This window comes from Rattus norvegicus, chromosome 6 (assembly GCF_036323735.1).
Source record: "Rattus norvegicus strain BN/NHsdMcwi chromosome 6, GRCr8, whole genome shotgun sequence".
NCBI lineage: Eukaryota > Metazoa > Chordata > Mammalia > Rodentia > Muridae > Rattus > Rattus norvegicus.
In genome coordinates this window covers 53,792,901-53,898,179 of record NC_086024.1, presented here as the reverse complement: position 1 = coordinate 53,898,179, position 105,279 = coordinate 53,792,901, and the positions used below count along the sequence as shown (strand labels likewise).

At 42.3% G+C, this 105,279-nt stretch overlaps 2 protein-coding genes and 2 long non-coding RNA genes across 23 annotated transcripts in view; 2 read left to right on the top strand and 2 right to left on the bottom strand.

The window, feature by feature from the left end:
• LOC108351220 (uncharacterized) overlaps positions 1–1,108 on the bottom strand; it is a 4,661-nt gene extending 3,553 nt beyond the window's left edge. The window contains exon 1 of the long non-coding RNA XR_001838368.3: positions 772–1,108. This is a non-coding gene — a long non-coding RNA (uncharacterized LOC108351220). The remainder of the gene's footprint in view (positions 1–771) is intronic.
• Positions 1,109–24,211: 23,103 nt separating this feature from the next.
• On the top strand, positions 24,212–63,078 carry Slc26a4 (solute carrier family 26 member 4). Of its 4 annotated transcripts, none has more exons than XM_017594054.3 (21): positions 24,212–24,372; positions 24,959–25,148; positions 26,905–27,044; positions 32,434–32,544; positions 33,942–34,126; positions 34,699–34,863; positions 37,461–37,613; positions 37,741–37,823; positions 41,380–41,527; positions 42,721–42,834; positions 47,196–47,273; positions 47,403–47,498; positions 47,697–47,803; positions 50,025–50,094; positions 51,436–51,528; positions 53,489–53,584; positions 54,184–54,414; positions 56,413–56,467; positions 57,468–57,613; positions 60,544–60,627; positions 62,558–63,078. In XM_017594054.3, the coding sequence occupies exons 2-21, from the start codon at positions 24,985–24,987 to the stop codon at positions 62,579–62,581; spliced, it is 2,343 nt and encodes a 780-aa protein (XP_017449543.1). In that variant the 5' UTR covers positions 24,212–24,372; positions 24,959–24,984; the 3' UTR covers positions 62,582–63,078.
• Positions 55,017–85,400, bottom strand: LOC102555378 (uncharacterized). Of its 5 annotated transcripts, XR_001838366.2 has the most exons (4): positions 85,106–85,243; positions 70,415–70,516; positions 61,176–61,268; positions 55,017–55,281 (listed from the first exon to the last, which is right to left on the bottom strand). It is a non-coding gene; the product is annotated as an uncharacterized LOC102555378 (long non-coding RNA). The 5 variants fall into 5 exon arrangements; XR_010052582.1 differs by lacking the exon at positions 55,017–55,281 and having other exon boundaries at positions 61,013–61,268; XR_010052584.1 differs by lacking the exons at positions 55,017–55,281; positions 61,176–61,268; positions 85,106–85,243 and adding exons at positions 65,384–69,205; positions 85,268–85,400.
• Cbll1 (Cbl proto-oncogene like 1) lies at positions 85,290–99,468 on the top strand. 13 transcript variants are annotated; one of them, XM_006239988.5, is made up of 6 exons: positions 85,290–85,429; positions 89,714–89,872; positions 92,264–92,361; positions 92,673–92,756; positions 93,562–93,635; positions 95,937–99,360. In XM_006239988.5, the coding sequence occupies exons 1-6, from the start codon at positions 85,417–85,419 to the stop codon at positions 96,970–96,972; spliced, it is 1,464 nt and encodes a 487-aa protein (XP_006240050.1). In that variant the 5' UTR covers positions 85,290–85,416; the 3' UTR covers positions 96,973–99,360. The 13 variants fall into 13 exon arrangements, with proteins under 13 accessions (XP_006240050.1, NP_001101488.1, NP_001386493.1 ...); NM_001108018.1 differs by having other exon boundaries at positions 85,335–85,429; positions 92,261–92,361; positions 95,937–99,468; NM_001399564.1 differs by having other exon boundaries at positions 85,395–85,429; positions 89,714–89,881.
• The last annotated feature ends 5,811 nt before the right edge of the window (positions 99,469–105,279 follow it).

The window sequence follows — 105,279 nt, the reverse complement described above, 5'->3', positions numbered from 1 at the left end:
AGAAAAATAGCCATTCCCTCATCTCACAAGTGAGACAAAATTAAATTATTTAGAGATACAGACAAACACATCTAAGCATCAGCTGATGTGGAAATCGGTGGCTTTGGGAAGAGGGACTGAGAAAAGGAGCTAAGGGCCGTGATGTAGCCCATTCACTCACTGTTATAGAGATCATTGGTTCCCCACGTTATAATTTTACAAAGCAATACGTCTGAATTATGTGCCTTATTCTTTCCTTGAAACACTGCACGAATTAATGAGATATTTATATTAGCTCTTTAGAAGAAACAAAACATTATTTACACTTCCACCTATACTGATTTTCACCCGGTATTAGCATCTCTGTTTGTTCCTAATGCAGTTACATCAACATTACATTATGTGAGACTTTATCTTTTAGAACCCTAAGGTTTGATTAAGATGTATACCAATACAAATCCCTCATTCGCATTGAACACCTTTCCTCTGCCTAAAACCTGCTTAATAATTCATTCTGGCTTTTCCTTCAATTTTTTATGTTACAGCTTAAAAAGATGGACCTGTTCTAGTGAGTCGTTCACAAGACCCAAGTATAAGATAACTTGGCAGATTAAATAGGAAAGAAGACAGCAGCCGGGTAGAGAACAATGACCAAAGCCACCTACATTAATATAAGAAATTTTTTTCTCAGTTCAAACTGTACATTAAGCACCTACTGTACGCTGAGCACTGAGATAGTAACAGTTGACATTTCTGGAATGCCCACCATGCGTTAGGTTCTAATTGCTTTACCTGCTACTCTCACTTAATTATTGCAGCAACGTTATGAAGTAGGAAGTAATCCTTGTCTGCAGGCAAGGAGCGTGCGCCATAGCGAGGTGGTGCGCCATAGCGAGGTGGTGCGCCATAGCGAGGTGGTGCGTCATAGCGAGGTGATGCGCCATAGCGAGGTGGTGCGCCATAGCGAGGTGGTGCGCCATAGCGAGGTGGTGCGCCATAGCGAGGTGGTGCGCCATAGCGAGGTGATGCTTCCTGCATTCTTAAGGAGGTGCTCGAGCAGGAAATCAAAACCAGACCGTATACTCTGAATCCCTGTTCTGCATCACCTCTTGTTGCTCCGTGAGATACCATGGAAGAAAAATAAAGAAGAGAAGGGAATTACTTAGTTGTATGGAACACTTTACTGTGGTCCAGAGAGTTTGTCATTATGTTTAATTGTCAAAATTATATAACAAATAGCTATTACTTCATTATCATTGTGAGAGAAGAGAGAGTCAAAGGTTAAAGGTATAATCTTTAACCCTCAAGAAACATCATTTTTTATTTTAAAAAAAGTGTGTGTGTGTGTGTGTGTGTGTGTGTGTGTGTGTGTGTGTGTGTGTGTGTGTTATCTGCAAAGGCCAGAAAGGTTGTTGGAGCTGTAGTTACCGGTAGCAATGAGCACCTATTGTAGGTGTTAAGAACCAAATTCAGGTTCTCTGGAAGAGTAGTAAGTGATTTCAATCACTGGACCATTTCTCTAGCCCAAGAAACATATGTGTATTGGATATTTATACAAAGAACCAGTGTTGTAAAGTCTGCAGCAGACGTAAAACACAGTAAGATCTCCAAGGAATAGTGCTAGTACAAAAGACGTATTGCGAAGGGATTTATTGGGTGAGATGGTTTGTGCTCTTAGGCCTAATGCATAGAATTTAGATAAACAGCACTTTTCCCTTTTTTGTTAAGAGTTTTGTTGTTTTACAAGATAGAGGTTTTAGAGCTGACAGAAAGCATTTCTGGATTCACCTCTCTTTATAGGAATTTCAAAGGAGGAACAAGTGTTTATGTATAGAAAACCATTATGAATGTTTGTGTCAAATGCCCTTTTCAGGAAATTATTTTTCTAGTCACCTCTGTCAGACCAGACCAAAGAAGTAACTCCATTCGTACCTAGCAAGTTTCCAGGGTTACCTATCGGAAGAAAGGTGAGCGGTTACTTCCAGAGCATGGTCAACTTATGCCACCAAGAAATTTTTCATCCTTCCCCAAGAAATGTTATACATCTTTGAGGAGAGAGGATCTTCCTGGTCTAGGAGCCTTATGATCCCTTCCTCCTTTCAGGGGGGAGCATAACTCTTGTGTCTCCTGTAGGCAATCACAATTTCTCAAATTTTAAAACAAGATGGCCAGCCCTCCCCAGAGGGTAGTTCCACCACACCCCTTCCTCTAGTTCTCACATCCTTTCCTCACCTCCTCCTCCTCCTCCTCCTCCTCCTCCTCCTCCTCCTCTCCCTCCTCCTCCTCCTCCTTCTTCTTTTCTTCTTCAGGGTTCCTAGAGCTTGGGAAAAGGTGATATTGACACATGATTATCTCTGATAATCAGGCTGCTATGCCAAGCAACATTACAGCCCACAGCAACAAACATGTCTCTCAACAATTTGACTAATTGTGAGTCACCACAGTAACTACCCCCACTGCAAAAAAAAAAAATCCTTTCATTAATGTTGACAGGAACAAGTAATTTATGAGTATCAACACAAATGTTTAGAAGGCAGTCTGGCAGGCATGTCACATCCATTTAACAAAATAGTATCAGCCTCCCTAATGGAGCCTCGGATTTCCCCAGTCACAGGATTTTGCTTTTTTGCTTTTGGCTACTGTACCAGATGTGTGTTCTCACCTGCAGAGCAGGCCTTAACCCAGTTGGAAAATAGTTGATTGTCCCCACAAGCATTGTACAAGTGGGTACATCTTATCTGGTTAACACACAAGTTATAGCCAGGAAAGATCGTTAGCAATAATTCTTTGGCAACCTTCATAGAGTCTGTAATACAAATTCTAGCAAGCAAAAGGGGAGCGTGTAGATCCATCCCAGCCTGATTTTTTATTCCTGTTTTACAAAGTGTGTAGTCTTCCTCTACAATAAGGTTTTGCCAACAGCAGTGGCCATGACTCATATCGTAGCAAGGGGCCTCTTTGGGTGTGGCCTCCTTAACGAATAACTCAGAGGGAGGTAAATCCCAGTGGCATGAATGTTTTGGGGCCTCCTTGACTCATAATTCCTCATAGAGATATACATCATCCCGGCACTGACAATCTCATTTCGTGAATGTGCCTTTTTTCCCCGCCCATGCAAGATACCATCTGAATTTGAATTTCTAACATAGTTTTACATTCGCAAGCATAGGCTGTTTTTTTGTTTTGTTTTTCTGTCGACTGGTCAGATATCATATGTGCCTTGCAAACCATAATTCCCCCCAAGAGGTTCACAGCTGCCTGCACCAGGCGTAGACTGGTTTGCCGGCCTCACTCCCTTAGGTGTGCTTGTACATATCTTGAACGTTTTTTCTAAATCTGTAAAACTGAGTTAGCATTATGTAATGAAATCTTTATACAGAAGGCTTGCAGGATCTCTGAAAGCCTACCACCATTTGTTCCAAGAAAATGCTCAAATGGTCTTGGGATTCAGCAGCTCAAGGAATGCTGCAGGGTAGGGAGTCCAAGGAGGAGATCTTGTTGCTTGAGGCCTTTGCTCCCTCAAAAGAGCAATGTCGGGTTGAGCAGCAAAGCTATTTTCCTCAGCTCATTCTGAACCACAGTCATTCTCTATTGAGGCTTTCTGTCTCCTTATCCAGGGACAAAGCCACAGGGCTCCCATCTCCATGGCAATCAGTGAAGCTAGATTGTACTGCTTGGCTGGACTCAGGCCAAAAGAGAGCAAACATGCCGCAGCCTGCTGTGACTCCTGTGAAGCTAGTTGATTGAGTTCGACAAGCCATGTGCCTGCGCTGTCTCTGCCCTGGCCATACTTGGCTGCTGAAAGCACCAGTGTGCTTCCTTGAGGGAGAAATATATACAGTGTACTCTGGAGGGATAATTGCCCACCCGTGGAACAAACACAGTCTTTTTAACTGTGCCGTCTGTCAATCATGCCTTCTGTGAATTGCTCTTCATTCTTGAAAGCAGCAGTTCTCAATCTGTGGGTTGGAACTAGTTTGGGGTTTGAACAACCCTTTCACAGGGGTTGCCTCAGACCATTAGAAAATGCAGATCTTTACATTATGACTCAGAACAATAGCAAAATTACAGTTATAAAGTAGCAATGAATTCATCTTTGGTTGAGGGTCACCATGTGAAGAGCTCTGTTAGGGGATTGCAGCATTAGGAAGGTTGAAAGCCACTGCTCTAAAGGATTACAGAGGCTCACGCTCACTGAACTTGGCTGCTTGTAATTTTTTTCCCAAAGAACTCCAGCTCAGCAAAAACTTTAACACATTTGCCTTAGAGTGACTTGACTGGGCCCCCATTTTTGTATGGGGTTTTTTGTTTGTTTGTATCTTCTTATCTTCTGTTGATTGTTTTTAGCACTTTGAAACAATTCCATCAAGTTTTACTTGTTGGACCTAACCCTAACCCTAACCTACCCTAACCTAAAGTTTATATCATTTCTTTCCAAGAGTATAGGTGAAAGGTGACTTACAGGAGCATACGCCACTTTAGGGCTGTTAGGGACTCTTCCGTTTCCCCCAACACTGTTATTAGTTTATATATGTTCTGGGGAGCCTTATGGGTAATCATGGCTTCTATGGTTTGAAGGCAGCAAACCCATATCATTTCTGATGGACAGAGTTCTACCACAGGGCAAGAGCAAAATAGTGTAAGTGAAAGAGGTTGTTCTGTTAAGAAGGAGGCCAGGGCTTGGGAGAGGGTTCAGTAAGGTAAGCTCATTTACTCTGCTGGGTAAAAAACCAAATTTAAAGCCCCTGGCACCCATATAAAAAACAGGATGAGAGGGTGCATGCATCTGTCCCCAAGAACTCTAGGGGGTGAGAGGAAACAATGGAAGGATCTCTGGAGCTTGCTGGCCATCCACTCAGCTCTAGGCTCAATGGGAGACCATGTTTCAAAGGAGGAAGTCAGCAATAGCTCAGGTGCCCTGCTCTGGTTTCCACAGGCAGGATCTGCACACACACACACACACACACACACACACACACACACACACACACACACACACACACAATACGTATAACACCCAGACACAGACGCAACATAAAATAAAGACCTTTTAAAATCAAACAAACAAAAGTTTTCTTCTAAAAACAAGATGCTGGTCTATGCCTTTTCCTTTAATGTTCAGAATTTAGAGATACCTGTGAGGAAAGAGGCTTGCACAGTTGAGACCTTGTCAGCAGCTTTAAATCAGTGACATATCTCAGTTCAAAGCAAAGGGTGTCTGCTGGTCAGCACATAGAATGAAGCCAAGGGCAGTGTTCAGCAGATATGGGTTCCATCCATTTGGAAGTAGTTTTCACTCTGTGACATCTTCATGATATCTGCAATGAAAATAAATTATAATCCCTCTGGGTGGAAGAAACTAAATTAGGAAGAAAAGTGATTAGAAACAGAAGGCAGCCTGGAGCTTATGCTGCCAGATTTGTTCAACATGTGACTCAGAAGCTGTGGGTAAGTTTTCCTGGCTGTTCTCCCAATTAACAACCTTTAGCTTACTTAAAAGCCAAATCAGTGACTCAAAAGAGTGTGCTAGGAGGAAAATTTTGACAGATAAAATTAGCTATTCCTGGCAATATCAAATAACATATATACATACACTCATGTACCTTTTTCTGGAAGGAAGCTCAAAATACACCAGGACCTAACTTACGTAGTCCCACGGGGCTCTAGAACACCATTTTAATAGCTAACATTTATCAAGCACTTACTGTGTGCCAGGCATTGCATCTAATTCTCACACCAGCACCATAGCATTATCCTCCCTTATTCTTATTTTAAAGATGGTAAAATTAAGACCAAAGGAAGCTAAATAACTTCTCCAAGGTCATAGATGTAGGAATAATAGTCAGGACAGAAACTCACTCAGTCTGAATCTGAAAGTCTTTTTTTTCCTGTTTGAATGTTTTTATTTATTTATCACAATCACACACACACACACACACACACACACACACACACACACGTAATGTAGGTTGATCATATTCCTCCCCATTATCATCTTATCCCCTCCCTCCCCACTGAATTCCTTCTCTTCCAACAAGTCACCCTCTTACTTTCCTCTCCCTCCCCATCCCTTCCCCTCCCTCTCCCTCCCTCCCATTATTCTTCTCCCCTCATCTCTATCTCTTCATGTTTGTGTGTGTGTGTGTGTGTGTGTGTGTGTGTCTGAGTGCACTTGAGCAAGGGCAATTTACCAGTGGCTACAGCAGTGAGGAATATGACTTCTCCTTGCCCAATAGCCATTAACTGTCTATTGCTACTCAGAGAGCTACTTATGAGGCCCATCCCCATTTACTGTAGAAAGTTAATGAACCTAGTCTTACACGGCTGTTGGGTGAATAAACACGGTTGCTATGAGTTAATGGGTTCAGCAGCCATGTTATATCCAAAGGACAGCCTTGCACAGCACTTCTTTACATCTTTTGGCTCTTATATCCTTTCCGCCCTCCTTTCAGAATATTCACTGACTCTCTGTGTTTTGATGAATTATGAATGTCTGCATGAACTGTCACCCGCTGTGAACAGAAACTTTTCTGACCAAGGCTAACAGCAACATTAATCTACAGATTAAAATGTAAGTATTTAGACAGCACTTTGACACCATTATCATTTTTTTTAAAAAAATCTCAATATGTAGATCAGCCTTGCTTCAAACTCAGAGATCCACCTGCCTCTGTCTCCAGAGTGCTAGGATTAAAGGTGTTTGCCACCACTCCTGGCTACCATGTCCATTTTAACAAAACAATGGTAGTAGGTTCTCCTTAGGGCACATGACCTCCTCAGTCATGGGATTTTGGAAAGATATACAGCATCAGGCATGAATAGGCACCACATCTAATAAGAAAGTGTTTGGTTGGTTGTGCCAATAACAAAGGTGCCACTATTACGCCACCAGGCTATGTTGACTGGAAGGTCAGTACTGTAGCTTGCAGGACTCATTACTAGGTAGGATTGTTGATGACTATCTTGGTTAGTTACTTTATGATTGCTGTGATAAAACATCATGATCAAGGAAAATTATAAAAAGAAAGAATTTAGTTTCGTAGCTGACAGTTTCAGAGGGTTGGAGTCCATGTCTATCATGGTGGGGAGCATGGCAGTAGACGGGCAAGCATGGCACTGAAGCAGTCAATGAGAGCTTACATCTAATCCACAGTGTGAAGCTAAGAGAGGTAGATAACTGGGCCTGGCATGTACTTTGGAAACCACATATCTGACCTCCAGTGACATACCTCCTCCAAGACCACAACTCCTAATCCTTACCAAATAGTTCTACCAACTGGGGATCAAGTGTTTAAATATATGAGCCAATGGGAACCATTGTCATCCACCGCCACAATGAGCTTCCTGCATAATACCTTTTGTCACTGGGAAAGATAGCCAACAGACAGGAAGTTTCGAGGTCAGCTCCAGTTCAGTTTCTCTATATTTTGCAGCCAAAATAGGTGTATCTAAGACTGAGAGACAACCAAAAGTAATATCAATCCTTTGTATTATCTTGGGAACCTCTAAACTCCCTGTCCAACAACTCATAAGAAGGTATCATACCTAGCACTGGGATTTTTGTTTAATAACCTGCAGCTTCAGGGAACATCAGCATCCCCCTATGCAAGATGCTTCCCTTAAAATTCATATATATGAATATATTTAATTTGTCTTACAATAGGTTTTCAGATGACTTTTTCTTACATCCTAGTTTTTGCTAACTCTTCCCCCTTCTTTCCCATTTTCTTGCTCCCATCTTCACTTAGACCCTTTCACTCCAGTATTCTCTAACTCTATTTTCATATCACATATGTTCCAATTCCCACTTCCTCTTAAGGACTCTGCCTCCACATAGGAGAGGTAACCTGTGGTACCTGGGCCACCTCACTCAGTTACTATTTTCTGGCTTTATTTACTTTCTTCCAAATTGTGTAATTTCATTTGTCTTTACACCAAAGTAAAATTCCACTGTGTCTGTGAACCACATTGTCATTAACCATCATGCATTGGACATTCCATTTCCTAGCTACTGTGAACAGAGGGCAATGAATGTGAATTTTAAGTATCTTCATAAGAGGTTAGTGTGTTGGCTACTTTTTGTCAACTTGACACACCTGGAGTCATTTCGGAACCTCAGTTGAGAAAGTACTTACACTGGATTGGGTTGTGGACATGCCTATAGGGCATTTTCTCACTTAATGATTGATTTGGGAGGGCAGCTCACTGTGGGCAGTGCCACCCTTGGGCAGGCAGTCTTCAGTTGTATAAGAAATCAAGATGAGCAAGCCATTGGGGAACAAGTCAGTAAGCAGCTTTCCTCCATAGCCTCTGCTTCAGTTCCTACCTCCAGATTCCTGCCCTGACTTCCTTCCATAATGGACTATAATCCATTTGATCATGGAGTTTTATCATAGTGATAGAAACCCTGCCTAATGCAGAAGTTGGTAGTAGGTTCATGTGGTATTGCTCTGACTGATCTGATCATGGTTTGGGGGAGGACTTTGGAATTTAGCAATGGCCCAGGAAGGCCATTGATTGTTCAGAGTTCAATGCATTGTTGTGGGAGCTTAGGAAATAATGTTGAAGACAGTGTTAAATGTGAAGCTTCATGGGGTATTAGAGTAATTTTATGGGGGTTCTGCTCTACTTTGTCCGTTTAGCCACCAAGTAAACAACACAGACATCAGATTTTATTAACAAACTGCTGGCACTATCCTGGGCAGGTTAGAAGCTATTGTAACCTGAGTAGTCTATCAATAACCAGGTAAGTACACCATTACTTGACAACTGAGTCTTCTCTATACCATGTGTGTCCTCAGGGAAAGCTCTTGCCCACACACTCATGGTCCCTCCTCATGGTCCATCCTACCTCTCCTTCTCTCCTTTGCCTTCCCCTTTGGACCCCCACCTCAATACAAAGGCTTGACTTCCTCTCTCCCTTGCTCAGTCACAGGCTCTAGCTTTTAATTCACCAATCAGAAATTATTGGGGAGCATTCTCTATAGCACATTGGTCAATATAATGCCCATATCCAGACTGTAACCTGATCATTGGGCACAGACTTGACATCTGAATACCCAGCACACTAAACCAACCTCATCAAGGGAGAAGTTTAGGAATCCCATAAAGACTCTATCAGGACCATTTTTTTGTTTGTTTGTTTGTTTAATTAGTTAAGACTCTGTGGTTTTGTTCAGCTGTGACTAAGAAGAGAACCATTTAAAGTCAAATCTTAGCTTTGTTGGGATAATCAGTCCTGATTAACTGGAGCTGAAGAATTAGCTATGATTAAGAAATGACCAAAATCATTGAGGCCAAATAGTCTAGGAAATGGTTCCTTTGGGTCAGCACATAGAAGTTATAGTTCCCAAGGCAGTATGTAACAGTCAAACTGGTTAATATATAAGAGTTACCCTTATGACCCTGGTTTTGAAGTCATGAAGGGATCATGGAAAGCAGCTTGAGTCTCAGCAGTATAAGAAGCCAGGAGAGGCCACTGGTGAAGATGTAGCCCTAATTGCCGTAAAAGCAGCAGGATTGAAGGAGTCATGGATAGAAGCTAAGGTTTGGCACCATGTAGCAGGATTGAAGCCCCTGAAGAAAGTTCAGGAGCAGCTGCTGCTGAAAGCACAGCCTAGCTGAGGTAAATATCCCAGCTTATCTGAGATTCCAATATCTCTCCAGTATCATTATGAGTCATCTCTCCAGTACCCTGAGTCGTATATCAAAGCAGGCTGAGCAAGCCATGGGGAGCAAGCCAGAAGCAAATTTCCTCCATGGCCTCTGATTCAGTTTTGCCTCCAGGCACCTGCCTTGAGTTTCTGCCCTAACTTCCTTCAGTGACGGACTGTTACCTGGAATTGGGGGATGAAATGGACGTCTTCCTCACTGTCCTGTTAGGGTTACTACTGCTGTGATGAAACATCATGCAAAGCAACTCAGGGAGGAAAAAGTTTTATTTGGCCTACACTTCCCTATCACTGTTCATCATGGAAGGAAGTCAGGACAGGAACTCAAGCAAGGCAGGAACCTGGAGGCAGGAGCTTACCCAGAGGCCATGAAGGGGTGCTCCTTACTGGCTTCCTCCCCATGGCTTGCTCAGCCTGCTTTTTTTTTCCTTTGGGAGAGTCTTTTCTTCATAATTTTTTATTGATTCATTGTGAATTTCATATCATACACCAAATCCCACTCATTTCCCAATCCTTCCATATTCACCCTCCACCCTTGTAACCTGCCCCGCAAAGTAAATAAAAGGTTAAAATTAAGAAATACAAAACAAACAAGCAAATGAAACTCTTGCCTTGATATCTGTGGTGTGTCATAAACAGCTTTACTTTTGCCCAAAGAGCTTTACTTGCAAATGTTCATTGAAATGAGTCGTTGGTCTGTTTCAAGGGCCTCTGGCTTCTGCTACACTACCAATCCTGGACCCTCACTGGGACTCCTCCTGGATATCCTGCTGTTGCCCTGAGTCATGGAGATCCTGTGGTTTTGGTGCTGCAGGATCAACCCCTTCGTGCACTCTAGCAGCTCACAGATGGGACAGATGTTGGGGTGGGGCAGCTCACAGCCCTGGATCTGGGCCTAGGTGGCAGCTGAGTGGGTCAGCCCGCCAGTTCTCCTGTACACGCATCACTGGACCAACCCAGAGATGCCACCACCCAGAGCAGACTGGGTCCTCCCCCATCATTCACTAAATAAGAAAATACCCTCCAGTTTTGCCTACAGCAGTTTTGTGGCATTTTCTCTACTGGAGTTTCCTCCTTTCAGATGACTCTAGCCTGTGTCCAGTTGATATAAACTTAGCATACTCTCCAAGTTGTTTTGCCTATGGTCTTTATCATAGCCATAGAAACACAAACTAAGATAGATGGAAAGTCTTTTGAGTAATGGTATAGCTAAGTCAAATAGCAGTTCTATTTTTACTTTTTTTTTTTTTAACTCTGCAACACATCAATAAAGTCTTTATCTTCAAGAATTTTATAGCTTAATGCTGGATACAGAAAAGAAGCTTTGGGCATACTCCCAAAAGATACCCCAGCATATAACAAAGACACATGCTCCACTATGCTCATAGCAGTCTTATTTATAATAGCCAGAAGCTGGAAAGAACCCAGACGCCCTTCAACAGAGGAATGGATACAGAAAATGTGGTACATCTACACAATGGAATATTACTCAGCTATCAAAAACAATGACTTTATGAAATTCATAGGCAAATGGAGGAAACTGGAAAATATCATCCTGAGTGAGGTAACCCAATCACAGAAAAACACACATGGTATGTACTCATTGATAAGTGGCTATTAGCCCAAATGCTCCAATTACTCTAGATGCACAGAACACATGAAACTCAAGAAGGATGACCAAAATGCGAATGCTTCACTCCTTCTTTAAAAGGGGAACAAGAATACCCTTGGCAGGGAATAGGGAGGCAAAGTTTAGAACAGAGGCAGAAGGAACAACCATTCAGAGCCTGCCCCACATGTGACCCATACATATACAGCCACCAAACTAGATAAGATGGATGAAGCAAAGAAGTGCAGGCTGACAGGAACTGAATGTAGATCTCTCCCGAGAGACACAGCCAGAATACAGCAAATACATAGGCGAATGCCATCATTAAACCACTGAACTGAGAATGGGAACCCCGTTGAAGGAATCTTAGGACTGAAAGAGCTTGAAGGGGCTTGAGACCCCATATGAACAACAATGCCAATTAACCAGACCTTCCAGGGACTAAGCCACTACCCAAAGACTATACATGGACTGACCCTGGGCTCCAACCTCATAGGTAGCAATGAATAGCCTAGTAAGAGCCCCAATGGAGGGGCTGGGGATTTAGCTCAGTGGTAGAGCGCTTACCTAGGAAGCGCAAGGCCCTGGGTTCGGTCCCCAGCTCCGAAAAAAAAAGAACCAAAAAAAAAAAAAAGAGCCCCAATGGAAGGGGAAGCCCTTGGTCCTGCCAAGACTGAACCCCCAGTGAACATGATTGTTGGGGGGAGGGCGGTAATGGGGGAAGGATGGGGAGGAGAACACCCATCGAGAAGAGGAGGGGTAGGGTTAAGGGGATGTTGGCCCGGAAACCTGGAAAGAGAATAACAATCGAAATGTAAATAAGAAATACCCAATTTAATAAAGATGGAAAAAAAAAAAAAGAAAAGAATCTTTCAGTGTGGCAAATGCTGAGTACATCAACAGGAGGGATGTCTACCTTGCTTGACTGTTAGGCAGGCCTCTATCAGAGAAGAGTTGAAGCAAGATAGGAAGTGGTTAAGAATAGTCAGAAGGCAGGTCACCAGTTCCACAGACAAAAGAAGTTTAGTTTCACAAGTCCATAGAAAGAGAGTGTCAGTGAAAATGGAGAACCACTTAAAAAGGTTTAAAAATTAAGGATAGACACGCTCATGTTTCTTTTGGTTTGTTATTGGTTTTTTTTCTTGGTTTGTTTGTTTGTTTGTTTGTTTGTTTGTTTGTTTTTGAGACAAGTTCTTACTCTCAAACTTCAGCAGTCCTCCTGTCTCAAACTTCTAAGTAGTGGTCATGTGTATTCTGAAAGTTTCAGGGGCTCCTTCAAAGCAGAATTGGTTAGCAGAACCTTAGTGTGGTTCTGGCCTGAACACAGGATGTGTCAGTAGAAATGAACAGCAGAGGGATGGGAGACCTACTCAGCAGTAAGCTAGGCACTGGGGACGGGGCAGCAGGTCAGTGGTAGAGCACTTACGTAGATGTATTCCTCTATGACCCTGAGTTCGTCCCCAGTGCCATGAGGAGGGTAGACTTGGCTTTCTTTCTTCTCTCTTTCATGGCAGAGTCTGAAATGATTAGCCCATGATGACTTTGAATTTCCAATTTCCTGCCTCTACCTTCCCATTCCACATTTGATTTAGGTAAGAAAGTAGGAATCAGATGACTAGACAGATATGATGTCATCCACTAAGTTGGCAAATACAGGAAAAGGGTCAGGGTTTAAGGTTGCAATTATGGGCCAGTAAGATGTCTCAGTAGCTAAGTAGGTGCTTGTTGCTAAGCCTATCTGTCAGAGACTGATCCCTGGGAACTACGTGATTGAGGGAATGAACCAATTCCCAAAGGTTGTCCTCTGACCTCTGTACCTGAACATATATACATAAATAAATGCAATTAAATGTTTTTAAAAGAACGTTATTGTAAGAAAATAAAAAATTCCATCTTGTCATGTTGAAGTACTGGCACCTGCAGGAGCACCATTCGTTATAAAAGAATGTCTCGTGAGAGTTATTTTAAATCACCTTCTCCTAACAGCCTTAAAAGTTAGATTAACAAATCTTTGACATATTCACACCTTTATAAAGGGTTTGTTTTATCTTAAATTATGTGTATGTATCTCTGTGTAGGTTTGTGCGTGTGAGTGCAGGTGTCTGTTGAAGCTAATACATCAGTTCCCCATGGAGCTAGAGTTATACGTGGTCATGAGCCACCCGATGTTTGTGTTGGGCATTGAACTTGGGTCCTCTGAAAAAAGCAGTATGTGCTCTTAACTACTGAGCCATCATTCCAGCCCTGATGTGTGCACCTTTCCAATAGAGCCTCACCACCACCACCACCACCACCACCACCACCACCATCATCATCATCACCACCATCATCTATTTTATTGTATCCAGCAATCTACAACTATCAATTTATTATGGAAGTATGCCATTTCAAGCATCACGGTCACTCTTTTTCGACTATGGAATAACATATAGAGATATGTTATATGTGCAGATAAACAGTATAGAATATGTATATAAAGATGTCTCTGGCACACACACCTCTTGGATTAATCAGTTGAGAGGGTTTAAAGCAACAACACTCTACTAACACTGAGCACATCTAGCAATCAGCTCTTTGTGACGAAAGGCTGACTCTTCGACCAGTACTAGAAATATACAAGATAGGTCTGGAATATCATATGATGCCAGAAAGGAAGGAAGTACCCCTCAGACACATAAAGAAACAAAATACTCCCTGCTCTGTTGGGGTACACAGAGGAGCTGACTGAAGAAGCTCCTAATGAGCAAAGCCGGAACAACCAGAGTTTGGTTTTGTTTTTTAATTGTACTAAGTCATCATTTAAAACATAAAACAAGCTTCCAGTTTCCGCCTGCACCTGGAGCTGACCCAGTCCCACAGCTTTCTGTACCCAAGTCCTGTGGGGGAGAGAGCTGGACTCTCAGAAGTGCTGACAATCCTGAGAGCTCAGGAGAGACCACCACTTCTACTCACATTCCTGGCCCAAAAGGAACCTGCCTAGAACCCTCTGGACACAGGATCCTTCTGGTCTTTGCCTGTGCCCAGAGCTGAAAGCCAGTTGCCTGGAGCACTTAAAAGCAGAGGTAAGACCACCACTTCTGCTCTGAGGGACCCACCTAGAGCCCTAAGGACACAGGAACCCAGGGGCAGTCTGGGACAGGACCCTTCCAGCTTCTACCTGAGTCCAGAGCTGGCCCAGTCCCACAGCTCTCTGTACCTAGATCCCCCTGGGAGAAATCTGGTCTCCAGGAGTGCTGACACACAGGCTTACAGGAGAGTCAAACCATTGCCAGAGACAGCAAGACCAGCTAAAACAAGAGACAACCAGATTCTGCAGGAACCTAAGCAACAGAAACCAAAACTACTTGACATCATCAGAGCCCAGCACTCTCACCAAAGCAAATACTGGATATCCCAACACACCAGAAAATCAAAATTTGAATTTAAAATCACATCTCATGATGATGATATAGGACTTTAAAAAGGACATAAATAACTCCTTAAAGAAATACAGGACAATACAGGTAAGCAAGTAGAAGCCCTTAAAGAGGAAATACAAAAATGCCTTAAAGAATTACAGGAAAACACAACCAAACAGATGAAGGAATTGAACAAAACCATCCAGGATCTAAAACTAGAAATAGAAACAATAAAGAAATCACAAAGGGAGACAACCCTGGAGATAGAAAACCTAGGAAAAAGATCAGGAGTCAAAGATGCAAGCATCACCAACAGAATACAAGAGATAGAAGAGAGAATCTCAGGGGCAGAAGATACCATAGAAAACATTGACACAACAGTCAAAGAAAATGGAAAAGGCAAAAAAACTCCTAACCCAAAACATCCAGGAAATCCAGAACACAATGAGAAGCTCAAACGTAAGAATAATAGAGAAGAGAGTGAAGACTCCCAACTTAAAGGACCAGTAAATATCTTCAACAAAATTATAGAAGAAAACTTCCCTACCCTAAAGAAAGAGAAGCCCATGAACATTCAAGAAGCCTACAGAACTCCAAATAGATTGGACCAGAAAAGAATTTCCTCTCATCACATAATAATCAAAACACCAAATGCACAAAACAAAGAAAGAATATTAAAAGCAATAAGGGGAAAAGGTCAAGTAACATATAAAGGCATACCTATCAGACTTCTCACCAGAGGCTATGAAAGCCAGAAGATCCTGGGCAGATGTCATACAAACCCTAAAAGAACACAAATGCCAGCCCAGGCTACTCTATCCAGCAAAACTCTCAATTAACACAGATGGAAAAACCAAGATATTCCATGACAAAACCAAATTTACACAATATATTTCTACAAATCCAGCCCTACAAAGGATAATAGATGGAAAACTTCAACACAAGGAGGGAAACTACACCCCAGAAAAAGCGAGAAAATAATCTCCTAGCAAAGAAGCAAATGAAGAGAGACACACAAACATAATTCCACCTCTAACAACAAAAATAACAGGAAGCAACAATCATTATTCCTTAATATCGCTCAACATCAATGAATTCAATTCTCCAATAAAAAGATATAGACTAACAGACTGGATACGTAAAGAGGACCCAGCATTTTGCTGCATACAGGAAACACACATCAGTGACAAAGGCAGATACTACCTCAGAGTAAAAGGCTGGGAAAACAATTTTCCAAGCAAATGGTTCCAAGAAACAAGCTGGAGTAGCCATTCTAATATCAAATAAAATCTTTCAATCAAAAGTTATCAAAAAAAGTAAGGAAGGACACTTAATATTCATCAAAGGAAAAATCCACCAAGATGAACTCTCAATCCTGAATATCTATGCTCCAAATGCAAGGACACCTACATTCATAAAAGAAACCTGACTAAAGCTCAGAGCACACATTGCACTTCACACAATAATAGTAGGAGATTTCAACACCCCACTCTCATCAGTGGACAGATCATGGAAACAGAAACTAAACAGAGACAGAGAAACTAACAGAAGTTATTAACCAAATGGATTTAACAGATATTTATAGAACACTTCATCCTAAAACAAAAGGATATACGTTTTTCTCAGCATCTCATGGAACCTTCTCCAAAATTGACCATATAATTGGTCACAAAACAGGCTTCAACAGATACAAGCAAATAGAAATAACCCCATGCATCCTATCAGATCACCACGGGCTAAGACTGGTCTTCAACAACAATAATGACAGAAAGCCCACATATACATGGAAGTTGAACAATGCTCTACTCAATGACAACTTGACCAAGGAGGAAATAAAGAAAGAAATTAAAGACTCTTTAGAATTTAATGAAAATGAAGGCATAAATGAAAGGAGGGAGCCTCACTGTGTAGCCTTGGTTCGTCTCTGGAACTAAGTATGTAGTCCAGGCTGACCTCAAACTTACAGAGCTCAGCCCGTCTCTGCCTCTGCCTCCTGAGTGCAATTTTCTTGGTTGCTGTATGAATCTAACTCTGCTCCTAAATTAACAAAGTATATCTTTAAACATCTCATGTCCACCCAGAGCTAGCTTCATGTGAATATTTCCAGAGATGTGCTTCGTGTCTGGATAATCACATTCACTCCCCTTATCTCCTCCCACCAGTCCCTTCTCAGCTCCTGCCCAGAAGGCTGACCCACAGACAATGTCAATAAGCATTGGAGAAGGGCAGTGCAGGGAGGGGGGACTCCAACAGGAGGTAAAGGGGGAGGATGTTTTTAGTGTTCCCTGGACTCCTTCCCTACTGAATGAGAATCTATTAATAGCCATGATTCTCAACCAAATGTGAGGCCTCTGTTGGGCAGTCTTCTGTAATAACACCCGAGTCCTGATGACAGCTCCCTCCCTCCTCTTGCCGTCTCAGATTGACACCACAGACCACAGATGTCAGCATCTTCTCTGACAGGTAACAGCTCACAGCTCCCCTCAGCCACTCCTGAAGGGTGTTGCCGTGATTTTCCTTGACCCTGTCTACACTTTTGTAAGCAAACCATTGCTTAACTCCCATTTGAATATGCCATCTTTTTTGAACTCTGGTTTACATAACACACAAGTATAAATTCCCTCTATTTATATAAACATTAGTATTCTGTTCACATTCCTGGCTGGGTTTTTTTTTTTTCTCACCTTCTTTCTGTCTATAGATACTGGTTACTATGTGAGTGTATTACTATATTTCTGTGTATAATATCCTTGTAACTTTTTATTAAAAAGCAAATAGAAAGATGAAGTAGGTGAGGGACCACTAATTCTCAGATGAAGTGATGAGACAGTACAGAAACTTCTCTGAGATAGTGCTGAGGTGAACTGATACTGTGATACCCTGGGTAATTTCACAGTAATAGAGAGGGTTATAGAGTTTCAGGCTCCAACTCAGCCAAACTATGGGCAAATTATTAATTAGCATTTCTGCACATGTTTCCTCAAATGTAAACTGAGGATAACAATACCTACCTCAATGCAATATTGATGTTTGATATCATCTTAATTTCCAAGTTAACTTTCAAGTCATACTATGCAGGACAATGGGGCACATGACTTGCCTGACTTAACCTGTAGAGGTTTAATTTGTATAAAGTGCTATGCTAACCCCAAATTAAATCTATTAATTATGTACGAGGTAATTAGGAATAATTGAAATTTAAAAGTTGTTTTTATTTAATATATATGTGTATTTTCCCTGCATGTATGTTTGTGTCTCACATATAATTCCTTTCAAAGATACACCTCCAATGGTGTTCTGAAGACAAACCAGTAGGCCCCACCCCTTCAGGCATCTCCTAATAGCATTACCCAAAGTCCAAACCTAAATGAGGCTTTGGGAGGCATTCAACATCCAAACCTAAATGCTGGACTACTCAAGGACTCAGTGGGTGCTTACCTGTCTACTCTCTCTCTCTCTCTCTCTCTCTCTCTCTCTCTCTCTCTCTCTCTCTCTCTCTCTCTCTCTCTTTAAATGTCTTGTTCCCATGGCTACATACATCCAAAGGATAGCCAGTTGCCACCTCCAGGTCTGATATATGTGTATTTCCCTCACAATGTCTCTCAGCTTGTTTCTTTCCTATCTCGGGGTTTTAGCCTTTCTGCTTCTTTTTCTAGGACTGTTTCTTTGTTCTTCCAATCTCTCTCCAAAAATCACCAACTCAGCAAAAAGAAAGGCTCTCTCTCTCTCTCTCTCTCTCTCTCTCTCTCTCTCTCTCACACACACACACACACACACACACACACACACACACACCTTCAACAAAAAAGCCATTCTGAAAGCCATTCTTCTGCTTATTTCTCCTATTCAACATCCATATTCAAGAAATGTATTTTTAAAAACATACGAGGATGTTACCTTATGGGTATTTTTTATTTGTTTTGTTTTTGCCTTTTGAGACAGACTTTCTCTGGGTGGCCCTGGCTGTTCTGAAACTAACTTTGTAGACCAGGTTGGCCTTGAATTCAGAAATCTGCCTTGCTCTGCCTCCTGAATGCTAGGACTAAAGTTGTGTACCACCATGACCAGCTCTGAGGGTTTTTTGGGGGGTGGGGTGGGGGTTGTTTTGCTTTTTGGTTATGGTTTTTGTTTTTTAATAACTGACAGTCACTGCCCTATTAGAATATAAGTCCTATGAGGCCATCAACTTTGTCAGACTTGCTCATGGCTATATATCCAACACAGACAGAAAAACATACACACAAGGGACTCACTAAGTGGATGGGTGAATGGATGGAATAAGTTAATGAGACAAATACTTAACTATTCAATCAGCACAGAGCAGTATTAGAGCAACGTTCCCCTGTCTCCTTCCATATCATGTTATAGCATTTATGGGATGAGGTTGGCAGCGACAATTATGAAAGCTAAATACAATTTTTAAAAAAAAATTTGGAAGGGTTCTCAAGTTGTTTGTTGCTCAGAAAAACTATGTCATTGTTTCCTGATAGAAAGAGATAAATATAAATTAACTCAAACACTTATCAAATTTGGATTCATATTAGGGAATCCAAATATATGATTTGAGAAGTATAGTGAATTATATTGTTATTGACATTAAAAAATATTTTAAATTGATGGACTTAACTCTAAAATTTATAAATTTTATACTTTTAAAGATATATCTATATTCATGCTTAATAGTTAATATATTTATATTTTACAATGTAAATAATGTAACTGATATTTATTTGTATTTATGAATTATTTTTTATTAAACAGACACTTTTTAAAAATTTACAGTTTTTTAAAGTTCTGTCTTTGTCTATCTCTGTGTCGTGTGTGTGTGTGTGTCTGTGTGTGTGTGTGTGTGTGTGTGTGTGTGTATTTATCTGTGTGTAGACCAGAGGGCATCTTTTAGTGTTGTCAAGTGCTATTATTTCATTTTTGAGTCAAGGTCTCTCACTGGCCTGGAACCCCCAAAGTGGGCTAGGTTGGCTGTAGTGAGCCCAGCGGACCCTCTTTACACTTTAGGGGTTCTTTACAAATGGGCTGTCTAACCCATGCCCCTATTTCTACTATCATAAGGAACGTCCTTAAGGGACATCACTTGTATGCAGCAGAAGAAAAAAGTAATAAACAGGAAACTGAAAACAAGCATAGAAATGTATGGCTACAAAGCCATACAAAGTGATCAGAAAAGTCCAAAGTTTAAGGTCTCTTCTTGTATAAAAATGGCAGAATTTGGCATCTATTGGGGAAAATAACAAGAATTAAAAAGCAAACCTTCAGAATTCGAGTTGCACTTCCTGGTCGTTGTTTCTCCGTGGCATCTCTTGCTCACCAGTGCCAGTGTGAAAGGTGAGCATTGCTTCCAGTGCACCTGTGAGTCACCATAGTTTCCAAATGTGCTCTCTCAGGAGAAATGATTCAATGGAAGTCTACCTTAAAATAATACGTAAGCTATCTATGGTACACTCCAAACATGTTCAACCGTGGACAGCGGTAAGAGTCGGAATCCAGACTTCCTTTAAATGCAGCACTCTTGGCCAGGCAATGGTGGCAGACACCTTAACTCCTAGTACTCGGGAGGCCGAGGCGGGAGGATCTCTGAGTTCGAGGCCAGCCCACCCGGTTTATAGAACAAGTTCCAAGACAGCTGGGGATACACACACACACACACACACACACACACACACACACATACACACACCACAACAACAAAACAAAACCCCGTTAGGGTGGGGGAGGTTTACAGATAATCAGAACTCTTGCAATATTAGCAATTCCATTTTTAAAAATTCTTCTCATTAAATAAAGATTTAAATTTCAAGCATAAAATACAAACACTGTAGTGTATCACTTTAGAAAAAAATGCAGCCAGATTGATTGCTCTTAACAGGGGACTAGAATCACTTTTTTTTTTTTTTTTGTTCTTTTTTTTCGGAGCTGGGGACCGAACCCAGGGTCTTGCGCTTCCTAGGTAAGCGCTCTACCACTGAGCTAAATCCCCAGCCCCAGAATCACTTTTTAAAAAGAGATTTATTTACTCTTTTTGTGTGGGAGTGTTTTGCCTGCATGTCTGTCTGCCTGCATGTCTGTCTGCATCACATTCGCACCTTACCCACAGAGTCAGAAGACGGTGTTGGGTCTGCCAGCAATGGAGTTATGAATGGTTGCAAGCCACCACATACAAGCTCCTAACCACTGAGCCATCACTTCGGCAACCTTCGCATTACCTTTTTAATATCAGTCACTTAAAAGCATAGATAAAATTATGAGTTTATAAGAATATCATTGGTCATTAATTATAGAATGCCATTAATCACAAAGCAATTGTTTTTTAATCCTAACTCCAGCTCTTCCTCTTTGTGTCTCCTCATCGTCTCTCGTGGATGCTTGGCTTCTGCTGTCATGCCTACGCTGCCCAGGGAGACTCCTGCCAGGCTGTGTGCTGAGCTTGGAAGGCTGGAGGACACTCAATCTCATAAGCACAAGAGCCAAGAGCCCCATGAGGGGAGAGCCATGGGAGAGTGAGGTAGGAACCCCTGACTTTCTGTAGGCCTCTGGTGGGGTCACATCCAAGCCATTGCGTGATGATAATGCGTATACTGGGTGAGAATACCAACTGCGTAGCTCTCCATCTGGATGCTATTGCTGCTCCCTCCAAGTGCAAAAGTCCAAGTGGGCACTCGTGGGCACACAGCTTGCAGACCTCAGGCTGTGTGCAACCATGAGCCTAATTCTTGGTGTGATCGGGGAGTACAAGTGAATTCTTAATAAACTCTTGATTGGAGGGTATACAGATCTGACAGTGGGATGACCTCACACACCGTAAGTCTAAGTGATATGGTTTGTTGTTGCTGCTGTTTGGTTATTAGGGTTGCTTGCTTGTTTTGGAGACTGGATTCAGGATCTCACTATATAGCCCCAGTTGGCCTGGAACTCTCTATGTAGACCAGGCTGGTCTTGAAATTCTGACTCTGTTCCCACCTCCGCCTTTGGGATGACAGCAGTGCTCCATCTCACCTGGCCCTTAAACCAGCAACGGCTGTGAAGTATCACACACAGGAGCAAGATTGCCCTCTGATGCCTATTTGGAAGTGACACATTCACTTCCTTGGGGAAAACCGTGGACATGATTAAGTTCTGGTGAATAAGAAACACTTCTACGTGAAATAGGTGAGACTTGATTTAGAAAGCCAGTGTGAGTAACCGGAAGTGTTTGTAACAAGATGGGAGACCAGCTGTGTTTAGCTCCCAGTCTTTTCCTGATTTATGTTTTAGTTTTCATTTATTTTTACATTGACTTACTTTGTGTGGTGTCATAGGGAGACCATAAGACAGCTCATAGGAGTCAGTTCTTTCTTTGAGGTCCCAAGAGATCAAACTCAAGTGCCTTTTACCCAGTGGACCATCTAGCTGGTCCACTCATCTATTTAAAGGATAGCGGAAGTCAGAGAGCCTGTCTTTTATCTATGAGAAAAGAACTCTCTGGTCTTACCAAATCCTGCCGTGCAGATGTTATTCTGTCCTGGATGTTTACTTTTGCTAAAGAAAAAAACATGTCCTGGAGTTCGAAAAGGCAGTGTCGCTGTTCCGCTACACACAGGACATATGACAGAGTGATGGTTGAGTTCTGAAAACAAAGCTGTATTACACATTTTATTTGCTTATTTCTTGTGCTTATGCAAGTAGCATAGCATGCTGTCGAAGCAGTAAGAGAATGACTTTTTTTTTAATTTATTTAATACTTAATAATAATTCTTTGGTTTCCCGGCAAACATCCCCCTCCCCCCTCCCCTTCTTTATGGGTGTTCCCCTCCCAACCCTCCCCCCATTGCCGCCCTCCCCCCAACAGTCTAGTTCACTGGGGGTTCAGTCTTAGCAGGACCCAGGGCTTCCCCTTCCACTGGTGCTCTTACTAGGATATTCATTGCTACCTATGAGGTCAGAGTCCAGGGTCAGTCCATGTATAGTCTTTAGGTAGTGGCTTAGTCCCTGGAAGCTCTGGTTGCTTGGCATTGTTGTACATATGGGGTCTCGAGCCCCTTCAAGCTCTCCCAGTTCTTTCTCTGATTCCTTCAACGGGGGTCCTATTCTCAGTTCAGTGGTTTGCTGCTGGCATTCACCTCTGTATTTGCTGTATTCTGGCTGTGAAGAGAATGACTTTTAAGAGAAGCTCCTGAGAATTGTCTTGGCGGCAATCTCCTTTATTCACTGACCCATCTCAACACTCCCCAAATTCATTCTTAGAATTACTAATTTCCTAAGATAGCCTACAAACTACTGTATTCCATCAATACATTTTCACACAGGTGCATCACTATAACAACAGAGCTCTTACGGTGTGTTTAGTTACTTCTCTGTTTCTTTGACTAAGAGCAATTTAGAAAAGAAACAGCTTGCCTTTTTTTGGCTTGTGGTTCCAAAGGCTTAAAGTTGGTAGTGGTAGAAGGCAGGTAGGAGGCTACACAGTCTCATTTTAACTGTATGGGCAGCAGAGTAGTTTGGAAGTGGGACAAGGTTTCTTTCATCTTCAACTGATTTAAAATCTTTGTTTGTCTGTCTGTCTGTCCCCTCCCCCTCCTTCTCCCTTTTCCTTTGTTGCACTACCTGGTCTCAAACTCAAGGACTCAAGCGATTCTCCCACCTCAGCTTCCCAAGTCTCTTGAGACGTGCCATCATGCCTGGCTGGTTCTTGACCTCTTTGGGTCAAGTAATCCTTTGAAAATCTGTTGAAAGCTGGTGACTCATTCATTCTTTAGTGGAAGGGGAAAAAGTATAATAAAACAAACCACACACACTTGCAACATACTGACTAGGGGATTTACACTAGAGTTCTCCTGAAATTTTGTTTCCTGGAATTTATAAAATTGTCATGGTCTGTATTTCCCAAGTGGGTGACGGAATGTTGGTGTCCAGTGGGCACCGACTCTTTTTTTTTTTTTTTTGAGCCTCTTCAATATTTGCTTCAGAACAATAGCCAGGCATGAATGATCTGAGGTTCCAAACCCTTCTGCACCTATTTTTACCACGAGTTGATTTCACCCAGGTTCATCCCAACAGAATACAGTGTGCATCAGAATCCCCTACTCATCCTTGCCTTGATTCGTGCTTATCCCAATGCATCACCTCCTGATTTTCTAGCTGGAGGTGAGGAAATTAAAGGGTCAACGAGGCAGTTGAGAACGGAGCCACCTATAGTCCTGAGCCTGTGAATTAGATACAAGCACAAAAGTGAAAAGAATTTGTGTCTAAAATCAGTGAGTGAACTATAATTTCGTCACTACATCCACTGACTTTTCAAAATTCCAAAGCTTTTTTGCTATGCAAACCATATTAACCTCTCTCTACTCCTGCCCATTTGGTGCAAGCACACACGGACCAGGTTGTGGATTCTGACAGCCAAAAAACCGAGTACCCCAAGCTCTGATCTCACAGCTGTAGTAGTAGTCGTAGTCATGGTGTGGGTGAAGATCCGGTGGCCCCTGTGAGACAACCACTAAGAGTTATAGCTCTCTGGGTCTGGGAAAAGAAAAGAAAACAGGAGGGGGTAGGATTTTTTTTCCTGGTAAAATTCGTGGGAAAAAGATTACTGTCTGTGTCCTTCCACCAAGGTGTCTCTGTTGCTCCATAAATAAAACGTCCCGCTGCTTTGGGTGAGCCCTATAAAGGCAGCAGGAAAACTGTCCCCAGGGCATTCTGGTCAGGCAAAACTCCGGAGCCCAAACAGGTGAGTTCATCCCTGAAGATGCAGTCGGCTGCACCCCGCCCTGTCTCTAGGGATGGGACTGGTCAGGCGCCGCCGGAGGGGAGAGCAGGACAGACACCAGAAAAAGCGAGACAAGAGGAAGTCAAGCGGTCAGAGCAGGAAAGTCGCACCTGTCCTTAAATGGGACTGCACTGTTACAGCCCAGAGTGTGCGTGGAGTTGCGTCTCCGATCGAGTGCGGGGAGTACTCGACTCTTTAGGTGTCACACGGGCACCAGTAAGTCCGGGGGTGGGGTGGGGGAAGATTTCAGGACGCGGACAGCGCCCTGACTGCCCGGGGAGGCCACCCAGTCCAACACCCAAGCCTTCAAAGTGAGGTTCACTCCCTGGACAGCGGGGAGCCCGGGTGTCTGGTGCGTGAGACGCTGCAGTCCCCGGGTGCTGTCCTGCAGGTGGCCAGCAGTAGGGACAGTTTGCTGCCAGCGCTGAGGACCGGCTTTCCGAAGCCGCTGCCACAGGTGGCACCCGAAGCTGCTCCCAGGTGCCCATTGCAGGCCTTTTGCTTGATCCGCGTTTCTGAGTGTCTTCCCTCGTCGCGCCCCCTCCAGGCCGGCGGTCCTCCGGTTCACAGGCCATGGCAGCGCGGGACCGCAGGTCGGAGCCGCCGCAGCTCGCCGAGTACAGCTGCAGCTATGCGGTGTCGCGGCCGGTGTACAGCGAGCTCGCCTTCCAGCAGCAGCGCGAGCGGCGCCTGCCGGAGCGCAGGACGCTGCGGGACAGCCTGGCGCGGAGCTGCAGGTACCGCGGGCAGCTGGCAGGTGATGGGGACACCCGTCCGGGAAGGTGCAGATCCCGTCCGCTTTTGGCGCGGATCCGGGAGAGAGGTGGCTCCAGTAATCTGGGCCTGGAATTACTGCAGCTTTGCCTGGAGAAACTTAGTGGAGAAGTGGGAGTCGGGTCCTGACACCACTCTCTGTCTCTGCCTCTGTCTCTCTGTCTCTCTCTCACACTTCCCCCGCCCCCCGCCCCATTCTAATGAAATTTGGAGTGTATCTTGGGGTCCAGTGGCTCCCTACTTCCCTCTTGTGAAGCTAGGGAAGAATGCTAGGAAAGGGGCTTATCTAACAAATGACAGACAAGTCTGGCTACACCAAGATCAGGATCACTTTCAGACACCTGAGATTAAATAAAGCTAGGAGACAGGTGCTCCCAGTGTTTCAGGAGGCAGTGGGATCCCTAGGCATAACCACCACATCCTCGAATCCCAAGGAGCCCCAGAACCAGACACCACAAGCTTTAAAAAACGTGACAGACACTCAACTAATCGCCAGACTTTCTCCTTATAAAAACACTTTTACATCCTGAGTGCTGGGACTAAAGGCATGCACCATCACCACCACCACCAACACAGACAATTCTTTGAGATTTTATTACATGCATATAATGTACTTTGTTTGGGGGTTTGGGGAGGGTATTTTCTTTTTTACCTTTTTTTTTTTTTGACAATGTCATACAACCACTTCCCGGTTCTCCAGTATGATTTTTATAAATCCCATATATTGGATATTTAGTCTGTTACCATTAGCCATAGTAGCTTTCCTCCCCAACAGCAAATCCCTCAAATTCCCAAGTCCCTTATATGTAATAGGTTAATGTCTGCATATAAATCATACCTCCTCCTGAATGGTTTTTAGCTATCTTTGTCTTACTTATAATACTACTACCATCTAACTGTGCTGTTAGCCACAGTCACACTGCAAAGTTTAGGAAACAAGGGGGGCTTCATATGTTCACTACATTTTCTTATTATTTTTATCTGCAACTGGTTGAATCCACAAAACCATGTGGTAGATAAGATACATACATACATACATACACATATATATATTATCTCCAAGGACTTATAATATATAACTATGCCTTATTATGTAACTGTGCCACTTAAAATAATCCCTTAAAATCAAACTTGTGTTTACCTACTAAACTTTGGAATTATTTCATAAATATAACATTTAAATTATCTTCAAAAAGTGGAAGTTCTATTGATATTTTATTCTTATCTATAGGTTGTTACGTTTCAAATTGGTAAGTTAAAAGGTACAGAGTATAAATTCATCACACTAGAAGTTTTGTTAAAAAGTGGCTCTAAGCTTGTATTGCCAAAATAGTCCTGTGTTTATTTTTCTTTAGAAGAAGGCAATGCCAGCTTTAGGAGCCTAAAAATTAATCTCACACAGAGACTCCACACTGATCGTTTTCTGGCTGGGTCAGAAAATGAGTTCTTGTGTAGGGATATTTTCTCAGAGGATTAAAAAGTGGACAAGGGGAGGAGGCACTTAATCCTGTGTTTCCTAGAACAGGGAATTTAAAAGGATAGATACAATTCCTGGCCAAAAAAAAAAAAAAAAAAAAGGCAATCACTTCAGTGTCAGTATTTTCCTCACGGGACTCATTATTTTTCTAATGAGTTATTTTAAAAAAAAGCAGCAGAATTTGGTTCATGACTTTGTGGTGAAAACTGAATCAAACACCCTATTTTCCTGCCTTTTGACAGTTGCTCAAGAAAGAGAGCGTTTGGTGCGCTGAAGGCTCTCCTGCCCATTCTGGACTGGCTCCCAAAATACCGAGTCAAGGAATGGCTACTCAGTGATATCATCTCTGGAGTTAGCACTGGGTTAGTAGGTACCCTGCAAGGTAAGATGCTGGCGGATTGGTCCCAAATAATCATAAGTTACCGTCTCCCACAGAGGTTCATGACGCCCCTACTCCCTAACCATAGACCAGTACTCACTCTCTCAAGGTCTTCAGCTAGGGTACCTTAGTAAACAGAGTCACCGTTCCTCTTCCATAAAGATATTTCCAGGGAAACATTGTCTCCCCGGCTGTGTGTCTCCAGATTATAGTCCCAGAGTTACTGACCACAGTGCACAGTATACAGGTGATACGTGACATGCATTGCATGGTGATGTGCACACGCATACCTAAAGTTTTGTAAAGTAATACTTCTCATGACAAATAATACGCCCCGATATTCTGTATTCTGTTCTGGCGGTTTTTAAAAACCAACGCTTTCAGCTCCTTAAATTACTTTATTTACATTCCCCCACACAGATCTTGATCTGCCGTGTGAGTGCACGTTAAAGGCTAGAGAGGAAATATCTCAGCCAGGGCCACACACTGGATTCCACAAAGCTTCCAAATTATGACAAGAGCACTCACTCACTTGGCATAATTTTCAGGCCAGCCAGCGTGGTGCAGACACCAGGTAAACTGTCAAGACTTAGATGTATTGAGGGACTCATAGCCCCATGGAGAAATGAATGCTCACAGTTCAGTGTGTTAAAGTTGCGGCAAGAGAAATGTCCTCTACTAGGACAGTGCCAATGAGGTGTGCTTTACCCACGTTTGTGGGACTGGGGATGGCTTCCTGGAAGTAGAGTGGTCAAACCTGAGTTCTGAAGGTGACGTCTGAGTTGGCTAAGTAGTGGGAAGTGATGCAGGGTGTGGGAATGTGGAGAAGGAGCTTGGAGAGAGACTCTTTCAGATGCTTGTAACAGAGGTTAGGCAACATGTGCTTTACCCCGGACTGGGAAGCTCTTCAGGTTACTCACCACAGGCAGGGCATTCACACAGAGGAGGAGGAGGTTCTGCAGCCCTGGTGCGGAGCCTCAGTTGGACCAGATGTGCCCTAGATCCCAGAGTGGAGGGTGGAGTATGTTCTGTACTGTACTCTAAAATCTGTAAAGTGAGCTGGGCATGGGGGTGCACGCCTTTGATCCCAGCACTTGGGAAGCAAAGGGAGGTGGATCTCTGAGTTTGAAGTCAGCTTGTTCTACACAGAGAAACCCTGTCTTAAAAACAAAACAAAACAAAACAATAAATTAATAAATAAATAAATGCTGTAAAATAGCAGCCCTGGGGCTCCCGGGAAACAGGCGCTTTCTCCATCCCATGGCTCTTCAGGAGCTGCCTGAAGCTACATAGTCGGTAGCTCAATTAGTGTTTAATGAAACGGACTGAATTTCATTCCTGACGATAAATCATTTTTATACATGAGAAGTATGGGTTTTTTTTTCTTTTTAGATCAGTGTGTTATAAAGATCTGCTTCACCATTGGGGAATGCTTCACTGCCATGCATGGGGTCCTAGATCTAATCCCCAGCAGGAGGAAAAGAAATACATTTTGCTTAATCTGTATCAGATACATTCCATCCCATTCCTATAAGAACTCTGCAAGATGGGGAGCATCATTACAGCCCCCTTAGCAAACGAGGAATTCTTGCCCTGGGTCTTTTAGGGGGTGACGGGTAGCATTGGGATTCAGTGATTCATAATTTGTACACTGTAGCTCCCCCCCCCTTCTTTTGTTTTGTTTCTTGAGACAGGGTTTCTCTGTGTATCCCTGGCTGTCCTGGAACTAGCTTTGTAGATCCTCCTGCCTCTGCCTCTTGGGTGCTGAGATTGAAGGCTTGAGCCACCATCACTTGGCTTAGCCCCTCATTTTATAGGTAGCCTGTTTTTCAGAAATAAAACTACAAGGTTACTTTGCTAGGTTAGTTTGACTCTCACACACACATGCTTATCACTCATGCACATAATAAACGTTTATGGCCTAATTCTGTCCGCGAGGTCTTCAGCTATCACCAACAGGCACAGACCTTGTGGAGCCCACATCCGGTGGTTGAAGTCGGGCTGTGGCATGCTGGGAACTAAGTTTGGAAGAGAGGTCTATGGTTAGAGAAGGCCTAACCCAAGAGGAGAGATTTAGACACAGCCCAAGGGATGACTCGGCATCATGAGATAGCAGCAAGAAAACCACCAGGTAAAGATGCAAAGCACTGAGGACAAATGGGGAGGCGCAGGGGTGATGGAGAATACATGTGTGCGTGAAATCTGAGGTACGACCAGGCAGGACCCGGGTTCAGGTGAAGCAATGAGACACTCTCAGGGTCCTGATTACGTAATGTCCCCAAGGCATCTTTCAGCCCGGACGATAGGTTCTCACTTGGACCTGGATCAAGCAGGACTTAAGAGAGTGCTGCAAGATAGGAAATAAATATTCTGCAGCAACAATCACCATTATGTACTGGTAATTGCAGATGAAAACCAGGAGGCTCTAAGGTGTTGGTTTAGGCAAATGGTGGAGATGACTGTCATTTGTTAAAATGGCAAAGGCTGGCGGCGACGCAAGTGTGGGGCGGAGAATGAAGATGTTTCTTGGGGCATGTTAGGTTGAGATTCTGTGAGATAGCAATTGCTTGTTCCAGAGAAAAATAGAAAGCTGAAGCCAACATCAGGGTAAAGCCAGAGGAGAGAGGTCTGGGCTAGACAAGAGAAAAGATCAAGGACCATATTGGAACTGATGGGTTAAAGGTCCAGAGCTGGGTGTGGTAGTACCCGCTTGTTATCTAAGCACACTCCACAGAGGCAGGATGGTTACGGTTGCAGGCCAAGCTACTCTATGTAGCACAACTATGAGTCGAAAATACAAGGGCTGGGTAGCTGAGTGACAGGCCTCCTGCAGAGCATTGCAAGCAGTACAGCGTGATAATAAAAGCACACACTAAAAGGAAAGAACGGGAATGCCTGTTCTTGCCAGGAAGGATGGAGAAGAGAAGGCTGAGGAAAGAGCAGTGAAGAACTTGAGGAAGTTTGCTCAGGGTGCTGGGGCCTTTTGATTTCTAATGCTAAAAAGTAAACGCAATTCCTAGCCAGGTGTCGATGGCGCATGCCTTTAATGACAGCACTTAGGAGGCAGAGGCGGGTAAATCTCTGAGTTTGAGACCAGCCTGGTCTACAGAGTGAGTTCCAGGACAACCAGGGCTACACAGAGAAACCCTGTCCTATGACAAAACAAAACAAGACAAGACAAAAACAAACAATAACAACAGAAGTCCTATTAAGGACAAAAGACCCGCAAGCCCTTTGATTGGTGTCTTTATTCATACCTAAGGGGAGATTTTTTTCCTCTAGTTTTATCTTTGACATTTACCGACCTACTTAACTCATAAGGGGATTTGTTTCTCATGATTTCTGAAGTTAAGAAGTCTGGATTCGTGGCCTGTAGTGTTGAATCCTTACATGGTAGAAGGCCTTTCCTTTCAAATGGTTTCAATTTAACATACATCCGGCCATCCTATCCAGTCTCTGCGCCAGCATGGAGTGCACACTTTCAATCAATGGTCTGTTTCTTTAGAGACTGTATTATTTCAAAAATGTTGTACCAAGTTCCTTTGCAATAAAGACAACCAGTTGTATAGGGACACAAGACGTTGCTAAAATAGATACAGTGTATGAAAACTCAAATCATCCCTGCATCCCAGGCCTATTAAGGAGTGTGGGAGGAGGGCAGAGAAAAAGAATGAAGAGACGCAGCACCTTTTTCAGGGAGCTCTTCCTTTGAGAACTTGAAAACTGTCTGTAGGAAACAGGTAGTGTAGTCTGGGCCTTCTTCCTCTCTGCTCCCTCTCTGGTCTTTTCTGTATGAATCTGCTCTCTTTCTGTTCTGTGTTCCTGGGACCGTTTATTAGTCTCACTTCCTCTTAGTAACTAGAGTATTAGAGAAGTGGGTTGGGGAGACAGCTGAGCAGTTAACAGCACTTGCTGCCCAAGCATGAAGATCTGAGTTCAAGTCCCTGGTCTCCATGTAAAAAGCAGGGTGCATGGTCTTTTGCTTTTAACGCCAGCACTGTGAGGGGACAGAGACAGGAAGACTGCAGAGACTTGCTGACAGCCAGTCTAGCAAGGTTCAGTGAGAGATAATGTCTTAAGGGAATGAATTAGAGAGCTACAGAGAGGAAATCCTAAGCCTCTAGTGTCCTGAACACATGTGTGCATACATCACACACATACACCACACAGCCACACACACATACAAATTTTTCAAATATGCATCAATAATACAAGGACCTGAGTTTGGTCCCCAGGACACACATTGTAGCGAGAACTGACTCTCGAAAGTTCTCTCAGCTTCATGTGCACGCTGAGGCACACACACTGCTTCCACAACACAGACACATGTGCACACAAAATAAGTTAAAATGTAATGAATTTTTAAAGTTTTACTTTACATTTGGTTATGTTAGGGGAACATGTTTCTATATTACCTCAGCTTGCTTCCTTTCAATTTCATATGCTCCTGCTTCCCCAAATCCCTCTACGACGTAGAACAACCATGTTTAAAGTATAATTTAGCTAACCGTTTCCTTATTGGAAGATATTCATTCAGTAGATAAGCTTAAGTGCAAATAGGTTGGGTTATTTAGGTTGTCAGTAAGTTCTAAAAATCATTACAAAAGGTTCTTTATTAATGACTCGAGTCAAAGGTCTGGATTTTCACTCCCAGCGTGTGAAATAGAGATTGCTAAAGCATGTTGATTGCCGGAATAGTTAACTAAGGGAGAGCATATGTTATTACCTTTGCCAACTCCAGTGTCCGCGGAAATGCTGCTCACTCCATAGCCTGAGACTCGTGACCCAGAGGATGCCTGGCACCGCCCACTAGTGGGTCTGCCTCCTTCATTTTTGGCACCGCCCACTAGTGGGTCCACCTCCTTCATGCCTGGCACCGCCCACTAGTGGGTCATCAGGGTAGTGTTGTCTTGCTTTTTATCTAACGTCTGTTTTTCATCGAGGAAGGAGAAAGCCCAATGATGCCTACGTTCTTTAGAGCACAGAGGTGCATGGGTTCAAACAGAACTACCCACGTAGCTGATCTGGGCTTTTGGATTGGACTAACCAAATTCTACAGGAAATGATTTGATTATTTTCAACTGATATCACCAGCGAGTGTGGCTGAATTACTGAGCCCGAGCAGTAGAGTCAGTTCATTTGAGCAGGGGGCGGGTGTAGAAACACCCACTATCCCAGTCAAGTCATAGTCGGTATCTTAGCATAGCCAAGGTCTGTATGCAAAACAAGAAAACCATCCGGGACTGGCTGATGTTTTGAATCCATATGAATATGTCTCTGGTAAAAAAAAAAAAAAAAAAAAAAAAAAAAAAAAAAAAAAGCCTTTCTTTGTGTGGTGCAAACATAACTAATTTTTTGTTTGTGACTTTTCTTGTGTTGGTTGTACCTTTAGGGATGGCTTATGCTCTGCTAGCTGCAGTTCCTGTTCAATATGGTCTCTACTCTGCCTTTTTCCCCATCCTGACGTATTTTGTCTTTGGAACATCAAGACACATCTCCGTTGGTAATTACAAGCATGTTTTACAGCCGTGCTTCTTCATTTGTAAATCATTTCTGCTATGTTATATGTGCACTGCCTCCAGACCTTTGTCAATGAGTTCGGAGGAACCAAACTTCGGTGCCTTGCCCACTTTATTAATTGGCAATGTAAGCAATAGAGGGGACTGTGCTTTAATGAAATTGAAAGGCTGAAAATTGAAGCATGCTTTTGAATTTTATCACAGTTTAAAATTTTTAAATGTAATAAAAATTGACTCTATATAAAAGTGTTCTCCTCCAATATATGACAGAGAGAAAAATCTTTACAGGACCTAGATGCAGTTACGTCACCAGGTTAATTTTGCATTTAGTGAGTTATGGTCAGTAACTACTGATTTGTTATTTCACTAAAGAACATATTTCAATAAGCTAATATGGGAAGGCTAGCAAAATCCTGCAAGACAGTTTAGAAAACAAGCTTCTCATTCCTTCATGGCATGGTCACAATGGGTTTTCCTTTCATCCCTAACATTCAAGGTGGGTTTTTTTTTTCCTGGACTGTAGTGGAAAAGAAATGTTTTGATACAATTTTGTGTGACTTTGACATCAGCAATGAAGACGAATTTGCTGCTGTGTCCATGTGCTGGTGAGATGTATTGCCCGAATAATCTTAAGGCAAATGTAATCCTGCCCTCTAATCTAACCCAAGCCCTTGTCTCTCGTGGTATTTAGCCTCTGAGCTGTCCACAGAGGCAGGTCAGGAGAGACTTATTGACTGAGTCAACTTTCTCTCTTTGAAGAACCAATCAGTAAGAGACAAGTGTGTTTGCCTCTGACATTCTCTGTGCTTAGATCTTCCTGGTTACTGAGTTTGGGGATTGAGGGTTCTCAACCATAAAGCCTTTTATAATCAAAGGGTAGGATCATTGCTGTCATCGTTGTTGTCGTCATCATCATCATCATGGGGGAAATGTAGGTAGTAAATAGAATAAGTAAGAACTTAAAAAAATAGAGATTGCTGCTGGAGAAAATGGCTCCGTGCTTAAGAGCTCTGGCTGCTCTTCCAGAGGTCCTGAATTCAATTCCCAGCAACCACATGGTGGCTCACAACCATCTGTAATGGAATCGGATGCCCTCTTTTGACATGCAGATGTACATGTGCCATAGGATCCCACAGGGGAGGAGGTAGCCATGCCATGCACCCAGGAAGTACGCTGAACGCTGCCTAAGTACCATCCATTTACACATCACCCTAGTCCTCTCTGAGTCAGGAACGCCTTGAGACATCTACTTCTCAGCCTCTTTGAACAGTGTTTCTTCGTTACAGCTGACTACCCCATGCCTTTCTAACTGTACACAGACGTGTTGAGTCTAAATGTCTGTGATTCGGTGCTCCTGAGTTGACAGACCCTTTTTCTCCAGGCCCTTTCCCCGTGGTCAGCTTAATGGTGGGGTCCGTTGTTCTGAGCATGGCTCCGGATGACCACTTTCTTGTGCCCAGTGGTAACGGAAGTACCTTGAACACAACCACATTGGACACCGGAACCAGAGATGCCGCACGAGTGTTGCTTGCCAGCACCCTCACTCTTCTGGTTGGAATCATACAGGTAATATAGACTTACATGAATCACAGATGAGTGTGATTCATATATATATGCATATATATGAATATATATATGTTGGGGATATGTGTATATATATATGTATATATATATATTTGATTTTTCCTGAATAACATTGTTTTAGCTCATATGCTAAAATGGATTTGAAAACCTTAAAAACTTAAAAAACAAACAAAAACCAGAATCACTTGTCACCAAGGTCAGAGAAAAGGAAGCAAACGGAAACAAGTGATTTAACGGTGCAGGAGACATGGACGAAAAAGTCTTCAAATGAGTGCAGCCCGGAGGCCTGGAAGGCACAGAGAGAAGCGACATGATTTTTGCTTTTCATAGTACATAGATGGAAAGGCTTGAATTTTACATTGCATATGGATTTTGAATTCTAAAGCTGTAGATGGGAGGGAGAGGCCGGAAATTCTCACTTGTTTCTTCCAAGTGGTTCTGTCACAGGCAGCCTACCAATGTTTTCATTGTTACGAAGCTTAACTTGTTACCATTTCCAGCGCTGGTCCTTCTCTCAGGCAAACGTGTAACTTTTCCCTTTCTTTTTACCCTAGCTGGTGTTTGGAGGTTTGCAGATTGGATTCATAGTGAGGTACTTGGCAGACCCTTTGGTTGGCGGATTCACAACCGCCGCCGCCTTCCAAGTGCTGGTCTCACAGCTGAAGATCGTGCTCAATGTCTCAACCAAAAACTACAACGGCGTCCTCTCCATTATCTACGTAAGTGCTGCGTCTCACTCAAGAAACATCACGGTTCCTTTGTTCTCCATCTTGAACCTGGAGAGTCTGTTTTCTGTACACTCAGCCACAAGCCGGATGACTGACATTTTGCAAACCATTTTCTCAATGGCTCCAAAGTTTTCCCAGATGCTATGGCTTTCAGAAGATTAAGGGATCTGAGGTAGCATAACAAACAAAGACAGGGCTGAGATGTAATAGACTTGTACTCTGGTCTGACATTGTCTCTGAGAGGCTAAGTGACCCCTAGACAGATCATACAGGGTACTGGCTGAAAGCTCAGGCTCGAAACTGAGTAGGTCTGGATTCCAATTTTTACTTTGCTACTTACTAGTCTATGAACGAATCACCGTGCCTGTTTCCTTCTCTGCAGAATAGGGTTGCGAATAGCATCTACCTCACGGGATCGTTAGAACAGAGTAGTTGGACAATTCGCTCAGGGGATGGCGTGGAGCAAGGTCCAGAAAAGTTATTATTACAAAATTATTATTTCAAGCCTTTGTCTTTCTTGCTTTTTAAAACCAAACTATTGGAAACGTGTCTCTCAGGCTCTTTCTAATTATGAGCATCCATAAAATGTATAATGGAAATGTCTCGGCGTTATAAATGAAAAGGAACATTAGATTCAAAGCTGATCCAGTGTGCAAAGGAGATGCAAAAGAAGAATCTAGATCATCCATAGTGGATTTAAAGTTCTTAGATCTAAGTATATACTCTATATAAAGTGTGTTCCTGATGCCTGGGACATGGTGATAATAGTAACATGATGTCACTCTGGCTTGGGGAATGAAGTCATGCAAAAGTGTATTTAAAAAAATAGGAGCTGGGGGGGAGAGTAGCTCAGTTGCTAGCGTGCTCGCCAAACACACGCAAGGCCCTAGGCCAATCCACACCGTGGGGTGCACGTCAATGATCACCTGAGAGGTGAAGGCAGAAAGATCAGAAGTTCTGAGTTATCTTCAACTATGTAAGAGTTTTAAGCCAAATTGAGCTAAAAGATTAAAAAGGTAGCATCTGAAAACAATATGCAGCCATACATACATATGAGAGGACGGGGATGCCAGAAATGTTCCCCGTTTCAGTGCGGTGATCCCACATTACTTCATCAATTACTCCATCTATCAGCAAATGTTACCGAGAGCTCACTGCAAGACAGGTACGAGGCTGGCAGTCAGAGTAGACAAGGCGTAACACTGTGGCTAAAGGTCATAGTATGCCATCATCAACAGACTGGAGTTAGAGTCTTGGTTCCACTACTTTCTGCTGGTGTGGCCTTGAGTATGCTAACATTAATTCCAGGGTCTGGAGAGGTGGCTCGGCAGTTGAGAGCACTTGTTCTTACGGAAGACCTGGGTTTGTTTCCCGGCACCCACACGGTGGTTCCCCACCACCTGTAACTCTATTTTAAAGAATGCTTCCTTGAGACACAACTTACCTAAGACAGAATGCAACAGAGCAGAGATACCCAAGATTCTCCCGTCTTGATTCCTTTGAAGAAGACTCTGATGTCCCAGAGACCTCTGGTTTACAAAACAAAATGAGTTTTCCGTGAGCTTGTTAATCTGCCCACTTGGAGAAAATAGCTTTTGGTGTTAAGCTAACTTCTAAACAATATGTACGTGACCTATATACCCATTCTGTGGTTTTAATTTGCCATAAAGAATTGATCTGGATTACCACATGGGACTTTTCTTTTGGAGGTTTTTATTGTTATTTCCTGTATCATTCAGCTTGGGGGAAGAACGCTACTTAGGATGCTGGCTGGGGACAAAGAAAAGTAATTAGACATTTTGGGTTGTCAGAGTTTGGTTTCATTAACACTCCTATGAACAAAAAAAAAAAAAAAACCCAAAAAACCAAAAAAAAACCCCCACAAAATAGCACCTATATAACCCCTTAAGATATAAATTCCATTTTTTAAAAAGTAAAAGATAGCAGTCCACAATTTTCCTTGGAAAAATTCTCCATTCTATCCTAAAATTTAGATAAACATACACATGTGAAAACCACCCATTGTTTTACTTCTCTAAGTTAGTCACCATTAGTAACTTCGTGTGTGTGTTCTAGAAATTACATGCTCTTAATACTACTGTATTAGTCGGTACATTTTATGATTTTAAAAACAGCTTTAAATTATCTATTTTTGCATGTATATATTTTGGAAATTTTATGTACTTAATTGTTCTTTTATTAGCCAATACATTTTTAGAATTTTAAAATATCTTTGAGCGTGTGTATGTGGGTGTGCGTGTGTGTGTGTGTGTGTGTGTATGTGTGTGTGTGTGTGTGTGGGTGTGTGTGTGTGTGTTTCCATGTGTACTACAGTAAAGGTCAGAGAGCAATTTTCAGGAGTTAGTGCTCTCCCTCAGCCATGCGGGTCTGACAATGGAACACAGAACCTCCCCAGTCAAGGCAGTGAGAGCCTTAACCCACTGAGGCACCTTACCAGGCCAATTTGTAAGATTTGTTTCCATAGGACTCACATCTGTTTGATGTGATATGACTTTTCATCCGAGAGAGATGCCTTTATGCGGGCATCTATATGGCGTAAGACATACGCACCCATTTTCTCTTCACAGACACTAATCGAGATTTTTCAAAATATCGGTGACACCAATATTGCTGACTTCATTGCTGGGTTACTGACCATCATCGTCTGTATGGCTGTTAAGGAATTAAACGATCGATTTAAACACAAAATCCCAGTCCCGATTCCTATAGAAGTGATTGTGGTAAGTAGAGTACACGGTTAGGAAATTCAGCACTAAAGAGGTTGACAAGCAAGAAATTGTTAAAGCCAGTGGGGTTGGGTTTTTTTTTTTTTTTTCTTTCAATTTTCTTTCTCTTCTTTTATTTCAGACAATTATCGCCACCGCCATTTCCTATGGGGCCAACTTGGAAGCAAATTACAATGCAGGCATTGTTAAGTCCATCCCAAGTGGGTGAGTTCCTTCCACATAGCACTAATAAACTAGGGCAGTACTTTGTTTGGATGAAACTTTTTATTACCGGTTTCACTTCACTATTGATAGTCTTACTTGTATGTGATTTTGGAGAAATGTCATGTGCACCAAGCACCAGACAAACAGCGCATGTGGAGACCAAGTTCAGGCCATTTGAGAAAGCAGACTCTACATGCTCCATTGTCTCAAAGTGAGGCCGGACATGTATGTTTAGTACCAGACGACTGATTAAAGCACATATGTATAATCACAATGTAATATGAATATTACAGCATCAATTGCATTATGCACAGTTTGTTTCTAGGATGTCTGACTGAGGCTCTCTACTACATAGTCAACCACAGATAAAAATGCTATCTTTCATACCTATAAATAAGTTGTATTGTTTTCATATACATTTCATATACATATGTATTTGGATATTTTGTGAATTAGAAGAGAAAAAGGCCAATGACCTTTCTCTGTCACTGTCAACTTGTAAGGCCCTGGGAAAGTTCTTCTGTAAGATCAGGGTAATTGCACAGCTGAAGCCTTGACTGAAGCTTGTGAAATGCCTGAGTGCTCATAAAAATGCAGAGCAGATAGGGTGGCTCACACTGCGGTCAAGGGGAAGCCTACCTGTTTACTACATCTGCGATATTAACTACAGCGTTCGTCAGTCGTCTTGGGGCCAATGAATAGAAGCAATACTTTCTCCTCCTTGTAATTAATGGACGGCCCCAAATTGTTCTAGCCTTTTTATACTTGTAACAGAAACTGCTCGGTGCTCCCACAGCTCTACTCTTTCTTGGTTAAAATACACAATCTCTCATTGTCTGGTTAGTGTCTTCCTGTTCAGAGGGATTCACGCAAACCTTCTCTCTCCCACCCGTCATAGCCTGCCTCTCTCCTGATGCAACTGATTTTCATCCCCCAGTTTCTTATTCATTTCAACAAGTACTTCTCTTCTACTCTGTGTCTTCATGGTGTGTGTGTGTACATGTGTGTGTGTGTGTGTGTGTGTGTGTGTAGTGTGTATGTGTGTAGTGTGTGTATAGTGTGTATAGTGTGTGTAGTGTGTGTGTAGTGTCTGTAGTGTGTGTGTGTGTAGTGTGTGTGTAGTGTGTGTAATGTGTGTGTAGTGTTTGTGTAGTGTGTATGTAGTATGTGTGTGTGGTATGTGTGTGTAGTGTATGTAATGTGTGTGTAGTGTGTGTGTAGTGTGTATGTAGTATGTGTGTGTGGTATGTGTGTGTAGTGTGTGTAGTGTGTGTGTATTTAGTGTGTGTGTAGTGTGTGTGTATGTGTGTGTAGTGTGTCTGTGTTGTTGTATGTGTATGTGTATGTGTGTAGTGTATGTGTGTGTGTAGTATGTGTGTGTAATGTGTGTATATGTGTGTGTGTAGTATGTAGTGTGTGTAGTGTGTGTATAGTGTGTGTGTATGTAGTGTGTGTGTAGTGTGTGTGTAGTGTGTGTGTATGTGTGTGCTTTTGTGCTCTGACTTTCACTCCTATAATAATCTATTTTGTCTCAACTCTCAGTGACTGGCCCTTCTTTTACTAGTCAGTATCAGAGGCGTTCTTGTCATCATATTTATTGCATCTTTTTCAATTGATGTCCTTTGAAGTGAACTTGGAAGTATGGCCCAGGAAAGACAACCTGTAGGTTGGGGACGGCTGATTCCTATGGACTGCCACCATTCTGTAGCTAGATTGGGAGAACATTTGCCAAATATTCCTATCCAACCTGAAGCTAAATATCCCATTAGCATGTTTGTCACATAACAGAAACTGAGCAGTTTCTGTTACAAGTATAGAAAGGCTAGAAAAATTTGGGGGCATCCCACTAACAGAAAGGAGGAGAAAATACTGCTTATATTGACTGACCCCTAGAGCCCCTCTTTATGTGTTATTTGGCCCAATGGGGACCACTGTTCCTCAGCCTCGTCTCTTTAGGATGTGTGTCTTTCCCTTCACTGCGTCAGACTGGTCTGCCTGGGGCTAACAGGCCCATGGGTGGTCATGCAGTTTAGGAAGTGTTGTGTCAGGTAATAAAAGATATTCTTAATTTGGTCATTAGGTGTCCTGACAGGGCTCCTACTAATTGATTTTGGATAGATGGTTCATACCTGAAGTCCAGTGAGAAGTTACAAGTAGTGGCAGGAAGATGTTGGGTTTAGGTTCTTCCAGCCTAGGTTGAGCACCAAGGAACTAACTAGTTATAGAATAATATCTCATTGAATTTCATGAGAAGAGTCCTCCCGTGACAGCCAGTGAAAGAGATCTGGTAGGTTTAAACAACAGACCTCAAATCATAAAGTCACTGAATGACAGAAGTCCTTTGATTTCATACTTCACAATTTTTAACCCCGATAATCAAGGATTGGGTAATATTTAGAGAACACTACAGTCATGGAGGCAGGAGCTAGTATCAGAAGTAAAACCTCTTCAGTGTTTAGCTTTGATAGAGCCCTAGTTATCAGAAATAGACTTGACTGGGTCTTGAAAGCATCCTATTAAGTGAGCTGTAAAATCAGCTCTACACTAGTAGGTGACACTGAGTCACTCAAGAGTGCGTTGATATTCCTAACCCGCTGTCTACAGCTGGGGTCCGTTCCAGGGCCTACATAGGATAGGAGGGGGAAACGGGGAGGATTCATAGCAGAAGAGTCTGGCAGTTCTTACTACCCAATATTCCCATCTCCAACATGGCTCCACTAAATGTCGTGCCACTAACTTGACTCTTTGGACTGCAGCTCTCACGTCAGAAATGAGGGAGACAGATACTCCCATTCCCACGTTGCTATAAGTGATGTAGGTGGGGAATTCATTTTAATGGCTGGAGACTTTTGGGACGGCACAAAATGGACATTCTGTAGTAACTGAAGCTCTTCCTCCAAACTTCTACATCTGGGGACAAATTCATGATCATAAGTTTATAGTGTTTAATTTCTAATAGTTTGTAGAGAAGCTCTGGTTTTGTTAGTCTGGAAACGCAATTGTTGGGTTACTCTAGTGACTATGTAGGGTGATTTCGGTAACATGCATTTAATGTGGGGTGAGGGTTTTGCCTTCTTAAATTTAAAATGTTTTAAAATATCATGGCTCTTTAGAATTTTTGGCTGAGTTTTCCAGTATCATTTTCTTTGTCTTTTCAACAGAATTGACATCTCTTCACACAGACTAAAATTTGTAACATGCCTAAAAATCTCTCGTGTTTTCAAAGACCTTGAAGTTGAAATTGTGTGAGAAAAAACATGTTACACGTGAAGAGACATGGATGGAGTTGTATTTAAAAAAACTGATAGTGACAGATTTATTTATGTCAGAGGTACAAAAGCAAAAACAAAGCCCTCTCAAGCAGGGGTCACGAGAGCAGCCAGTGAGCTACCACTAACTTCTGGCTAGAAAGCAGGAAGTCAGGGTTCCCATTGTGCATGTCCTTTTTGTTTCCCTGGGCCGTGTCCTTTTGCATCTACCATGTCGCCGAGTGAACAGAGTGTTTGGCAAGGTGGGGAAGGTCGTCGCATCTTCACAGCGGGTTTTCCCTTGCCAGGTTCTTGCCTCCTGTACTGCCGTCTGTGGGCCTGTTTTCTGACATGCTGGCTGCTTCCTTTTCCATTGCCGTGGTGGCTTACGCTATTGCAGTGTCTGTAGGGAAAGTCTACGCCACCAAGCATGACTACATCATCGATGGGAACCAGGTATGGCCACCTACTCGCTGAGCTGAATGTAGAAGGCTGAAAACAAGTTAAGATAACTCAAGTGGGGGGATTTTGGTTTCACCTAAGGGAAGTGTTGGTTTCTTACACTGGCCTTTATTGACTTGATTTTTCTCTTGTCCTTGCTCATTAAAAATTATTTTGAAATATGCATCTGAGGTCACCTTACTTCTTAAGAAATAAGCTAAATCAACACTGTCTTGGTTTCCATGGCTGTGGTAAAAAAACACGATGGCCAAAAGCAATCTGGGGAGGAAAGGGTTTATTTCAGCTCACAGTTTGTAGCCTGTAGTCCAGGGAAGACAGACAAAGAACTCAAGGCAGGAACCTGGAGGCAGGAGCTGATGCAGAGGTCATGGAGGGGTGCTGCTTACTGACTTTCTCCCCATGACTTGCTCAGTCTGCTTTCTTTTAGAACCCAGAGCCACCAGCCCAGGTATGTCACTGCTACAGTGAGCTGAGCCCTTCAATTAATCATTAATTAAAGAAAAGAAGCCCCACAAGCCAGGCAACAGTAGCGCATGCCTTTGCTCTCAGCTTTCAGGAGGTAAAGACAGGTGACTCTTGGAGTTCGAGAGTCTGTAGAGTGAGTTCTAGGACAGATAGGGCTATACAGAGAAACCCTGTCTAGAAAAACCAAGCAAACAAACAAAACAAAAACAACAAAACAAAAATTTTAAAAAGAAAGAAAAAGAAAACAATGCCTTACAGGTTTGGCAATAGGCCAAAGGAAGCGGGTTATTTTCTCAGTTGAGGCTCCTTCTTCCAAAATGACTCTAGCTTGGGTCAAGTTCACATAAAGCCAGCATAAGCACTAATTTAAGCAAAAGCTAATTCTGTTAGGTCAAAATCAACATAAAAGTTAACTATTAAGTTTTAACAAAAGAGCTTTTCATGTGGCCAAGTAACTCTTGGGTGATTTATTGCCATTTTAAGTGGCTATTGTGTATATGCTCAAGATGTGGTGGGCATGTGTGCCACAGAACATGTGTGGTGGGCAGTGGACAACTTTGCGGTGTCAGATCTCTCTTTTCACCTTTGCATGGGTTCTGAGACTTGAACTCATGTCCCCAGGCTTGTATGGCCCCACCCACTCAGCCGTTCTACTGGACACTTGATGAGGGTCTGGCAAGTATTCTCTCTGCAGCATCCTTGTCACCCAGTCTCTCCCTTAGGAATTCATTGCCTTCGGGATAAGCAACGTCTTCTCTGGATTTTTTTCCTGTTTTGTGGCTACCACTGCTCTGTCTCGAACGGCTGTCCAGGAGAGCACTGGGGGGAAGACACAGGTATGTAGAGTCAGAGGGATAACACTGATATTAGGAAACAGGAGGAGGAGGGTGTCTCAGAGAGGCTTCTGCAGAACTGGACACAATGGTTCATAACCTTCAGAGAGGGACTTGTGTTTCCTTATCTGATCCAACTTGGGCCTCATTGCTTTGACTTGCCCGACTCTTATCAAAAACTTCCTTAATGGCAATATTTATGGGCTCCTGAACCAGGATTGCCAAATTCTTATTTGTCAGTGTTCACCTGGCTGATGATAACCGCACACAGAACAACACACAGAACTACACTCAGAACTGCAAAAGGAAAGGGGAGGCTGGAGAGATGGCTCAGTGGTTAAGAGCACCGACTGCTCTTCCAGAGACTGTGAGTTCAATTCCCAGCAACCACATGGTAGCTCACAACCATCTAATGTGGATGTGGTGCCCTCTTCTGGTGTGTCTGAAGACAGGAACAGTGTACTCACATACATAAAGTAAACAAATAAATCTGTTTTTAGACAGGCTGAGGATACAGATAAGAATTTGTGCTCTGAATGTGTGAGGCCCTGAGTCCAATATCCAGTACCACAGTGGGAAAATGAAGCTTTTTGAAGCCTAGCAATTTATATATATGTAGGCCAGAAAAGGGAATGGGATCCCCTGGGACTGGAGTTACAGATGGTTGTGAGCCACCATGTGGGTGCTGTGACTTGAACCCAGGACCTCTGGAAGAGCAGTCAGTGCTTTTAACTACTGATCCATCTCTCCAACCCAAGTTACTATACTATCTGTTCATATTTCCTTTCAAAAGTCAGGAACTTCTCCAGATGCTTTTAGACTCACAGAACAACAATTTGTTGGGCAAGAATGTTTTTGTTGTGACATTTTGGGGTTTCTTCCTGAGTATTATTTCTGTTCTTGGAGTTTTGAATACGGATTTAATTTTGCCTCTTAAATATGGCTTTTGGTTGTTGCTTTCACAAGGTAACCATAAAACCAGCATCGCAGTTAATCTCTGGATAATCCTCCTGAGGCTGGTCAAAAAGCTCAGGAAATGCTCTCAAAGTCTGTTTCAAACCAGACTCAGCTTCACACAGACCAGAGCCCAGCCTTGGACTAGAACTGGGTTTCTGCCAAGCCTCAGAAGGCTTTCGCTTCTTGACATAGGAAAGAACATTATTTAGGACCAAAAAGGCCCGAGAGTGTAAAAGAGAATAAACCCAAGATGCTGTAAAACACAGGATACTCAAGGCAGAAGCATAGGAATGGGAGCAAATGGTGAGAACACAGTGATGCCGGCACGGCTTGCCCATGGAGAACTCCAGATGTCCTTACAGCACAGTGGATGCCTCCACGGTATGGATGACATTTACACAATACAGATGGTGTTGCCATAGTGCAGATGACATCACCCCTTATGTGTGGTGCTCCTCTCCTATTAATTGGCCTCTACCAATTTTTGGCTACCCTGAAGCAAAATTTAATTTTAATTCTTAGAGTTTTTCTAAAAACAAAAACGAAAAAACAAAACAAACAGAAAACCTTTTTGCAATTATTTCTAGTTTAGAGGAAACCCTAAACTAGTTTAAAAGTTCTAGTTTAAAGGAACCCGTTACACACCAAGAAGCTAAAGCAGAGGCCTATTGTCTGTTGCCAAGAGGAAGTGTAGTCAGAGTTCAGCCCCAAGCTATGCCTGCTGCATGCTGAAGCGGTCAGCATCTGGAGATCCTGCAGCTTGCATTAGTGGTGAGCACTGATGCTTCCCAGGATGCATGGTGCCCTGTGGGTGCAGCTGGATTCCCCAGCTGCTGTCTGCCATTCTCCTGCTGTTGTCTTCAGGCCCAAACAAGGCATGGGCGGGCTGCCCCATAATGATGTCCATGTAAGGTGACCTCCTTGGCAGAGGGCTGGGGGATAATGGTGTTCTGGTAAGTTAATATCCTCGGCCACACACTGGCCTGTATTATAGTTAGCAGGGAAGGAAGCCAGGAGTTCAGCAATGAAGAAGGGAGCAAGGCAGGAATGGCTTGATATTTAATTACTGAAGAGCATATTAAGTTCTGGGGTTAAAAGTCTAAGGCCTTGGACTGAAATCCAGGGACCTGTGACCAATCAAATGATCGAGTCCTCTTGTGTGGTTTCTCATATTTAATGCTAGAGCGTCCACTTCAGTGTGAGTGGGAATACCACTTGGATCTACCTCGATGGGGCGCTGAGAGGACTGAACAAGACAGAGTGCTAGCACACACTGATACTACTGTTTACACCTTGAGGGAGGAGTGGTCTCTTAGCATCCGTGACACACGTGCTGGGCCTGGCACCTAAGGAGTACCAGACACGCAGTTGCTGAAGAACAAACAGAAGAGCCATTGTTGGTGGGCTTTAACTGTTTTCTATACTGGGACTGCGGAAGAACCACACCTTCCTCCCTGTTCTTTTTCCCCCCACCACACTGACTTCTGCTGGCTCAGAAAAGAAGGGATTCTTAATACAAATCACTCCATAGCTCTGATTGCCCTCTCACTTAACAATAATTCGTTTGCCAGGAACTGAGTCTTCTCAGAGGTAGTGCAGTCTGTGCTTTCCCACACATCAGGCTTATACAGTAAGTTCAAGTAATCAATCCCTTAAAAGTTTGGATGTTGTGATAGAGATCAGCCTTGACTCTATAATTAGAGATTTCTACTACATATCCTTGGTGAGCGAGTGGCCAGTCTCCTGCCCTGGGTTGTGCAGACAGTTGTCCCTGTCTCCAAATGCACTTCTTAAAGTTCTTCAATCGTAGCAAACATGCAAGTGACTCAATAAATACCGATCAAGTAACAGGAGGAGATAGAAGACATGAAGGGAGGAGGGGGAAGGGGAGAGGGAAGAGGGGGGAAGAAAACAGGAGGGGGAGGGCAAGAGGGAGGAGGGGGAGGGCAAAAGGGAGGAGGGGGAGGGGGAGAGGGAGGAGGGGGGAAGAAAACAGGAGGGGGAGGGCAAAAGGGAAGAGGGGGAGGGCAAAAGGGAGGAGGGGGAGGGGGAGAGGGAGGAGGGGGGAAGAAAACAGGAGGGGGAGGGCAAAAGGGAGGAGGGGGAGGGCAAAAGGGAGGAGGGGGAGGGCAAAAGGGAGGAGGGGGAGGGCAAAAGGGAGGAGGGAGAGGGGAAAAGGGGGGAGGGGAGGGGGAAAGGGAGGAGGGGGAGGGGGAAAGGGAGGAGGGGGAGGGGAAGAAGGGAAGAGGGGAAGGGGAAGAAGGGAGGAGGGGGAGCGGAAGAAGGGAAGAGGGGAAGGAGAAGAAGGGAGGAGGAGGGAAAGAAGGGGACTATTACCGTTTTAGACAGAAGAGGAAACTATTCACTATGGTGCTGGGAACCTGGGCCACGGATCCAGAAGATCGTTGATATTGATAGGAACAGGAAGTAGACAACGTAGAGTGAAATTCTTAATATATATAATATTCATAATATTGCCCAGGCTGACCCATACCTAAACATAAACAGCCAGTATGCCAGATGGAGTGCATGCTTCCTCTGACATTTGCTGTGTCTGCTTCTTTTCTCTGGACGCCGGACGGTGCATGGGGCCGTGCTTTTGCTCAAATTGCTCACCTTGTCTGTTCCTTTCTCTGACCAGTCTGCTTCTGCTTCCCTGTCTTTTCTCCTTTGCTGCAGAGTTTCTAGTCTTCAGATCAGCCATGGCTTATGCTGTCTCAGCAGAGAATTCATTGGCCAAACCAACTGATCAGACCAGGAATAGTCCCCACCCCTCAGCCTCTCTCCTAACTCTTTATGGATCTTAGCAGAACTTTTCTTTTGCCAGCGAAGGTAAAGTTTCTGAGCTTCCTTTACCCCACGATTGCCCCACTGCTGCAGCCAGAGTTTGGAATCTGTGCCTACAATCGTTGGAGGAGGCAGGAGCAGTGGTCTTGGTGTGCCAGTGTGAAACTGTGAATTTGTGATGAGATGGGGTCATTTATTTTCTCTGAGGTGTTTTTGGCAATTACGATGGGTACATCTCTTAGAGTAACCGTTGTGGCTGCTGATTTCACTCTGCAGAAAAGTCATAAGGATTCATCCCCCCAAAATGTGACGGCCATCTTGGTTATTGGAGAAATCGGGAGGGTCTATGTCTCATGGCATGGCAAACAACCAGAAGGTTGACCTCCTAAATCAACACCAGTGGGCACTAGCCAGGCAAATGTGAGGGAAAACAAACTAGCTTGACTAGCTTTAATAGCCTTGGTTTTCCTATTCTCTTTAACTTCTCAGCAATGCTGGGTATATATTGCTCGTTTCTCTAAATACTGAGCAGAAAGGGAGAGATGAGGAGGGACTCAGTGTGTCTGCGTGCACTCCTGTGGTGAGCAAGGCGTGCCCACCTCATGGAAAGTGTCTTTCAGGTGGCAGGCCTCATCTCAGCTGTGATTGTGATGGTCGCGATCGTTGCCCTGGGGAAGCTTCTGGAACCCTTGCAGAAGGTAAAACCCTGCTTTGCTGTACACCACTTTCTCTTCAGCAGACTCTTCTAAGAGAAAGAGCTGGAGATTGGAAATCAACACGTGGGAACCATTGCCTTGAATAACACAACCTTCCCTGTCTCTGTGCAGTCTGTCTTGGCAGCCGTCGTCATTGCCAACCTGAAAGGGATGTTTATGCAGGTGTGTGATGTTCCTCGTCTGTGGAAGCAGAATAAGACTGATGCCGTAAGTCGCCTACCACACAACTTCCTCGATGCACCTGTCACTCACGACGTTCACTCCCTAAGTCTAGCCTGGTAACAGGCAAAGAAAGCCCTGATGTCTTCTGTGTGAAGGTCCAGATCTCTGGGAAGATTCATTTTCAATTGCTTGTTTGTTATCTGATGAACTAATATAGATCTTCTCGTTTTCTTCCCCCTCTAGGTTATCTGGGTGTTTACATGCATAATGTCCATCATTCTGGGGCTGGACCTCGGTTTGCTGGCTGGTCTTTTATTTGGACTACTGACTGTGGTCCTGAGAGTTCAGTTGTAAGTACTAAAAGACAAAACAAACCCACCCACCCCCACCCCACCCCCAAAAGACAAAATACAAACTCAGGCATCTGATAGGAGGCACTGAAGTTTCCCAGCCTGTTTCAATTAATGAAGACACATCTTTTATAATATTATATACTGACTGAGTGTATGGATCACACACAGCACCTTACCCCGTTGACTAGGTCTGATTAGTCTTACCCTGCAGGTGAGAAAGTTTAAGCTCAGAAAGCTTAGCGGTCTTTCTTAATGCTGTCAGTTACTAATTGGCAGAAGTAAGTGTTAAACCCCGATGCATCTCACTCCCTATCTGTGCCCTCCCTCAGGAGCTCCACTCTGCTCCCTCGAGGGCTCCACTCTGCTCTCCCTTGGTTGGTTGTCTTAACATGAAGGATAAACACGTGGATCAGCCAAAGTCTGAACGTGCTTTGTTTTAATCCTGGTTAAATCAGATGACCATTAGAGGCGCTGGGCATCCATCGTGGAACTGGGCACCGGGCACAGGGCAAGTCGGCTCCTCGATATATTGCCAGTCATTTTACTCTTTAAAGCTAATAACTCATTATACGACTGCGCTCTTTACGGTGGTTATTACAGTCAGGATTCATTCGAGTCCGACAGACAAGGCACATAATGCCCAATTATGTGAAGTAAACACGATTAGGTTGTATGCTCAGTGGACGCAGCCGAGCCATGAGTCATGGGACAAATAGCCGATGGAGGCAGGCTGAAGGCGGATTATCTGGTTGGTGACGGGTTTGTTTTGACGTTGGTTTTAGTTATGTGTCCTCCTGGGCTTGCAGAGCACAGCCTCTGCCCCCTTTAGGTGTTTTTTGTTTGTTTGTTTTTGTTTTTTCTTGCCTGTTCAGATGTCTTCCCTCTTCTCTGCCTGGGTTGTGATAGGAGAAGATGGCAGGGAAAGCACCAACATAGCTGTATCTTCAGTTTAGCATGGGCTCCTACCGGCCAACCAGCTCTCTGCCCACCCTCCCTCTGTTCGCATGTTGGTTCCTACTTGAAAGGCCCGTGACTGGCCCCCTCAGCACCCTAGCAGCACAGGGTCCTGAAAGACTTCATTAGCTTCCGAAGGGCCCAGTTTGCTACAAGGAAACAATGAGGAGGCTGTCTGTAGGGCACATTGCCTCTTGTGCTGAGCGTGCTCAGCGGTTCCTTCTTTTGTGAGATTGCTTGAGAAGGAAGGGTTTTGTTTTTTTTTTTTTTTTCCTTTTTCTTTGAGAAAGATTAACTTATGATTTAACTTAAAAATGAGCTCAGTGTTGCGAGCCAAGGGAAAAACCTGGCGGTACAATTTAGTTGCTGGTTTGGTAACCAGGCTCCTAGCCAACAAAAAGCAATACCATTTACAGTATTTAATTTCCAGTGATTATAACATTGATCCCAGAGAGCACAATGCTGAAAGGACCCCAAGCAGTTAGTCCTTCTCCATGGGCTGCACTCAGCATATGTCACTCGTCACAGTTGGAGAGACATGGAATTTATATAATTGCACGAGGAACAGGAAATCGGCGGTCTGGTCGATAGGCAGGGCTTGCTTCACGCAGGCTGCTGCTTTGAGAAGCAGAGACTAGTCCGATCACTTGCAGACACCATACTCCATCAGCAGGTTGCCATAAATCACAAGGAAGTGGAAGGAACCAGAGCCCCACGTGTCAAACACAGGCTCTGTGTCCTTCACTCGGTGGCTCCTCTTACTCCTCTGGACATGATTTTATGGACTAATAAAAATAGTCATAATAGTGCCGGCCATTCAGAGTTACAGCCGGGCTTCAGGGGTTTACCATATGAGAAAGCTCGACGCCTCTGCTATAAATTGTTATGCACTCCAAAGCGCTCATTATGTCTCACAGCCATCAGAAGAGACTCACAGTTAGTTCTTTCTTTAGCTCCACGCAAACACCAGCTGTTCATTTCAGAGTTAGATACAGGGAAATGTCATCGGCAATAAAGACCGAGTCCAAAACACCAGAACGATGTTCTCTCTCATGGCTGTGATTTCTTTTTAACTGTTGTAAAAAATACTAAGGGGTTGGGGATTTAGCTCAGTGGTAGCGCGCTTGCCTAGAAAGCGCAAGGCCCTGGGTTCGGTCCTCAGCTCCGAAAAATAGAAAAAAAATAGAAAGAAAAAATACTACTACTACTACTAATAATAATAAAATAAAATATAAAGTCCAGGTGTTCATTTTTCTTCTCGCAGCCCTTCGTGGAATGGCCTTGGAAGTGTCCCCAGCACAGACATCTACAAAAGTATCACACATTATAAAAACGTAAGTGCCTTTGTGAGACGCTTGTCCTAGGAAGGCTTGCTAGCCCGGAATTCAAGGAGCCCCTGGTTTCTTTTGGTGTGTTCCGTACAAGCCAAGAGCACTTCTGTTGGGAAAGTCATCAACAGACTGAGTGTCTTGAGAACTTTGGGTTCTTTATGAATCGATTACAGGATATCTGCCCAGGCTAGTGGAATGTTACTTTGGTGTAAAAACTCATGAGGGATTAAATATAGGAAATTAGATTATTTGCAGATATTTGATAAAAATTACATCTGTCTGCATCCATAGTCTTTGTAATATATTATAATCCATAGTCCTTTTGCCTGACGTCTCTAATGTTTTTTTAAGGGCAATTTAAAAAAGATATTTACTTATTTTCTTATGGGTTGATGTTTTGCCTGCATGTGTGTCTGTGTAAGGGTGCCAGGTCCCTGGAACTGGAGGTACAGTTGTGGGCCACCATGTGGGTGCTGGGAATTTTACATTCGACCTAGAATTCTACTAGCAGTTCTTAGTTTATTTCCATAATCTTTCTGTAGTGTTGAGCTAAGTATCATCAAGAGAAAACAAAACAAAACAAAATAAAAAGCAAACTAATTCAGCAGCTGGAGAGATCAAGAGGCTGTGTAAAACACGCCATGGTAACAGGATACCGTGTCTATAGAAACACATATGAGAATCCTGTTGCTTTTTAGAAGCCAGACTGTGCAAGAGATTGGCAATTGCACGGAACGCTGTCTCTGCTCAGTTCTGCGGCTTAACGTGGAATCAGTTCTGAGCTCTGTCTTGGTGGGCCTTGTCTTTCGGGCCCAGATAGATGTTCTCATATGATAGGGATAGACCAACATGGCTGTGGTCGCTTAGGACTAGATGACTCTATGGTGCTGTGAGATTCACTCTTGGAGCAGTCACTTAGTAAGGTACAAACAAAGAAACAAAAAACCCATAAGGCAGTTTCTGAACCCCAAAGAATCTTAGCAAAATCAAAACCGTCCGTCGTGGTGGCTGGGTCAATCCTGTTGCCTTTAGAGCGTCTTTCTTCATCCAGGTAGCAGCAGCCTGTTAGCAAGTATAATGCTGCACTCTGCTTCCCTTCTGATTCTGTGGCCTCTGGTGCTGTGCATCTTCTGAGTAACTCCCCGTAGCTCAGAGGAGCTCTGCTCAGCTCTTCTTAGCAACCATGTCATCACAGCAGGCAGGATGTGAAGTGGGGATTAGAGATGTGGATTTGCTTAACCTCCCCCTCTCCCTCCCCTCCCCTCCACCCTCTATCCTCTCTCTCTTTCCCCCCTCCCCTCCTCCACCCCTCCCCCCCCCCGTCCCCCTTTTAAAAAATTCCAGCTTGAAGAGCCTGAAGGGGTGAAGATCCTGAGATTTTCCAGTCCCATTTTTTATGGCAATGTCGATGGTTTTAAAAAATGCGTCAAGTCAACAGTAAGTATTTTATTCCTACAAGTTTGATTTAAAAAAAAAAACACTTATTTTCAGATTTCATTTATCAAGTATCAGGAATAAGGCCTTATGCTTGGTTCTCTTTGTGTGAGGTATTAAAAACTCTATTGTGGCACGGTATGGTAATTTGAGCATTTGAGAGGCTCAGGCAGGAGGATTGCTCTAAGTTTTAGGCCAGCCAGGCCTACAGACTTAGACCTAGACTCACAAAACAAAATACAAAATGAACAAACAATTCTATCATAACATCTGTGCTCCAAATAACCTACAATGTGGGAGAGGAGGGAGGAGGGGGAGAGGAGTCTGAGGCGTGCACGTTAGGAAGCAAAGGTCAGAAGGCTGGGAGTGCCGAGTTCCAGAGGCTGTGTGAACAGTTGCTCTAGCAGAGGAAAGCCAGAGAATCCAGGTACCTTTGGTGAACAGATTTGAAGCAGTGCCATGCTCTGAAAAGTTTGAGTTAGAAAAATGGTTTCATTCTTATAATGTGTGTTTTTGCTAATGTGTTAGTTTTATTACTTAATTTTATTAGGAAATAGTTTTAAATGTTAAAAAAAATAGAAAAGGAGTTGAAAGACAGCTTAATTGTCAAGAATACTTACTGATCCATTAGAGGAAGAGTTTGGTTCCTGTAGCCACATCAAGTGGCTCATAAATACTTATAAATACAGCTTCAAGGGATCTGGTCCTCATGGGCACCTGCACACAGGGGTACAACCATGCACACGTAAATAAAATAACTTATAAGTTAATAAAAGAAACTTTAGTTGCAGATGCTGGTAATCTCTTAGGTTTCTGTTACTGGGATAAAAATACCATGACCAAAAGGAAAGAGTTTGCTTCACCTTACAACTCTCAGTTGTATTCATCACTGAAGGAAAGTCAGGGCAGGAACTGAATCGGAAGCCATGGGGGAGTGCTGCTTACTGACTTGCTCCTTGTGGCTTGCTCAGCCTGTTTTCTTAAACAACTCAAGACCTCATGGCAAAGGTGACACTGCCCATCCGGGGCTGGGCCCTCCCACATGAAACATTAAGCAAGAAAATTTCTGACAAATTTGTCTACAGGCCAATCTTCTGAGCCATTTTCTCAGTTGAACGTCCTCTTCCCAGTGACTCTAGCCTGTGTCAGTCAGGTTGACATAAAACTCACCAACAAACAGTGTGAGGAAGGTCCTGTGCTGGCTGTTTGGAGGTGTGTTACCTGGGAACTGAGAGAGGGGGACAGGAGAGAGAAAGGCTGTCCTGTGGAGTAAAGAGTAAAAAGCACCATGTGGGAAAGGACTAGAAGGCTCTATGTCCAGTGCCATGCATGAGGAACTTGATATTTGCCCCTGCGTGAGGGTTTCCTGCTTCAAGAGTAGACTTTTCCCCCATAACCAAGTAGATCTGTGGCATCAAGAAAATATAGACTTAGACGTAAACTTTGTTGTTGTTGTTGTTATCTTTTGTACTGGCTTGGAGCCTCTGATCTGCTGGTCTTCCCCTCTTATCTGTAGTCAGAGGTACTGCTCTGCTCTGTGGCTGAAATCAGCTGATCTGTTCTGTAGGCACCAGGAGAGGGTAGGGATAAATGAAACCAGCGAAGAGGAGTCTATTTCCTTAGACCTCACAATTTCTTTTCTGGCAGGGTTTCTTTCAAAATGGTATCTTTTAAGAAACCTCCATTCTGACGGTTGGAGAGATGACGCAGGTCTTAAGAGAGTGTACTGCTCTTTGAAGGACCGGAGTTCAATTCCCCAGCACCTACGTAGGGGTACTCACAGCCACCTGTAATGTCAGCTCCAGGGGGCCTATACCTCCTCAGGACTCCTTATCTACTCACATGTACACAACGCACATTCAGACACATAATTAAAAGTTAAAAAGAAGCAGCCACTCTGGTAGCAAATGCCATGGAACATTAGGAAGCAGACATTTTACGTAACTGACATTTGTTTCCAAAGGTTGGATTTGATGCCATTAGAGTATATAACAAGAGGCTGAAAGCACTAAGAAGAATACAGAAACTCATCAAAAAAGGACAACTCAGGGCAACCAAGGTGAGGCAAGCCCCTTCTTTCCCCTCCTTGGTCCTTTCTCTGATGAAAGCAGTTAGACAGCCTACAACAGACCCTCCTTGGTGTCCAGATGCACATGGGCAGTGACAGGTGTGTATTGGAGAACAGCTGATCTGTTCTGTAGGCGACAGGGAAAGGTAGGGATAAATGAAACCTGCAGAGCTCCCTGGAGACAGGGTCTGGCCCCTCCCCATTAAAAATGAGCATCTGTACTCATTTTAAACACTTTTGCTGAAAAGAACAAGGAACAAATTCAGTGCCAAGGTAACTGAAAGTAATAGAAAGTAATGGGAAACTGTAATGGTAATTTCCTGTTTGCAGCTTTTGCTGTAATTTTTTTTTTTTTGTATCTCCCAGAAAAGTCCCACAATCATCCAGAAATCAATTTTGGTTTTTGGCCCTTCTGTTCTTCTATCAAAGTGTAGATGGTGGCAAGATCCATCCCCAGGGATTGCATCCCCTGGTTGTATTTGTTTTCCAAAGAATGGTCTGTGCAGGACTTTTAAACATGCGGGGCAGACTGCTGAAAGGCATTTGGTATTATTATTGACAATTAAGTTCGAAGTGTTTTCCTTTGTTAGAACGGGATTATAAGTGACGTTGGCTCATCAAATAACGCTTTTGAGCCTGATGAAGATGTCGAAGAGCCAGAGGAGCTTGATATCCCAACCAAGGAAATTGAGATTCAAGTGGACTGGAACTCTGAACTCCCGGTGAAAGTGAATGTCCCGAAGGTGCCAATCCACAGCCTGGTGCTGGACTGTGGAGCTGTGTCCTTCCTGGATGTGGTAGGAGTGAGGTCACTGCGAATGGTGAGGTTCCGGCTGTTCGTACTGTAGACCTGGGGCTTTGGCAGCAGTGAAGTGATGGAGTGGGTCACACGGCCTCGTGAAAAGGCTCTGTAGTTTGTCTAAGTAAATTTTCTCCCCTCCTCTTCCTCCTCCTCCTCCCTTTCGGCAATAGAGCATAAGTTCTGGAGTTGGGCTCTGTGAGATGAATTCTGCCTCCACCACCAAGAACAAGTTTCTTAATCTGCCTTTTTTTTTTTTTTACTTCTTTTCTAATGTATGCATGATGATGGTATTTACTACCCGGGTATCATGAAGATCAGATAGGCAGAGTATCAATAATCTGGGGGGCTGGAGAGATGGCTCAGCGGTTAGGAGCACAGACTGCTCTTCTAGAGGTCCTGAGTTCAAATCCCAGCAACCACATGGTGGCTCACAACCATCTGTAATGAGATCTGATGCCCTCTACTGGTGTTATCTGAAGACAGCTACAGTGTACTCATATATAATAGATCTTTAAAAAAAAAAAAAAAAGAGAGAATCTGGTACACAGACACCTCTCAGAAGATGTTAACACTGAGTATGTTTTGTTTTTCTGAGAACATAAATGGACCGTGGAAATAAGGAAAGTGGTGAAGTCTGTATTGAGTATTGTATTTTACTTGTTACAGAAACAGCAGCAGGACAGGACTAAAAGAGCAGACACTGGTCTGCAGCAGGGGCAGGCCTCAGGTTAGATCCAGGAAGTCAGGGCAAGAGTTGAGCAACATGCAGGACAGAAGCACTCACAGCAACTGCAGAATTTCACGTTCCTTCATTGGATGCTTCAAGGTGTGCTGGTTGCTGCACCTGGCAGAAGACTCATGTGACGAGGCGGCCATGATTGCTCGGCTAGAGAGGAAGACAGATGTTAAATATTCAAAAAAACCACTGCAGTAGGTGCTTCAGAGTACTCTAAATAGGTGCTACCCCAAGGGTCAAATTTAGATGAAGCTTTAGGTAGGTATCAAGAGGGTCAGCAGGGTGAGGTACCAACAATAGATAGAATGACAGTAAGCAGGCTCCTACGTGGTTTTAGCCTAGCTGAGGGCTACCACTGCAGGGCCAGAGACAGATGCATGGGGCTGGATGCAAGGTAGGAAAGTAATTAATACTTGGCAAAAGACTGAGACTTCTGTGTGGTTCTGTTCTCTCGGCAGATCTTGTTAGCTCATCTGAGAACACAGGCTGGTTCTCTGTTGTTTATCGTACTCTGTGTAGTGACTCAGACCCATTATAGATTATACTGGCCCATTGGCTTAATGGCTTCGGAGAGTCCCAGTGCCAGAGTATGTCCCGCACTTGAATAGCCGAGTATGTTACAGTGACCATCACTATTGCTCACGGGCCTGGTGTCTGGGTGTTTAAAAATCAAACTTCTGATGGTCGCTGAAAATTTGCATGTAGTTTTAAGGGATTTTAGAGAAATTCGACACATCCCCTTCCTAATTTCTTCCAACAGTCACAGGATGAAAAAAACTATAGGACAAAAGTACAATCAAGATGATTGGCATTGGTGCATTTAAAACAAACACTGCGTGGTTAGTCAGGTTTTACTTTTTCAGACATTCTTACACCTCTTGTTATAGTGAGCAAGACCTGTTTGGGAGCCCAGGTACGTCACTGTTTGCTTCTGCAGGTATTTCCTGAGCACCTCTGTGTTATAAACTGCTATGCTCCGAGACACTGGGTGGTGTTCTTCCTGCCTTCTTAAAACAGGATATTGCTAAGTGGTCAAGAACCTTGACCTAAAATCCCCCAGCCTCAGTCTTCTGAGTGCTAGCATTACCTGTGTGAGCTACCTTACCTGGTGAGCTGCATCTTAAGATACTGACTTTCATGCTTGCATACAGCATAGTGGCAAGCTGAAATATCTAAAGTTTCCCAGTAACAAATCTCCTGAAAGGCTTGATTAACCACAGAAATGTTGACAGTTCCCCTGAACAAATGTTTAAATATGACTGAATTCTTCTCTGTTTTTAGATTGTCAAAGAATTTCAGAGGATTGATGTGAATGTGTACTTTGCTTTGCTTCAAGGTAAATGCCCGAGTGATTATCTATCAAACTTGCTTCACATCTCCTCCCTTGGAACGTGAATATATGTTGTCTGAAGGACTTCTTAAAAAAAAATTAAAATTAGAAGAAAACTATTTTGTATTGTAGTAGAGAATGTCTAAGAAAATATGTCATCTACGTTACTTTTAACCACAGTGATGAAGAATCATGTGTTATTTCCGAGACTTTTCAACACCACAAATGACGCTGTATCAATTACAATATCTCGGGGCATTTTTGAGCTTTGAGAGAGGTTTCTTCCAACTTGTTCCACAGAGCTGGCAAAGTATAAGACTTGTTCCTTGACAATGGTGTTAAGTGAACAGGGAACATTTTGGGGGGAGAGCAGAGGTAAGATGGCCAAGGTCTCTTGGAACAGGAGGAATGCCAAGGGTATGAGTCTCTGCGACTTGCCTGTAGGTGGAAGAAGGTACTAGCCTTAGGTTGGGTTTTCTGAAAGAGTCTGAGATGGAGATTCATGCACAAGGGGTGGAGGGAGAGAGAAGAGGCACAGGGCATGAGGCAAAGCTGCTCAAGCACCTGACCGCAGAAGTCTGATTACACAAGTGGCTCTGCACGGGAGCAGCGGTGCAAGGCCCCAGCTCATACTCTCATGTGTCAGTCAGCAGAGGTTGGCCAGGTGTGTGTGTGTGTGTGTGTGTGTGTGTGTGTGTGTGTGTGTAGTCTCCCAGGCCTCTTCAAGTCAGACAGCTCCCACTGGCCAGAGAACATTCTCTGAGAGGTGCACAGCTGTGAACGAGCGGCCAAGCTCACAGCAGCTGGGGCTTGACAAAAAGGTGACCAAGTCAGACTACAAGCAACTGTGGGATAGCCTTTCTGCAGGTGCTGGCAAATAAAGACAGGTATGTCAGAGCAGGCTCGTGGTTTAGAGACCAGAAAACTGTGAAGAGAAGGCACTACAAAAATTGATATTATGAAATTCTTTTTTTCCCCTACTAACTCTTTCCTTTTTCCTTTGCAGACGATGTACTAGAAAAGATGGAGCAGTGTGGGTTCTTTGATGACAACATTAGGAAGGACAGATTCTTCCTGACAGTTCATGATGCCATACTCTACCTGCAGAACCAGGCCAAATCCAGGGAGGGCCAGGATTCCCTGCTAGAGACGGTAAACATTTCACCTAACTCTTGTCTGAAACCCAGCCTAACCTCGGGCTTTTCGATATCTGTTGAATGTCACAGAGCCCGTTTCTCATCAGTGAAATGGAGATAAAGACTGCTTACTGCTCGGGAGACCCCAGGACTAAGGTAGTTTCTAGGAAGGGGCCCAGTAGTGCCCAAGACATGATAATTCTACACCGACAGATGTGGCATTTGCTACAATGCTTTTTTTTAGAAGACAACACCGAATCTTGGATTTTTGGTGATGTGGATGAATAAATGTGGTATATATTATACCAATGAGGAGGCCTTAATTTACAAAGTTAAAATTCAATTTATATTTTTGAAAGAGAAAACAAAGGAGTGGCTGGGAAGACTGCTCAGTGAGGAAAGGCCTGATTGCCGTGGAAGTTTAAAGATCTCATCCTCAGCATCCATGCAAATAAAGTAAAAATAAGCAAAACGCCGGGAAAGCAGGCCTGGTTGTCTGTGCCTATGTACCACTGTGGGGTGTGGAGATGCGTAGATCCCCACGGCTCTCTGGCCAGCCGGTATAGCCAAGATGGCTCCATATTTAGTGAGGGTCCCTATCTAAAATAATGAGATGGAGAGCGACAAAGACAAATGTCCTGATATTAACCTCTGACCTTTACTTGCACCCTCACAGGCAAGTACACCCCTCCCCCAAACCAACCATAAACAAATCCAGGTTCATTTTCTCCAACAAAATGGAAAACACTGAAATTTCCTATAAGCCTCATTTTGTCAATTCTGCATACAAATAACCAGAAGATGTAAACCTGTTGGACTCCTTGCCTGGGCCTAAATGAGAGCCCGTTCCTTCCCACCCTTTCACAACGAACTTGGGACACTGTCATAGCTTCTTTCCCATTGCTGTGCTGAAAATACCATGACCAAGAGTTTAATTTAGCTTATGGTTCCAGAGGGTTAAAGTTCACAGTGTCAGGAAAGGTATCATTCAGAAGCAGGAGCAGGAAGCTGGCTGACCACATTTTATCCACACACAAAAGGAGAGGACAGGAAGTGGGGCAAGGCCTCAAAGTTGGCCCCCAGTGACATACTTCCTGTAGCAAGGCTCCACCATCTACATGTTCCACAATTTCCCCAAAGAGTCAACCAGGGATTAAATGTTCAAATACATGAGCCTACATGGGACATTGTCCATTTGAATGACCATCAACACCCATGAAAAATAATTACCCTTGTAACAATCACACTGTATTCCTTCTGCTGTTTTCCAAGATTAGGATAAGTAGATCTTGTATCACAGATTAGAAGTTGGTGTTTGGAGTAAAACTAATTTAGAAACTATTAATATTATTCAGCCCTGTCAGGGCAGAGGATGCTCTGCTAATGTACCTGGGAAAAGGAGCAGCCCAAATTATTAGAAGTGTCCATCTCAAATGTACATGAGGAAAAAAGCACTAAACCCTCACCTACTTGAAAAAAAAGGGGGGGGAGGCTAGGTGCTGGAGAGGTGGCTTAGTGGTTAAATGCACTGGATGCTTCTCCAGAGGACCCAGGCTCAGTTTCCAGTACCCACATGGTGGCTCAAAACCATCTATAACTCTAGTAGTAAGGAATCTGACCCTCTCTGTGCCTAGGCATACATATGCCACACATCCATACATGAAGAGAAACCACTCATATACAGAAAGTAAACAAAACTTTTTTTTCTTTTTAACAATATAAAAACGACATTTGAAAACTCACCACTTTTGTTTTCAAAGCATTTACAGAATTTCTAACTCTAGATTTAAAAGCAAAGCTGACCCATATAGCTTTCGAAATCACACATTAAAGGTAAAATGAAACCAAGGTAGCAAGCTCCTTCTCAACAGGAAAGCAGTTAGGTAAGTGGTTAGTGCCCGCTGTGATGTAAAATCTTAGGACAGGTATGATGAAGCTGAGTGAGGAACACTGTGACTTCCCACTGTGCCAGTGAGGGGCTGCGAGTGAGGCTGGATTTTCACTTCCATTCTGGGTAAATGATTCTTTGCAAGATGGGTAGAGCCTTCCAGGTTCCAGTGAGACTGGGAGCCTTGCCTGTTTCCACAGGGTCTAGCGTGAAACCTGAGCCATCCTCACCAATGGTTTCCTCTATTTCATAGTCACTTGTGTGGGAAGGACATTGTAGATGCAGAGATAAGAGCTCTTCCCCACTTTGGTCTATTACAAGATGTGTCCCAGAATTGGCACAATCAATAGTTACACCTAATTCTGCCATTCTCACCACCTTGAGACCCGTGTGCAGGGACCTAGCCTTCTAATTTTCACACTAATGAAGAGCACTGAGCTGTTTGTGAGACAAAAACGTTGAAAACCAATACTAGAGGGCACCATTCTAGCTTTGGTTTATATTTGCCATTGCTCTATAAATGCCTTTCTCTATGCACAAGACAAATACAAGTCATACCGATATCCTCTGTGGGGAGGACTAAACTATTATCTCAAAAGAGTGGGACTGTCCCAAACAGCCAACTCCTCCTTCAATAAAACGAAATTCCACTCAGTTCAAGGAGGGCGCCTATATCGTCCTCAGTCACAGCCTGCCGCAGTGTAATCACAGTGTGCTCAAAGCTTTTTAAGTGATCTTAGGTCAGCTGTCAACTTCCTGGTTGAAGGCAGTGGAGGTGTCTTGCTAGGGGGGGGGGGCACACTTCAGAGGTCAGAAAAGGGAACTGCTGAACTTTATACGATGGAGAACTGGATCTGCTCACATCTGAATATAAAAAAATGGTGAAGGGAAAAAAATCTCAAGATGAGAAATATGAAAGAACAGGAAATTAGAAGTAGATTCTGAAGTATACAGATCAGATGAGAGCGCTCACAAGGCTTCAAATCGTCCTTGGCGATGTTTGCTGTATGTTGACGCTATTGTGTTTTCAATAAACACTGTGTGTTCTTTTTGTCAAGATCACTCTCATTCAAGACTGCAAAGATCCTCTTGAACTGATGGAAGCAGAGATAAATGAGGAAGAGCTTGATGTTCAGGATGAGGTATGGTCATTGCTTTCTTTTGTAGAGAATAATTGCATTTTTGAAAGATTTATTTATTCTATATAAGCACACTGTGGCTGTCTTCAGACGCACCAGAAGACGGCATCAGATCCCATTACAGATGGTTGTGAGCCACCATGTCGTTGCTGGGATTTGAACTCAGGACCTCCGGAAGAGCAGCCAGTGCTCTTAACCACTGAGCCATCTCTCCAGCCCGATAATTGCATTTAATCTCAAATAAACTGAGTAAATAAGCAGTGGATAGGTTTAAGAACCACCTGGGGAAAATCCAAAAACACCTGAAAGGTATGGCTTCAAAGAGAAACAGAAACTGGAAATTCCCTCAGGATGGCACGGACTTGGAGCACACAGAGATAACCAGTGATGGGTAGCTATAGGCTAGTTCTCATTTTATATTGAATTCAAAACACACTTCTTCCTGGAGACCGAAGGCTGAGGAGTAGGGAAATGGGATACAGGGGAGTCCTAACTCAGGATCACAGGACCTTCTTCATCTAACTGGTGATGGCTCACACAACTCTTCTCACCAGGAGGCCGCCGCCTCTGGTGCCCTTCCATCAGACGATTCCTAGGAAGGTTGACCGAACCTGGAGAAACTGAGCAACTTTAGTGCTTCACTCCTAAGAGAATTGAAACAACAGAAAATCAAATTCTGAAATTACCAAAGGGTATAAATAAAAAGAAGAAAATTTTATACTTGATCTTAGCCAAAAGGCTGAGAAGTAATTTTAAAAAATATATATATATATATATAGGTTGAAAGATTTTTTTAGAAACAAATAATGTGATATCCTAGCCCATGAAGAAATCCCTCCTCCACTGACCTGATTCACTTCATTTAGCTTTTCTATGAACAGCATGTTCTCAAGGGACTTTTCCATGGATAGAAATCCCCGTTAATTGTGCTTATAAAAGTGAACTTGCCCTTTGTATAATAACCACTGAGCTGTGCCTTCCTTCCCTTGGGCCAGGCCGTGAGTTACTGATGGCAGCTCTGTCTCCCCTAGACTCCGTGAGCAGCTCTTTCAATAATGCTGCCGCTCTTACGGACATGCAGTCTTTCAGTGTTTTGCTGGCCAAAAAGGGGACCTAGAAGTAGTCAGGGTGCCATGGAAACCATGAAATCTGACTATTTTGAGCTCATCAAGATACTCAGAAGATGTATATCTGTTTTTATCATAGCTACATCAAAATCTTGGGCTCTGCTGAACAGGAATCAAAAAGACATTTTCATCTTCACACAAATGGTGATGGGCCAGAGTTCTCACTCATACTTAGGTGACCGGCTTCTGCTTTAAATGCAAGGTCACATGCAGTTTTGCTAGATTGCATCTTGGTTCTAGTTTATTAACAGTTTCTGGTTGACTCTGTCATCTCATATATTCCCTCTCTAACCTGGGGGGCAGACAAGTCTGATAGGCAAGCTATGGCTCCCAGGTCCTGATAAAGAGCACTAGGTGGTACTACGCTGGAATGGATAGCTACTAATTTCCACGTAAAATGGTCATTCAGCTACGGCTTCTAAGGTTATGAAGCATGGTAGCAGTTGAAAACCAGATAGACCTGTGGACTATTCCTGGAGCTGGTACTTACTGGCCGTTCAGCCAGCACAGCCCTGTGATTTCAGTATCTGCATGTACAATAGAGGTGATCGTGCAGAGGGGCAGAAACCGAAGACTGTGTGTGAAGAGGAGCTCTTCGTACTCAGTGCCCAGTGAACAGTAATAACTGCTTTTCATAACCCAAATTACAAGACGGGGGTTGAAAGGGTCTTCTCTCCTTTTATTGAAGATATGTACCTTGCTAAAATTAAGAAAGCAGTACTAGAAAAACATACTTTAAAAAAAGATGATGTAGCCCCAAGGAGAACTGGATTCATTGCTATTTCGTTTTCCCTTCTCTTCCACAGGCCATGCGTAGACTTGCCTCCTGAGAGGGCTGAGGAGTTGGTCAGCGAGGACTGCTAGGCAGAACCTGGCCATCAGCCCACTCTCTACACTGACTGTTTCTTTGCACTTAAGCAGCCATGCCCTTGCTGTTACGTTAAAATAGGTGCTTTCTGAAGCGTCTTAGGCAGCCCACCAGAAACCTTTGTCATTTCTACGGTTAAATGCGGAAACAAACAGCTTAGCTCTAAAATATCCAAAGCATGAGCATTACCCCTGAGGATTAGCAGTGTCCGGACGTGCTGCTGTCGCCCACTGTGTGCTGCTGATGCCACGGTAGGTTTGCTGTCTGTGTCCACAGGGGCTCCGTCTGTTGACCCAACAGCCTCTGTGGGCAGGTGAGTTAGGAAGGGCTAATCACAGAGATTCCTGACTTACTCTGAATTCCATGGGTTGTGTTGGTCACAGTGAGAGAGGTAAAGTAGAATTACTGTGTATTCATTAGTAGGCTTTAAAGAAAATAAAACCAATCTTTTAAAAATGATTTTATTTATTTTGTGTATGCGTATTTTGTTTATATATATGTTTGTGTACCATGCAGATGGTTGGTGACCAAGAAGTTAGAAAAAGGGCATCAGATTTCCTGGAAATGGAGTTATAGATGGATGCAAGTTGCCATTGAGTCATCTCTCCAATCTCTATAATCTATTGTTTTTGGGGTTTTTTTGTTGTTTTTTTTTGTTTTTGTTTTTTGTTTGTTTGTTTGTTTTTAAGACAGGGTTTCTCTGTGTAGCCCTGGCTATCCTGGAATTTGCTCTGTAGACCAGGCTGGTCTCTAATTAGTGCTGTGAGTAAAGGCCTGTACCTCTCTCACCCTGCCGCAACACAGGTTGGCTCATCTTTTTATATCTAAGTGTTCCCTGTATAATGGTGGATAAGCTCTCTTCTACTTAACATCTGACATGAAAACCAGGCCTGGTGATACTCACCTGTACCATAGACATTGAGAGGTTGAGGCAGAAGGAGCAAGAGTTCATATTCAGTCTTTTGGACTACTCAGTGAGACCATATTTTTAAAAAAACTAACTCAGAGACAATTTTGACCAAATCCTCTTTGACAGAAAATCACAGTGATGAGCCTTTCCCTAACTATTTAACTGCACTCAAAGAAAACAGTCAGAAATGGAATTCTAACCCCTTGAAACACAACCTAAAAAGTAAATTATCCATAGTAGTGTATGTTGAACGTGAGCTTTTAAAGATAAGGCATTCTGAATGCAATCAATGCAAAAATTTAAAAATTAGTTTGAAATATACATATTGGATGTATATATTAAATAAATATACATTTTAAGCCAGAATATTTCTTTAGCTTTTTTTTAACTTAACGTTTTCTGAGTACCAACAATTTCTAGGTATCCACGTAATATATAGATTTTGGTCATCTGTCTAGAGACGGAGTTTATACTGTACTTTGTGTGTTCAGCCTTAGCTGAGATGTTCAGCTTGAGAGCCATAGGGCACTCTGACCACTCTTTTTTTTTTCCTTTTTCTTTTTCTTTTTTTCGGAGCTGGGGACCGAACCCAGGGCCTTGCATTTACTAGGCAAGCGCTCTACCACTGAGCGAAATCCCCAACCCCCTCTGACCACTCTTAAATGGGCTTGGTATCCCAAGGCATAATGTTCTATTCTACTCTTGCTTTGTTCTTAAATAGTGAGAAACTAGGTGTCAACTTCTGAAGGAAGATGATAGCCACCACACCTGGGCCGCAGCTGATCTCCTATAGCAGGCCCACAATCATCTCACCCTTATGGGATACTTACTTGTAACAGTAACAATCGCATCTCTAAAGACTATGTCATAACAGTCTTGCAGGAAACAGAAGACTACCTCTGTTCAAAAGAGTCAAGTACAGATTTTTTTTCTTTGAAGAAAATACCAAAGTTCCATGTTACAATAAAGCTGGAGTCTTGTAAAGTCTTGGTCCCAGTGACTATAGAAGACTGTGTCACAGCACACAGTCTAGGAATGCTCTCACGAATTTTATGAAGCATGTTGTATAGTGTGTATTATCTATAAAAAATTGACTTGAAATTAAAGTTGTCCTTTGTTATATTTCTAACATACAGGATGATTCCAGTATTGCATATAAAATTCAATACAAATGAAACAAAACCAAGAGATGTAAAGTTGGAAATACTTGTATGTGTTATTTAATAAATGTAAAGTTATCCTTTGTTTTGGTTTTGGTGTTTTCTTCAAGACTGGGTCTTGCTTTGTCCAGGCCAGTCTCGGCTCCTCAGTACAGAGGGCACAGGTGTGCGTTACTAAATCTGACCCCATGTTACCTTCTACGCTACCCCAAGTCCTCCTTCCTAATTGGCCACTGTCACCATCATTTTTGCTGTCCTCTCCTGTCTCCCTGTCCTGTTATTTCATGCTGTACCTAATCAGTGCAGTGTGCAATGTTCCTCAGAAACCTGAGCTCTCCCTCTTTTCACCCAAATCACTGCCAGATTATTATTATTATTTTATACAATAGCTTTCACTATTTTAAACAAACTTTTCAACCCAGTACCACTCGAGTGCATGTGCACATATACACATGCACACATATGCCCTCTCTCCCTCTCTCTCTCTCTCTCTCCAAATTCTATCTTGGAGAAATTTCACAAAACGAGTACATCCCAGTTAGTTTATACCTATATTAACACACAAGCATACCCTGCTCCCAGAAACCTTCCCATAATATAGCCATTGCCACTAGAGTGACAATTGTCTTAATTTCTAAAACCTGTTTTATTATTTTTTTGAGACCTGGGCTTGGTAGCCAAGGCTGTTCTGGAATTAGAGATTCTCCCATCTCACTCTCTTGGGTGCTGAGATTATGGTTATGTATCACCATACATGCTAAAACCTGTTCTATTTGGACTGCAATAAATATACATAAATATCTCATCTTCCCTTTACCTTTTGTACTGTCTTGGTTGTTGGAGACCCGAGGATTCATCTGTGTCTGCATCGCCCGCCTTTCACTGGCTCTCCTGCTGTGTAGTGCTCTACTCTTCAGCTATTAAGCCACTCCACGGGTCTTGATTACCTGTGTTGTTTGTGGCTTAGTTTTCATGAAGAGTGCTGTACTATGGACATTCTTATGTCCATGTTTCAGAAATATGGGATGTTCTATTGGGGATTTAGGTCTCCAAGACGACAGTTAATAAAATTAAAATTATTCTGCATCTGTGTCAGGCAAGTTTCAGGTAGACCAGGACACGCTTATACAAAAAATATATGAATACTAGAATCTCAGGTACTTTTAGTTTAATTATACCGGCGCACTGCATAAGGATAATGATGTGTCTAGAAAGAATGGGAGAGGCAGAAAGAGCTATAGTTAGGGGAGAAAGTCAGTGGAAACAAAGAGATGGTTAGAAAGTGACAGAGAGAGTGGCACTGATGAAGAGATGTGATAGAGAGCCAAGAGGCATACACAAAGGGAGAAGCTAAAGGGCAGACAGAAGAAGACAGTGATGAGGACACAGAAAGAAATGCTGGGGTAATGTGACATCAAGCTCACAGATACAAGCAAGAGTCTTGTTCCACACAGTGACATCTCCTGAGTTCTTGGAACTCCTTCCTTAGCCCCATGTCTTCTTACTGGTATGAAATATAATTCATATTCTCCTTCTGCCTCTTTCCCATACTATGTATGAAGCCCACCACATGACAGTGTCCTTTATTTTGTTTCTGGACACAGTTCAAGCACCCAGAAGCATGAATTGATGCACATTAAATATCCACTACATATTGAAATAACAGCAGTAAGTGGCAGTTAGTGACACTGGCTGAGGTTAACGTGGGTGAGGAATGGCAGTGTTCTAAGTCAGTGTTTTCTGAACTTTAAGAACTATAGCTAAGTTTTACCGTAACTCAACTGCTTGGCTACCTGGTTTTCAAGAAAAGGACTGGACACGGACTTTGATGCTAAGAGAGCATTCCTCCCGTTGTAGTGACTGAGAACCTCAGCCTCTGTAGCAACTGAGGTAATCTGCTTCATCCTTCTCTTCAAGAGTACTGTTGACCTCACTGTTTCTGTATAAGATCTTGTAGCTTAAAGTCGGTCACAGTGTATTGTTGGAGACTAAGAGTTCTGATACTTTGAGCTTCCTCTGCCTTCACTTTAAACATTCATATTGAAATGATCATACTTTCACAGGAATTTGTGAAGAAATAGTAAGATTCTCAAGCACCCATCATCCAGTCTCCCCACACATGAGCACCTTCGTAACTACAGTACCTTGGTGTTAATACAGAGTACCAGGCTCATTCACATTTCATCACAGATGCAATTACATGTTCATGTGTACATACAGCTCTACACAACTATATCTCATGTACAGATTCATATAAACACCACCCAAATCAAGTTTTAATTATCCCATCAGCACAAGTCTCCTTCTGAGGATCAGTCCCTTAGTGACTGGCTTTTGTCAACTTGACACAAACTAGAGTCACCCAGAAGGAATTGAGAGGGAAACTCAATTGAGGAAATACCTCCACCAGATGGGTTATTGGTATGCCTATGGGCTGTCTTTTTTAAATTATTGATTGATATGGGAAGGCCTAGCCCACCATGGGTGGTGACATTCCTAGGCAGGTGCTCCTTGGAGGTATAAGAAGGGTAGCCTGGAAACAAATCAGCAACATTCCTTCATGGCCACTGTTTCAGTTCATGCCTCCAGAGTCCCTGAGCTCCTGCCCTGGATGATAGACTGTTAACTGAAGTATAAACCAAGTAATCCCTTTTCTCCTCGAGGTATTTTATTCAGGTTTATCATAGCATCAGAAAGGAGACCAAAACAGTCCCTTTGTAAAGATACTCTAGAGTCAGGTAAACCTTGCTGCAGTACATCACCCTCAGACTTCTGGCTGAATAAGGACTTTGGGAGTGGAAAGGTCACACCTGATATTAAACTTCGGTCACCATGGTAAGTTCAACACTTAGTCTTGTTTGCATTGACTTCCAGGGAGTCTCCAAGGAGAAAATACCTTTCTTCTGCAGCTTCATTTCTACCTGTATCATCTCATGCACAAGGAGCTCTAGACTACACAGCAGGACATATAAAAGGCTCTTTAGATGTGAAAGAATATCATGAAGCCGTTAGCCAACCAGCCTGACTAGGGAGGGTGACCTTTGTTGCAGGTGACCAGGGAGGCTGGCCTTTGTTGCAGGTGACCAGTGAGGGTGGCCTTTGTTGCAGGTGACCAGGGAGGCTGGCCTTTGCTGCAGGTGACCAGGGAGGCTGGCCTTTGTTGCAGGTGACCAGGGAGGCTGGCCTTTGTTGCAGGTAACCAGTGAGGATGGCCTTTGTTGCAGGTGACCAGGGAGGCTGGCCTTTGTTGCAGGTGACCAGGGAGGCTGGCCTTTGTTGCAGGTGACCAGAGAGGCTGGCCTTTGTTGCAGGTGACCAGGGAGGGTGGCCTTTGTTGCAGGTGACCAGGGAGGCTGGCCTTTGTTGCAGGTGACCAGGGAGGCTGGCCTTTGTTGCAGGTGACCAGGGAGGCTGGCCTTTGTTGCAGGTGACCAGGGAGGCTGACCTTTACTGTTGAACAGTGTCTTCACGACAACAGCAGACTTTGTCAGAACAGCTTGACCACTGGTAACCGACCTAGGGGTTGGCTGTTGATCCTTCCACATAGAAAGGCATAGGGAAGATTACTGAACCCTCACCTGGGATTTTGTTCACTTCCTCCTGATCCTCTCTGAATTCTGCACTTAACTGCAAGTAGCCCTGATTATGTGAGATGTTAGGGGTATAAATCATGAAAGGTTACCTGGAGTTGTGTGTGGGGTGCTCCACACATCCCCAGCTACCCCAAATATAAAGGTTAATCCAGTTGGATTAGTCAACCACTGGATTAAGGGACCATTCCTTGGGGAGATCGATTCACCTAATTTGAAAGCTTAAGTGATGGGAAGAATAATCATCCTTTTAATGAGATAGGTGCTTTTGTTTGCTAGGTTTGAGATAATTACTTTCCATTCTCAGAAATCCTGTACCTGGTATATTGCCTATGGAGCCATGGCCCTGTTAAGCATATCTGCTTTTCTAAGCACTTACTCTGAGACCTGTAGTTTTTCTTTTTTTCTTTTCCTAAGCATGACACTGGAGGCTTCCTTACTTTGTCTCTGAAGCTTCCCACCGTCTTTTGTCAGGTGTCTTCTGACTGCCATGTGGCTTGACCTCCATTACAGATTCATTACTAATAATTTCATTGCTAATTCAAATTGCATAGTTTTCTCTTTCTCTTCATGTTCCTCCTCTAGACAGCTGAAACTGATGCTTGTCAGCCTCCAGGTTTTTCTTTTAAACTCTAATAAAACTCTCCTCAGGCTTTCTTCTGAGTCAGTTCTTGCATTCTTATATTTACACGACTATGAACCCTGGAATGGATCTCACCACCTCTGGTAGCATGTGGCACTCCCACATTTCTCGTGGGGTAGGGAAGGTCTGAGCACAGTCAAGACTTCTATTAGTCCATGGCCTTTGTCTGTAAGCTCTCGGCTGAGTCAGGGAAGGAAGTGGTGAGAAAGGCTGGAAGGTGGACAGGAGCCAGATAATGAAGGGCCTCGGATACTGCATTAAGGAGCTTGGGTTTTAATCTCATCTGGTAAGAGATAAAGGCAAAGTGCTGGGTTACATTACCTGGCTAATCCAATCAGCTGACCTAGGTACCTAGAAATAGATTCAGAGGAAATTAAAGTAGGGATGAATGAAGCGTTTGTTTTTGTTTCTTTTTCCCCCAAGGAGAGAGTAAGAGACGAAATAAGAAACAGTAGCTTTTGTGATTTAAAAATATAAAGGCAGTTCACTGGGGTGACTGTTTCCACAGTTTGTCCTTTCAGAATTTTAGTGTCGCATATAATTATATGAAGCCTTGTTTTCATAATCAAGAGAAGAAAATACGTGCTATTGAAAAGCATGGGAGAGAGAGTAGATAACTGAGTTAAATCCTAGTTACTCTTCCCTTATAAATATGTGTGCACTTGGAATTTACTGACTTTCTGTGGTTTTACTTGCTCATAAAAAAGGAACATGCAGTCTCTAAAACAAAGAAGAGATTGCTTAATATTTTTGTTTAAACCAGTTATTAAATGTCTGTGGCAAAATAACAAGCTTTAGTAAATGAGGGCTCTATGTTTCTGCCACCTCCTCCCAAGGAATTAAGGTGCTTGGAACTTTGGGAGTGTGGTGCCTCTGCTCTCCTCCACACTGGGTGGCTAGCCTAGACGGACAGCTAGTCACCTCATCTGAGGAAGCTAAAGAGCTATAGGGAGAAAAGAGGAGATCAACGTCCTGTGTTTCCGCAACTTCCGGACCCTTAAGCCGAGGCACTGGACCCTCCGTCGGCGCCTCATTCTCTTACTCATTAATCCTTTACCGTGTACCTGTTTCATAACTGGCACAAAGACTAGCGACTGGGCATCCGGGAAACAGTAAACAAAACAAATACACTCTCCGTTCTAATGAAATTCATAGTTTAATGTGGGAAATGATTAACAGAGAAGCAAACATACCAAGAAAAGCAGTTATCCTTCTGCACGCCCGGCAGTCCTGGGCTTCCTTTATCTCTGTATTAATGAGAGTGCCTGATACAGTGTCTATGCGGTGAGATTAATTACACTATATTTCTAAGAAACACTGACAAGTCTGAGTGTTGAATACAGATACAACTTTTTTCAAACATTAAGACTTTTTAACTGACATAATCGTACATGTTTACAAGGTACATTATATTTTAATATATGTAAACAACATATTATATTAATCATATAATTGTATGGCAAATGGCCTATACATCACTTCAAACACTCACTGTTTCTTTGTGTTGAAAACATTCACAGTCCTCTCTAGATAGGCTGGTGCTTAGCTCGGTAGTCAATAATGCTTTGCATATACATGGGTTCAATCTCCAGCACTGTAAAGAAATGACACAAAAACAAAAATATTCCCCCTGAGATAATATAGCAAATTAATTGCTATCAAGGATACTACTAGGTAATGTAGAATTTTTAACTGTTTATACCTGTGGGTCACTGAGCCTGTGGCTGTAGAAGCCGTGGCCCTGGAGGTCAGACTAGTCACTGTGGTAGTGCCTTTGATGGGAGATACTGGGCAGCGATACAAAGTATCAGAGACGAACCTGAAGAACGGGCACATACAGACCTGGGCAGTTTTGAAGCATGCGTTCTGAAGGCATGAGATAACTCAATTTGGTGCAGCGGGTGTTGTGTACAACTCAAGTGTAGCAAGAGACACGGAAGACACTAAAGTTGCCAGAGTAGGGCCTCCAACATACTTTTCAAGACAAGGTTTCTCTGTATAGCCTTGGCCCTCTTGGAACTCACTCTGTAGACCAGGCTGGTCTTGAACTCAGAGATCCTCCTGCTTCTTTCTGCCTCCTGAGTGCTGGGATTAAAGTTGAACACCACTACACCCAGCTATAGGGAGTGTTTTTAGACAGAAAAATATAATCAGATTTCCAGTTTGTTTGTTTGCTTATTCATTTATGTTTTTTGAGACAGGGTTTCTCTGTGTAGCCCTGGCATTCACTCTATAGACCAGGTTGGCCTTGAACTCAAGAGCTCCTTCTGAGTGGTAAGGCCTCATATCCGGCCAGATTTACATTTTAGAAAAGGTTTCTCTGAGAAATGCAGATTGGTATATTTTTATGAACAGGGTGTTTCCCCCAAAGGCTATTATTTTAGTTCTCAGAAGAACAAACTAGATAGCAAGGGGAGCGGGGAGGGGCTGGAACTCCTATGCTACCCCTGTCTGAAAGCAGGAATGGGAAGAAGGAGGTTGTAGAGGGTCAGGATGTAGGAGAGACACATTTAGAGACTCTTCCTGATCAGGCTTAGTGTTGAGGAAGAAGAGGAATTAAGATAATTGCTCCTTGCTTTGGGATCTGACTGAGTAACTAAATGTATGATAATTACTGAAATTGAGAACATTGCAGAGGGATGGCGTGGGACACTGCAGTTCTAGAATTTCTGTTTAGGGAGACATATGGATGCCAGTTAGTCAGAAATAATGGCTGGAAGATATTTGTCAAAAAATATGTAGTCACATAACACTTAGTCAGTATGGGTTTGATTGGATTACAACAGTAAACACACACACACACACACACACACACACACAAAGGGGGGGGGGAGAGGTTTTATCCTTGCTGAAAGTTCACAGCAGGTCCAACTGATGCTGGGATAGGTTTCCTCCACATCATGCCTCAGCATTCCAGGCTATTTTAATCGTAGATATCCACATTTCAACACATGATCACAGCAGTGTGAAAGAAGGCAAGTAGGCAAGTGGACTGGTAAGGAAGGGGCGGGGGAAGGACAGATTTCATCCATATGTCTGGAGCTAATGTAAAGGATGCACATAAATGTCATCTGTCAAAGGTTGTGGGAGAGAAGAATAGGAGTCTTAGTGTGTACAGAGATGTTAACCATGACACTGTACGTATCAAAGATCAGGTCACAATTGGTTCCCACAGAGACCCATGCTGCAGTTTGTGTGCTACAGAAGGGCAGGGGGACTCAAAAACCTTAAATCTCAATTTTGGATGTGTTAAGTTAAAGATGTGTTTATACAAAGGAAGTGTCAAGTAAGCAACTAAAAGAGCTGGGTGGTGGTGGTGGTGGTGGTGGTGGTGGTGGTGGTGGTGGTGGTGCACGCCTTTGATTCCAGCACTTGGGATGCAGAGGCAGGAGGATCTTTGAGTTCAAGACCAGCCTGGTCTACACAGTGAGTACCAGGACCACCAGGGATACATAGGAAAACCCTCTCTTGAAAAACAAAAACAACATACAAACAAAAAACCAAAGCAAGCAGCTGTCTTAGATAGGTTTCCATTGCTTTGAAGAGACACCATGGCCAAGGCAACTCTTAGAGGGAAACATTTAATTGTGGCTGGCTTACAGTTCAGAGGTTCAATCCATTGTCATCATGGTGGGAAGCATGACAGCATGCAGGCAGATGTGGTGCTGGAGAAGGAGCCGAGAGTTCCACATCTGGATCCACAGGAAGGAGGAAGAGACAGTGAGCCACAATGGGCATAGCTTAAGCATAGGAGACCTCAAAGCCTGCCTCTACGGTGACATACTTCCTTCAATAAGGCCACACCACCTAAACAGTGCCACTCCCTAAGGACCAAGTATTCAAACACATGAGGTTATGGGGGCCATACCTTTATCACAACAAGCTAAATTAAATGGCCGGGGGAGATATGAATTTGGGAGATTGAAAAATATGTAGAGTTGGAGAGGAGGTGTGAGGTCTGGGGCTATAGGCTGAGTAAGATTGCTACAGCAATCTACATTTAGTAGACAGTGAGAAGAGTGCCCTGTACAGAGCCCTGCACACAAGCTTAACTAAAGGGTGGTGTGGAAAGGAGAGAAGGAGTCATCAGACAGAATGAGGAAATCGAGAGAAAATTATTAAATCGAAGGGAAAAGAACTCTAAGGTAGGTGTTTCAGCTCCCATCAAAGGAAACCTCTCTATTTAAGAGGTTTCACTCCTTTCCCGTTCAGTTCATCTTTCTGTACTGAATCAAATCTGTTAGTACTTAAGTACCTCTCCTCCTGTAAGATATTTCCCCATCTAACTTCAGCAAATCGCAAGATTCTAAGTCCTCTGGCATCACTCAATTCTTTTGTCAGCTCACATCTGTTAGCACCTTTGCATGTAGCTCTTTCCTCATTAACTTCCTCAAGTTTTTAAGCAAAGACTATGAATTTCTTATTTCCCAGGTCTCATCTTCCCAACGAGATACCCTCTGCCCAGAGCATTACATATGCACTCCCCATCCCGTGCCATGGGTGCTTTCTGCCACATGCCCTGCTCTAAGCATGGTTTGTGCTTTCTGCTACATGACCTGCTCTAAGCACTTCGGAACATTGAACCTGTCTGAAATTATTGTTTAGCTGTTGTGTGTATACTGTCAGTTTTACCCCACCAGAAAGCAAGTTCCAAGCTAGATGTGACACTGTACACCCGTGATCCCAAAATGAGGCAGGTGAAGAAGGCAGGAAAACCATGAGTTTGAGGTCAACGTGCGCTACACAATGAGATCCTTTCTCAAAAGCAAACCAAAATAGATAAAAGCAAGTTCAAAGAGGCCATAAAGCTTAATTGTGGTTGGAGGGTGAAAGTTGGGAGCACAGGGAATGAGTGGGTGGTTGTTTTCTCCCAAGGGGGAGGGGTCGCCATTTCAGCAATTCCTTGGAAGAAGGACTGTGGACACCATGATAAAAACAGCATTTGGGAAAAGCTGGCAAGGTTCTGACTGGGATACAAGCAGCACAGTGAGAGGGGGTGCTTTTATGAATTCTCCCCAATCACTTGTCCTGGTTGTCGGTCTGATAATTCTGTTATGACAACCTGTCTAAGCCATCCGGAGCAGCATCATATCTACCACAGCGCCTACAACAGTGTCAAACACACAGCAAATACTCAGTAATTACTCAGTGAATTACAGGCTGAGTAAAGGAAAAATCTGTAAAGACAATGGTTATACCCAATCACTGGTTTCACAAGAGGATACTTCTCCGAATCACACCCTTTTAGCAAAATAATCACCAAACAAAAAACAAAAAACAGAAGCCAAAAAGGTTTCTGCAGAACAAAAGCTCGAGTTATCTGTAAGCAGAGCTGTATCCAGAGGGGTCTTGGAATCACAAATCTGAACTAAAGGTTTACTGTCTGATGCTCTGCTGCTTTGTGTTACACACTTAGATGAGGGTTACAGAAAACTTATAGATACGAACATTGATTATTACTACTACAGCTTTGTTTCCTTATACTTTCCAACTTTTTGACTGTGGATTCTTGGGATAGTTTATTTACCTGTGGCTGGTGCCACCTAGTGGATATTATCTCCTTGAACAGGTTTGAGTTTAGCATTTTTTACTTACCTAAGGAAGGAAGTGATGGGAGGATGGCTGGTTTTGAGGCTAGTTAATGCCACTGCTCAATTTCATTTCCTAAAGCCCACTGCAGACTAGGGCAAGCATCCCTATTTGAAAGGCAAAGAGGCTAAGACAAGGAGAAGTTTGGGAAGTTTCTAAGCTCAGCCAGAGAGGCAGTGCAGAGCCAAACTCTCGGTGTGCTCTACCCTGTAACCACAGTTCTAGAACATCAGGTCACCTGTGTGATTGAAGAAGCCAGCGTTCTGTGTCTGCATATGGGAGGCAAGCAGATGGCGGTGTGCTTTAGTGCCCTGGAGATGAGGCTCAAACGCCAACAGGTTTCCAAGGAAGCAGTTTGATTCTCCACCTACATGCCCTCGTCTAATGCTAATAACCCACTGATGGTCCTAGCGTAATACCATAAAACTGGAGGTTGGGGATGGCAGATGGCTTAGTGGGTAAAGGCTCTTACTTGCCTTTCGGCCCTGGAGACCTGAGTTTGATTCTTAGAGGTCACATGAGGATAGAAAGAGAACCAACTTACTCCACAAATTGGAGTTTTCTGACTTCCACACATGACCTGTGGCACACGTGTAATAATAAATAACTTTTTTAAAACTGGGGGTGAAGAGGTCAACATTCAGATTTGGGAAAACCATAAGAGTTCAGTCTTTAACATGAGGATGGTTAATTACACAGTAGTTTAGACACCAAAAAAAAAAAAAACTTGAAAGAACATTAGTACGGCCACCATGAACACACGGCCATGCCTGCCTTACCTGTACCTTGCTGATGGTGTGGGTAGCTGCTGTTTTATGCTCTATCCTAACTACATCAGTGTGCCCCTCCTAACAACTCATGCACCATCACTACCTAAGAAAACAATGCAGTTCTGCTATTTTCTAGCATGTATGTATTTAAAATGTCTCTAATGTCTTCATGCCCGTTTCCTATGGCATCTGGAGACTAGAGCTTCAAGGACTGCATTTAGTTCTAAATCTCTTGAATTTCATTAATTTAAAAAAAAGTCTCCCAATCCCTTTTCTTCTATAAAACCAGATTTCTTTTTTTTTAAAAAAAGGTATGATAATGACAGTGCAACTAGATGATCACTTAGAGTTTCACAGAGAAGTATCCACCAGTGAAACAGAGGAAAGGACATTATAAAGCCCCAGGCATGGCTACTTAGTGTCAGATTTAATTTACGTCCACCTGAGTAGAGTACGTTAGACTGATTTACATCACATGTGTTCTTAATTCTAGAGCTCCGCTTAAATTTTACATTTTTTAAAAAAAAACTTAAGTCAATTAAGTCCATCTCATTCAAATACATGAATGAAAAGTTTAAAAATATGAATGCTGGGCGCCGGGCACATCTCTAGAGCTTGAGGCCAGCTTGGTTTACACAGTGACTTTCCAGGACAGCTAGGGCTACACAGAGAAACCCTACCCCCCAAAACCAACCCCACAGCATTCGAATAGTACAGAATAATGCACGGATACTCTTCTAAGAATCACAGTGCAGAGGGCGAGTGTGGTGTCGTATGCATGTAATCTCGGCACCCAGAGGTGGAGGAAGATCATCAAAGTCAACCTCGGCCACAAAGCAAATCCGATGAGGGCTAGCCTGACTATTCGAGATCCCAGCTCTAAAACAAAGCATGCTACCAATCACCTCAATTCATTTTATCCAGAAACAACATTTGCTGTGGTCCGAATGCTTATGACTTCCCTAAATTCATATGTCAAAACATTATGCCAGTATTAGGAGGGAGAGATCAGGGGAGGTGATGGAGTTACGATAAAATTCCAGAGACACCAGAAAGATGCCTTTCCTTTTACAACAGTGAAGACAATTATCGCACCCCCATTTATGAGCCGAGAAAATAAGCTCTAACCAGACACCGGACCTTGGGATCTTCATCCTTTAGAACTTCAAGAAATAAACTTAAGTCTGTAATCCACCCAATCTATTTTATTTTGTGATAACACCAAGTGGACTAAGGTCATTGCCATTAGCACACCGTATGGCACAGGCACTTATCGCTCCCTACATGTTCATGAGTAGATAAGCAGCCAGTTCTGTAGCAGCAGGTTCACTGTAAACACAGCAGTCTCTGCCCCACCTCTATTCTAGCAATACAAGGTACCTGGCTTCCCCTGATGAGCTTTCCTGGCTCTTGTGTCAGCTGACAACTAAAACAGGTGACTCAGCTGGAGATTAGTGGGAAAGTGGAAGGTCTGAGGAGAAAGGCTCTGAGAAAATTTCTTTACAACCACTTTCTCGTCTTTGCTTCCCTGTTTCAGGTGCTTTATCAACTCTTGACCCTTCAAACTGTGGGCTGAGTGGCTTCTGGCTGTGAGGGACACCTGGAGGGAGGCATCTTAAGGGAGGAGCCTAAAAGGACAGTAAGACAGGACACTATGGGTGGAAGGTCTAAGCAGTGGGGGAGATCAGGGGCAGATTACAGAGATGATGTAGGGAGGATCAACAAAGGAATATAGGGAAGCCGCATAGAAGACCACTGTCATATAACCCAAATTAAAGACACACACAGAGAGACACTGAAGAGGGTCACAATACAATGTCAGTCCTCTTGGTTGCCCACGAGATCAGATTACGGAAGACACTGCCCACCTTGGTTGCAAGGTACAGACGAAAAAAAAAAAAAAAAAGGCAGTACGGAACTGAATTGGAAACCTCGTTCCTGTTGGCTAGCTTTCGAAGTGCCAGGTGGGAGCTCTGCTGGCTGCTGCGGGTAAGGGCACGACTGGGAAACGTACGAACTAAGACACCCTGCCAGGCTTTACCTACCTGTGCAATAGTGGCATGACTGCTGTTGGACTAACCAACTGCCCTCTGGCTGTATTTGAGGATTGATCCACAGAAGGGAATAACCCATGCCTAGCATGACAAACCCCAGTTAATGATTCAGGCTTGTGGAGTCACAGGCCCAGAGGAGGAACTTATTGTTGTCATTAAGGAACTGACTAGCATTAGACTACCTTCTGAATATCTGTTCATCCCTATAGACAAAAGCTACTCGAAGCCTTATTCAGAGAACCCTCTCCTCACAATGAATGACAATGAACACAGACAACGATGCAAGAGACTCATGGCTTCCCGAAATGCTGAGAATAAGTCACAGGTGTGGACTTAGCCCTAAGCAAGATATTTAGGTCACCCACTCTAAGGCTCAGGTAACCTTGCAGAAGGGGTGAGATACAAGAGCTAGAAGTACGGCTCGGCCGTAATCCTGTACAGGAGGGAGCCATGGTGATACCCACCCGGAATGTGTACAAAAAGGAAAAGGCCAGAGCCATCACAGAAGACGAGAAGAACCTTAAGGCTTTCGTCAGCCTTTGCATGGCCCGAGCCAATGCCCGGCTCTTCCGAATTCGAGCCAAAAGGGCGAAAGAAGCTGCAGAGCAAGACTTTGAGAGGAAAAAGTAATGTGCAGTCGGAGAGTTGCAATAAATTTTCCATAAAGAAAAAAAAAAGAGAGAAGCAGGATGAAGGCCAGTGAAAATCCATACTCCAGTTGATACAACCACTACAATCATTAACCCTCAACTAGAGTGGTTACTTACAGGACTACCACTGCGTACGATTAGTCCTAAAATGGGGAGGCGCTCATGGGCCCTACTCTTTACTGAACTACTGGCTAGTGATAGAGCCTGGGAAAGGAGGGTTCCTGCTCTCAGTTGTGTGCCCACTGCTGAGCCTACCAGGCTCCAACCCACAGCTCCAGATCCCTGGTCACGGACAAAGCCCCGGTTAAAGCCAATGGGCAACAAAACAAGATGTACCGGCATGACTGTTAGAGATTTGTGGAGAGCAAGGGGATGGACAGGGATGGTAGAAAGATGTGAGAGGTTGAGGAGGAGAGCCGTCTGTAATTGCTTGTGTCTGTGTACAAGTCGTGTAAGAACACGTTTCAATTAAAATTACATGAACATTTTCTACTATCAATTTATTCAAATTTATGCAATAAAATTTTAGTACAATTTTTAAAAAGATTATTTATTCATTATGTATAAAGCATTTGGCCTGCATGTATGCCTGCAGGCCAGAAGAGGGCATCGGATCCCATTACAGATGGCTGGGAGCCACCATGTGGTAACTAGGGAATTGAACTCAGGACCTCTGGAAGAGCAGTCAGTGCTTGGAACCACTGAGCCTTAGTACAATATTTAATGTGGCTAGTGTTTGCTCTACAAGTGTTATAGCTTAAACTACTTTCAACTTAAAATATTAGATAATTAGTGAAAACTTTATACATGCTTTCTATCTTATTTTTTTCTTCCCTTTCTAGTTTTCCTGTGACTGGTGGCTATAATTTGATAAGGCACATAATTAGCCAGTACTTTCTCCTCTGCCCCTGATGTATTTCTGCTTATCATATTTGTAACATTTAGTGGATACTACTGAGCCTGCATTGTTGTTGTTGTTTTGTTTTTTGGTTTTGGTGGTGGTGTTTTCCTTTCCTTTCTTCCTTCCTTCCTCCCTCTCCCTCTCTCTTTTTTAAAGGTCTGATCACTTGAAGACTTCTTTTTGACAGGGTTCAGACTAAGAAGTAAAAGCCCTCTCCGAGAAGAGCCTGTGTCTCGTGGCAATCTGTTCGTGGTATTTTTGTCTCCTTTCATTCTTTTGGCCAAAAGTTTAGCATATTCTACAGCTTTTGTTTTTCCCTTGATATTTGTGTTGCGGGATATATGGAGTAACGACGCGCTAAACCTTGGGTGTTTTGGTCTTGGGTTCCTTTATCGGTTATTCGTGATTGTCAACTTGAATACATCTGGAACTTACTAAAACCCAAAACTGAAATCACACACCTGTTGTGGTAAAACTTTAAATTTAAATTTAAAAAAAAAAAGGTTTCTTTTATCCTGCACTAGTGCTGGCACTGTAGGGCCACATGGCATCTGTGGGATATTTCCATCTCAGCCAACAAGCATCTCACCCGCTAAGCTCCTCCACCCCATATCACACTGCTGATGGCAACTCTCTGAGCCCGGTGGCAATCTCTCTACCTGTGTAGTTCCCAAGGTTGGTTGCCACCATGCCAGACATACACATTCCAGTCCCATGGCAGACTCAGCGTGTCCCGCCACCACACACTCTCTTGAACTCAATTAACTCACCACATGAAAGAACATACAACACAATAACCTGTAATCCAATTGATAAGACATAACTGCCCATCTAATCAGCACAAAATCCTCCACACATCCGTCCCTTAAGAATAGTCATATCAACCTGTAAATGTGCAGAGAGAAATCTTAACATCTGCCTCCATGTTCTCTCAGCTGCTCCCCCTCGCTCCAGTCTCCTCCTAAAACTTCTCTCCCGCCCATCCATCTTTCTCATCCAATGACAGGCCTCGTCCTATCCTGGACCTGCTTTCACCTGCATAGTGACATCAACCTACACACACCTGTGAGGGATTTCGTTTAATTTGAAGTGGGGAGATTTCACTTCTAATCTGGATCCTTGGTAGAAAGACAGGTCTCTGATCCAGATCTGGAGACTGGAAGACATGCTTTAGTCCACATCTTTGTAGCTGGGAAAATCCACCTCTCATCTGGGCCACACCTTCCCCTGGAAGCCTATATAAGCATATGGAAGAAGGAAGCATTTGCTCTCACCTCAATAACATTCCTTCATTGGCAGAAGAGTCAACTTCCTTGGGATTCCAGTGTATAGACCAGCTGAGACATCCAGGCTTGGAAACTGAACGACTACTGGATTCCTGGACTTTCTGTTCATAGCCAGCCATTGTTGGATTAGCTGGACCAGAACCTGTAAGTCACTCTAGTAAGTCCCCTTTTATATATAAAGTGTTTAATGTTATACGTTCTGTTATTCTAGAGAACTGTAATGCAGCTTCTTATTATTTTAAAGGGCTTTCTGCCAACATATTGGCATGCAAATGTGAATCACTAGTACAAGTCAAGCTGGTCAGTGCCTCTTACATAAGCCACAGTCTATGTTTCCAGAGGCTTAGCTTAAGTCACTACAGAAAGTTTAACTCTCATTGGTTTCACTGAATGTAGGTTACACAAAATTTAATTATACAGGTGTCTTAGGGTTTCCATTGCTGTGAATAGACACTGTGACCAACTCTTATAAAGGAAGACACTTCATTGGGGCTGGCTCAGTTTCACAGGTTTAGACCATTTTCATTATGGCGGGAAGCTTGGCAGCGTGCAGGCAGACATGATGCTAGAGAAGGAGCTGAGAGTTCTACATCTTGATCTGCAGGGCAGCAAGGAGGAGACTAGATATGTTTCACACCGGGTGTAGTGTGAGCATTTAAAACCTCAAAGCCTTGCCTCCACAGTGACATAATTCCTCTATTAAGGCCACACCTCTTCCAATAAGGCTATATCTCCTGATAGTGCCATTTCCTATGGTCAAGCATTCAAACACATGAATCTATGGGGGCCATAACTATTCAAACCACAACAGGTCTTTAAGCATTTCTGTAAGTGCTAGCTTGCGTGTTACACAGGGCTTCTGCTTTGAACTGAAAGAGTATCTGGAGATGAAGGTTATTGGCCTGGTCTTGTATTCAAGACACTGAAATAACCTCTCAACAAAACACACTTTCTGACATCCATCCTATTTTTCTCCTAGCATAGACAGTGCTGTAAATAGAAGGGCACCGAAGTATCTTGAATCGTTAGCTTGTGATTCAAACGTTAGTAGTCTGCCAGTAAGAAGAAAACACATGCTTTGGGTTAAGCCTATTGGTATATAAATATGTCTATCTTGGCATTTGGAAGGATAGGTGAGATGACTGCCAAGTATGAGTCCAGTATGAGCTCCATGGCCAGATCCTGTGTCAAAAAGGCAAATCAAAATAAAACTATATATGAGTGTGTATACGCATATACACAGACTCAAAATGTATCACCTAGTTGCTTCAGGTTGTCCATTAAAATGGCTTCTCACATTTATAAACTTTAAGACAACACTATTCTATATAAATATTAATTTATTTAAAATCTATTAAAAGTTTTTTCTCTTATGTTTATTTATTTGTGTCTGAGTGCCAAGGTGCACATGTGGAGAAAAACTTGCTCCAAAGAAAAATCAGCTCAAAATTAACCACAGGCCTTAAATGTTAAGACCTGAATCTTTGAATGTATTACAGGAAAATACAATATAAAACAGGCAGTAACTATCTGAATAGGACTCCAATAGATCAGGAAATGATAGTGAGAATTGACAAGTGGGACTGCTTAAATTAAAAAGCTGCTGTATAAAAAAAAAAGCTGCTGTATAGCAAAGAAAACAATCATCAAGGTCAAGGGAATCTACAGAACAGGAGAAAACCTTTGTCAGTAATTAATCTGACAAGGGGACTGTTATCCAAAATACATAAAGTGAAACAAATAAACATTAAAACAACAGATGATACACGGGCAAATTAAGTAAATAGAGACCTTTCAAACAGACAATAAACATTTGAGGGGCTGAAGAGATTGTTCATCAGTTAAGAGCAATTAATTATCTGCTCTTGCAGAGGACCTGAGTTCAGTTACCAGTATCCATAGAGTGGCTCACAACCCTCTGTTGAGACCATCAGCCTCAAGATCTGATGCCCCCTTCTGGCTTCCATGAGCAGTGCCTGCATATGGTGAATAACACACAGGCAGTAAACTTGTATACATAAATAAAATGTTCAAAAACTATTCAAAAATTACATGAGGGGTTGGGGATTTAGCTCAGTGGTAGAGCGTTTGCCTAGCAAGCACAAGGCCCTGGGTTCGGTCCCCAGCTCCGAAAAAAAAAAATTACATGAAACATGTCCAACATCTCTAGCCATTAGGGAAGCAAAAATTTCCCCAGTAAGAATGTGTAACAAAGAAATCAAGAAGCAACAAATGTTGGTGAGGATTGGGAAGGGGAGGAAAACTTATATACCACGGCTTGGAATGGAAAACAGTGTGGAGGTTCCTTTAAAAATGGAATTCCCACATGACCCAGTTATGCCACTTCTGGGACTATGGCTAGATGAATCAGTTAACTTACTATACAGATATCTGCACATTCATTTTACTGTGACAATACTCACTAGCCAACACAGCCAAGGTATCCAGTAACAGATGGGTGATTAAAAAAATGTTCCTTTCACACATAGAACACTATTCAATCATAAGGACAAAGTTATGGAACTTACAGGGAAATGGACAAAACCGGTATTACAAAGCTAAGCATCCCAAAGTCCCTCTTATCCGTGGGATGTAGGGGACATGGTAGTGAGGGAAACTATTAGGGAGGTGGAGGGAAACTGGAAGTGCATACTAGAAAGGGTAGTACCGTCAGAGTACATCATACAGAGAGGGAAATGCCACAAAAACACTCATTAGCTTTACAGCTAATAGAAAATGAAAAGTGAAAGCACCGTGTCGGCTGTATATAATCTAACAGGAACTTAGGAGACCGTCTTGTCACACCGCTCCTGCCCTGATAGAACATGGCAACTCTAATAGATGGGAGAAGAAAGCAGACACAGAAGAAGGAGGGCGTCCATGGCAAGGCCACATTGGATAAACATTCCGGGTTTTACTAAAGCAAGCCCTCGGCAAGTGTTGTTACTTGCCACTCGGGCTGCCTTTGACCTTGCAATCCTCCTGCCTCAGTCTTCCAAGGGCTTTATAAGCATGCTCCACCATGGCAGGATACTCCAGAGGACTTCCTAACAGTATATCATAAAATCCTGCAAAATGTAACAGTCTATAGGTACAATCTAAAGTTCTTTTAAATCCTACTTCTCTAGTATTAAGTCATTATTATTAACCTATAGTTTTTAATCAATCTTACGTTTGATGGAGGTGATGGATAAAAAGCACTTCCTGGGTAAAAACTACCTCCTTGGCAGTCTAAGTTGTTGTATAAAGTGAGGTTTTCAGCACCAGATGTATAAACTGAAGGCATGACCTCTCTGAGGTGTGGTCGAGAGGAAGGTTTTTACTGTAGATATGAGGGAGAGGACAGCATCTGGAAGAGTCCTGAGCAGGGAAAGTGGTAGACCAAACATGGCCAGAGGTTTGGACCTAGCCATGAGAGGAAATAGGGGCAAGAGAGGAAAATGAGAATGAGAGAGGGGAGGGGAGGGGAGAGAAGCTAGGGGGAGGGAAGCCCACAAGCTGAAGTTTAGGGGAGACAGTGGGGTCCACGGGGCTGAAAAGAACCACAGGTATTTGTGATATTGTGATATTGAGAAAGCCTCCTGGAGGCTAGCACCATTCGATGGCATGCTAATAGATACCACAGTTAGCCATTTGTCCCAGTTTCTTTTTTATCAGACAGTTGTTAAATACCCCAGCGTGTCAGCACTATATTTAGAGATTTATCAGAGAAAGGTTAAGCTTCAGTACCTACCCCCTGCCATAATCCTAGCAACTGAAAAATTGTGAAAAACACCCAGTAGTACAGAAATTTACATTTTAACAAGGACAAAACCAAAAGGACATCGACTTAAAAATGTTCTTGAGTGTACCTACAACCTTGTTTGTAAAGGCGCAATGAGTGGGAGTCTTTGAAAAGACCACAATGAAGACAATCACTAAATAACATGTTAAACTATGATCACTGCAGCGTTAGTCACAGTTGTTACTGTGCAACGCACAGAACACATTGCTACACATACTTTATTCAGAATTGAGTACTGTGAAAACATTTTTTTAAAAGAGGCCAATATAATAATGTTTTATTGATCTAGGAACTCTGGCACTGAAAGCGTGAACAACCCAAGGTAACAATGTCGTCACCAAGGGACGACCATAGAGCCCAAATCCCTTGACTCCTAGGCTGATGTTTTCCACTAATTGTGCTCCTTTCTACTCATCTGAGAGCTTCAAGTGTGAAGGGCTGGAGAGGGGAGAAGACCTATTATGAGCCAAATCTAGGTGGGGGGTGCTCTGAAGGTCCTCACCAATCGCCGTTGACACTTGCTTTTGTTTTGGCTGAGCAAGATGAAAGCAGCAACCACAGACCCCAGGGACCAAGAACTGGAACTAGGTACCGCCTGTTTTGGTAACTCTCTTTTCCTCAGTCGGGGCCTGCCCTTTCTCATTTCTTCCCTCTGCCCAAGCCCTAACGCTTTCCCTCCGACTCCATCGGTTCCTATCCTCCCTCCTTCACCTTCTCTGCACACAACTGCCTTGCATCCTCGATGGACCGGGACAACCTGGAACTCCCTACAGCTTTTGCAGGGATTAGAGGCGCCTGGTGTTCTCTAGAGCGAGGGGCTAGTCAGCATTATACACGCATTTCAGTTTGAGAAACTACGGTAAGAGCCAGGGCGAACGCGCGTGTCGAGTGGGCGTTGGGGCTCATCAGGACAAAGCCTGATTAGGCAATAAGAACCTTTCCTCCCTCCCAGCACCTAACTCAGCTTCCCTCGGGCAAGAACGGAGCGCGCGTGTTTACACTTCTCTATACCCAGCGGCGGATCCGGGGGGCATTCCAAACCGTTACTCCGCCCGGTGGGGTGGGACCAGCCTAACGGCTGAGACTGCACTCTGGGTGGACTACAAATCCCAGAAGGCCTCGCGCCGCAGGGGGTGGGCGGCGGCTTACCTGCCTGCCTCGCTTCCCTCTGGTTCCTATTGCTCTCCCACTGCAATAGATATCCTTCCTACAGCTGAGGGCAGCCTCTGGGGAGAATTAGAAGTCTCGGCACCAGAGCCCTCGTGTCCCCTCTCTTCCTGCCTCAGTCCTGCCTATGTGTGACTCCCTCACCAAAGTCGGATGGTGCGGTTAGGAAGGGAAGCCAGTGAGAGCAGTCCCAGCGCACTTCCGCCTCTGCGCTCCGGAAGGTAGGGCGCACGCGCTTGCTGCGACTCCGGAGCGACTCACTTCCGCTCCCACTGTACCCTGCGAGCCGAATCATGGATCACACTGGTAAGGAGGCGGAGGCAGCGGGGGTCCTAGTTTCTTGCCCCCGTGGCTCGTGTGGGACTGGTCGCCCAGCAGGCACAAGAGGCTACGCTCGCCCCAGTGCGCCGGGACGTGGCGGAGAGGAAGCAAGCTCAGGCCCGGTCCCGGACTGGGCCTGCTGCTTCCCGGCCTACCCTCGGAGCGGTGCCTCCATCCTCGAGACCGGCAGCACCGCTTCTTTGGTGCCGCTGAGCTCGTTTCGGAACCCTTCGCAGCGCAGGCTTCTTGGAAAGGGACGGCCCCAGTTTTGTTGTGTTTTTGTTTTTGTTTTTCTCATTCCGGTTGCTTTGCACTTTGTGCTGGGGAAATAGGCGGGTGTTTTCCACTCTCGGAATTGGAGAAGCGTCCGGACTGTGGGCGAGAGTGGGTTGGAGACTTCCTGCTGCTTCTCAGCTTCGGGCGGCTGCTGTAGTGGTCATCTCCTGTGGTTATTGTCTTGTTGGCTTTTCGCGGACTGGTAGTTAGAGAATAAAGGCGGATATAGTTTTCGAACTTATAAGTGGAGCATCTTTTTTCTACCTGAACTCAAAGCATGCCCCGCCCTTCGGCCGTGGTTCTTTCGCATCTTTTGGGGATATATACAGAATTTTTAAGATCAAGATATTTTCATCTTATATTGCGAGTAGCTTCAAACCTCGTTTCTGCTGGCTTCGTTTTCTTGGTTTTAGTTTTAGCGCTTGGCTTTGAGTGCTTCAGACAGTTATATCGCCAAGCAGGAGGAAAGGCTTTTTCTTTAGGAATTGACTGAGATGCGCGCAGTCTTCAAACACCACTTAGTTATGTAATTGCATGCAGATACTTGTAGGCTTGGAGATAGAATGATGGGATAGTAAACAATAGGACTACGTCCTTGTCTTCGAGTTTGCATTCTGTCAAAGGAGGCAGACAGGTTGGTTTCTTTTTTAAAAGCTCCTTATAGATTGTGGTGAGTACTTTAAGAAACAGGTGCTTATGGAGTAAGAAATTTCAGAGAGTACCAGGAAAAGGGCCCCCCCCCCCCACTTTGGAATGGTAGGAAGATATAGAGAAGACCAAATGTCCGTAGCTTAGTTAGTCCTAAGTTGAGAAGGAAAATACAAGTTACCTTTTTCAAGACTTTGAAAATCACGATAAAGAGTTTGAGCGGCTACAAAGCAGCTGAACAAAAGGGAGTATAATATTTTAAAAAATAATTCCTATTCTTCTATATAGAATGGTGGAGAGGAAGAACGGGGGTAAATAAATAATCTATGTGGTGGTTGCATTACCGTAGAGGGAGACCCAGTTAAAGCAAAACTCAGTGGTAGAGCAACTTACCTAGCAGGTCCCCAGCAACGCTGTAGGGGAAGTAGGAGCAGGACTGAGAGAGTAGGCAATTGCCACAAATATTTTGGTGGCGATCCAGCAGCTGCTCATGGGTTTATGGAAGTATGTGAGAGAAATGAGATCCCGCTAGAACTGTGTAAAAGAATTATCCTAGTTTCTAAGTTATTAGCCAAAGGTTGCCTGGAGAGATAAGAACAGTCATTCTAACACGAAAACAATCACTACTGAGCTAGCTAGGTTAAAAAAAAAGTTTCCAGACAGCTCTCCTTTCTGTTTAATGGTAGCTTTTCTAGATTTTAAATCAGTTACAACACAGTCTCCTAGTGCTTCAGTTTCAATTGCTGCACATTTTGAGAAGAAAAAAAATCAAATTAAGTCAAAGACTAAATCAAGAAATGGCAGCTAGTTAGTTGACAGTTTTCTGACTGAGTAGACATCTCAAAATAATGATTTTAATGTCAAAGGATCAAGAGGTCTTTTAAATGGAAGTATTGGAGTAGAATTTTGCCAGAAAGTTTTCAGAATATTTTTAAATGGCAAAGACATTAGTGTTTCTCTGGATTGCAGAAGTGTTAGCAGTGAGCTGAGGGCCCTCTGGGGTGGAAAGAAGCAGCAAAAAAGGTGATGTCCCTGCAGCTCTTCAGGCCAGCTCTGTCCCCATGATCCTACATCTCAGAGGCACCCAGGCCAATAAAGATCCTGCAAACACTTGATTCATTCTTTGGTCATTGTCAGAGATAATCAGTGCTTAGGTAAAAGTAGCCCAATTTTTGTAAAAGACTGCTTCATGCTTTTTGGAGAGATGGACGCTGGGGACCGACCTGAACCCAGAACCTTCCTTCAGTACCTTAGACAGGTTCTATCAGTGAGCTGCATACCTGCCTTCAGTTCCTTGGCTCCTTTTATTCAAGATAAAATATTAAATGTGTTGTTTTTAAAACTATATAATAAAGGTATATTTGCTTTAAACTATTCTTGTTATCCCTTATCCAGATAATTATTACATGCTTTGTGTTTTGTTGTTTTGTTTCTATGTATGGGTGTCCCCACACAAACTTCAGATTTTTGTCACTTAAATCTGTGAGACAAACAGTAGCTTTAGAAACAGGCTCGTGAAAGGGCCAGGCTACTGTTTAAATAATGGAGAACTGTGTTATGTGGGCTGGTTCAAAGGCTGGGCAGGTAAAGTGTGTTGTTTTCATTCACAGAAGTAACACACTAAGAATCCTTGTGATACCTGAAGAGCATCATGTTGGCTATTTCAGTTCTTTGGAAAGTTGAGAATACATTTTGTGCAAGGGGAAAAAAGTATCTGTCATAGATCTGTATAGATCTATGTAGGTATTTCTATATGGGTGAGCAAATGCAGTGGAGACTGCTGAAATACATGAAAGACATTCCATTTTAGTGGAGTCTTGAAGATTGATCAAGTTGGCTTTATTATAATTCAAGGTTGTAGCCATTCATCTAATCATCTATGAAAGATTTTGAGAGGAGTTAGTTGCTATAAGAGTAGAAAGTAAATAGAAGATATTTAATCATTGAGACCCATTTTAAATTTTATTTTGTTCATACAAAAGGCAAATGGGTATGAATTTAATTGATTGGTATTGCTTATAGTTGTAGAAGTCATTAGTACTAGCAGACTACTTTCACATTTTGGTTTTGCCGAATTTAATGTGGACAGTTTGGCTATCAGTTCTGATTGTAATTCTTGCAGAAACACTATTCCTTAATCTGTTTCAGACATTACAATTTTAAGATTACATTTGCATTTTCTATTTTTAAGTGTTTCCCTTTCTAAGGTAAAGTTGAATACTTGTGTTATGTATTTTTATGTACTTGAAAAATAAAGTTTTGTGTGAGTCAGTCCTGTGAAATAATGTACCTCTTATTTGTGGACGAGAATCCCTTTTTTTTCCATAGATGATAAGATTTTAAAGGACTAGAAAGTGTCTTTTTAAGACCCAAGCCTAAAGTATACTTTTCCATTGCAGTGTTGACTGTTAACTAAAGGTATCTGTTGCCTATGTCTTTAGAGATGGTATAGGTCAAATAATGCACTATTACTTCTTTAAAGCCAACACATAAACCGGTAAGATGGCTTAACAGATAAAGACACTGCCACCTTCTGAGGCCCTGAAGTCAACATCCGGGGATGAGGTGGTCGGACGAGAGCCAATCTCCACGGATTGTGTTCTCACCTCCACATATCCTCTGTGGCTCCACAGCAGTCCCCCTCAGCACAATAATTAAAGCTTTATTTTCAAATGTATTTCTAATGTAGTGTTGCATTTTCAATTTGTTACGTAAATTTACCAAGTTTACTGCATGGCTACTTCAAATGTTTGATAATTAGACACATATATAAAGACAATTTCGTTTTTTTCCTTTGTTTTTAAAAATCTTTACAATCTGTAAGGTTTTTTTTTTTTTTTAAGATTTTTTTTTAAAGATTTATTTATTATGTATACAGTGTTGCACCTGCATGTACACGTGCAGGCCAGAAGAGGGCATCAGATCTCATTATAGATGGTTGTGAGCCACCATGTGGTTGCTGGGAATTGAACTCATGACCTCTGGATGAGCAGTCAGTGCTCTTAACCTCTGAGCCATCTCTCCAGCCCTTTTTAAAAGATTTTTAAAAGGTTTATCTTTTTGTAAACTACTATGGAATTTTATGGAAGTTTTTATTTTCACTTTTTAGGAAAAGATAAAGGTTCTGTAATTTGTGTCAGCTTCTGAAAGGGTTCCTGTTAAAGAAAAGCCTAACCAAAAGCGTTTCTTTACAGCTTTGCCCCAAACCTTACCAGTCTAGTATTTCTAATCAGAACCAAGATCTTCAATTTACTGTTTGATGTTGATTTTATCTTTATACTTATAGAACAATTTTCAAAAAGAAAAGTGAAAACAACTATAATTTCTTTTTTCCCATTCATATAGACAATGAGTTACAAGGCACTAATAGTTCTGGATCCTTGGGTGGTCTCGATGTCCGCAGAAGAATTCCTATAAAACTCATCTCCAAACAGGCCAACAAGGTTAAGCCTGCCCCTCGGACTCAAAGGACTGTTAGCAGGATGCCTGCAAAGGCCGCACAAGGTGATGAAGGTAACTTGTTTAAACTGAAATGTAGCTCCAAGATCTGACATCCTCACGTAGACATTCATGCAGGCAAAACACTATTGCACATAAAATAAATACAAGTAAATTTTAAAAGAGTTCTGTTGTTTATCTGAGTATATCAAATAATCCATCTGACTTTATTTACTTAAACCTACTTTAAAATTTTAGCCTTACATATTCTTTGTCTTCTATTCCTTTGTAAGCACCCTTCCCTCTTTTTAAAAAATCTAATCGATATTGTAGAGAGCATTACTTAAAAGTAAAATTTGTTTTCACAGGCCTTTCCAAAGCTGATGTTACTGTCTCTTAAAAAAATGTTTCACATTGTGTATCTATTATGTATGGTATGATATTTTCAAGTATATCCATATTGTAGCATGATTAAATCTAGCTGGTTAAAAATAGTATTTCACATTTAAAAAAATGTTTCAAGTAAGCTGGGTGGTGGTGGTGGTGAATGCTTTTAATCCCAGCACTCCAGAGACAGAGGTAGGTGAATCTCTGAGTTCAAGGCCAGCCTGGTCTACAGGGCAAGTTCCAGGACAGCCAAGGCTACACAGAACAAATCTTGTCTAGAAAAAAACAAAAAAAGAAAAGCAAAAATGGTTGACCCTGGTGATGTAGCACATGGCAGAAAGAAATCCCAGCACTTAGGAAGCTGAAACTAGAGGATTGTTGTTTGAGGTCAGACCCTGTCTCAAACAAATGAATAGTATGTAGTCTATAGATATCCCATAATTTATTTAACTTTCTTGTAGATACTTGTTTTGCTATAATTGTGTTATAACATGAATATTAAAACTTTGACTTGGGAGATGGCCAGGTTTTTAAATGGGTGAGGGTAATTGCCACATAAGCCTGGTGGCCCAAGTTTCATCCATAGAACCATTTAAAAGAGGAAGGAGAGTAAAGACTTGGTTTGTACACTTCAGAATTGATCAGATCTTGCTAAATTATTCTTCAGAAAGGGTGTGTTAGTTTTTTCCTCACACACATCAATATTTTGTATTATTAGCTTAACAGTTTTTTGAGGCAGACTCTGTAACATTCTGTCCTTGAAGGTCAAAAATCTTGCTGCCTTAGCTTTCTAAGTGCTGGGATTACAGGCAGGAGCTGAAGTGTGTGGTTGGATGCCTTTCATAGCTTGTCTTGATTCCAGGATCTATTTTCATTAGTGTCTTTCTCTTAATTTTGAATTCTGTATAATACTGACTTTGTTAAATGTATAGTTCATTTATCTTTTGAACTTTACGTATAAAATATTACTGTAAAGAACTTGAACATTCTAGGTAGCCAGTTAACTAGACTTTGCTCTTTCCATGTTTTAGTATATTCTTTAAAAGACCTTTCCTAGTTTTCATGAATATAAAACCCCCCTCTCCTGTCTTCCCATCTGTTAGAAGTCAGCAAGCTGATTGCAGGCCAACTTTAGTTCCTTTAAAAAAGACAAAGTTACTGTTCAGTTGAGTATTGCCTGTGGCTATTTTTCCACTAGCATGACAGAGTTACTAGATTTATATGACCAAGAGAGTCTAAGAATTATACTGTGGCCTTTTATAGCAACAGTTTGTTGGCCCATGCTTTAGAACATTTATGGGTATGTATTGGTTTTTAAAGTGAGGTCTTACCACAAATAGAGAGTATTTGTTTTTTCTTCCAGGATAGAAATCTTGCTGTTAACATACACTCAAGTCCTAGAAGATCTGTCTTACTCCTAAATTCTATTCTTACAATTTGTAGGTAGTTTAGAATAAATGATGATGGGTATCTTTAAATTTTGTTCAGTAAACATGGTGGTAATTGGTGAGGTTTTATACTAGAGGTGGACTGTGGAGTTGGTAAGAGCGTTGAATAAGAGACTCAAATACATGTCTGTTCTTGGCTCTGGCACTCAGCTTAGGTGGCTGCTGTACCCACTATATGTTGTCATTTCTGAATTACTAGAGGTGGACTCAATGATCATGAAGACTGCTTCCAGCTGGCATTTTAAACTCCAGTTTAAAAATGATATGCCAGTTAATTTCTGTGACAAATGTGGATTGTCTATTAAAATCTGTGGGCATATGTAAGTACAATTAAGGTCTGGTGTTGTAGAGGTAGGATTCTAAAATATTTATTATGATATTTTTATAACTAGTTTTATATACAAAAAAGCTAAGGGAAGTTTTATAATAACATGAATTTAATACAGGTTTTGAGTTTTTTTTACTGTTTTAGAGTAGTTTTTGTAATTTTGATTTTCATGTTTTTAGGTCTCTGAGAGTCAGAAATATTTTTCAGTAAATAGACCAATTTTGCCATGTAAATATACTTTTGAAATGAAATTTGAAGTTGAAAAATATAATGTGACTTTTTTTCTCTCAGAAGGATTTGATTATAATGAAGAACAGCGGTATGACTGTAAAGGGGGCGAACTCTTTGGAAATCAGCGAAGATTTCCGGGACACCTGTTTTGGGATTTTAAGGTATAACTAAAAAATGAAACATTCGGCATTTAGTACTGGTATAGATTTTTAGTATATCTATGACTTGTAGCACACACAAGTCCACTTGCTTATTTCTACCATGTTCAGAAATAATTTGAAGTAATTATTAGTAAAACCAAGTAAAATCATAACTGCTGTTTAAGAAAGAAAACAAGCAAATGGAATTATACTAATCAGTTTTTACTTCTGTTTGTGGTAACAACTTAGGAAATTCTAATCATTTCACTGTGTGAATTGATAAGTACAATTTTCAAAATTGCTTAAAGAGAAAATTTTATTAATTTCAATAGATAAACATCTTAGGTGAAAAGGATGATACACCAGTTCATTTCTGTGACAAATGTGGATTGCCCATTAAAGTCTATGGAAGAATGGTAAGTTACAACTAAGGTTGTTTTTATAACATAATACATAGAAAAAAGCTAAGAGAAGTTTAATTATACCATGAATTTAATATAGTTATTCTGTTTACTGTCTTAGAATAGTTTCAGGAGAATCGCAGTAAGATAAAACACATTTAGAGTTTTTTTTTCAGGAGCTTTATACTTGCAGGGACAATTTTAACATCGCTAGGTTCACACATCTGAAAATAGATGTAGATGCCAGGCAAGGGGGGATAGTCTTCTAATCCTAGCACTCCCAACAGAAGTTGAGGCAGAAGGATCATAAGATCAAGGACTGCCTCAAGTATATCAGAGTGTAAGGCAATTTGAGCTGAACATGAGATCCGTCTCCAAAATAAAAAGGAAAGTGTTAGCAGATGTACAGGTATTGGAAAAAGAGCCAAAGTTTTCAAAACATTTTCAAAAACTTGTTATTTAAGATTGTTGCTGGGCAGTGGTGGTACATGCCACCCACTTTATTGCCCCATTTAACCCCAGCACTCAGAATGCAGAGATAAATGAATTGTTCCAAGATAAACAAGGCTTTGCAGAGAAACCCTGCCTTGAAATACCGGATGGATGGATGGATGGATGGATGGATGGATGGATGGATGGATGGATGGGAGGGAGGGAGAATGGGATGGATGGGATGGATGGGATAGATGGACTCTTAGCTGCTTCTGGTATATAGTCTTAATAAATAATCATTAACTCCTGTGTGCCTTCTGTCTATAGATCACATACTGACAGTATTGAAATGCTATAGGATGCTTAACTGTGATATTTTTGCCTACAGATTCCATGCAAGCATGTCTTTTGCTATGACTGTGCTATTTTACATGAAAAAAAAGGAGATAAGATGTGCCCGGGGTAAGATACAATCATTAGATTGTCTAATAGTAGTGCCTTATAAGCAAGATGGCTTAAAGGTTTTGGTGTAATGGAAATAGACAAGGATGCAGATGTGCTGGCTGAGACACTCTCTGTGAACCTGGAGTTTTCCCCTTCCCTGGAAGAGGGAACTAGCCATTGTTGGCCTATTCAGAGTAGCTAAAATGATGAAATCCCTTTATCACCATAGGAACAGTGTCAGACACCAAACCAGTTTTTGTTTTTGTTTTTGTTTTGTATTTGTCTGGCACACCTGGAAGCAAGTATAGTGTGGTTTGGTGATTGAGAACAATCTTTCCAAAATTAGAATTAACTTTCTTTTATTATTAATTGTATGTGAATAATGTGGGGGTGGGGTGGGGTGTGAGCATGAGCAAGGGTCAGGAGGAAGCTTGGTGGAGTCCGTTCTCTCCTTCCAACTTTACCTATGCTCTGGGGATGGCACTTAGATTAGCAGGCTTGCACAGAAAGCACTTTACCTGTCGAGCTGTCTGATTGGTCCCAGGATTAGAATTATTGAGTTCTAGTCCCCTTTTGACTATTTATTAGCTATGTGGTACAAGTAGGGCTTTATATCTATAAGCTCCCTATATTATTTTTAAGATTAAAATAAGATTTAGTGGAATAGTAGATTCTGGCATATAATAAACACTATGCCAGTCTTCCAGTTACCCAAACATAAGGATGTTGGGTGATAATGACATCATGATAGACTCGAAGTTATGCAGCATGCTGTCTGTTTTGGGATAGCTGTATAATAAAGTGAATATTTATATTAATTTGAAACCTCTGATAAGGAAGCCTTGAGAAAAATGGAATGAAACTTTTTGGATTAGCTCAGGGCTTCCCAGCTCCTCTTAACCTGTACTTAAAAGTACCCCAAGGAATACTATTGGTTGCTAATAGAACTATGAACAACTGTAAGAAAAGATTGCCCCTTGATGGTGTAGGATATGGGCATTGCTAGGGAAAAAAGGGAGGGTTTGTTAGTGACCCAATGACAACTGATTTTCTTGGCATATTTCATTAGGTTTTTAAACATTTTTCTTTTTCCCAGAGCTGGGGACCGAACCCAGGGCCTTGCGCTTGCTAGGCAAGCGCTCTACCACTGAGCTAAATCCCCAACCCTTCATTAGATTTTTAAAGTTATAGATTATGAAATACATACATACTGTGTTTAAGGAATACTAATATATGTTCTATATAGTTATAAAGAACTAGTTATATAGAAGAATATTAATTTGGAAGTATATATTATAGACTTTGTTGAGGTATTTCTCTAATGCCTGTTTCCCAGCCCAGGGTTGTGCATTAGCTTTAAAATTACATTAACATATATTGTCCCATTAAGATAATAATTAAAATGTAATGCAACATTAAATGTAATGGACATTAAAAGATTTTCTCTAAATTTTTTTTTAATTTATTTACCTTTAGTGCATAGGTGTTTTGCCTGTGTGTCTGTCTGTGTGAGAGTGTCAGATTTTGGAGTTACAGATAGTTGCAAGCTGCCATGTGGGAGCTGGGATTTGAACCCAGGACCTCTGGAAGAGCATTCAGTGCCCTTAACTGCGGAGCCATGTCTCCATCCCCTAGAGATTCCAGTATTATTATTTAAAAGTGCAGTTTAGTTTTCAGGTAACTAAATGTGTTCTAGTATGAACTTCACCAGCGTAGTCTTTACCTCTCTAGAGAGTTTGACTGTCTTAATTGTAAAACCAAGTGCAGGAAATAAAGTTACCAGAGTTAATTTAAATAGCATATTCTACTGCTTTTAGGCATCACCCAAAAGAAAAGACCTTACCCTATTTAACTGGAGGTGTTTCTGAATGTGTAGTGAATTAGATGACTGAAAAGCAGGAAATGTGCAAAATGGCCACAAATTAGAAGCATCCTAGCTCCTACAGTGAGGAAAAGTCAACTGAATTTTGAATTCCATGGTTGTAAATGATAGATCCTTTGCTTTGTCCTTCCTGTATGTAAGTCATACTATAGTTAGGGAAAATTAATGAGCTGTAAGTATTGGGAAATAGAAGGTCTCTTAAGGCATTCTATTTGGTGATACAGTTTAGAGTTCTGAGGTAAGAATGTTCTCAGTTTGGTAAAGATGTTGATAATTAGTGTCTGATGCAACCACGGAAGATTAAAGGTTCACTGAGAGTTATTCAGTACTCACTGTTAACTTTGCAACTATCTTATATAATATTTTAAAGTAAAGCTTAAATTAAATGTGCTGTTTTATATTTTGGTTTAAGTAAATCAATTTATCTTCCTGTTTAGATGTAGTGATCCTGTGCAGCGGATTGAACAGTGCACACGAGGTTCTCTCTTCATGTGTAGCATTGTTCAAGGTTGCAAGAGAACATATCTGTCTCAAAGGGACTTACAAGCTCACATCAACCATCGCCATATGAGAGCTGGAAAACCTGTTACCCGTGCTTCACTTGAGAATGTTCATCCTCCTATTGCCCCCCCACCAACTGAAATCCCTGATCGTTTCATAATGCCACCAGACAAGCATCATATGAGCCACATTCCTCCAAAGCAGCACATCATGATGCCACCGCCTCCTTTGCAGCATGTGCCACATGAGCACTATAATCAGCCACACGAGGATATCCGTGCTCCTCCAGCAGAGTTGTCCATGGCTCCACCTCCACCTCGTTCAGTCAGTCAGGAAACCTTTCGTATTTCAACAAGAAAACACAGCAATTTAATAACCGTCCCTATTCAGGATGACTCAAGTTCAGGTGCTAGAGAACCACCACCTCCTGCCCCAGCACCTGCTCATCACCATCCTGAATATCAGGGTCAACCAGTGGTGTCTCACCCTCATCACATCATGCCTCCACAGCAACATTACGCACCTCCCCCACCTCCTCCACCACCAATAAGCCATCCAATGCCACATCCTCCCCAGGCTGCAGGTACTCCTCACTTGGTCTATAGCCAAGCTCCACCTCCACCAATGACCTCTGCTCCACCACCAATAACCCCTCCCCCTGGACATATTATTGCCCAAATGCCACCTTATATGAATCATCCTCCTCCAGGACCCCCTCCACCTCAGCATGGTGGTCCACCTGTAACTGCACCCCCTCCGCACCATTATAATCCTAACTCTTTACCCCAGTTTACTGAAGATCAAGGAACTCTGAGCCCTCCATTTACACAACCAGGAGGAATGAGTCCTGGTATCTGGCCTGCACCAAGAGGGCCACCACCTCCTCCACGAATGCAGGGCCCACCTTCTCAAACCCCACTACCTGGACCACATCATCCAGATCAAACAAGATACAGACCGTATTACCAGTGATCATAGTGTTTTGAACTGAAGATATAACAAGGAAAAAAAATTAAATTAGTCAATCTTAATTGAGCTTTGACTGTGGAAGGAAAACGACCTCTTGAGGTAGCTGTAAAACAAAGTCTTGTCTCTTAAAATGGTTTTAATCTGACTTTAGGATTGCTTTCAAGTACTATTCTGTAGTGCAGATAAATGGCTTGGTTGAGCACAACTATATCTTAACAACTGTTACGTTGATGTGATAAATTTTCCCAAAAGCGACCATTTGTTTAAAAAAATGAAAACAATTTCACTGTTCCACTTTGAGAAATACTGCTTTTATTAAACCCAATGTTTAGTTTCCTTGTGACACATTTTGTTAACCTGTGTAAAAGAATTAAATTTCAAAATGGTTGTAAAAATGCTATTTTTATGTGAATTTAAGTGCAGCCATATCATTTTTTAACCCATATTTTACCACTAATTTTCCAAAGTTAAAATAAAATCCTAAAAGTAAAAATGTACTAAATTGTTACTAGGCAGACTGTTAAATTGTAGGGAATTATTTCACGTTTTAGGCACTGAAATTTCAAGGTGTATTGTATAGTGCGTTTCACTTGGATGCCTTTTCATGTTGGGTAACCTGTGAAGCTCCAATACACATCAGAGTTTGTGCCCTTAGTTGGCTGACGTGTGTCTCAGGGTACCCGTTGTATAATTTGGAAGGTGACCTGCTTTACAGGCTCTAACCGCCGATGAGTGCTGTTTTCATTGATGCTTTTCCTGAGTGCTTAGTCACCTAATTTGTCACACTTAATCCTAAATTCTGTTACTTTATAGGACTTTTAAAATGGTGTTATTTGGATGAAATGTGTTCTCTGTTCACTCTCTTAACCTACATATTTGGGGCTGACTAGGCTCTATTTAAATCTGCATTTGCTCATAGTTTGATTCTGTACTTTAGTGCATAGCGTGTTCTTATTTATGGGATTATAAACTGCAGTTTGAGTGCAGTGGAGGGATCTGACTAATGTATTAGCAAGCGGTGTTCTTGTAATCACAAGCTAGCATTTACTCAGGTTTTGTGGCTGTGGTGAGTTTTTCCTCTAAGTTGGGAATGTAAAACTATTATTTCTTCTTTCTTTTCTTGGTAAAACAATCTAAAATTGGAACATTTTACAATGGAATCAATAGTTAAAGACACCCAGATAATTTTTAATTGGGCAGAAGAAAAGTAATGATTAGATTGTGAATTTCAGTGCCGAGGAAGGTGCCTTTAGAGTCAGTGTTTGCATTACAGGGGCTTGTTACAGTCCACTGGAGACGACCACTCAGTTTTTACTGTTTCCTATGTATACGTCAGCCTTCTCAGGATGTTATTATATATCCTTCGAGTTGACTAAACTCTTGTGAAGCTTTTCTTCCCCTTTAAAATGGTGCATAATATAAACATGGTGTGTAGTGTGCAGATAACATTTATTAGATAGTTTGTAGTATATAAATTTAGAACATTGGTTTTTGACAAGGAGTATACTGATTGCTAATTCACCATTCTGTCAGGTACAGGAAAACATTCTCATGTTGGATGATCAGATGCAAAAATCATTTCTAAACTTTGAGAAGAAATAATACAATGGCCATCCATCCTTGGCTGGCCAGAGATAACTAATGCAGGTTTTTCTTGAGCAAGTTTTTTTTCACATGTAGCATTTTGAGAATCTGGTTTGCTCATGCACTATTTCTAGTGAGAAATTCTTGTTATTAGAAGCATGAAAGTGAAATAGTGCGACGTGGTGAGTGTTTCTATCATTACTGTAGGTACTTGGACTGGTGCAAACTTGATTCTTTTTCTTGCCCCTGTTTAGGAGCTATTAAAATATTACTGTTAAAATCCAAATAACCCTTTGTTTCACATAATTGGAAAATAGCCAGTTTCATATTAGCTTCTTTTTAGCTGTTTATGAGAAGCTCTTATACTGAGATTGACTGGGATTGGCTGTGGTAAGAAACCACTTCGCCTGTTTTTGGACCAAAAAAAAAAAAAAAATCAGTATCATGAAAAAAATTCCACATTATGAGAATTCTTGTAGGCTTTAAAAAAACAATTTCAGTTAGGTTGATACATTATGCTGGGATGCAGGTGAGATGAATGTTTTGTAATAGAATTTTAAATGTTAGACTCGAATATCAGTTAATTGTTTGAATGAGGGGTGGGTGGGTAGACAGATAACAAGATTATTATTAAGTGTTTCTGTTCTTAAGGAAAAAGATGTGAATCCCAGCACCTTTCAGGGAAGCCTTTGAAGCTGTCTATGATGGACATAAGTCTAAATGTATGTATGTTTCATTAATTGCTCTTAAGACTACTGAGGTGGCAGTTTAATTCTTAAAAACAATAAAATGAAAGCATAAATACTATTTTGCCTAGATGAGTTTTTAAACCTGATGACATATTTGGGAGACTGCAGAACTTTCCATGGTTCTACAGTAAAATTAGACTCACCTTTTAAATGTTTATAACCAAAAAGTTACCTTGTGTATTTTTTTTTTTTTTTTTGGTATATTTGTTCAGTTTGTGGATACTTTGGAGGAAGATCCATTTTTAAGACAGTAAAGAGCTATATTCACTTTGCCCTGTAAAAGGTACTTTTTCAAAACTGTAAATACTAGTCAGATATAATGGAAATATAAATAGAAAAGATTGGAGTGTTCCTGCTGTTCTTAAAACAGGAGCTGTTTACTGTGAGGCACACAAGCACGTAAAGGGTGTCATACAGGTTTTAGGAAAGGACCTACCTCTCTGTCTCGGATAATTTAACATTGAAAGTACACAAAAATTGCAAATACTTAAAAACATTTCTCAAGATTAGCTATCAAACTTAGTGATATTAAAGGAAGTTTTTATACTCAAAAATACTCTATTCTGGTTAAAATAAATTTGTTAAAATCTGACCTAGGAAGCACGCAGAATTCACTTTTAATAATAGTTGTACAATCTAATAAAGCAGTGCTGGATGTACCAAGCGTAGGAGTGCTGGATAAACCAGGTAACTGTTGTGAAGCACCCCTAATAAAAACAGACTTAGTTTTTAAAATCTCATTTTCTCCTCACTTATGCTTAAGGAACATACTAGTTTTCAAGCCTCATTGTCTCATTTGTTTTCAGATATCAGAATTACAGGATTACAATAAAAGTGCCACAGTTGAGGTATCACACATGGGCAGGATCTTCCTATAGGAGAGGCAATCTTCCTAAGATGTTATGTGTCCTAAGCATATCTTGTTTCCATTCTAAGTAGTAGGCACTGTCCATCCTGTTACATTTAAAGTTATATTCTTTTGCTGCCTTAAAAATTCTTAGTTTGCCTTCCTTCATATTTAAAAGCCATGCCCCCTTTTACTTCTAAAACCTTAATTTTTTTAAATCATAGAAAAAACAATAGATAAAAAGTTAAGGTCCCCACCCCCAGCTATCATGGTGGTCAGTTTCTCCTGATGAATAGTTAACATCTAGCTTTAGTTATGACTCTTTAACAACTAAATAGGCTTTGTTGTGGAGGGTGGTTCTGATGTTTTGATTGGGAATATGCCTGTGAATGCTGACGGTCCTGTTTCCAAGTTGGTTCTTGATAGGTCAATAAAGATGGCAGTGACCAGTGGCTGGGAGGAAGAGGCGGGGCTTCCTGGTTCCCGCAGGCAGGCTAGGAGATACAGGAGGAAGAAAGGGTATTTGCCATGCTTCAAAGGGAGAGAGTCTACCCCTCCCTACCCTGTTAGAGAATTCCTCATTGCCCCTATTCAACAAGAAGAAGCCATGGAGAGTCGTTAGTCCAATTCCCTAGGTTTGGGTGTCTGGTAATGGTTATTTTAAAAATTTTAGATAAGTTGTTATTTTAAAGGGTAATTTGGAAATGGTCATAATTTTGAACAGGGAGAGAATAGATGAGATAGATTACTAAATTTTATTCTTGAACAAAACACGTAGCCCTACTCTTACATTGATAAAAAAATCTTTGTAATTGATAAAAAATTAAAGTTATAATTTCTTAAAATTGGTACAGGAACTATATATTGTTATAGAATTAAGCTTTTCATTAGTATAAATCTATATGTTGATACAAAATTTAAAATTAATATTGTTACTCTTGTAACTCATTTAAGAATACTAGGCTTTGGATCCCCCAGTGTAGGGGGAATGTCAGGGCAGGGAGGCAATAAGGGGAGGTGGTTGGGGAGGGGGTACATCCTTATAGAAGAAGGTGGAGGAGGAGGGGATAAGGGTAAGGAAACCAGGAAAGGGAATAACATTTGAAATGTAAATTTTAAAAAATCCAATAAAAATTTAATTAAAAAAGAAAAAAAAAAGAATACTAGGCTTTGATTCAGTCTGTAACTGCTTTACAAACTGCTTAAGATGATTAAGTAACACAAGGGCCAGATAACAAACTCATGGTTATGTTAGACTTGATTTAATTATAATAAAGTGTTTTCAGGTTAGTCAATAGAAATGGCCAAGAGTAATCAAGGTTTAACAGTTCAGAGATACTTTACTTAGTCTTCAAAAACACCAGAAATCCACAGAATGTGATATTTAATGTTCTTTTGATCATGAGACATGCCTGGTCCTGACAACTTCCCTGTTTCTCTTCAAAGAAGAATTGAGCATCTTTGCCTCCAGGCGAAGTTGCTGATTGTGGCAAGGTAGCCAATGGACAGAAGTTGCTTATATCATCTATAGACAATATACTGTCCAAAAAGGTCAAACAGGTGGGATAGTCGACGACTAAGCTCTGCCAAGACAGGGTAAGCTAGTACTAAGTATTTCCTGCTTCACGAAAGGTCTGCCATGAAATGGTTCTGGGCCAGAAGGCTGAAGATGCTCCAATGTTATAAGGAATTAGGAGTAGTCCAGGTAGTCAGCTATCTCTATTTGAGATAGTTACATAGTTTTGGAAGCTATGTTTGATTCTTCCTATATACTCAGGCAGTATTTAATTCTCAGATTTCTGACGGGATTGAGAGTAGTTATAGTCATATTCAAACTCAAGTTGTTTAACATTGACAGGTTATAGATTGGAAGACATGGTTTTCAGATGGCATTACAGGCAAAAAACTAAACATAATTCAGGGATAGAATTATAACTCTAAGGAATGATGATACTTTATCTAATTGACAAAAAGGACGGACTAGATATTAATTGTATATCATACTTCGTAATTTACATGATTGTTATGATTTTGTTCAATTTATGTCTGAGAAGAGTTTTAATTGGACAGAAAAGGTGAGGTATAGGCATTCGTTCTGATGCTCTGATCGGGAATCTGCCTGTGGATATTGAAGAACCTGTTCCCCAATTGGTTCTTGATTGATCAATAAAGATGCCAGTGGCCAATGGCTAGGCAGAAGAGGTGGGTAGGAAAGCTAGGAAACACAGGAGGATGTAAAGTATTTGCCATGCTTTGGAGGGAGAGAGAGAGCCATTAGCCATGCAAGATCTTGGGTGGAGTGGCCATTGGCTGCTTCCCTAATTGGGCCTTGAGTAGCTGGCAGGAGATTAGAACACAACTAAGCTGAGGGCAGATTTAGGGTGCTGAGTAAGGAGAAGGTAACTGGGCAACTAAAATTGAGGGCAGATTTAATGTTAAGCAAGGAGTAAAGGGAAGGGCACACTAGCTGTGGGAGGCTTAGTAGAGCTCAGCCACTGAGCTGTAAGGCTGGTTAAAAATGAACTATTGTGTAGGTGTCTTTCATCTATGAATCCAAGGAACCAGGGCTATGGTTGGTAGCATAGGCTGCCCAGAGCTTAAAGCAAGGTAGTAGAAACTGCATACAACTCTCCATGACAGAAAACACACTAATCCCTGCTAAATGTATTTCATAAGCTATATTCACTAACTTTATACTGACCTATTGTGGTACATGAAGGTTCATTTATTGAAATATTTACTCACTAGACAGTATTAAGCTCATGAGATGCACAGACTTCAGAGTCTACCAAGCATAAGTATTAAATTATGTACCAGGTCAGATGTGTGTCAGAATCCTGTGGGAAAACCAGTTAGCATACCTGGGTAGGTTGTAACTGGCATTCAAAGAACAGCATTTGAGTTAAGATTTTAAGTAGGTGAAAGTCATGCTGAATGGGAGCAGAGTTTTTACAAACTGCACTGTAAAGTAAAGGACTTCATGTGGGATTTTGCTTGGTTTATTTTAGATAGATGAGAGAATGAATGAAGATGAGGTTCAGGGCAGGATAGTCTCAGAACATTTAGCTAGCATTCACAAGCTCATACTGTTTGGCCTCCAAGACTTGACAAGAAATTCAAAAAAGTTAATAGCAATAAGGACCTTATACTAGTGACAAGAAAAGCCCTTGTGGCCTTCCAGATAAAGGAGGATGAATGGCCTGCCTCTTGTGAAAGGATTCGTTATTCTGGCTGTATGGTAAAAAAGACTAGTGAAGCAAAGATTGGAGCAGAAACCAGCCGGCCTTTTATTAATTTTACTAGTGATGGTGGTAGCATTGCAGGTATTACCTGGGTAACAGGAGGACTGTTTATGTGTGTACATGTGTGTGTGTGTGTGTGTGTGTGTGTGTGTGTGTGTGTGTGTGTGTGTGTACAGAGAAATAAATACTCATAGTGTTAGATGTGGGTACATAAAGAGTTTATAAAGTAGATATGGCCCCTTGTATTTAGCAACTTACCTTCTAAATCTTTGATTTTTAAGTATTTGTTTTCAACACTTAATGGTCTTAAAAGTATTCCACCCTTAAAAATGAATGACCAGGAATGGAGAGATGGCTCAGTTAAAAGATCATGGGCCGCTCTTCCAGATGACTCAGGTCTGGTTCCATAACCCCATTCCCAAGGGGTCTGATGCCCTCTTCTGGCCTCCGTGTGCACCAGGTGCACAGATAGACATGCAGCCAAAACACCCATGTATGTAAATATTTTAAAAAAACAAATTACCAGATTATAAACACAAAATTACAAAAACAACATAATTTCATACTGGCTTTGCAGGCTGTGTTTAGTTGTGTATAGTGCTTAATTAGTAACTGTGCTTAATTAGTAACCGTGGAGCAAACGTCATGTACCCATACTATTTCTGAGTTAGGGCTACCTGTAGTCAGTTTTCAGACATTTTAATTTCTTTGGTGGGGTAATGTTTCCCAAAAATGTAAAGTGTATAGACTGTATAGTTAGATTATCTGATGATTTCTGCAACTGTATCGCTTGCCCTCTTTGACTGCAGTTTGCTTTCATAAATGTGAAGCTCAGCTATGGTGAGAGGAGGGTAGCACACCCATGCACTCCCAGTACTTGGGATATGGGGCAAGAAAATCAAGAGATGGAGGTCATCCTCAGCCACACAGTTCCAGGCCAGCCTAGGATGCAAGAATCCTCATCTCAAAAACCTCCAAGTAAGTAAACAGCCCAGGGCTGGAGCTCAGCCCCTAGCCCCAAGGATCTTCACTGTATAAGGTTATTTTGAGAATTAAAGGATTCAATGTCATATGGGTTCTAGTCAGGATTTCCTGGCAGATTTTTGTTTTGTTTTCTCTGGAGCTTGAAGAATAGAGTCTTCATTCACAGAGGAGAAAAGATGAAAAATCAAATGTGCAAGGAAGTTTCAACTTGATGAAATCCATGGAGATGCTAAAAAGGGAGTTCTCCCTTTCTCTGTTCATGCTTTGTAGAGTCAGGCTCCAGCTCAAAACGTTTGTAAACGAAATGATATGCTGTCAGGAACACTGTTTACCAAAGCTAATTGTCAGGGGTGAGAGAGCTGTGCTAATTTCAGTGTTGGCTCCGAAGCAGACAAGTGGAGGTACAGGTGAATTTCTATACCTCAAAGGATTCCTACCTTAGAGGAGAGAAGGAACAATTAACAATGAGTTCTGTGGGACGGTTGAGATGGTGAGGTTAGCTGTGTTATGATACAGGCACCAGGACTGGGCAACTCTATCTGCCCCTTGTGATTTCTGGCAGGAATACAGGGGGCGCCATTGCCTGGATGATAGTACTGTTTGATAGGAATTTGAAGCTTTTGTACAACTCCACTTAAATCAGCTCCTAGGAAAGCAAATGCTTTTATCCCGAGGTTTACAGGCACACACATCCTAAACTAGTGTCTGTGTCCTATAAGGTGATCATGACTCTAAAGCCTAACCCAAGAGGTACTATTTCTCTTGTTTCTTTGGGAAAGTCACTATTTAAATAACTTTATTTGGCATTTCTGTACTTTGACTTAAGTCTAACAGACAAGCCTTCCTGGACCGTCCCAGGAGAGGATGGAACCGTACTTTGACAATAAGTGATCAGAGGCCAGTC

Coding starts and splice junctions, on each gene's coding strand:
- Slc26a4 (XM_017594054.3), top strand. CDS start 24,985: ATGGCAGCGCGGGACCGCAGGTCGGAGCCGCCGCAGCTCGCCGAGTAC. Junction 37,614..37,740: donor TTCCTATAGAAGTGATTGTG/GTAAGTAGAGTA, acceptor CTTTTATTTCAG/ACAATTATCGCCACCGCCAT. Junction 41,528..42,720: donor ACATCATCGATGGGAACCAG/GTATGGCCACCT, acceptor TCTCTCCCTTAG/GAATTCATTGCCTTCGGGAT.
- Cbll1 (XM_039112212.2), top strand. CDS start 87,558: ATGCTTTTTGGAGAGATGGACGCTGGGGACCGACCTGAACCCAGAACC. Junction 87,724..89,713: donor TTTAAAACTATATAATAAAG/GTATATTTGCTT, acceptor CCATTCATATAG/ACAATGAGTTACAAGGCACT. Junction 92,362..92,672: donor ACCTGTTTTGGGATTTTAAG/GTATAACTAAAA, acceptor TAATTTCAATAG/ATAAACATCTTAGGTGAAAA.